Source organism: Acomys russatus, chromosome 16 (assembly GCF_903995435.1).
Source record: "Acomys russatus chromosome 16, mAcoRus1.1, whole genome shotgun sequence".
Classification (NCBI taxonomy): Eukaryota; Metazoa; Chordata; class Mammalia; order Rodentia; family Muridae; genus Acomys; species Acomys russatus.
Window position 1 is genome coordinate 24193017 of NC_067152.1, and position 117643 is coordinate 24310659.

The 117643-nt window shown below is 46.4% G+C and overlaps 4 protein-coding genes and 3 non-coding genes across 7 annotated transcripts; 2 read left to right on the top strand and 5 right to left on the bottom strand.

The window, feature by feature from the left end:
• Positions 1-231: 231 nt before the first annotated feature.
• C16H17orf98 (chromosome 16 C17orf98 homolog) lies at positions 232-4361 on the bottom strand. The gene is made up of 3 exons (XM_051157829.1): positions 3973-4361; positions 1005-1104; positions 232-392 (listed from the first exon to the last, which is right to left on the bottom strand). Exons 1-3 carry the CDS (start codon positions 4174-4176, stop codon positions 232-234), a joined length of 465 nt encoding a protein of 154 aa, XP_051013786.1. The 5' UTR covers positions 4177-4361.
• Positions 4362-6057: 1696 nt separating this feature from the next.
• Rpl23 (ribosomal protein L23) lies at positions 6058-9963 on the bottom strand. Its single transcript, XM_051157830.1, has 5 exons — positions 9936-9963; positions 9303-9386; positions 8827-8955; positions 6304-6417; positions 6058-6209 (listed from the first exon to the last, which is right to left on the bottom strand). Exons 1-5 carry the CDS (start codon positions 9946-9948, stop codon positions 6127-6129), a joined length of 423 nt encoding a protein of 140 aa, XP_051013787.1. The 5' UTR covers positions 9949-9963; the 3' UTR covers positions 6058-6126.
• Positions 9134-9267, bottom strand: LOC127200884 (small nucleolar RNA SNORA21). The gene has a single exon (XR_007832104.1). It is a non-coding gene; the product is annotated as a small nucleolar RNA SNORA21 (small nucleolar RNA).
• A 13203-nt stretch (positions 9964-23166) lies between the features above and the next one.
• On the top strand, positions 23167-23238 carry Trnac-gca (transfer RNA cysteine (anticodon GCA)). The gene has a single exon. It is a non-coding gene; the product is annotated as a tRNA-Cys (tRNA).
• A 1436-nt stretch (positions 23239-24674) lies between these two features.
• On the bottom strand, positions 24675-24746 carry Trnac-gca (transfer RNA cysteine (anticodon GCA)). Its single transcript has one exon. It is a non-coding gene; the product is annotated as a tRNA-Cys (tRNA).
• Positions 24747-25396: 650 nt separating this feature from the next.
• Lasp1 (LIM and SH3 protein 1) lies at positions 25397-62882 on the top strand. The gene is made up of 7 exons (XM_051158452.1): positions 25397-25624; positions 32944-33038; positions 42646-42730; positions 50889-50996; positions 59311-59464; positions 59835-59938; positions 62238-62882. The coding sequence occupies exons 1-7, from the start codon at positions 25556-25558 to the stop codon at positions 62409-62411; spliced, it is 789 nt and encodes a 262-aa protein (XP_051014409.1). The 5' UTR covers positions 25397-25555; the 3' UTR covers positions 62412-62882.
• Positions 62883-76390: 13508 nt separating this feature from the next.
• Positions 76391-103578, bottom strand: Fbxo47 (F-box protein 47). The gene is made up of 10 exons (XM_051157831.1): positions 103398-103578; positions 101470-101640; positions 96405-96481; positions 90338-90415; positions 88220-88328; positions 85191-85367; positions 79799-79945; positions 78829-78971; positions 78224-78383; positions 76391-76626 (listed from the first exon to the last, which is right to left on the bottom strand). Exons 1-10 carry the CDS (start codon positions 103576-103578, stop codon positions 76514-76516), a joined length of 1356 nt encoding a protein of 451 aa, XP_051013788.1. The 3' UTR covers positions 76391-76513.
• Positions 103579-117643: the final 14065 nt, after the last annotated feature.

Sequence of the window (117643 nt, forward strand, 5' to 3'; positions counted from 1 at the left end):
AGCATCCGATCTAGAGGGAAACAGAGGCTTCCTTGATCCTCTTCCCTCCAGAGGTGAAGCTGAGGGTACAGAAACCAACTTGTTCCTTCCTCCCACCACCCCCCCCCCCGGGGAAGAAAGAACACATCTGGAAACACAAATGCAATTTTTAAAAAATATATAGAATAGCGTTGAGAGTTCATCTAAACATCTGTCTTGGAGATTCAGGTCAAGGCCTGTGATGCAATATCTTCAGAAAATGGGGAATGGTGTGACTTCTCCAAAGACTGATGTGCGCTGGCGGAGGGCTGGAATGTTCCGGCGGTAGCCAAATCGGCCGTTTAAGCCCGTTGTTATCATCTTGGGATTAGCGTTGTAGTAGTCATGTCCTCTCACCTGCTGGAGGGAATGCCCTTGGGGAAGAGGAGAGGGGCTGAGCCTGCAGACAGCATCCTCTTGCCTCCCCCACTTACACCCGGTGAGTCACTGTAGCTCCCATGCCTGTAGAGTAGCTAGCTGTCTACTCCTCAGAGAGCCTGAGCCCCTTCAAGGAAACAAGGAGGTCTAGGAGACAGAGGTGCCCTAGGAATCAAACCCTACCCCAAGTGGTATACATTACGTCTGGACTTGGATCCCAGGAAACACAAGGATTTTAAAGGCAAACTCCATCTCAGCCTTTCCCAGCAAATCAGTTTAAATTCATGCCTAGAAGGTGAATTGTACTGCAGGGATAAAATGAGGCTGAAGGAAAAAATTAAATTAAATTAAATTAAATTAAAATTAAAATTAAAAAAAAAAATGAGGGTGAAGGGTACCTGACATACGTATAGTAGGCGTCCAGTAAGTGAATAGTAGGTGCACCAAATACCATGTGTTTATGGATGGGAGGAAACGCCAGGAGGATGCAGACCTTGACTTTCTTCTCCTGAACCAGGCCTCTCTGTAGCCCTGCCTCTCTAAGCTCTGGGGTACACACTTTTTCCATGGTGGAACCATAGGAGGATGGACAGTGAGCCAGCACTTGCCTGCCCCTGCCCAGTTTCTCCTGTTGAGATATCTCTGTCCTTGACCAAAAATGTGGAAATAATCTACTATCCATCCATCCCTTCCTGTGCCGCCATGGTCCTGAAAATGAAGAAGGAAAAAAAACAAAAAAACAAAAAAACTGTCAGTTTGGATGCCTCCTTGAGTGAGGTGCAAACTTCCTGGAGCTTCTTTGGGGAAAGGTAAGAGGTCAGAGGCAGAGCGGGCGTGGTGGCGCACGCCTTTAATCCCAGCACTCAGGAGGCAGAGGCAGGCGGATCGCTGTGAGTTCGAGGCCAGCCTGGTCTACAAAGTGAGTCCAGGATGGCCAAGGCTACACAGAGAAACCCTGTCTCGAAAAACCAAAAAAGGGGGGGGGGGAGGAATGGGAGGATACAAGGGATGGGATAAACATTGAGATGTAACAAGAATAAATTAATTAAAAAAAAAAAAAAGAGGTCAGAGGCAGAAGAAACTGGAAACAGATTAAACACACTGATGATCTAGACAGGCAGGGTGACGGGCAGTCAGGGCCCTGTGGTAGACAAGCTGGCTCCTAACTCCACCAACTCTGCCACTAGCAAGCTATGCAGTCACGGCCCAATTACATAGTTCCTCTGATCTCAGTTTTTCTCCTTAGTAACCAACCAGAAAGCTGCCGTGAGGTTTCTGCTACTTACTTTAGATAAGAGGCCTGCTACAGTAGAGGCTAAATACACAGGTTGTTGTTATTTTGTTACACATTATTGATTATTTTCTCAAAACAGGGGCTGGCCTAGCTCAGAGGAAGTTGTAAACCTACTTAGTTGAGGATGACCTTGAACCCCTGACTCTCCTGCCCTCACTGTCACCTCTCCCCATCACCTCATTCTGCTCAACTATCTTTTTTTTTTTACCACCCCCCTTGCTTTTTAGACCAGAGATCCACCTGCCTCTGCCTCCCCAGTGCTCTGCTCAAACACCTTGTTTCTCTCATCTTTATTCAAATAAAAATACCAAGCCCAAGTAAGTCCCAGGAGTGGTGGCACAAACCTGTAATCCCAGCATTCTGGGAGGCAGAGGCAGGCAGATCTCTCTGAGTTCAAAGCCAGCCTGGTCTACAAAGTGAGTCCAGGACAGCCAAGGCTACACAGAGAAACCCTGTCTGGGAAAACCAACCAACAAACCAAACAAGACCAAGCCCAGTGATTTGATGATTAAGGGGGAAAAAAAAAAGCTAGGTGGTGGTCCATGCCTTCAATTCCAGCACTGGAGAGGGAGAGGCAGGCCCTCTGAGTTCAAGGACAGCCTGGGCTACAAAGTGAGCTCCAGGAAAGCCAGAGCTGCAGAGAGAAACCTTGTCTCAAATAAATAAATCACAAGTAAATAAAATTCAAATCAGATGACATGAGCCAGTAGTCCCTAGCACTCAAGGAGGCAGAGGAAAAAGAATTGCTTCAAGTTGGAGACTAGCTTGGGCTACACAGCCAGACTGTGGGTCCAAAACAAAAAAATAAAAATACTGACATTCTTAGACGTACACACCTCTGGCTCCTGTTATAATGGTCACACACACACACACACACACACACACACACAAGCAAGCACTGTACACATATGGGCACACACAACATTATGGACCACAAAGATTCCCAAATCTGTTCCTAGTGCAATCCGGTGGATCCTTTTTGCCTTCACATCACTGAAATCAACAGATACCAAAGGCAAGAGTGTTGGAAGGCATGGCAGGTGATGTGGGTTGTTGCCCTGAATTCCCAGCCACTGGTTTTGTTTTGTAAGGGGGTGGTGCATGGGGTGCATTGACTCCAGGATCTCATATATATGGGTCAGGTATGGCCCCGGCAAGCTACATCCTCAGCCCCACTCCCAGCCACTGGAAGAATCACTTGTGCTTAAGAGTTCAAGGAAGCCGGGCATGGTGGCGCTCGCCTTTAATCCCAGCACTTGGGAGGCAGAGGCAGGTGGATCTCTGTGAGTTCGAGGTAGCCTGGTTTACAAAGCGAGTCCGGGATAGCCAAGGCTACACAGAAAGACTCTCTTGAAAAACCAAAAAATGAATGAATGAATGAATGAATGAATGAATGAATGAATGAATGAATAAAAAGAAGTCAAGGACAGGGCTGGAGAGATGGCTCAGAGGTTAAGAGCACTGACTGCTCTTCTAAAGGTCCTGAGTTCAACTCCCAGCAACCACATGGTGGCTCACAACTATCTATAATGAGATCTGGTGCCCTCTTCTGGCCTGCAGGTGTACATGCAGAGACAACACTGTATACGTAATAATAAATAATTTTTTTTTAATGTTAAAAAAAAGAGTTCAAGGACAGCCTGAGAGAGAGGGGACTACACATAAAAACAAATAGTAAGTAAGTGTTGGAAGAAAATGGAACTGTCCTCAATAGTCCGAGGATCTATGATTCTATGATCCTGGGCAAGCGCTGTTGGAGAAGACTGTCTGCAGAGATGGGGCAAACCTTTCCCTTGGGCTCACAGGTGCAAGGCAGGCTCAACCTTGCACATGTGACAGCATAGGACCAAGACGCCAGCTCAAGACAATCCCCTTTGTTTGACTCACAGAGCTCATTGGTAGTCTCTGTGGATTTTGAGGGTCTGAGGTGAGGTCACACTAAAGCGCCCCCTGTGGCCTCACAAAGACAAAGAAAGAAATCTGTCTGGAAAGGCAGGCTTCGTGCCCTACTCTCCCCTCACAGAAATAAGAAACGAGACTGTAGATGGGGTTGTGGGTGGAAAGGACCGCTTGAGCTCAGCACCACCACGCCTTCACCAAAATCACTAACACAGCCGCAGGGTGTCGACCTCAGGAGTGCCCCAGTGCCCTGCAGGGCTTGGCACAGAATTAAGGGGGAGAGGGGGAAGGGGCGAAACCTCAAAGTCCTGGACCATCAGGACCAAATCCTGGGAGCTGGCTGCCAGAAGTCGCGGGGTCCTCAGGGATGCTCCCACACGCACCTGTTCAGTTTTCCGCAAAACGGGCGGAACTACGTGGCTCCGGAAGTAGCGACGAGTGTGGTGGTCCTGTTGAGGATTGTAAGGGGGAATTGCCGACCACAGCTTGGGCCTCAAGATGTTGTAGGCCTGGGCCATTGAGCTCACAGCCACCCCATCCAAAACAAAGCGTTTTTCGAGTCGCAGAGAACACTCAGAACGAGCCATCCCAACCACCGCAGCGTGAGGGCTTTCTGGCGAAGCGCTCCAGATCCACCGCAGCTTGCAGGTTTTCTGGGGAAGAGCCCTTCACTGAGCATTGTTACGTATGTTAAGGACCCCGTGAGATACAAACCCTATTGTTCATTTCAGAATTCCCACCACGCCCATCTTTTTGTGGTGCGGAGATTGAACCCAAGGCTTTATGCATGTGTGTAGTAGGAAAGCACTATCAAACTACTGCATACACCCGCAGCCCTCTGTTCTCACACTTCAATATACACACGTTTAACATTTGAGTACAAACGGATCTGAGTTGGGATTGAGTGGTGATCGACCAGGTGGTAGCCTCAACAATGATAACCCGCCGCCGTTGGGATGCCAGGCATGTGCCACACCTGGAACCAATTCTCCCCCCAGCTTTTTCACTTAGCAGATTTGCACGGGAAGGCTTCAAAAGTTTTGACTCTGCTGGATTGCAGATAAGCCCAGCTGAGTTTCCTGTTCGGTTTTGTATAAAAATGACTAATGAAGGACTTGTTGGTCCACTTTTTAAAAAGATTCATTGGGCCAGGTATGGTGCTGCGCTCGAGAGGCAGAGGCAGGCAGGTCACTGTGAGTTCAAGGCCAGCCTGGTCTACAAAGCAAGTCCAGGGCAGTCAAGGTTAACAAACCCTGTTTAGAAAAACAAAATAAATTATGTATACAATGTTTTGACTGCATGTAAACCTGCAGACCAGATGAGGGCACCAGACTGACCTCACTACAAGTGGTTGTGAGCCACCATGTGGTTGCTGGGAATTGAACTCAGGACCTTTGGAGAATCAGACAGTGCTCTTAACTTCTGAGCCCTCTCTCCAGCCTAGTGAGCGGCCCACTCCTTTAATCCCAGCACTCTGGAGGAATCTACAAGACTTCCAGGATAGCCAAGGATCTATTATGCAGAAAAACCCTGTCCCAAAAGACACAACACTTGAACCTGATCTTCCACGTTAGAAAGGTTTGCCAGATGTACCTGTGGATGTCTCATCTCACCATGTCTTCTGCCCTGAGGGGACACATGTGGTACAGACATACAATCTAGCATCAATACAGACACAAAAAAATTAGGTTGGGGATGGCCACCTTTAATCCCAGTCCAGATCAGGTTGGCCCTGAAGGCATTTAAAAAAAGAAAAAAAGTGACTGAGAGCCAGGTGTGGTCATGCACACCTTTAATCCCAGCAGAGGCAGGTGATCTCAGAGTTCCAGCCCAGTGAAGGCTATGCAGAGAAACCATCTTTAAAAAAAAAAAAAAAAAAAAACAAACCAAAGCTGAGCCAGGAATGGTGGCTCATAAATTTAATCCCAATGCTTGGGAGGCAGACAGGTCCCTGTATGTTCAGAGGCCATCCTGATCTACAGAGTACAGGACAGCCAAGGTGACAAATCAACCGCTTTTTATACCTTCATTCTGTGCACACTACTCCTGTAAAACTATTTTAGGTACTCAAAACACAAAGAATAATTTACTATACATGCATTGAGTGTTTTTGCTTCTGTGTTTATCTGCAAATCATGTGTTTGCCTGGTCCTGGAGAAGGCCTGAAAGTAGACGTTGGAATAACTTTTTAAAACAAATTTTTTTATTTTATGTGCATTGGTGTTCTGCCTGCATGTATGTCTATATGAGGGTCTTGGAGTTATAGACAGTTGTAAGCTGTCACGTGGGTGCTGGGAATTGAACAGTCAGTGTTCTCAACTCCTGAGCCATCTCTCCAGCCCAGGATTTTTTTTTTTTTAATTGGAGTTATAGCCACCATGTGGGTACTGAGACTTAAACCAGTGTCCTCTTGAAGAACAGTCAATGGTCTTTATGGGTGAAGGTGTGTCATGAAGCTAAATATGTATTTTTAAAAGACGACAAATTCTTAGAGCAAAGACTTTTTAATGAATATATTTTACAAGTACACGAGAGAATCATGCGATACTGCCTGCATTGGATGCAATCCTGGGCCACAAATCTGCACACTCCTTTGCAACTGGACCTGTGATAGCAGAACCTGCACAGAAAAAGACAGGTTAGACAGAGGACACCTTGCCTGAGCTCCTGGAGTCACCCAGGCAGATACAGTGATGGTTTCAATCACTCCATACCTTTCATCTCGCCTTTATTGTTTACTATGACCCCTGCGTTATCTTCAAAATAAAGAAACACCCCATCTTTTCTTCGATATGACTTTCGTTGTCGAATTACCACTGCTGGATGGACTAAAGAGAAAAGAAAAGGGCAGCAGTTACTAACTGGCTAACTCCTAATACCAGCATAAAAAGCAGACAGCCACACCTCTCTACAGAATGCACACTCACCATTAGTTTCCATCACTTAAAGAATCGATGCAAACATCAACCACCCCTCTCTCTCTGAGACAGGGTTTCTCTGTGTAGCCCTAGCTGTCCTGGACTCACTTTGTAGACAGACTGGCCTCGAATTTACAGAGATCTGCCTGCCTCTGAGATCAAGGCCAGACTGGTCTACAAAGCAAGCCCAGGATAGTCAAGGCTGCTAAGAAAAACCCTCTTGAAAAACCACACCCACCCCCCCATACTGGCATTTGCATTTAGAAAACATGCATTGAGCTGGGTGTGGTGGCACATGTCTTTAATCCCAGCACTTGGGAAGCCAGCCTGGTCTACAAGGTGAGTCTAGGACAGCCAAGGCTACATAGAGAAACCCTGTCTCAAAAACAACCAACCGCCGGGCGTGGTGGCGCACGCCTTTAGTCCCAGCACTCGGGAGGCAGAGGCAGGCGGATCGCTGTGAGTTCGAGGCCAGCCTGGTCTACAAAGTGAGTCCAGGACAGCCAAGGCTACACAGAGAAACTCTGTCTCCAAAAACAAAACAAAACAAAACAAACAAACAAAAAACCACCAACCAACCTATCAAACAAAATATACAATGAGCTGGGTATGGTGGCGCACACCTTTAGTCCCAGCACTTGGGAAGCAGAGGCAGGCGGATGGATCCTTGAGTTCAAGGCCAGCCTGGTCTACAAATAGGACAGCCAAGGCTACACAGAAACCCTGTCTCAAAAACAAACAATAGCATGCATTAAGGAGCTTCTCAGCAGTTGTTTAATAAACCAAAACTTATAACTAAACAGCCCACAGTGCAGGTACTGCTAATTGCTGATAAGAGTGGTTACCATGTGACAACAGCCCAAGGGGAAAAAAACCCAGACTAGATGAAGTCAGGGTCTCACTGAAGTCAGACAGGACACCTAACAATGGAAATCTAAGAGGTGGAAGATGGGGCCCAGTACCCACAATTGCTTTTCTGTTAAGGGCCTTGCACACCAAGCCAAAGTGCTACCATTTTGAGTTGCCCAGGCAAGCCTTGAACTTACAATCCTCCTTCCTGCCTAGGTCTCCAAACAGCTGGGTGCCACCTAGCCTTGATCCCACTCAATTGTTTAATTAAAAAACTAAGTTCACCTTCTGAAACCACTTGTTTAAAGCCCTCTTCCCTGCATGTAGACATACACGACTGAACTCCTAAAAATATTCGGGACTACCTTTAAAGACACACATCAGAAAAAAAGCAACAGTGACCACAGCTCCCTCTTGATACCCATTTACAAAATAACTGGAAATTCCTAACTAGGACTAGACCCTATGGCTGTCCCCACCACTGGAGACAGCACAATCCAGCTGTCACCACACTCACAAGTTAAGGGGGACATGCTCTGCTCTTCTCTGACAGCTTCACAGGCCACCAACCAGACCGTGAAGTGTTCTGAGGAGAGGCCAGGCCGTCACAGACACCCTTGCCTACACATTAGGGTAAATTTAGCCACAGCACCCCATCCCCTCAAGTATTACTAAAGTGGAACAGAGGAGTATTTCTAACTAAAATTTAAAAGCATACTGCCATTTTCTGAAGGGTGCTATAAACCAACGTCCCAATCCCACAGGCCACATTTGTACTATGCCAGGGGACTGTGACAATGTCTGGAAAAGAACACCGCTTAGTGCCTGCCACCCAGCACTTGGGAAGCAAGCAGAGCTTTTCTGAGCTCAAGGCCAGCCAGGTCTGCAATGAGTCCCTGCCTAAGTGCAATGAAAAGGTCCCACAGCCAGACCATTCACTCACTCCAGGAGAGGTTCTGAGGTCATACACCTGATGGAAAAACCTTAGGGTAGTTAATAACCTGTAGCTCCCTATTTAGGGTCTATCACAAAAGGAAACATGGCTGTGCTGACAGACCCTTTAGAGGTGTCTAACTGTCCAAAAATAAATAAACCGCACATCAAATACGCCCATCTGGCACTGCCATCTGCACTTTCGAACTAGAGACCCTTTCTCATGAAAAGGAGGTGGTCTATTACTGTCTGACAAGCTTACCCAGGTGACTGGTAGGTTAAATAGCAGAGACCTGAGCTTCCAGGGGAGGAACTCAGAGAAACAAGATGCTCCATTAACCGAAGTGGCCAGACACGGGGCGTGGCTACAAGGTCACATCTTACCCCCAAACAGCAGGAGCAGAGGTACTGATCTCACAGCCTCTCAAAAGCTTAAGTTATTTAGAGGTTTTGACAGCCACGAAGTCAACACCCCATTTTCCAGTATACAGAGAACTTTTAACTCTCTACCATATGGGGTACCCCATGCCTACTCACCCTTTTTCCTTAATTCTGGTTTGCCCTTCTTAACTGTGGCCATCACCATATCGCCCACACCAGCTGCAGGAAGCCTGTTCAGCCGTCCTTTGATTCCCTTCACAGAGATGATATACAAATTTTTGGCTCCTATCGAAAAAGGAAAAGAATAAATAAATAAAAACCACTTTTTATGAGTACGCCGTTATAGTTGATACAGGACCAGCTCGGGCTACACAGCAAGTAGCTGAGTCTCAAAAAAAGCTAAACCGCCTTCCCAACCCCCCCCTCACACTCACCGCACACGTGAGCATCCCTTTCCCAAGTATCTTGTCACAACACCGATTGAAGCAAACAACACTTGTTGCCACTTCACCCAAAAGCGCTGTTTTCACTCTGCCCCTTCTTGACGGCTCGGCGGGTCACCAGCAAAAAGGCCCACCGAGTGCTTTTTAAAAGGGGGGGACTCGTTGGCTGGGCATCGCCCAAGGCCTCACCTGTGTTGTCAGCACAGTTGATCACGGCTCCTACCGGAAGACCCAGGGAAATCCGGAACTTGGCTCCAGAGGACCCGCCGCGTCCTTCGGGGAGGAGAAAGAAACAAGATTAGGAGTGGCCAGTGTTCACACAGTTCCCCGTGTCGTCGCCGTCGTCCGTCCCCCCCCCCCCCACTTCTCGGTTCCAAACCACAATCCACTGCACAAGCTTTGGGGTTACAGTAGCCTCTCCCCCCGACTGCCACCAACTTATAGCAGAACCCCCCCCCCGGCCGTCCCCATCGTGACCATCCTCCTGTGGAGGTTACGGAACCCGGCGGCTCCAACCTCGACTCCGCTTTTACAAGAACGCCAAAGCCAAGGCGGGGGTGGAGATGGCGGGGACCGCAGAGGCCGCCCATCACCCGACGGCTGCGGACGGTGCTGGGTGCGCGGGGCGATCCCCCCCGGCTCCGCTGCCCTCCTCGTACGGGGCTCTCTCCCAGGGCCTCTGCGGTGCCCATCCTCCCCATCCCCGGCCCCGGCCCGAGGGCTGCAAAGCACCGCCGCGGCCCGGGAGCCTTCGCCGCTGGACAGGCCGGTCGCCCTGCGCGGCGGATGCCAGCGGATACCCCCAAACCCTTAAAGGCTCACCTCGCTTCGACATCTTGAACGCCCGGAAAGAGTCAGAAAGGAAGTAAGAACAAGGAACGCTGGGATATGAACTGGAGGCCCCGCCCACCAGGTCATGTGACTTCGCCTTCTCCTACCCGCCTCCTTCCTCCGGACGCAGCTATATGACGTCGAAACCCTGGGCCTCTTTCGCAACAGCTCGGGACGCGGGAGTTGTATTTTTGCAGGCTCGAATAAATTTGGGGCTCTCTTCCCAGCGGCCTCTGAAGTAATTGGAGATGTAGACACATTGCTTCTTTTGGTCTTCTTTAATTTTCTCGAGAGCTTCTTTTGAGCTTTATTGCCAAGCACTTCTCTGGATGCCAGGAATTCAAAAATAATCCTTGCTCCGGGCGTGGTGGTACTCGCACGGTAATCCCAGCATTCGGGAAGCTGAGGCAGGATTGCCGCGATTTCCACGTCAGCCTAAGCCATCCATGAAATCCTTTCTCAGAACAAATACATAAGCAAAATTAAATTGTTATGTAAGAGTTCTCAAAAAACAGAGAGAGATGGGGCAAGAAGAAGCTCAGAATGGCTTAATTTGTGGAACAATTTAGTGAAGCGCTACAGAACCCTCCATCTGTGTGTTGGGGTGGCATAACATTTGTTGGTTTAGACAATTTCTTTCAAAGCAAAAGAATACTTTTTAAATTTGTAATGTAATGCTGCCCTCCCCTTGCTTCCCACCTGTTACCTGGTTACAGTTTCTCTTATAAAAGGCCTGCCTTAGAAACAGGCTGGCAGCCGCACGCCTTTAATCCCAGCACTTGGGAGGCAGAGGCAGGTGGATCGCTGTGAGTTCCAGGACAGCCTGGTCTACAAAGCAAGTCCAGGACAGCCAAGGCTACACAGAGAGACCCTGTCTCGGGAAAAAAAAAAAAAAAAAACCAACCAAGTTTAAAGCCAGCTTGTGTTACCCTGTCATCCTTGTCTCAAAGAAGGAAGAGGAGGAGGAAAGAAAAAGGGGGGCGAGTTAGAGAGGTGACTCAATATTTAAGAGAAGAAGTTCTAAATCTGTGGGTTGTGATCCCTTTGGGGGTGGAATGACCCCAGTGGCCACATTTCAGATATTCTGCATATCAGATATTTACATTATTTGCATAATTATTTACACATCAGTAGCAAAATTACAGTTATAAAGTAACAATTTTATGGTTGTTTCACCACAACATGAGGAACTGTATTAAAGGATCATAGCATTAAGAAGATTGACCAGCACTTGGGAGGCAGAGGCTGGAGGATCACTGTGAGCTGGAGGCCAGCCTGGTCTACAAAGCATGTTCAGGACAGCCAAGGCTACATAGAGAGACCCTGTCTCAAAAAACAAACAAACAAAAAAGAGCATTTGCTCCTTGCAGAGGGTCTGGTTCTGTTCCCATCACACACGCAGCCGTTCACAACCATCTGTGACTCCAGTGCCTGGGACTCTGTCACTCTCTTTGGGCTCTAAGGACATCAGACAAGTATATAGTGGACATATACACAGGCAGGCAAGCATTCATCTACATAACAATCAAATTAAAAAGATGGAAATATTTATTAGGGTTCAGGAATAGCCACACACTGAGCACTCCAACACCAGATTCAGATTGATGGAAGTTTATTTGACTGGTCGCGGCCACCATAAAAATTCGGGAATCAGACCATGACATTGGTCTACTTTTTTTATAATAAGGCTTTTTATAAGGAAAAAAAAGTAAACCAGCAGCCAGGCGTGGTGGCATACACCTTTAATCCCAGCACTCAAGAGGCAGAGGTAAGCATATCGCTGTGAGCTCAAGGCCAGCCTGAACTACAAAGCGAGTCTAGGACAACCAAGACTACACAGAGAAACCCTATCTCGAGAAAAACCAAAACCAAACAAACAAACAAACAAAAAAGTAAACCAGGCTTTCAGAGAACACTTTCCAGAAGATTTCACTCAGTGATACTGTTCCTGGTTGCTTTTACTTTTATTTTTTAAAGATTTATTTATTTATTTATTTATTGGCCCTGCTGGTCTCTTCTTCTGTTTTATTTGGTTTGGTTTGGTTTTTCAAGACAGGGTTTCCCTGTGTAGCCTTGGCTGTCCTAGACTCACTTTGTAGACCAGGCTGGCCTTGAACTCACAGAGATCTGCCTGCCTCTGCCTCCCGAGTGCTGGGATTAAAGATGTGTGCCATGCCACATGATTAGAGGATTCTTTTCTTTTTTAATTTATTTATTACATTTACAGTGCTCGGCTTGCATGTACTCCTGCACAAGGAAAGAAGGAACCAGATCTCATTATAGATACTTGTGAGCCATCATGTGGTTGCTGGGAATCGAACTCAGTACCTCTGGAAAACCAGACAGTGCTCTTAACCACGGAGCCATCATCTCACCAGCCCCCTGGAGGATTCTTTAAATCAGAAAAAAGAAAAAAAAGTTTCGGAAAAATCCAACCTAAAGCCTACAGCGCCACCTTTTGCCAAGATTGCAGAATGACAAGCCATTGAGACACTAGGTAAAGACGCTTCAGCTATGAACCATCATAATCAGACTGAATATATTGTCAAGGAGCAATTACTAGATGAATTATATGCTGAATTTAAAATACAGATTATTCCAGGCATGGTGGCGCACGCCTTTAATCTCAGCACTCGAGAGGCAGAGGCAGGTGGATTGTTGTAAGTTCGAGGCCAACCTGGTCTGCAAAGTGAGTCCAGGACAACCAAAGCTGCACAGAGAGACCCTGTCTCAAAAAACAAACAAACAAACAAACAAAACAGATTCCATTGAATGGTATCTTAGAGAAATGTCATACAATAGCTTATACAGTTCATTTTGCAGAGTTTGGAAAACTAAAAACTGTGCACCCTACCATAGATTCGTATTCAGAACTGCAATGGGCTCTTGCTTTGAATTCTGAAGAAGATGATTCTGAGAGTGCACGCTTATTAGAGATGGTAGATATCTTAGAAATTCCTTTCCAGATGGAAGCTGATAAAGCTTCAACAGATGCACCCAGGAAAGTACAATAATATTGTTTTGTGATTTTCTTGGTTTTTCTTTTTCTTTTTCTTTTTTGGTTTTTCGAGACAGGGTTTCTCTGTGTAGCCTTGGCCATCATGGACTCGCTTTGTAGACCAGGCTGGCCTCGAACTCACAGCGATCCGCCTGCCTCTGCCTCCCGAGTGCTGGGATTAAAGGCGTGCGCCACCACGCCCGGCTTGGTTTTTATTTTTCAATTTATTTAATTTTAGTTTATGTGCATTGGTGTGAGGGTGTCAGATCACCTGGAACTAAGGTTACAGACAGTTGTGAGCTGCCATATGGGTGCTGAGAATTGAACCTGAGCAGACAGTGCTCTTAACCACTGAGCCATCTCTCCAGCCCCAATACAATATTTTATACGTGATATAGAAAATGTTACAGAAATACCTTACAATCCTACAGGACAAGCAATTGTAGAGGAATCTAACAGGACTTTAAGGAAAATGTTCATACAGCAAAAGGGGAAGCCGGGCATGGTGGCACATGCCTTTAATCCCAGCACTTGGGAGGCAGAGGCAGGCAGATCGCTGTGAGTTCGAGGCCAGCCTGGTCTACAAAGCGAGTCCATGATGGCCAAGGCTACACAGAGAAACCCTGTCTGGAAAAAAAAACAAAAACAAGCAAACAAACAAAACAGAAGGGGAATATGGGACCCACCCCCAAAAATAGATTAAATAATGATTTATTGACTCTATTTGTTTATTTATTTATTTTTCGAGTCAGAGTTTCTCTGTGTAGCCTTGCCTGTCCTGGACTCACTTTGTAGACCAGGCTGGCCTTGAACTCACAATGATCTGCCTGCCCTGTTCTCTCCCCTGCTCAGCAATTGTCTGTAAGCTGCTTTATTGGCATACCAGGAGACAACTGGTAGAGTTTATACAACATTGAGACAAGACATTCTCAGAACAAGGCTTGCGGGCAGATACGGGGAGTACAGAAATAAGCACTTGAATTGCACAATAACCTTATGCATACACAATATTCTATACATTAACTCTTCTTTTTAAAGATGTATTTACTTATGTATACAGTGTTGTGCCTGCATGTACACCTATACACCAGAAGAGGGCACCAGATCTCATTATAGATGGTTGTGAGCCACCATGTGGTTGTTGGGAATTGAACTCAGCACCTTTGGAAGACCAGCCAGTGCTCTTAACCTCTGAGCCATCTCGCCAGCACCGTATTAACTCTTGTATAAGGTATTGTACCTATGCAATTCATATAAAAATGCAATGTGAAGTTCTTGTTCTTTTGAAAGCTACTATTACAAACTGTTTAGGATAATTAAGTAATGCAAGTTAATAGTCAGTCAATCAAACTTATGGTCTTTCAGATACTAGTCTAGTTTTATTCTTATTTATTTATTTTTTTTTTATTCTTATTTTTTTTTTTTTTTTTTTTTTTTTTTTTTTTTTGGTTTTTTCGAGACAGGGTTTCTCTGTGTAGCCTTGGTCATCCTGGACTCACTTTGTAGACCAGGCTGGCCTCGAACTCACAGCGATCCGCCTGCCTCTGCCTCCCGAGTGCTGGGATTAAAGGCGTGCGCCACCACGCCCGGCTCTTATTTTTTTTTTTAGTCTAGTTTTATTACAGAAATATGCTTCCAAGTTGGACAGATACCAAGTAGCTAGAAATAGCAAGTTTCACCTATTCAGATATACTATAAATAGATAGCTGGTCTTCAGAAACCTCAGAGACACCAAGAAGAGACTTGATACCCTATGAGCATATAAAGGGGGAGGAAGTCCCCCTCAGTCACAGTCATAGGGGAGGGGAGTAAGGGGGAAATGGGAGAGAGGGAGGAATGGGAGGATACAAGGGATGGGATAACCATTGAGATGTAATAAGAATAAATTAATAAAAAAAAATTTTTTTAAAGGAATAAATTAGGGCTGGAGAGATGGCTCAGCGGTTAAGAGCACTGACTGCTCTGCCAGAGGTCCTGAGTTCAATTTTCAGCAACCACATGGTGGTTCACAACCATCTATAATGTGATCTGACGCCCTCTTCTGGCCTGCAGGGTTACAAGCAGGCAGAGCAATGTATACATAATAGATAAATAAATAAATCTTTAAAAAAAAAAAGGAATAAATTAATAAAATATTAAAAAGAAAAAGAAAAGAAACCTCAGATACCAACTAGACATGTTGGTGCATGCCTGAATCCCAGCTCTGGGGAGGCAGAGGCAGGTGGGTCTGTGAGAGTTCAAGGCCAGCCTGGTCTACAAACTGAGTCCAGGACAGCCAAGGCTCCACAGAGAAACCCTGTCTCAAAACACCAAAAACAAAAGCAACCACCCAAATAAACAAACAAAAAGCTCCAGAGACCTACATAATATGGCTTTTTGTTTTGTTTGATTTCTAGGTTGATGAATACAAACTATGATAGAAAATGATTTAAGTACAGAACTCTGAACTCGCCAAGATAGGATAGAAAGTAAGGTACTTTCTCCTAAGTGATAGCTTTCATAATTGCTTCACAAGTATTCATATTGCTTACAGTTATTTATTTATTTTGGTTTTTCAAGACAGGGTTTCTCTATGTAGCTTTGACTGTCCTGGACTCTTTGTAGACCAGGCTGGCCTTGAACTCACAGTGATCTGCCTGCCTCTGCCTCCTGAGTGCTGGGATTAAAGGTGTGCACCACCACACCTGACACACAGTTTATTATGTAAGAGAAAGAGCCTTTTATTGGACTAAAAGGGGAAATGTAGATAAAAAGCTGTGGCCTGTTATCTGAGGCAAGAAATAGAAGGTGAGAGTTCTGAGAGAGAGAGAGAGGAATTCTGGGATAAAGTTAAGAGAGATTTCCCCCCAATCCCCCCAGGACTTTGAGGAAGGAGGACTATGAAACCAAGGAGAGAGATAACCAGCCATGTGGCACACATAGAATAGAATGAACAAGTAATTTGAGGTATCAGCTAGCTGGGTAACGAGCTGAAGCTGATGGCCTAGGCATTTATTCATAAATAATACAGTCCAGAGTGGCTCTTGTGGGAACCGGGGCATAGCAGGAGAATTCCAAATGCATGGCTGCAGCCAACTTGGCTTTAGATTTCCTTATTTATTTATTTGGGTTTTTGAGGCAGGGTTTCTCTGTGTGACAGCCCTGGCTGTCCTGGAACTCATTCTGTAGACCAGGCTAACCTTGAACTAAGAGATATAATTCTGTCTCCTGAGTGCTGGGATTAAAGGTGTGCACTGTCATCACCCAGCTTCTTTGAATTTTTTTTTTTTTTAGGTTTTTCTTTCTTTCTTTTAAAAAGATTTATTTATTTATTTTGTATACAGTGTACACCTGCACACCAGAAGAGGACACTAGATCTCATTCTAGATGGTTGTGAGCCACCATGTGGTTACTGGGAATTGAACTCAGGACCTTTGGAAGAACAGCCAGTGCTCTCAATCTCTAAGCTATCTCTCCAGCCCTTTTTTTAGGTTTTTCAAGACAGAATTTTTCAGCCGGGTGTGGTGGAGCACGTCTTTAAACCCAGCACTGAGGAAGCATAGGCAGGTGGATCTCTGTGAGTTCAAGGCTAGCCTGGTCTACAAAGTGAGTCTAGGATAGCCAAGGCTACATGGAGAAACCCTGTCTCCAAAAAAAAAGACAGGGTTTCTTTGTGTAGCCTTGGTTGCCATGGACTTGCTTTGTTATACTAGACTGGCCTGGAACTCACAGAGATCCACCTGCCTCAGCCTCACTGATTGCTGGGATTACTGGCGTGTGCCACCATGCCTGGCCTTCCTTTTAATTTGTAAAAAAAAAAAATTTGCCTATTGAATTATAATACTTATCAAGCATAAAACCATCCTGAGTCCTAGCTAGCAGTTTTTCTCCAATCATTTCCTCTCTCTCTCTCTTTTTTTTTTTTTTTTGTTTTTTTGTTTTTTTCGAGGCAGGGTCTCTCTGTGTTAGCCTTGGCTGTCCTGGACTCGCTTTGTAGACCAGGCTAGCCTCGAACTCACAGAGATCTGCCTGCCTTTGCCTCCCGAGTGCTGGGATTAAAGGCATGCACCATCACGCCCGGCCTCATTTCCTCTTATTGACTTAGGTAATGGAAGAGTAGTGGGATTTAAAAAAAAGTCTGTGAGTCCAGGACAGCCAAGGCTAACACAGAGAGACCCTGTCTCGAAAAACCAAAAAAAAAAAAAAAAAAAAAAAGTCTGTAGGGCTGGAGAGATGGCTCAGTGGTTAAGAGCACTGCCTGCTATTCCAAAGGACCAGGGTTCAATTCCCAGTACCCACATGGCAGTCAACTGTCTGTAACTCCAAGATCTGATACCCTCACACCAATGCACATAAATTAAAATTAAATAAAATATTTTTAAAAAGAAAGGCTGTATACAAACTGAAAGGTCAGCGAGGCAGTGGTGGTGCATGTCTTTAATCCCAGCACACGGGAGGCAGAGGCAGGCTAACACAGAGAAACCTTGTCTCAGAAAACATTAAAAAAAAAAAAAAAGTTGTTTTGTTGTTCTGGGATTACAGGCATATGCTGTCATGCTTAATCCTAACGCTTTTAAAAGAGATTGGTGAAAATACCAGGTTACATCTTGGACTGAGCCTGGAATGTTTTCTGACCACATTCCCAGCCTTTGATTGGTGGCATCTGTTCCTACATTCCACAAGGATTTACCTAATAGTCAGGAGCGTGTTAGGTCATTCACAGACATCCGCAACGAATGGCTACATAGAGGTTAAGATAGCCCAAGAGAATCTGGCTCTGGACCTGCAGCATTCCAGCCATCCACAAACACCGATGCTCTAATCAGTTAAGCTCAGAATGTGTAACGCAGGAGCAGCTTTTTCCCCTGGGAGCCTCAGGTGATGCGTGCTCCCAGCTGTTTCAGACATAGACACCTTTCTTCTAGCTAGGAAAATGCTCCTTTAATGTGGGCTTCTACCTATCTTTTCACTCATTTAAATAGTTTTATGTATGTATGTATGTATGTATTTTCTGAGACAGGGTTTCTCTGTGTAGCTCTGGCTGTCCTGAAACTCATTCTGTAGACCAGGCTGGCCTTGTACTCAAGAGTTCTCCCTGCCGGGCGTGGTGGCGCACGCCTGTAATCCCAGCACTTGGGAGGCAGAGGCAGGTAGATCGCTGTGAGTTCGAGGCCAGCCCTAGTCTACAAGGTGAGTCCAGGACAACCAAGGCTACACAGAGAAACCCTGTCTCATTAAAAAAAAAAAAAAAGAGAGATCTCCCTGCCTCTGCCTCCCCAGTGCTGGCATTAAAGGTGTGTGTCCCCACCTACCAGTTAAATAGTTGATTAATTTCTTTTTGAGACAAGGATTCAGTATGTAGCCCTAACTGGACTGAGACTCTATGCAAGACAGGATGGTCCCACACAGATCCACCAGCTTTTCCCTCAGAGATGGCTGGGATTAAAGGAGTATTGAGCCTTTCCCCCGCAACCCCCCCCCCCGCACCCCCACAGACAAGGTCTCCTGTATTCCAGGTCTTAAACTCACTGGACTTGAGGCAGTCCTCCTGCCTCCGTCTTCCAAATTCTTGGATTGCAGATACGCACCACCAAGCCCAACTTCTCAACAATGTTCTCTGTGTTTGTTTAGTTTGGAAACGGAAACTTTTTTTTTAAGATTTATTTATTTATTATGTATACAGTGCACATTAGATCACATTATAGATAGTTGTGAGCCAACATGTGGTTGCTTGAACTTGAACTCAGGACTTCTGGAAAAGCAGTCAGTGCTCTTAACCGCTGAGCCATCTCTCCAGCCCCCAACTTTTTTTTTAATTTTTAAAGATTTATTTATTTATTACTTATACAGTGTCCTGCTTGCATGTGAGCTTGCACATCACAAGAGGGCACCAGATCTCAGTATCTATCGGTGGTTGTGAGCCACCACGTGGTTGAACTCAGGACCTTTGGAAGAGCAGACAGGGCTCTTAACCTCTCAGCCATCTCTTCAGCCCTTGAAACTGAAACTTAATTACAACATTTCTCCCTTCATTTCCCTCCTAACCCTTCCAAAGAGAGCCCTCCCTGCTCTCTTTGAAATTCATTGCCTCTTTTCCCATTGTTATTGCATGTATATGTGTATTTCTATATCATTTATATTTCTAAATATAACCTGTTGCGTTCTATGCATGTGATGTGGCTTGTACTTATGTTTTCAGGTTTACTGCTTTGAACTGGACAATCAATTGGTGCCCTCATCCCTGAGGAGGGCAATTCCCAAACTTCCAGCTTCACTCCGTTGCCTGTCATTCTTTTTTTTTTTTTTTTTTTTTTTTTTTAAAGTTAATGTATATGACTACTTTATACCTGGAGGCCAGAAGGGAGCACCAAATCTCATTATAGATGGTTGTGAGCCACCATGTGGTTGCTGGGAATTGAACTCAGGACCGCTGGGAGAGCAGCACCTCTGAGCCATCTCTTTCCTGCCCAGCCTGTCATTCTTTATGGTTTGTTTGTCTGTTTCTGTTTTGTTTTTCGAGACAGGGTCTCTCTATGTTATCTTGGCTGTCCTGGACTCATCTGTAGACCAGGCTGGCCTCGAACTCACAGCAATCCACCGGCCTCTGCCTCCCGAGTACTGGGATTAAAGGCGTGTGCCACCACTGCCCAGATTCATTCTTTATACATGGTTGAGGCCTTGTGGAGTTTTCCCGGTCCAGTTTGGCATATTCATTGGTATTGTCCTTGTTTGGCTCATGTCGGAGTGGTTGTGTTGGAGAGACGTTATGGGGACCATTTCTGATATTATTAGGAGACACATGAAAACTCCCTGATCTTCCTCTTCTGCAGTGTTCCCTGAGCCTTAGGTACAGGAGCGTTTTGTAGATATGTCCATTGGGGCTGAGCTCTGTTACTTTGCATTTTCTTTCTTTCTTTTTTTGTTTTGTTTGAGACCGGGTTTCTCTGTGTAGCCTTGGCTGTCCTGGACTCACTTTTTTAGACCAGGCTGGCCTCAAATTCACAGCCTTTCAGTGCCGGGATTAAAGAGGTGCACCACCACACCCAGCCTTTCTTTCTTTGTAGGCTCAATTTTCTTAACAAGTATATTTTATTATGAACTTACTAAATGAGCCTACTTCCCTTACAACCCGACTGGCCTAAATAAGAGGGAAAGGAGATTAAGGAAAACAGGAATGAAACCTTCTGCATATCAGCTCCTAGGAACGATTCTCCTGGTGTAGTCAGCAGGATTTCGGCAGACCAGCAATCCCACCAAAGTTGCTGCTGGAACCTGAAGCCTCAGCGGGAGTCTAAAGCCTTGAAGCTTTCCCTGGAGCAGTTCTCTCTAGGAGCCTCTCGAAGTACAGGGATGAACAGCCAAAAACCAAGTACCATCAAAATTCTCTGCCTCCTGTTTTTTGGGCTCATATATATGTGTGTGTGTGTGTGTGTGTGTGTGTGTGTGTGTGTGTGTGTATCCTCTCAATCTGTTCAAGGATGTTTTTCAGCTGGCAACAACCAAGTCCCCTGAAGTGGTTCAATTTCTAAATGGAAAACATCCTGCTCTCTCACATCTGCGTGGTAAACATCCTTCTCTCTTCCCCATCCCACACTTGGGATCAAAACAAAAACAGATTTATCTTCCCTACACTTCTTTCTCTCTTTTTTTCTTTGTTTCTTTCTTTTGGTTTTTCTTTCTTTCTTTCTTTCTTTCTTTCTTTTTTTTTTTTTCCCCCGAGACAAGGTTTCTCTGTGATAGCTTTGGCTGTCCTAGACTCACTTTGTAGACCAGGCTGGCCTTGAACTCACAGTGATCCACCTGCCTCTGCCTCCCAAGTGCTGGGATTAAAGGCGTGCGCCACCACTGCTTGGCTTAAAATTTATTTTATGTTTATTGGTGTTTTGCTTGCATGTATGTCCATGTGAAGGTGTCAGATCTTGGAGTTACAGACAGTTGTGAGCTGCCATGATGTGGGTGCTGGGAATTGAACTCAGGTCTTTTGGAAGAGCAGTCAGTGCTCTTAACCCCTGAGCCGCCTCTCCAGGCTCGTCTTTCTCTCTTTCAATCCTAACCCCTAAACTGCCAGAAGAGGGCACCAGATTTCATTGTAGATGGTTGTGAGCCACCATGTGGTTGTTGGGAGTTGAACTCAAGACCTTTGGAAGATCAGACAGTGCTCTTAACCTCTGAGCCATCTCTCTAGCCCTACTCTGCATCTTGACTGACGCTGTTTCCTATAATGGTCTCTGTTTGCAAAAGGAAGTTTCCTTGTTTAGTGGTAAAGGCTACACTTATCTGGATAAAAGTCTGTGCGATCACTGGCCTAGTAGGTCCCAAAGCTCTGGATTCAACTCCTAGCACAATGTCTAAGATTTTTGTTGTTGTTGTTTTTTCGAGACAGGGTTTCTTTCTCTGTGTAGCCTTGGCTGTCCAGAACTTGGTAAAGCAGGCTGGCTGTGAACTCATAGAGATCTTCCTGCCTCTGCCTCCTGAGTGCTGGGAATAAAGGTGAGCGCCACCATACTTGGCATGTCTTGGATTTTGTATCTGTCATCATCAAAGACCTGTCTTAGATATTCTTTCTGCATTTTGATTTTGGACTACTTGTTACTTGGAACACATATATTGTTCAATATTTTAAATTACAGAGAGAGAGAGAGAGAGAGAGAGAGAGAGAGAGAGAGAGAGAATGCCAGTGAGCCTGAGGACACCATGTGGGAATGGATTCTTACATTATTGGGTTATTGGGTCCCAGGGATTGATTTCAAGCCATCAGCCATCAGGTTTAGTGTAAATATCTTTTTTTCTTTCTTTTAAAGTTATTTATTTTATATGAGTACTTTATCTGCAGAAGAGAGCATTAGGTCACATTACAGATGGTTGTGAGCCACCATGTGGTTGCTGGGATTTGAACTCAGGACCACTGGAAGAACAGGCAGTGCTCTTAACCACTGAGCCATCTCTCCAGCCCTAGTATAAATATCTTTATGTTGAGCTGTCTCACCCACCTCAACTCCGGTGAACTGTGTGTTTCTGAGTGCAAGGATCATATGTCATTCTGTGTTCTCCAAGGTCCTTTGCTTGGCACACTGCCTGGTTCACCGTGAGCCTTTGGTTGTACTCCCTTGTCAATCTATAAGCTAAGTAACTTCAGTTATAGGAGCGCTCCAGGACCACACCCAGGGGATGAGTGTTGCTAAGAAAAAGCACATGTCTGTGTCACTCCACCTGTCTCTAAGAGGCTCTATCTAGCATTCCTACACCTCTCCCCAAGTACGTTCATCCTTTTCCTTTCCAAAACAACCACCCCATGGCGTCTCCTGTCTTGAGTCTCCCACACTCTTGTTTCTTTCCTCACTCAGCCAGCCCCTTGCTGCAGAAAACAGATGCTGCAGTGTGTAGCCAGGCATGGTAGCTCACGCCTTTAATCCCAGCACTCGGGAGGCAGAGGCAGGTGGATCGCTGTGAGTTTGAGGCCAGCCTGGTCTACAAAGTGAGTTCGGGACAGCCAGGGCTACACAGAGAAACCCTGTCTCAAACCCCCCCCCCAAAAGAAAATCAGATTAAAAAATAAAAACAAATATATATTTATTGTGTGTTTGTGTTTATGTTTAGGTGAGTGTGAAGGTCAGAGAACAACTTGCAAGAGTTAATTCTCTCCTTCCATTATGTGGGTTTTGGAGAATGAACTCAGATTACCAGGCTGAGTAGTCAGGGCCTTTACTTGTGCTATCTTGCCAGCTTTCCAATTTTCATTCTCTCTCTCTCTCTCTCTCTCTCTCTCTCTCTCTCTCTCTCTCTCTCTCCCCCCCCCCCCCCCCCCCCCCCCCCCCCCTCCCCCCCCCCCCCCCCCCCCCTCTCCCTCTCTCTCCTCTGCCTCCTTTACACTAGGCAGAATCTTTTAGATGAGAATTTGTGCTGCTTCTTAGGGCTGCACAGTGAGGGCTCTATGAATTAAAAAGGGAAATTGTGACAGATAAGCTAGGAATGCCTCTCAAGGGACCCTCAGAGTGAGAGGGTGTTTGTAGTCTGGAGAGTGGGTAAAGTCTTCCAATACAGTTTTGCAAGAGAAAGATAAAAGGAGTTTACAACCTAAACTCACATTTTCTAACTGTCAGTGTGTGTTTTTTGTAATGTATGCCTCTTTATTGTTTAAGTTCAATATTACTTAGGAAAAAATATACTTTTAAACAGATAAGCAAAATTCAACATGAAAACGATACAAATCAAGTAAAAAGATTTTTGTAGGCTTTTACCAGCAGAGGGGGTATAGCTCAGTGGTAGAGCATTTGACTGCAGATCAAGAGGTCCCCGGTTCAAATCCGGGTGCCCCCTCAGTGTGTGTACATATTTTTCCACCATTTGAAAGTAATAGTAGTATTTTTACCTACTTCTATCCTGACCCAAATTACTAAAGGATGAATCTGGAAACAATGTTTATGTGCTTGCCTGTTTTAAGACATGTTCCAGCCAGCTGTGCTAGTCCATGGCTGTTAATCCCAACACTTGGGAGTCAGAGGCAGGAGTCCAAGGGAGTTTAAGGTTAGCCTTGGTCTATATATCAAAATCGAGGCCAGCCTGGGCTACAAGACGATCTGCATGGGGGAAAAAAAAAAAAAAGACCGAGTGTAAAGATATAAAAATCAGTGTCTTCTTCGCTGAAAAGTTGAGGGCCAAGAAAGTACAAGCAGCACCCTGGAAATAAATGGAGAATCAGGTATTTCCAGGCTTTGCCGGGCAGCTCTGCTCTACTGGCTTCCTTGTTCTGCCCGGCGGAGCACAGTAATGGGAACTAGGAGGGAAAAATGCAGCAGCGTATTCCCCTGGGGTCCTGGGATGACACAACCAGATTCTGTGTTTAAAATATCACAGCCGCACCCTGACCCAGGGCGGCATGCCTCGCTGTCTCTTCTTTTTCCTTTTTTTGGGCAAAACCTAGTTGAGGGGGCCGCCCTTGCCTCCCTCTCTTCCAGCCCAGATACCCTAAACCGCACACTCAGCCGATAGCAACCTGTCCCTACCTTGAGGACTAGAAACCCGATAGCGGTAGCTTTGTAGCAACTTGTAGTAACACTCCAGTGATCCTCAAAGAGCAGTCCTCTGGTCCCTGAGCGCCTCACCTGAAAAATCCGCCCCAGAGCTAATTGTCAAGGCCTTTCTCCAGGTCCACACAACGGGAAACTGGGAATGTTTTTAGTGAGCCCTTCAGGTCTTTCTTGAGTACGCGCAAATGTGAGAACCACTGCATTAATTTACATTACTTGGCTTTGGGGGGTCTTTTGCATGAAAGAGAGTTGATGGGTGCGCATCGGCAGGTTTCGCGGTCTCCATGCGCTTTTACCTTGTCCGCGTCACCAAGCAACAAGGAAGCGTGAGAAGAATAGAGAATACTAAAAAATACAAAAAGGAAAAGGAAAGATTAGGTTGGAGAAGGGCTATGTCCACGTGTTTCTTTTTTTCTTTCTTTCTTTCTTTTTTTTTTTTTAAACCCATTCTTGCCCTCATGGGACACAGAACGCCAACCTGGGGAATGACCTTGGCTCCCGGACCCAAAGTGTGGAACCACCCAATCAAAATTCGCAAGGCTACGGTAGGCAGAAATTTCCAAGAGTTTGGCGCCAGTCAAATGAGGTCGCAAATCTTTCTGTTTAAGACCGTAAAATGAGAAATGGTCTTTATCTTTTTGCCTGTTTTAACCCAGGGTTGAATCAAGATCATATCTGAAACGGACTGTAATTTTATTTAGTTATTAAAGTGAAGAAAAGACTCTGAGGGGGCACCCGGATTTGAACCAGGGACCTCTTGATCTGCAGTCAAATGCTCTACCACTGAGCTATACCCCCGCGCCGCCCTAAGGCTCGGAGCAGCTTCTTTTCAGTATAAAGACACTGTTGCAGCTGTTTCACAGGTACAGTGTGAAGGTAAAACACTGAAAGAGCAAACCGGGCCAAGCAAGCTAAAAGCAGAGGATGCCTGGATCCGAAGAACCCTGAGAGGCAGCGCAGAGGCGCGGGGAGGGTGAACGTCCGGAGGTGCCAAGTCCAAAGGGAAAGGGGAAGGTACTATCGTAGGAGAGGATGTGGGCGGGAAGGGAACTAGCTGGGGGACGGGAGGGGCAGAGGGTGGTTTCCCCGCAGGTTCATGCTGTGTACCCACTGGCATAAGGAAAGTCCCCGAGTCGGGAGAATCCGTACCATCCCCTCCCTCATGGGGTACGTGGGATCGGCTCTCTCATGAGAGATTGGGCTCTGCTGTAGAAGCATACATGTCTCCAGCGCGGGAAGGGTTGTGGCCCAGGGCTGCCGTCGGTCGGGGAACCTAGGGGCACGTGCACCCCAAGAGCTCAGGGGCTCCAGCACCCGGGTCCCGCAGCCTTCGCTGGAACCCGCCCCCGCGCAGCCCCACGTCGCCCGGGGAGCGCGCCTTGTCGCGCGCGCCTCTTTCTGCGCCCGAGGCGCGTCCCCGCCCCAGCCAGTGCAGCCCCTCCTCCCCACTGTGTTTATTAGGGGAAGGAGGGCGGAGGCGGAGGCCAGTTCCCCAGTTCCAGTCGCCGTCGTCTGCACTGTTGCAGCCGCCGCCTCCCACCAGCTCGCTCAAGGAAAGGGAACGCGCACGAGCTCGGGCATCCCCGCCCCAGTCTTTCCCCGGAACCATGAACCCTAACTGCGCCCGGTGCGGCAAGATCGTGTACCCCACGGAGAAGGTGAACTGTCTGGATAAGGTGAGCTCCGGCACCGGGCGCCTCGAGCTAGGCAGTCCCAGTACAGCTCCCCAATCGGGGGAGGGAAGAGGGGCTAGGTCCTTGCGGACTCTTCCCTGTGATCCCCAGAGCTGAGAAGGAAGGCGGGAGGCGACTCGGGGGTGTGGGGACAGACTCCAGTCTAGAACACCGGATGGTGTGCAGCCACCGCTGGAGAAGGATGGGCTCTGTGCGCTGGGGCTGGGAGGGCTGGAAGGGCGGGAGGGCACTAGGGAACCAGGCTCGCCGGGCTGTGTGCGGGAGGTTAGAGGTGCTGCCCCCCTCCCCCCGGCCCGGAGTGAGAGAGGAGACGGCCGCTCCCTTTCCCCCCCGGCGCCCAGCGCCAAGTAGGCGGAAGCGCGCGGCGCTGGGGAAGAGGGGGAGGGGGCGGGGGCGGGGCGGAGGCTGGGGCCAGCGCTACCCGCCCGGCTTGGACTGCTGGTAGCCGGGCTTCCTGGCTTGGAAGCTGGGTCCGGTCCATCGGCCAGCGAGTGTCAATTGTGGTGAAAGGGACTTAGGGAGGGGCAGCACCGGAATCTCACTGTGAGACTCCTTCTTTTGAACGACCTGCTGGACTGCCCCCTCCCGCCCCCCCCGCCTTTACTGGTTTCGTGGTTGGGGAACCCGCAGACCTCCTTCATAGATACCCCAGCCCCCAATTCAAATTGCAAGCCACTCTGGGTGCTGGGCAGCCTAGCAGGAGCTGGGTGGGGTGGGGTGCTGGAATGGGGGTAGTTGTGGGGGCACGCTTCCTCGAGATGTGAAATTGTGCTCAGCCTGGAGACCGGCTTGGAGAACAAAGAGCTAACTTTTCAGAGCTGGTTTCTTCCAATGGAGGGTGGGATTGGCCGAGTTCTAGGGAGGCAGAGGAAAGGCAGGCTTTTTTTTGTGTGGTGTGTGTGTGTGTGTGTGTGTGTGTGGTGTGTGTGTGTGTGTGTGTGTGTGTGTGTGTGTGTGTGTGTGTGTGCGCGCGCACGCGTGTTAAGAGCAGGGAGAGCGTAGCCTTCTGGAAATTAGCTGTCCCCTAGGGGTTCTTAGGCATCCCCAGCTCGGGCTGGCCATTACACTTTTCCAAGAGGGGCTGAGGAGTAGACCTGGGTGTTTGCGGTTCAGTTTGAGGTAGGACCCTCCTGCCTTGCTGCAAACCCCCTAAATCCCTAAGGCAACCTGTCCCTTCTCGGTGTTCCCCTCCTCGGGACGCCTTTAGGCTCCTCATAGGTACATGGCGCCTAGCTAGCTCTCCAAGCTGGATCCGAGTTTACCTTTTCCGCCTCTGTGTCTGAACTGGCCAGAGGGCAGGCTCCTGAAAGATAGAGAGCATCTAGTTTTTTGGGGCTGGATACTTCGTTGGATACTTTGTCTCTCCTCTCCAGGCTAGGATTAGTTCCTTTTTAGGAACCTTTGACTCCACCCCAGTCCAGGTCAGGAGGTGAGGACTCAGGTTTCTGAAACATTTGAACTTTTTCCTGGTGGAAAGGGACGTGAGGCTTGGCTAGCCACCAGGGCGGGAAGGAACCTGCCCAAGACACTGTAGCAGCCTCTGGAGGGTAGGACTTGTGCGTGGCACTCCTAGATGGAGTTCCCCCCAAAAAAAAAACCCCTCAAAGTTAACTGCCCTTACACGAGGGTCTTAGGTATTTTGACCCCCTGCATTTGCAGATTTCTGGGCCAGCAAGTGGGCACCCATTAAGATCCCGGGTAATGACTGATGGAAGGGTTGCTTAGCCTGGGGGAGTGGGAGACCTGGTCCTGGCTCCATCAGTTTTCATGAATGGTTCTGGGCCTCAGGATTTTGTCTGTGATCCGATGACTCCGGATGATGTCATTGCCTTGGAAGTGGACAGTGCAGGGAGTGTGGTCCAGCTTGTTTTAGCCTCTCCATTTCTGCTCAGCACTCCAACCACTCTCCTTGTAAAGACCTTCTTCGGTGCTGTGCATCCCAGGGAAGGGAAGGGGCAGGGATCCTATGTGATCGTGGGTGCCCCGGCTAGAAGAAGGTATTCAGTCAGGTTGGGGTTGCCCTGGAAAGTGAGACTAAGTGATTTCTTCCCGGTTTTAGAACTCCCCCTAGCGGAAGTGGAGAGACAACTGTCTGTCGTCCCCCTCCCCTCGTTCCGTCCCCTCCCCCAGACTAGAAAATCCAGGTATTCTATCTCTTCCCTCCCTGCCCTACAGGCAGTGAGTAGGTAGAACTGGAACCCTGGAGAATGCCGAGCAGAGATCTGGGTGTGGGGAAAGTTCAATCCCATAGGCACGGTTGCTACCCAACTTCCCAAGGCCTCTGGGTTTGCAGTCAGGGAGGATCCACTTGAACTGGCCTGATTTACTGCAGTCCCCGATGGCACGCGGCCTGCAGCACGCCTGGAACGGAAACTGATTTTAGGCTTTTCTCCACCCGGAGCCTTAGTTCTCAAAAGCTGAAGTGGGTAAACCTTGTCACCAATGGAGGCCACTCTGTCCCCAACCCAGAGCACCAGCATAGCGCTCTGCCTGCTGGATCACTATGTAGTGCTGATGACTGTGTTGGAGGGAGGGGGTGGAGGTTTGTTTTCCCTAGAGGCAATCTGGGATTAGAGCAGGAAGGAGAAACAGGGTGACCTCATTCATTTAGCAAATATTTACTGAACACTTACTTTGTATCTAGTGACCTACACTGTTAAGAATCTTACCACAGTTTTCCTCTCACTTTCTTTCTCCTTCAGCTTCTAAAAACAGGTGGGGATGCTCAGGAAGGCTTAGGGAGTTGCTCTGCTGATAGTTGCTTTGGAATGTCCCATTAGAGACAGCCTCTTCCCTCGAAGGAAGAGAGTCTATGTGGCTGCGAATAACATTTCTGCTGTCATTTGTTGTTTGTTTTATTTTATGTGTATGAACACTTGCCTGCATATATGTCTGTGCACCATGTGTGTGCCTGGTGTCTGAGGATGCCAGAACTGTTGGATTGCCTGCGACTGAAGTTACAAAACACCGAGAGCCACCACGTGGGTTCTGGGAATCAAACCAGGCTCCTCTGGAAGAGAGGCCATTGCTCTTAACCACTGAGCTGTTGTTCCAGCATCACATACACACACCACAGACACACATACACAACACACACACACACAACACACACACACACACAACACACACACACACACACACTTGTCGTTGGGTGTTTGCTGTTGTTAAAAGCTAAGAATACCCTGCAATCACTTCAGGACCAGCCATCCATACTGGGTCCTGCTAACGGCAGTGTGCTGAGCTGCACAGCCTCACAGTCCAGTGGGAATAGCTCCTGTAAATATGGAGCCCTAGAACCAACTGTGTTCAACCTTTTGACATTGGGACATGACATTGTCATCTACAAAGTTCTCAGTAGAGAAATATACAATCAAGTTGCTCAAATTGCAAAAAAAAAAATAAATAATTTTTTTTCTTATAATGTTTTTTTTTTTGTTTGTTTGTTTTTGTTTTTGTTTTTCGAGACAGGGTTTCTCTGTGTATCCTTGGCCATTCTGGACTCACTTTGTAGACCATGCTGGCCTCTAACTCACAGCGATCCGCCTGCCTCTGCCTCCTGAGTGCTGGAATTAAAGGCGTGCGCCACCAATACCCAGCTCCTCCTAGTTTACTTTTCTTTTCCTTTTTTAAAAATTCTCTACCTCAGCTTCCTAAACACTGAGATTATAGTCATATAATCTGGTGTAGCGAAGGCTAACCTTGAATTCCCAATCCTCCTCTTACTCCGCCTCCCAAGTACTGGGACCTCGGATGAGTTCTGCTACCACACCCACATTTTGCCTGGCCTAGGTCTGAACCCAGGGTTTTGTCCTTCTAGGCAGGCCTTTGACCAACTGAGCCACTGCTCCAGTTCCTGCTGTTTAGCTCCTCTGCTCATTATTTTGCAAAAAATAAAAGTTACTTTTATTTATACTGTCTCTTTCCCAAAAGTGGATCCCATTCAGGGAGAACTATGGTGTACATCTTTAATCCCAGCATTTGGGAGGCAGGCAGAAGGACCTCTGAGTTTGACTAGTAGCCTGGGCCAGCCTGAATTACATAGTGAAATCCTTTCTAGGGGTGCGGACAAAACACTGGGTCCACCCTTCCTCATCCTGTCTGGAGGAACATGTTGGGCCTGGCATCCTGAGGTTTAAGGAGCTTCAGGTTACTAGAAAGGAATTGTGTGAGAGTGCATTTGGTACTTGGCATTTCTAAGCTAGAAGCCCTGAGTTAGGCTGATAACATGGGCCAGGGTGGTGCTGCTGTTGACCCTAAAGGAGGGGCAAACCCTAACTCTAGGCTACAGGAAGGGAGGAGTCTCATACTCCATCCCTGAGTCACCCCCACCCTACGGAGCAGGTGACAAGCTACAGGTACAGGGACCTGAATGAAGCTCATCTCCTCCTCCCCTGGAGCCCCAAGATCGGGCTCAAGTGAGTGGGATCTTTGTGGGAGTTTCTATCCCCACTGGCCTGTTTGTCTTTCTGTGGAGTCAGTTTTCCACACAGCATTTCAGGCCAGACGAGGGAACTGCCTGTTGTCCTCTGGTGCCTGGAGTCTAACTAAGCAACTTGGCCTGTGACTAGGGACGCCATGTGAGCTGCATGCCTCCAGGTATGATTTGCTGTCACGGTCCCAAGTCCCAGGAGTGCAGTCCCAAAGTCTGTCTTGGATCTTCCAGACAGGGCCACCAAGGCTCTTGCGGCCAGAGGAAGAAGGCAGACCCTCTTGGGATGGTTTGTCTCTTCAGCAGCATCCTTCTCCCTCATACCGGACTGAGACAGGATGAAATTTCTCTCATCCTGGGGTTGGTTCCCAGGCACTACCGAATGAATGGCCATTTCCTGCCCCACCCCTGCCCTACCCTCACCCCCCTACCCCCACCACTGCCCCAAGAAGTGGCCTTCTGGTTCTCCTACAGTTCCTGGGGGAGATAATCATTGTGGCCCCACTTTACAGATATGGTGACCTCCGTGGGTGAGTTACCCAGCCTGTCCTCACTCCATTATTTTTCTCTCTATTTTTTTAAAAATTTGGTTTTTCAAGACAGGGTTTCTCTGTGTAGCCTTGACTGTCCTGGACTCGCTTTGTAGACCAGGCTGGCCTCGAACTCACAGTGATCCGCCTGCCTCTGCCTCGGAGTGCTGGGATTAAAGGCGTGCGCCACCATGCCCGGCTCCATTATTGAGCAGCCCCCCCCAAAAAAAGACAGATGACCTCCCTCTCTTGTCCCAGACTGATGGATCACATTGAGAACACTGACCCCCTAAGGATCCCTGGGGGGTAAACTGCTAATAGGAGCAAACTCTTGGGGGCAGCCTTAAGTAGGATGTGGAAATTCTAGCTGAAGGTCTGTGTGTTCTCCACTCTCTCCTCTCCTGTATATGGCCTAGCTGGAGGATGAGGGCCTGGCCGTCTTCTAGAGATCTGATTCCTGATCCAGTCAGTCAAGAGACGGCCTTGGAGGTCCCTAGCCCTAGGACAGTGTATTCCTGTGTAATATGTGTGTGTGTGTGAAAGTGGGTCATGGTCTGGATTTTGCAGAATGTTTTTCCTGGCAGGCCTCTGCGGGGGTGGGGGAGGCAGGGGCCCAGGCAGGGGCCGCAGCCTAGCTGGTGACAGTGTTGGGGCAGCCTGCCAATGCCTCCCAGTCAGAGAAACCTATGGGGAAAGGACCACCCTGTTTTGATTTTTTTTTTTCCTGTGAGTTTGTATATTGGGGTTATGTGCCACCCCTAAACGCTAAGGATTCTGAAAGTTACTGTGGGAGGGGGAGGGGGAGCAATGGCTCTAGGATAGGCCCAGGTGGGGATGGGGCCAAGCACAGAGTAGCCAACCCTTTACTTCCAGACTTAAAGCTGGCTTCCTTCCCAAAGAGTGGTTTCCTCTGTCGCTTGTTAACATTCCCTGTTAGATTTTCCCTTTGGGTCTCCTTGATAGGAAAAATGTCCCTTTAGAGGGAGATTGTCCCCAGAAATAGCCCTGGTGTCTGGTTTTGGAGTCCCAGCATCTGAGCGTCCTTTCTTCCAGCTCCTCTGAGTGTGTCTGAAGCTCTCTCTTAGTTTGGGAAACATGTTTTTAAAAATCACCACTTTGGAGGAGTTCCTTGACAGATGGCCAGGAGTCAGTCCTACTGCTCACTTTAGGCACTTTGTGAGGTCTTTCTGGGCCTCTCTCTGGCCTCTGGCTACCTCCTTTGGGGGTCAGGAGTGTCTCCATTGACTGCCGGGAAGCAGGAAGGTACAAAGCACTCAGAGACACCCAGTGAGCCTAGATTCTGGGACGGAGGGAGTCATTTGACATGCTTTCTCCTTCCCTCCATCCACCACCATGGCTTGGTCTTGCTGGCTCCACCTTAGAACCCTGGGTTTGCTGGCCTTGCTCCTCAGTGCAATCAATATACACACGTTGGCGCTCAAGCTGGGCCCTGGATTCTTCCAGTATCCAGCACCTGCATGGAGGCAGGAGGTGCCAGGTGCTTTGCTGGGGGCAGATGATTTCTCATGAATCTTTTAATGGTCCCAGGAGGATGGGCATTGTTCTATGCAGTTGGTAGACAGGAAGTAAGACTCAGACTCCCAGGTGCAGTGCGGGCAGGCGAGCCAAGGTCATCCAGCTCTCAGGGTGGGGTTCTGATATGGACACACCTGGAGTCTAGTTGCAGGGTTTGAAAGAAAACTCCCCTCTGCCTTGGCAGGTGTCTCCTGCTGGGGTGTGGGAGAGGTGGGACTAGAGAGGATATGGGTGTGGCTGCCCCTCCCCCCAGCTCCTCTAATCCTGAGTTCCTTGGGAAATGGAAGCCAACTGGGCCAAAGCATCACGGAGGAGAGCTCCAGAGGGTCAGAGAGACGTTTAGAAGGGTCGTGAGATGTGCCCTGGTCTGGGCCTTTGTACCAGGGGCTAGGCTGTCTACTGCAGGCTTGGTGGAAAAAGGACCAGCTCTTTCCCCCTGTGCGCTGCCTAGCAACGGAGTGCCGCTTTGCATAAGCAATGAGGCCCATCCAATTCTGGGCGGGAGTGGTCTGGGGAGGTGGAGCTGACTTTTCTGGGGGCCTGCTCCCTCCTTCTTAAGAGAGTTCTTGTCCCTTTTACTCTTTGATCCGGTCCACTCCCTGTCCTGACAGTTAAATAGCAGCCAGGCGGGTCGTGAGGCGGCGAGGGTCATGTCGTTGGCAGTCAGAGCTTGTGACTTGGAATGTTTCCGTTCACGGGGTGTTCTGACAGCCTTGCGCATGGGACCTGGGTGGAGAACTTGAGCGTCCATACCTAGGGAAGTCCTCTTGGTTGTCTAATGGAGCCTTCCCTCTGTCCCCACCCAGTTCTGGCATAAAGCATGCTTTCACTGCGAAACCTGCAAGATGACCTTGAACATGAAGAACTACAAGGGCTATGAGAAGAAGCCGTACTGCAACGCGTGAGTCTCAGGGAGACGGGGAGACAGCGGTTTTCGGGGGGGGCCCTGGCTTCCCTCCCAAGTTCTTTCCCCTCTGGTAGCCCAAGGTGGCATTGTAGCCCTTTGCCCACCGTACTTCATAGAGTGTGGTCACATTGTCCTTTCATAGCAGCGTGCTCTTACCGTCCCCGGTTTACAGATGAGGAAACAGGCTTGGGAAGGGGAGGGACTTTCTGAAGATGACATGGCAAGGCTGAGGTGATGCTGGTTTACAGAGAGCCTGTGCATGTAAAGCCAGTGGGGCTGCTTCCACTGCACCCTGTGGTACAAAGGGCACAGTGGGGATTAAGGACCTGGCCTGTGCCTGCTGCATTGTACCCAGGTTTGGGAGTGTGGTTTCTCCCCTTAGCCAACTCTCATTTTGTGGCTCTTTTTTTCCATTGTCTCTTCTAGAAGGTTCTAGAGACCTCTTGTTTCTGTTCTCTCTCTTTCTTTCTTTTTAGAATACAAAACAAAAAAGACGTATTCATTTATTTTATTTTAGGCATATGAATGTTTTACCTGAATGTATATAGTGGTACCACTTGTGTGCCTGGTATCCATGGAGACCAGAAGAGGGCATCAGCTCCCCTGGAACTGGAGTTATAGGTGGTTGTGAACCTAGATGTGGGTGCTGCAAACTGAACCCAGGTCTTCTGCCAAAGCAGCCAGTGCTCTTTTTGCTTGTTTTTTTTGTGACAGGGTTTCTCTATGTTATCTTGGCCATCCTGGACTCGCTTTGTAGACCAGGATGGCCTTGAACTCACAGCAATCCGCCTGCTTCTGCCTCCCGAGTGCTGGGATTGCAGCCGGTACTCTTAACCACAGAGCCATCTTCCCAAACTCTCGTCCATGTATTCGGAAGGGTGTGGCCCGGTATGAACAGCTCCTTTTCTGCCTTGCAAGGAGACTGCAGGTGCTGTTTGACCATTACTCTGAGCATTGCTAGTTTGGGTTCCATCCCTTGTACAGAGTCTTGTGTTCTGGTCAGCTGGAGGCAGGGCTTGGAGAGAGAGGCCACTGCCTCCCACTCTAGAGGAACGGGTTTTTTTTGTTTGTTGGTTGGTTTGGTTTGGTTTTTCAAGACAGGGTTTCTCTTGTAGTCCTGGCTGTTCTGGACTTGCTTTGTAGACCACCAGATCACAGAAATCTGCCTTGTCTCTGCCTCCCGAGCGGTGGGATTACAGGCGTGCATCACCGCGCCTGGCTAAATTGATGGTTTTTGTGTGTGTGTGTGTTTGTCTCATCTGTCCCAGGCTAGGTTAGACACACTAGGTGGCCGAGGATAGATGACCTTACACTTCTGATCCTCTTGCCTTTACCTCCAGATTTCTGGGCTTATGGACTTGGTCCGCCATGACCAGCTGGTCTCCCATTTTAATTCTGCTTAGCTGAAGTTTGCCAGGAAGGGGAAACCCGAGGCTTGTCTCCTTGAGGGCTGGCTGTCATGGCCTCATCTCCTTGGGGGTTTGAACATTTACCAGGCGCTTGTTGCTTGCCCTCTGCTATATAACAACCTGTATCAGGTGCTAGCAACCTGGTTTCTGATAACATCTAAAGCCCAAGAGGCGGCGTGGCTGTTGTTCCTTCTAAAGGACCCGCACTTCCGCAGTTTTGAGTAGAAGGAAGGACCACAGCTTTTTTGGTCCCTTAGTTCTGATTTCTATGGCTCCTCTGCCAACCCCCCCCCAAACCCCCAGCCTTCCAGCCCCAAGGGAAATGGGACATTCTTTGAATTCTTAAGGGCTCACACAAACCCTGATTCTCTGCCACTTCCTCTCTCCTTTGGGGAGTCGGGTGAGGTTCTGAAAAAAACCAGGGCACTTAACTCTTTGGGTGCTGGACTGCCTCAGCCTGGTCTGGGCATCTTCTGGCAGGGCCTCCACTCACTTCCTGGCAGACGGTGTTTGGTGGAGCATCACTCTTTGCTCTCTTCTCTTCCTTCCGGCTTCCCTACTACCCAGTGAGCACCAGAAGTCAGTCGGAGAATGTTTTCTGTCATAATTCCCTTAGCCCTGGTGGCAGACTTCTAGCTTGGTCTTCCTGGGGAGACAGGCCACAAATGGAAGAGGGGAGAGACTGCAGCAATTGAGGGTCCGAGAGAAGCAGGAGACGAAGTCTTCCTTGCTTCGAGAGTCATCGGTTCTGTCCCTTTCCGGACAGTCAGCTAGGGGAGCAGGCTGGCATCCTCCCTCCCCTGTTCTCCCTCTTTTACAGTCACCAACTTCAACCCTATTCAGGTGACCTTTGACCTCTGGCCCAGTGAGTGTTTGCTAGGAAGGAGCTGCATTGGGATGTGTGTGTTGGTGGGGGTGGAGGATGCGTGTGTGTGTGTGTGTGTGTGTGTGTGTGTGTGTGTGTGTGTGTATGTGTGTGTATCTGAGCTGTGGTTCATTTCAGCTGCAGCAGCCCCTTGGCCACCACTGCTGCTCTCTACTGAGTTCCTCATCCTTAGCCAAATGCAGATAGGTGGCCTCTGCACCTGCCTGAACTGGGGCTTCCCCTGCCTGAGGCCAGAATTCCTGCTGTGTGCCAGGCCCTGTGTCAAATGACCACTTTATCCCCCTCCAGTTTCCAGCTGTCTCTGGCTCCAGTTTTTCCCCCCAGTGGCCTTTACAGTTCCTGAGTCTCTGGGCTTCTGGGGACTAGCTCCCCGTGCAACCCAGACTCCCTCCAACCCCAGCTGTGCTTGTGGTCCACAGGCCAGTCCTCTTCCTGCAGAGCACTCCTCCCCTCCACTGGGCTAAGCGTGACTGGGGTGGGACGAACAGAACCAGGTGACATCTCCTGGCATTTTGCCAGGGCTCGAGGCCACCCAGGGAGTGTGGGGTGAGTCTGGTGTGCAAGGAACTTCTGTGTGCTGCCTGTTTCTGGCCAGTGTTTGAGCCTGAGGGCTGCTGGGCTCCTGTGCAGGAAGAAGGAACAAGAGAAGAAAGGTGTCCGTCTGTCTCATCCGTCTGTCCAAAGTTCAAGAGGGGGACTGAGCAGTGAAAAGGCTTCTGTTTTCTCTCCTTGCACCAGACATGTCAGAGGAGGAGTCAGGAGCCACAAACACAGGCTGGGGCTTGCAGCCAGCCTGCCTGGCCATGTGAGCCCAGGCATGCAATTACATGCTGTCCTGGAGTGGCCTCCTAGCCTCCCCTGGGCAGCCGCTTAGCTTCTTGCAGATTCCTCCCGGTCAGCTCTCTGATGTAAGGCAGGGGCTGCACACCTGCCTTCCTGCACAGTAACCCAAGCACCCCCCCCCCCCCCCCCCGACACACACACACTCACACACCTGTTCTTTCATGCAGCTTCCAGATGGGTGGGGTGGGCCTGCTTTGTCACCTGGAGAAATATTTATGCCCTAGAGTATTTGTTTTGTAAATTGGACCATCAGAATCCTGGCTCTTGCAAACCTGTTTCACTGTGACCATGCAGGGACAGACACAGAGTGTGGAGGTCAGGCCTGGACCTGGGCCTGGAGCTGGGGTGAGATGGGAACAAATTGCCTTGGAGATCTGAAGGCCCACTGTAGGCTGAACTATCTGGGGAAGGAAAAGGGGCCTTAGTAGGACCTTTCCCCTTAGACCGACAGAAGACATCTTCTTGATTCAGTTTGCCGGAGCTGTGAGGTGAGGGGTTGATTGGAGAAGGGTGGAAACGTTCCTGAATCTACCCATTTCCAGGGTCTAACCTGGGAATAGGCTTGAGTCCTCGTCGGGTCAGTAAATTCTAACATCCTGATCCCAGTCCCAGTGTTGTTCAGTTTTGGTTTGCAAAACAGTCTCAGGTAGCCCAGGCTGGCCTTAGGCTCACTATGTAGCCAAGGATGGCCTTGAACTTAGAACTTTTTTTTTTTATTATTATGTAGATGTGAAGGGGGAGAGAGGTCAGTGTATGACACGGGTAATCACGAGCCAAGGCGTGCCTGTAGAAGCGAACGGTATGAGTACCTTGCTCCCTTTGCCTGACCTTGAACTAGTGATTGTCCTGCGGCCACCTCCAGTGCCGAGAGGACAGGTGTGTGCCACCACCACCTCGTTAACCTGTTTATCTTAGCTGGAGGTCGAGGGCTTTGTGTGTGCTAGCTAGGCCAAACCTTCTACGGACGTCACAGATAAGCCTTGCTACGCATGTAGAGCTGGGTAGCCTTGCTACAGTCCTGGGGAGAGGCATTCGTGGCATCTCAAGCTTGCCTGCCTCCCTCGAATTCTCTGCCCCTTACTGGGAAAACTTGAATCAAGTCTCTCAGGGAGCAGGGAGTAACACTGATGTGAGGGGTGTTGGCAGTATGTTTGGGGTGAAGGAGGCAAGGAAAAAAAGGCAGCCAAGAGTGTCAGATACAGCCATCCAGCACCTCTCCTGTCTCACTCACCCCCATAGCTCTACATGTAGACATGACAGGGCCTCAAGGAATCTTGGGGGTCACTTCCCCTCCAGGACCCTATTTATTGATAAGAAGATGGCCAGGTAGTGGTGGCGCATGTCTTTAATCCCAGCACTCAGGAGGCAGAGGCAGGCAGATCTCTGGTTCGAGGCCAGCCTGGTCTACAAAGTGAGTCCAGGACAGCCAGAGCTACACAGAGAAACCCTGTCTTGAAAAATGAAAAAAAAAAAAAAAAAAAAAAAGAAAGAAAGAAAGAAAATGAAGGCCACAGTATTTTTATGTCTTAGTTAGCTTAGAAGACATTTTTTTTTTCTTTAAATATTGCCAACAGGGAGAAAGTGTGGCCATTGCTTAAAGTTGTTAGTGAATGGAAAAAGAAATAAAAGGACATTTTTTTTTTTTTTTTTTTATTTTTTCTGCAAAGCCTAAGGGCTGGTAAGTTCTTCATCCAGTCTACCCTTAATCTTTTGGACTGCTCATTTTAGCCCATCTCGTCAAACAATGCCTCCTTGTTTTTTCCTGTCCCTACCACTTTAGTCCCTTAGGCCTGGAGGGGGCTTGGTAAGAACTGAGGCTAATCAAGCCCCCTCTGCCTCCTGCCTGTGGGCAGTGCTCCCAGGAGGAGCTTTAGGGATCTACAGCTTTTGGGGATCCAGAGACAGGATGCTAGGGCTCTTTTTCTCCCTTCCTTTTGATAAAACCAACAGTTGCTTGTTGTTGTTGTTTTGTTTTTGTTTTTTGAGACAGGGTTTCTCTGTGTAGCCTTGGCTGTCCTGGACTCGCTTTGTAGACCAGGCTGGCCTCGAACTCACAGCGATCCGCCTGCCTCTGCCTCCCAAGTGCTGGGATTAAAGGCGTGTGCCACCATGCCCACCCGGGACAACAGTTCCTTATTTTTGTCGATGTGTTTTTAGTCGTCTTTGAACACAAAGCTGTGATTTGTTTTGTTTTTTTTTCTCAAGAGGTCCCAGCCTGGAAGGGGTGATGGTTCTCTATAAAAATGAGGAGCTGGGCGGGCATTCAGGACCTGTAGCCTGTCCTTTGTTCTGCCCCTGGGAGACAGCTCCTGCTCACACTGTCACGCCCACTCCCTATCATCCTAAGCGCTTAGGAAGGACCTCAGGGGTAACTCATCTCCTGGGATTGGGGGGTGGGGGTGGGGCACTTCTCCTGATCCCTTAGGTCATTGTCCCCCTCAAGGGTTTCAAGGTCCGTTAGGGAAGTGGGCTGGGCTTGGCCGTCACTCTGCCAATTACACCTTCCACGGAGCTGGCACTGGTCTCGGGGGGGGGTCCATCTGCCCCAAAGAAGTACATGCCCCCAGCTGGCCAGGCAGCTGTGGGGCAGGGGAAAGTGAACCCTACAAAGTCTCTCTATCCGTCACCTCAAGCCTCGGGTTCCTTATATGCAAGATCGGTGTCCTGATACTGCTGCCTTTTCCTGCCGAGAGCCTGTGGGGCATTTGGGGAGGAGTTGTGCAGCTGCCAGCCTGTGGAGGCGCTGAGCTGTGAGGCTGTGGTGTTTCCTCACAGCTGTCCAGCACCCCCTTCCCCCGCTACCTTCTGGCTACTGCAGGCTTTTTCCTGCCTTCACCTTCCAGGTGCCAGGTAGCTTCCTTGTCCCGCCCTCCCCACTCAGCTCCCTGTCCTATTGGCCTGTCCATGTGTCTCTTTTCCCCCTAGAGCTGTCATTGGTGATAACAAGACTACTACAAAGAGGCCTCTAGCACAGGCATTGCACACTCTGGGAATAATTAATAAGAGGCTAGGCCAGGACAGGACAAAGAGCAGCCATGCTGTGGACGCAGCTCCACCTCTGTCCCTTAACACTGTCCCCATTTGTTTCTGTTGTAGCCTGAGGAATTGGCTGGGGTGGGTGGTTTTGTGGTCTTCGCTGTTTCAGAAGTGACACTGCTGTGTTCCTGTCACACCCCTACGGCCCCTGCCCCCTGAATCTGAAGGTGAAGGCATGGTTTTACCCCAGGGTCTAGGAGGGAGAAGGAAAGTAGAATTCCTAGCGATGATTCCTGCAAGATCACTTGGAGTCCTCGGCAGTGACCACCATGTTGGGGGAGGGGTACCGCAGTAGTGCTCTGAAGTCCCGCCTCCTAGAAACCAACCTGAGCACATCTGTCTACAAGAAGCCAACCCAGGCCCCTTGGGCATCTCCTTGGTTGAGGATACTCTTGCAGTCTGCCTTCCCCTGCCCCCATACCCCCATAGACCTCTCTCTCCCTCCTTCCTCTCTCCCTTTCTCTGCTCTCCTGCCTGGAGCTGAGGATGAGGTTGCCATGGGAACCTGAAGCACAGCAGCTAGCAGAAGAAGGGAAAGGCAGGGTTGTCTCACCCAGGGCTGGGGGCTGTGGGGAGGGGGCTGGGCTGACCCATCAAGGGGGAATGCAGTCCTTGTGGTGCCCTTCCTCTGCCTGGGCTTGGGCGTGGCGGTTCGCTGGAGTGTCTTAACCTACTTTGAGCTGATACAGCCTTAAATTCCTTCACCATCCCTAGTGCTCGCTCTAGAGTCCACGTCTAGGCTGGCCCACCCCACCTCCCATTAATATTCCTCTTCTAGGGGGTTGAGAAGATCATGGTGGTTACCAAGAAGTGAAGTACCCCCAATTCCATCTGAAGCGTTTGGTGCCTGGGACCTTCTGATGGGTATATATATACACACACACACACACACACACACATATATATATAGTGTGACAGGGTAAATGGGGGAGGTGTGTGAATATGGGGGGGGTGCCAGCAGCTGCCAGTTCGGTGTCCAGGAAATGCTTGTCTATGCAGAGGGCAACGCCTATGTATCAATCACTCCTGATGGGCATGCTGCGTGTGCAGAAGCTGCGGAACTGGGCGGAGAGGGTGTGGCCATCTGATGGCGAGTGTCTGGCTATCCTTGGGCCAACGGCAAAGACTTTTTCTGCCTTAACTCTGTACATGTGGTCAAAGGAGACCAGTCCCCAGGCTTTTTGGATGTATCCCTGCCTTCAGCTCTCCAGGCTGCCTCTACCCTCCCTGTCCAACATGATGCTAGCTCGCCGTTATCTGCCGTGACCCTTCACACCTGGCCAGAGCTGCCTGGATTCCTGAATCCCTCATTTCTGCTGTGTGCATCTCCACTGACACAGATGCCCGGCTCACCCTGGTTCGCACCCCGCTTCCCTTCAGAGTGGCCCCAGTTTGTGCGGAGGGTCCTTTCCGAAGCCCTATCTCCTAGCGTCTCAGGGCCAGCCAGTTCTTCTAGAAATCTCACTTGAATTCCTGCAGTTCGTTTCTTGTCTTTAGGGAAGAGAGAGTCCCGCTAGACCCTCCCCTGCCCTGGACAGGAGCAGGGATTTTTGGATGGGCTCCTGAGCTGTGGGTGGCCTGGCTGTAGGGCATTGGACCAAACCTTGGGGGGGGGGGTGGAGACATGTCGCCTTTGCCCGCCTTCATCCGCCGCCATAGCTGCTGCCAGCTGCAGGCACCTGTGTTTGCCCTTCTCTGGCTTCCCTCCTTTCGCTGAGGGAGCTGTTGTTTATCTGGCTGAGTGGGATGGCCAGAGCTCCCATTGGCATCACTTAGGCCTGGGATGGTGACCTCAGCATAGGGGTGTAAGAAAGCCCATCACTGTGTCCCTTCTTTGGTTGAGTCCTCTCTACCCAAGGTGGCCCGGAGGGACGTCATGTGTACAAGGTGGTGCAGGGGACTAGAGAACTTGCTAGGTTTGGCTGACGCACAGAAGCAGGTGGCAGCTCATGACTTCCGGTGGGGTGGGCATGTTGGCCAGTCTGGGTGGGTCATACCTGGGGAAAGACCCTCATGGGCCATCTATCCTTTTCTTACCTGGCACTTGGCAGTCTGTGAGTCAGGGGGTCAGCGCCGGTCACAGCCATGATAGGTAGTCGCCCAGAACTAAACATGGCTAAGTCAGACTGTACAATACAATTCCTGCTTGGAGAAGCCACCCACCGGGTCCCTGGGATGGGTGAAGGTCCATGTGGGTCCCACGTGTGTCACATTGCACCACTGAACACGAAGCAGGGTGACTCGGGCCTGCCTCTCCTCGGGCTGGTTTACGTGAGGACTGCAGGGTGACACCAGGGGACTGTTGAAGTTCTCTGGCCCTAGATCCACTCCAACCCCTGGTGTGATGGTTGTTTACTCAAGTATTTGTTAAGCATCAACGGCTGTTCTGGAAGCTTGGATAAATCGGAAACAGTGCTCTCCGCTCATGGAGAATTGGTTAAGAGGGTGGCTATGTGGCGAACACATGACCGTAGAGACCTGCTGAGGGACACGTGCACACAGTTTACCGCCCCGTGCAACAAGGATGTTACCCTTTGAGTCCCTGAAGGCTGGGTTCCGGGCCACCTCTGTTGTTCTAGGGGTCAGAATTCTGATCTGTTTCTGTGTTTCGACCATACTGGTCGACCTCTCTAGCGTCTGCTCTCCTGTCAATAGGGGCAGTGAGAACACGAACGGAAGGTGACTGCAACTTTGATAACTAAGTCACATAAGCCCTTAGCACAGTGCAATACTAACAGCTGTTACCTGTCACTTGAAGATGACGGGCCACGAGCAGATCTTCCCACCTACCCTGCGAGTTGGACTGTGTTGGGCAAATGTATTTTCTCTCTCTCTCTCTCTCTCTGGTTTTTTGTTGGTTTGGTTTTGGGTTTCGAGACAGGGTTTCTCTGTGTAACAGCTCTGGCTGTGCTGGAACTCACTCTGTAGACCAGGCTGGCCTCAAAACTCACAGTGATCTGCCTGCCTCTGCCTCCCGAGTGCTGGGCAGTTCATGACTTCTACAGGGGAGCCTCCTGAGTATTCCTGTCCATTTTTCCTTCATTCTTGGGTCCCCCACACTCCTCTGGGCTTGGTCTCCACTGCTAGTCTCAGCTCTGATCCTGTGTCCTTCTGGCTTTCCTGCATGGCTTGTCCCTGGAATCCTCTATGGGAAACTCCAAGGCATGGGTTATACAAAATTTGGGTAATCTGAAATCCTTAGAAGCCTCCTGTGGCCCAGGACAATCCTAGTTGTCAGGCTGCTACTCAGGCCTGCTGTGTCTTGCCCCCTCAGCCAGCCTAGGCTCTGCCTGGGAAGTCCCTGATTTCCCTCAAGCATTGGCATTCTGTCAGGGGCTGGGCTGAGCTCAGCAGTAAAGAGAAGCCCCACGCCCTCCATATGCTTCCCCTGAGTGACGCCCCAATCTTTTTTTTCCCCATCCCGCAGACACTACCCCAAGCAGTCCTTCACCATGGTGGCCGACACTCCGGAAAACCTCCGCCTCAAGCAACAGAGCGAGCTGCAGAGTCAGGTAGGGAAGGGGGGGTTGGCGCTCTGTGGGTGGTGGTGGTGGGGACAGGAGGAGGGCCTGTGTAACCGCATTGGGCAAGGGCACCTGTGGTCTCTGTAAGGCCTTCTGTGGTGCTGAAATCCTGGGCCTGCCTGTCTCGCTGCCCCCACCTTCCCTCAGTCACTTCACACTTCCTGACTTCTGCAGAGGTCAAGGAGAGCGTAAATACTGCCTTCCTACCTGAAGATGCTTGGGGAGGTGTGGCCCATCTGTTTGACTCTGCTAGGGCTCCTAGACAGGAAGGTGTCCTGTGCCTGCCACTCCATTTATGCCTAACACAGAAGGGCTTGGAGCCAACCTCTCCTTCCCCCCCCTAAAAAAAACCAAACCCAAAACTCCGGTCTGTGTTACACGGCTTGTCCTCTGTAACCATGTCCCAAAACTTTGCATCTCTTGGGAGGGAGGGCAGTGTGAGGGGTTCCAGGCTTCTACAGTAGAGAAGGAAATGCCGTTTGCTCTGGTTCAGAGAAGAAAGGTTTCTCTGTGTAGCCTTGGCTGTCCTGGGCTCACTTTGTAAACCAGGCTGGCCTCGAACTCACAACGATCCACCTGCCTCTGCCTCCCAAGTGCTGGGATTAAAGGCGTGCGTGGGCCACCATGCCTGGCTGAAAAAAAAAATCTTAAGGAGGGAAAAAAAAATAGCAGTGAACTCCTTCCTCATCCTCCTGCCTCCGTCTCCCAAGGCTGCACCATCTGGTTTTCTATCTACTACCTGAAGTGAACAGTTTTCCTCCCCCTTAAAAAGCACACTCGCCCCCGGTGCTTCTGGGAACTTGTGAAACCTCAAGGCGAAGTAGCTACTTCTCCTTTCTTGTCCTTGATGCAAGCAACTCCAAGGGCGGATGGGAGATCAGTTCCCTTCCTGTCCCTCTTTGGAAACTGAGTCTCAAAGACTTCCGGGCCACCTTGAGTGAGGTCTCAGGATCTGGGCTCCAGTCTCTTTTCACCTAGTATGTGTGGCCCTCCAGAATGGGCCACCGTCCGGGCAGCAGCTTGTCCCCTTTGCAGTTCCTGGGAAAGCTTCAAATGGAATGGTCCAGCAGGCAGGGGGAGGGGTCAGAGGGCCAGATGCCTGGGCCAGGGAGGAACCCCATGCCCCCTGTCTCTGTCTCTCTGTCTCTCTCTTTCTACATCCTTACTGCAGAGAAATTGCACTCCCTTGCCCACGTGAGCCCACAGGAGCTCACCTTCAGATTTTTTTTTTTCCTTCTGGAATCTGACCCCTATAGGGTGGGGCTGATAACTGGAGGCAGCCAGCCCTTTCCCCCTTTACCCACCCTTGCTTGTATACATGAGCACCAGGACTGGGCTTGATGTTGGCAGAGCTGTTCTGCTCTCCGCACACACAGATTTGGACATTCTTAGACTATCAGCTCTGATGTGGGCTCCAGTAGGCAGGGCAGGGGCAGCCATCGGTCCCTCGGGTTCTTACTGAGGGACAGGCCCTGTGAGTTGGGTTTTCACAACCGAATAGAAAGGGAGGAGCCGTTTTCGGGGGCTACCTCTTTTGGTTGTTGGTTTGTTTTGTTTTAATCCAGGGTCTCACTGTATCCTTGGCTGGTCTAGAATTCTCTATGTAGTCCAAGCTGGCATTCTCCTGCCTCAGCCTCCTGGGTGCTGGCATTTTAGTTATGAGCCGCCACTCCTAGCCTAAGAAGGGGCTGTTTTATTACGTAGGTGGGGTTACTGAGGCTTGGAGAGGCCACGTGGATGAAAACTCACCATCTTTTATTTTTTTGTATTATTTTGTTTTACTTTCATTTTTTGAGACAGGGTTTCTCTGTGTAGCCCTGGCTGTCCCGGACTCGCTTTGTAGACCAGGCTGGCCTCGAGCTCACATCGATCCGTCTGCCTCTGCATCCCAGAGTGCTGGGATTAAAGGCGTGCGCCATCACGCCGAGTCCTCACCATCTTTATTATCTAGCCAGGGCCCCTTCTTCCTGTCTGTCTGCCTACTGGGCAATCTGTGTAATTGCTAGTCTCTCCCAGCCAGCTCAAGGGCAGATTTTAAGTTTAGATGGTCTGGCCTCAGCGCTCACAGCTGGAACTGTGTGCCCTTTGTAGCCGCTTTGTGAAGGAGGTTAACCCAGGCTGGCCTCAAACCCTTGTTAGCCCCCCACATTCAGCCTTCTCTGCGTTGGGATCACTGGGCTACCAGACTAGGGCTGCCTAGAGTCTCTCTGCTGCCTGCTGTGTGGGTACAGACAAGTGGAGCCAATAAAGCTGATTGGCAGCGGCTTCTGGGCGGTGCCACACTAAAGCCTAGGTGATTTCTGTCAACAGGGTGGTAGGTGAGAGAATTGACCTTCCGCACTGGGGGCAGAGCTCAGTTCCTGGACCTAGGGACCTGGAGGACAGGATAACATGGAAAGGAAAGAGCTCGCTCTGTGTGTCTTTCCCACCTCCTACCATCTGTGCAGTCTGAGCCATTTTTGTTTTTTTTCCCTCTAATTCACGCCCCCCCCCCAGCCCCCCTGTGAGTAGTGAAACGGGGACAGGGACACATTTGCCTAGATGCCGGAGGCTGGGCCTGACAAGGCTTGGAAGGACAGGCTTGCCTGGCTGGCCTGGTGATAGATAGATCTGTGGCTGTTGTGGGGGGCAGGGCTGGCTAGAGCTTTGTGTGGCTGCCTAGAAGAAAGTAGGAGCCTTTTTCAAACCCTTCCCTGCCCCACCCCAGCAGGGTGTCATTGGTTCCTTCCAGAGCTGGCTGCTTCCTGGCCTGGCTTCATGTGTGGGTTCTTTTTCCTTTGGGGAGCTGCCCGGGCCATTTCAGCTTTGTTTTCCCACTGCTATATTGGTTCCCAAAGTGGCACTTTGGGTGCTTGGGTCTCTGTAACCTCAGAACTGTCCAGAAATGACACTCTGAGTGGTACTGTCAGAGTTGGCAGTTGCCCCCAGATCCTCCCCCCCCCCCTTTTTTTTTTTTTGGTTTTTCGAGACAAAGTTTCTCTGTGTAGCCTTGGCTGTCCTGGAGTCACTTTGTAGACCAGGCTGGCCTCGAACTCACAACGATCCACCTGCCTCTGCCTCCCAAGTGCTGGGATTAAAGGCGTGCACCACCACGCTCGGCTGACCCCCCCCCCTTCTCATTTGCACCCCAACCTAGTGGAGGCAGTAGCTCTGGGGTAGGGCTGAAGTAGAGGACTTTGTGTGTGACTAAGTCCAGGCCCTCCCCCAGGCAGAAGTGCTGGGAGTGTCTCTTGTTTGTCTCTTCCTGGTCACCTTCATAGAGTGTTTTAGGAAATGCCCTGAGGGGAGGGCTGTAAGCAATGGCGGGGGGGTGGGGGGGTGGGGGTGGGGGGGTGGGTGGGGGGGTGTCTCACTCCTGTCAGGGATCGTATGACCAGCATGCCAGTAGCGCATCCTGAAGAGCAGTCACTCTTACTCAGTGTGGTAGCACCTGTCTGTAATCTCGAACAATGAGGGAGATAGCTCCACTGGTAGAGTGTTGGTCCCCTCAAGTTCTCAGCACCCAGGTTAAAAAAAATGGCAGACCTTCATGCTTGTAGTCTCTCCAGCGAGATTTAAAGGCCAGAGGATTCTTGAGGCTCTGTCTTGACTGGAGAACTCCAGGCTTATAAGAAACCCTGTCTCAAAGGAGGTGGGTAGTGTTCTTGAGACAGAGAGAGTCCAAGGCCAGCCTGGGTTGCATGGCTAGTTTAAGACAAGCCTATGCTATATATGGAAACCTGTCTTAGTTTTGTTTTGTTTTTGATTTCTTTTTTAAAATTTAATTTTATTAATTTATTCAGATTACAACTCAATTGTTATTCCATCACTTGTATCCTCCCAGTCCTCCCTCCCTCCCTCTCTTGTTTTTGATTTCTTGAGGCAGGATTTCTCTGCCTGTCCTGGAACTCTGTAGAGCAAGGCTGGCCCCGAGCTCAGAGATACGCTCTCCTCTGCCTCCCGACTGCTGGGATTTAATGCATGTTGCCACTGCCACCATTAAAAGTGTGCGTCTGTGCCGTGCCACCATTCCCCACCCCTGTCTTTTTTGGGAGAGAGATAGTCCTTTGCTCTGTAGCATAGGCTACCCTAGAACTTTTCGATCCTGCCCAAGCCTTGCTAGGATTACTGTGTGCTACCAAGCCTGGCTGCTTCTTATGCTGGGTCACAAGAGACGACGTGTCTGCATTCAATTCATTCCTTCTTTATCTGGCAAACACTGGTGTGTCCCTGCTCTCAGCTGGGATTAAGTGAGAGGGTAATTTAAGCCACCTAGGAAAGGTAGATCTTCATCGACACTGGCTGGCTGGCTGTTGTACCCTGGGCTACACAACGGTGGAAATTTCTAGAGAGGGAGACCCTGGCAGCACTAAGCAGGGATGGAGTCATCTGGCCAAAGTTGAGGCTTTATTGTAGCCAAACTGACTAGTGGGTTGAGTGACCTGGCAGGCCCTGCCCCTCCACAGCTACCCTGTCATGGCTCCTGAGGCATCCAGACAAATGCAGGCTCTTTGCATGGGTGAAGGGACAGCCTGATTGACAGCCTCTAGGCTACCCCATAGAATTTTCCCCCACCTCCATTCTCCAGTTAAGGCCAAACGCCACAGACTTCAGAAGGAGTGGATTTTTAGAGACTTAACTAGCCAGCTCGTCTTCCCTACGCTGCAGCCTCAAGAGGGGACCTACCTATGGTCACACTGTGTGCTGCTTCCTCCCACTGTATCTCTCTGCCTCCTGGGTTGGGGTGAAATGGATTATCTTTCCCCAGTGAGGAAGGAAGGAAGGCGGGGTTCCTAAGCCTGGGAACCAGTTGAGGTCATTGCTATGTTGCCATGGTGATTGTTCTGGATTAGGGGGCCTGACCCTTGCAAAGCCAGGAAGCTGGAGGGAGTTGGGCTTGGCATTGGTTCAGCAGAGTCGCCCTCACGTGGTGCACGACACAGCACACTTGGACTTCAGCTCTGGCGCCACTATTGATTTCCCATTTAACAGACATGGAACCTGAGGCGTCAGAGGTTAAACCGCTGGCCCAGGATTACTGGGCCTATCAGTCCAAGTTCTTGGTTCTGGAGCAGTATTTAGTGACAGGAAAGTCTCCTATCTTTTGACATGAAAGAAAGGGAATCTGATCCCACCCCAATTGGGCTGGCCTCAAATTCATGATCCTCTTGCCTCTGCCCAGCTTGTCTGTGTGTACATGTGTGTGCGCGCGTGCATTTGTTTGTTTGTTTGTTTGTTTATTTATAAACAGGGTCTCATGTAGCCCAGGCTAGCTTCTAATCCTGTGTGTGTGTGTGTGTGTGCGCGCGCGCGTGTGTGTGTGTCTTTTTACAGGAAACCACAACTAGGTAGAGCCTTCTGGGTTTCTGCAGTCTCCATTTTTTTCTTATCTTTCCAGATGTCTCCTTTCTGAAGGGCTTTCTGGTCGTCATGTGCTGTCTCAGGCCTTCCTCAGCGGGTAGGGAGGGGAAAGGCTACCTACCCTCTGGGCGGCGCCTGGGCCTGAATCTTCTTCCTGGGAGCTTCAGGCAGTTCCTAGGAGGGGTGATGCCTATGTTAGCCCAGGCCCAGGTCCCTGTCTCTGACTGCTAGTGTGAACCAATTGCCAGGTCTTCTCACTGTGTACCCTAACCTAGCCTGCTGAATGCTGGCGTACAGGTTTGACCTACCGAACCGGTTTGGTTTTTTTTTTTTTTAAATCTGCATCAAAAGAGAAAAAATCCCACCAAAGTAGAGTGGAGGAGCTGGCTGTACTCATGGCCTGGCACGGGACTCACAAGCTGTGGGTCCTCAGTGCAAAAGTCCAAACGTGTGACCAGTGAGTGACTCGAGGCTTGGGAGCTGCCTGGAAACTCCCAATGTCCTGGCCCCCCCTATGTCCTGAGCTGACCTGTTTCAGGATAGTACAGCCACTGTAGAGGAAATCTAGGCAGCTGGTGAGGCCTGGAACAGCTGCTTACTGAGGTGGACAGTGAGCCTCCAAAGCCAAGAGACAGGACTCTGCCCCGCAAGTGTTTCCTAGTCTCCGCTCTCCAAAAATCTCCATTGGTGTCCAGGAAGTCCTCTCTGTAGTGTATCGTGGGTGTCGCTAGTTTTCCAGAGAGTTCTTAGGAGACCGGGCAGCAGTGGTGTGGCGGGGCTGTCACCAGAGCTCAGACCCCTCTTCTGAGAGTCTTCTCGGGCAGCAGTCCCTCTCAGAGGCCAGCTTGGCAGGCTCCAGGAAGCTGTTCTGGCTTGTCAAAGGCTCATTGATGGCCTCACCGTTCTCCTGGGCAGCTGCTTTGTCCTTTGGCACAGCCTTTGCTCAGCTGGTTGCTTAAAAACTCCCCCACACTCTTAGTGGGTGCCTCCACCACATCCTGGCTGGGATGCCGGCTGCTGGAGCCTCGGATTTGGCAAGGACTTTCTTATAGCTAGCTGTAGGAGGGAGGGTAGGGTGAGGAGTCAGGCATTCTGTCATCTCGGGACATTTGCTGGTAAGCCATGTGACTTCAGGCAGGGGAAGTGGCCTTTTTAATTAAACAGATTTTTTTTTTTTTCCTTTTAAGAAAAGTTTTTGTAGCCGGGCGTGATGTCACACGCCTTTCATCCCAGCACTCAGGGAGGCAGAGGCAGGTGGATCTCTGTGAGTTTAAGGCCAGCCTGGTCTACGAAGGGAGACCAGGGCAGCCAAGGCTACACAGAGAGACCCTGTCTCGAAAAAAGAGAGAGAGAAGAAAAGTTTTTGGTCCCCCACCCCTCCTAGTTTTTCAAGGTAGGGTTTCTCTGTGTGGCTGTCCCTGGCTTTCCTGGAACTCACTCTGTAGACTAGGCTGGCCTTGAACTCATAGAGATCTGTCTATCTCTGCCTTCCAGAGTGCTGGGATAAAAAAGTATGTGTCACTAGTGCCCAGTCATCGCCCCCTGCCCAAAAAAGTATTGCTTTATGTGTACGGGTGTTTTGCATGGTATGTACTAAGTATGTGCCCTGTGGCCTCGGAGATGAGAAGAGAGCCTTGGACCCCCTAGAGCTGGAGTTACAGATGGTTGTGAATTACCATGTGGGTGCTGGGATTTGGACCTGGGTTACATGGCAGCTAGCCTGGTGTCTTTGGTTTTTTGTTTTTTGTTTTTAAATGTGCAGTTTATTGTTTCCATGTCACACTTTAGGAAAAGGGAATAACTCAACAGCAAGTGAATCTAATGGTCTAGCTCTGTGCTAATGCAATGGACACCTGGGGACAGAGCCCGCTCACTGACAGCGGGTAGAGTTGGCACAAGCCGGTCACAAGTCCCGTGCAAGCGCAGTGCACAGCAAGCCTATTGCTGGGGCTAGGACAGTGAGTGGAGGCTAGTCCCTCATGGCCTCAGTTGTGCTTAGCCAGGTCAACCAGGATGCCTGACACTCTACAGTCACCAAGGTGGCAGGCAAGACAAGGGATCCTGGTGGGAAATCCCTTCACTAGAAGGGTTCCTTGTCGCTAAGAGTACACGGCCCATATACACCGAGGTGCATTAGAGACCAGAATCGGCTGAGCTGCCTGGCAGGCAGGGGCTTATTTCCTCTTTGTAGACTTTCTGGTCACTGCTTCTGATCAGTATAGGTTTTGCTGGTCACACCCAGGTGCTCATTTCTGGGGCTTTTGTAATTTTTATTTTTAAAGATAGAGGCCTCTCTTGTGTAGCTCTGGCTGTCCTGGAACTCATTATGTTGTCTGGAGTGGCCTTGGAACTCACAGAGATCCGCCTGCCTCCGCCTCCTGAGTGTTGGGATTAAAGTCATGTGCCACCACTACGCCAGCGTGTCCTGACGTCAGGACTTTGGCACAAGCACCTCCATCTTTGTTTTCTTTATTCTGTGTTCCGAGTGTTCACCGCAGGTCCTCTGGAACAGCAGCTTGAGCTCTTAACCCCTGAGCCATCTCTCCAGCCCTAAGATGTTGCCTTTCTATGGGCATTCAATGTGTGACCTCCCTTCAGAACCTTCTAGATATGTGTCAATGGGGTTATTATTATTCCGACCCTTTCTGTTTTAGGCTGTACACTGTGGTGGGGGCTTCTGGCCAGAAGCCTCAGCTTAGGCAGGCCGCCTATCCTATTCTCACATTCCACCTAACTCTGGGCTCTCTTCCCCCATCCTCACATTCCAGCTAACTCTGGGCTCTCTCCCCCCTCTCTTGGCTTCCAGGTGCGCTACAAGGAGGAGTTTGAGAAGAGCAAGGGCCGAGGCTTCAGCGTGGTGGCAGACACACCCGAGCTGCAGAGGATCAGGAAGACCCAGGACCAGATCAGCAATGTAAGCTCCTACCGCTGTTGCCCTAGCTACTGCTCTCTGCCTCTTCTCTCATCTGCTCCCAGACAGCCTCAGGAAAGGCCTGATCAGAGGGAAGGGAGTGGTCAGGGTACTTCAGTGTCTTTTCTTTGTCCTCCCTCTTTGCTAGGCACTCTGCCCAAATGGCATTTCCTCCTTAAAGAGACTGCCCTTTGAGAAGAGAGAGAGAGAGAGACAGAGAGAGAGAGAGAGAGAGAGAGAGAGAGAGAGAGAGAGAGAGAGAGAGAGAGAGAGAGAGAGAGAGAGAGAGAGTGTGTTCGTGTTTCATGGGGGTTGTTGGAGTGCAGATTAGCACAGGGTCAAAGCTGGGGTTGGGGGTTGAGGCTCCTGCCTGCCTCTGGGTGCTAACGCTGTAGTCATTTCCGCCCTCCCTCCCACCTCAGCCAGCTCTTCCTTCCTGTGTGAAAACCCAGCTGGCGTTGCTTGCCTGCCTTCCACCCCCTCCAGGCCCCTTCAGGCTCGGTCTGGAGCTGGTCATCGGTGTCTGACTGGGTGTCTGGCCGTTAGACAGAGGCGTGGAGAGTGAGTGGTGCAGTGGTGATCTCTGTGTGGTTGCTGAGAGCAGCTGGGGCTTAGACAACAGGCCTCAATTTCCTCCTTGTGTGGCCAAGGCTTGCAGGGGCCTGATTTGGAGTACGTGGGAGTCAGGGTGCTGCTGCGAGTGATGTCACAGACCATGGGCACAAGCCCAAGCAGAGTTAGAACGTGCCTTGGCCAGCTGCAGCAAGAGCCCTAGAAGTGAAGGATGAGGCAGGCCAGTGTCCTCGCATCTGTAACAGGACAGAGCTGAGGGACTGGGGCTGGGGTGCATAGGATCCAGATTTGGATGGCCCACCTAGGGTCCACATCTCTCTCCATTCTGCCACTAAACAGGTAGCTGGGCTGTGCCCCGGGGGAAGTGTAGTGGGGGGGGGGTATGTGTCTGTCAGGGAGATTCCTTAAAGACAGAATCACCCCTGCTGGGGAGCGATAGTTTTCAAATTCTGCCCTCTGTCTAGAGAGGAGGTAAGAGAGTCGTGGATTCAAAGTCATTCTGGAGGTTGAGGCAAGATTAAGGAAGAGGTTGAAGCCATCCTGGGCTGTGTGAAAGCCTGTGTAAAACAAAACTTTTTGAAGGTGTGTTGAGGATGTAGATTAGTGTTAGAGGATTTGCCCAGAATGCACTGGGCCCAGAGTACTCTCTTTAGCTAGCACCATAAAGAGGAAAACACTGTCATGAATAAATGCTTCTTTTGTTTGTTTGTTGGTTTTGGTTTTTTGAGACAGGGTTTCTCTGTGCAGCCTTGGTTGGCCTGGACTCGCTTTGTAGACCAGGCTGGCCTCGAACTGACAGAGATCCGCCTGCCTCTGCCTCCCAAGTGCTGGGATTAAAGGTGTATGCCACCTTTCCCTGTGTATACAGGTGCTTTCGACTTGGAGCGCTCATTCAGATATTTTTCTGGTTTTGTTTCATTAAAAACAAAACAAACAAACAAAACTGCTGGTGACCTTCTAGTCTAACCAAGTGGGTTTTGCAACCCAGTAGTTGAGCTGACGTTTAAAATGAGGGGCTTGATGAGACGGCCGGCTTCTCCCGGGCCTTCCTCAGGGGGTTTCAAACCCTTCTTGGGCCCCCCCAGGAAAGCCTGTTACAGTTATCCTCTTCCAGCCTGGGCCTGACTCACACCCTGGAGTTTCCTTTCTGGCTCAGGCCACACAGAGGGTAAAAAGGTGTGCCTGGGAGCTCCCTAGATGGAAAGCCGGAAGTCCCGTGGCCTTGGGTGACTGGGGAAGTGTGGAATGGCTCACAAAGCTGGAATTAATGTGGCTTGGTGTCTTGAGACACCTCCAGTCACCAAGGCCAACCTTTAGGACAATCATTCAGTGATGTACCTTGTGAGTTTGGAGGAGACAAGCAAGCCCTAGTCACCTCTGCCTCACTTTCTGGAAGGTTTCCAGAATGTTCTGACACCCAGTCTGTTTCACCTGCCTTCCTGCACCTTGTTGTTGGACATTGGACACATTAATGCAGGAGGAGTTCTGGTAACAAAAGCCTGACTGTGGCCAAGGTGTCTACACCACAGATAGAATCTTATCAGCCACCTCAGGGCTGCAATTAGCTGATTGCTCTAGTTCTGAGCTGGGAGGGGTGACTAAAAAGCTGGAAGTCTCTCTTCTTGGTGTTGGGGACTGGGATCAAAGTCCGTCTCTATCAGAGCCTCCTGTGCTGGACTGTCAGAGGCACCCCACAATCAGCTGGGCTATCAGAGCACCGCCCCCCCCAGCTCAGTGGTAGAGTGCTTAGCTTGCACAAACCCTCATATCCACACAGAGGGCCCCCTAGGATCATAGGGCACTTGGTGACAATAAATGCTAGCTCTGTGTTCTCCCAGCAGTCCAGATCGGCACCTCTGGACTGTGTGGTGCACTTCCCCTCCCCGCTCCCCCCACTGGCTTACTGTGATACTTACTGAGTGAAAATTATTACTTAAAATTCAAAAGGTCTCCCAGCGCTTGGGAGGCAGAGGCAGGCGGATCTCTGTGAGTTCGAGACCATCCTGGTCTACAAAGTGAGTTCAGGACAGCCAAGGCTACACAGAGAAACCCTGTCTCAAAAAAAAAAAAAAAAGCAAAAAACCCCCAAAACCTGAAAAGGTCTCACCAGCCCTGAAGTCAGAGGACACCAGGCCTGGCTGTGTCCCAGAATCCCCAGGAGCACAGGCAGAGCTGTGGCTCCATTGTGCCAGCTTCCAGCATAACTCTTGAGAAAGGAGTTGTCCAGAGCCACACTGGATTGGTTGAAAACCAAGTGTATGCCTGGGGGTGTAAAGTCTAGCCTCAGTCCTGTGTAGGGCAACAGAGACTGACGCATGCCTCATTCCAGGAATGGCAGCATGGGCTTGCCCTTGGATCTTCAGCACCACAGAAAGAGAGAGAAGGAAGGGGGAAAGGAGAAGAAAGAGTGACACCCGTGCTCAGCTCAAAGGAGTTTGCTGAGTATTAGATCTGGGACTCTCGAAGCTCCTGTCACACCATTATAAGTAGCTATAGACTCGTCTAGGCAAGAGAGGGGCAGAGGTGGCTCGGAGCCGTGCTGGCTCCACACCGGCTAATGACAGTAAAGCCGTAAGCTCCTCAGACACCTTTGCTCCTCCAGGCAAGAATACTTTGCTTTTCTGTCAGCCAAAAGTAACCTACATTTTCTGTGCCCGAAATTAGTTTCAGTCTTCAGTGTCTCAAAAAAAAGAAGAAGAAAGAAAATTCCATTTCCTTCCCAGAGTTAAACCGTCAGGAGGCAGGCTCCTAGCGTTCTCATTTTTAAAGAAAGATTTGTTTTGCTTGTCTTTATGTGTGTTTTTGTGCCCCATGTGTGTGAGTGCTCTCTGAGGCCAGATGAAGGGCTGGAATTGCTGGGATTAGAGGTACAGGAGGCTGTGAAGCTGTCTCACACAAACAGGTGCTAGGAACCAAACTTGAGTCCTCTGAAAGAGCAGCAGGTGTTCTTAACCACTGAGCTTCTGCAATCGAAATTCTCCAATTTAATTTTGAAAAAAATTGTGCTTTTACCCAAAGCTTTTTTTTTTTTTTTAATTAAGTCTTTTGAGATCTGTTTTTACGTATTTTGAGTGTTTGCTTGCATGACTGCCTGTGTACCGTAGTGTGTGCCTGCTACTGTGAGACCAGAGTGGGCCATGGGATTCCCTGGAACTGAAGGTACAGGCAACTATGGATTGCCTGTGGGCTATGGGAACTGAAGCCAGGCCCCTCTGCATGAGCTGCGAGCTCTCTTAGCTGCTGAGCCTTCTCGCTCTGTACAAGACTTCCTGCTTGAGTGCTGGCATCACATGCCCGGCTTCTATGTTTGGACAATACTGTAAGTCTCTCACCAGGCCTTTAATGGGGAGGCAGAGGCACGTGGATCTCTGTGAGTTTGAGGCTAGCCTGGTCTACAAAGTAAGTTCTAGGACAGCCGGCATCACATACTCTGTCTCGAAAACAAAACAAACACAACACAACGAGAAACTCCCAAGTCTCTAATAGGAAGCCATATTGCATGGTTGAAAAACTAAGCCTCAGATGGGCGTGGTGGGGCACGCCTTTAATCCCAGCACTTGGGAGGCAGAGGCAGGTGGATTGCTATGAGTTTGAGGCCAGCCTGGTCTACTAAATGAGTTCAGGACAGCCAAGGCTAACACAGACCCTGTCTCAAAAAACAAAACAAAACAAAACAAAACGAACAAAAAAAAAAAAAAAAAAAAAAAAAGAAGAAGGAAAGAAAGAAAGAAAGAAGAAAAGATAAGCCTCCTATGTTAAAGGCAGATTCTGTTACAACCTATTTAACCTACCCTGTCTTCAACTTTGGCTTCCCCATCTGTAAAATGGGGACAAATGACAACATATTATACTCTAGGGCTAGGTGAGAAAAGGAAAGGAGTAATAAACATATAAAGGCACAAAGTAGAACTTCATCCTCCCCACCCCCACCCCCCAAAAAAAAGGCTGGCTGCAAGAGTGACCTGACTATTCCATTTAAGGCTTGGTGTTACTGACTAAGCCATGATGCTGCATCATGTGGTAGGGGACGTGTGGCCAGTCAGGCTTTTTTTTTTTCCACCTCAGTCAGGAAACAGGTACTTCAAAAAGCAGGACATAAGCTGGCCAGTCTCAAGGGGACCCTACCTAGTCCCACCAAATGTCTGCCCATTGAGGGTCTTTCTGCCCCAGTTACTGAGCCCACACGCATGGAGACCTCCATGGAGGCCCAGGATTTGGCTTTTTAAAATTTTTTGTTTTTTGGTTTTTGGTTTTTTGGTTTTTTTTCAAGACAGGGTTTCTCTGTGTATCCTTGGCTGTCCTAGACTCCCTTTGTAGACCAGGCTGGCCTCAAACTCACAGCGATCCGCCTGCCTCTGCCTCCCAAGTGCTGGGATTAAAGGCAAGTGCCACCATTGCCCGGCTATTTGACTTTTTTTTTTAAAGCTCAGATCTTTGGACGCTGGAGACAAACGCCTCAGCATTTAAGAATGCTTTGCTATCGCAGAGAACCTAGGTTGGGTTCCCAGCACCCCCGTGATGGCTCACAAGCTGTCACTCCAGTTCCAGGGATCCAGTGACCTCTTCTGATGTCTGAGGGCACCAAGCCTTCGGGCGAAACACTTGCACACAGAAAATAGTGTTAGGAAAACAAAACTGATGTGAGAGCCAGCCACAGTCTTGGATAAAAGAGAGAGAGAAAAAAAAAAACCCCCATGAGAACTGAGTCGTGATCAGCAGGATCCTCTGGGGGTGGGGGTAGGTTGCTTTGCCTGTTTGCTTAAGAAACTGTTTGGTGAGCCAGGAGTGAGCACACAGCTTCTCCATTTTGCTGGAGCGGAAGTGGAAGGCAGTGACCAGCCTAAGCAGGGCCTCACTTTTCAGCCGTTACACTCCCTGCTTCCTCTTCTGGCTTGTATTTCTTTTCTTTTTAAAAAAGATTTATTTATTTGTTTGTTTGTTTTATTTTTTTGTTTTTTCGAGACAGGGTTTCTCTGTGTAGCCTTGGCTGTCCTGGACTCACTTTGTAGACGAGGCTGACCTCGAACTCACAGAGATTTGCCTGCCTCTGCCTCCCAAGTGCTGGGATTACAGGCGTGCGCCACCATTGCCCGGCTAGATTTATTTATTTATTTGTTTATTTGTTTGTTTATTTATTTATTTATTACATATACAGTGTTCTGCCTGCACACCAGAAGAGGGCACCAGATCTCATTATAGATGGTTGTGAGCCACCATGTGCTCGCTAGGAATGGAACTCAGGCCATCTGGAAAAGCAGCTGAGCCATCTCTTCAGCCTTCTGGTTTGCATTTCTATGTCCTCCCCAGGGTAGGGTGATCCTGGGATTTCCCCCAAGTTTTAGGGGCCCCTGAGGTACTGTCAGCGTTTGAACAGAAGATACGAGAACGGGGGACTGGGTGTGTAAACGCTTGTTCCCAGGACAAGGCCTGTCTGTCCAGCTGGGACTTTGTCCATTTTTTCCAGTGAGAGCCTGCCATCTAAGTCTTGCCGTGGAAGGGGGGAGCTGTGAGCCCCACATACATTTCCAAAGCTCCCTTACTCACCATCTATAATGCAGAGCCCCACTCCAGGAAGGGCTCTCCTTCAGGGGCACCTGGCTCTGTAGGCTAGATGCAGACCTGTTGCCTCCTTTTCCTCACCGGGTAAGTGCTTCGCCAAGTCTGACCACCTGTGTTAGATTCCTCGGGTCCCTTATGGTGGAAGATGTGAGCTAATGCTCACAGATCACCCTCTGACCTCTGTGGCATGTGCACTTCTAATAAACAAACAAGCAAATGAATGTAATCTTTAAAAGTTAAATTTTGGGCTGGAGAGATGGCTCAGTGGTTAAGAGCACTGTCTGTTCTTCCTAGAGGTCCTGAGTTCAATTCCCAGCAACTATATGGTGGCTCACAACCATCTATAATGTGATCTGATGCCCTTTTCTGGACTGCAGGTGTACATGCAGGCAGAGCACTGTATACACAATAAATAAATAGATAAATAAATAAGAAAAAAACTCCATTAAAAAATAAAAATTAAAAAAAAATTTTTTAAATATGAGGAGGTTGTGGGGCTGGAGAGATGGCTCAGAGGTTAAGAGCACTGTCTGCTCTTTCAAAGGTCCTGAGTTCAATTCCCAGCAACCACATGGTGGCTCACAACCATCTACAGTGAGATCTGGTGTCCTCTTTTGGCCTGCAGACACACATGCAGGCAGAATATTGTTACATAATAAATAAATCATTAAAAAAAAAAGAAATATAAGGAGGCTGTAAACAAAAACAGACAGACATTGGAAGAGCCGGCGTCTTGAGTCTTTTATGTGCTGTTTTTTACTGCTCCTTGCTGGCCACGGAGCAGGGTCCCTAAGGAACTGGAGCTGACGAGGTCCCGTTGGCACCCCTCACACCTGGGTGCCCTTCCAGGAGGTACGAGGGTTCTGGTTTTAGTCCAGCCCGCGCTGGCTGCTTTGCGTTAGACTGTTTCACCATTTGGGTGTGTATCCCTGCTTGGTCACAAAGGAGACAGCGGAGGAAGGGAGAGATCTTAGTTTGTGCCAGGGGATGAGTAGCTTGCTGCCTCCAGGCGACGCTCCTCTCACACCCCACTGCCATGCTGCCTGCTGCCCCTGCCAGTCTGACATCCAGGCTATAGTAATAACCATTATTTAGGGGGCATGGGCAGTGAGGATGTGCCCCATGAGGGTGCAGGAAGGACACTTAGATTCTTTGTGCCTGCTGCTTATGGGGCTCAGATTTTGTCCCATCAGTTTAGTGTGTGTGTGTGTGTGTGTGTGTGTGTGTGTGTGTGTGTGCATTTTACAATATACATTCTGTATTTGTACGGTGATACTTCACGACTCTAAAGTAGCGTGCTTCGTGAGGATTGTGCCAAAGTACCCAGGGGAATATTCAGTCAGTTTTTTTGGCAGTCCTGGAGGCTGGCTGGCACAGTCACTGTGTCACGGGTTGATCATGTCAAATGAACAGCCTGTGATACTAAGTATGCAACTCACGGCCTGGACCACAGGAAGGGCCAAAAACTAGGGGGTGATGTGATGATTAATATTGACCATGGTGTGGGAGCTAGAGAGGTCAGCCCCTGCCACAGGCTCATACAAGGGCGAGCTACCCCTTCCCCCTCCCCCGCCCCCTCTATTTAGAGAGAGGGCCTCATGTATGCCCAGCCAGGCCTGAAACTTAATAGGTAGCCAAGGATGATCTTGAATTATTTTATTTTGAGATAGGGGCTCACTGTGCAGCCCTGCTTGGCCTGGAACTGGCTATGTAGACCAGGCTGGCTTCAAACTCAGATCCACTTGTCAGCCTCCTGGGTGTCTGCTGATGGGAAAGGAATATACCGTGCCTGACAGTGCGTAGCATGTGGGGCTTTGTGTGGCCTATACTAGACCAAGCACTCGGCTTAGCAACTGAACCATAAAACCAGCCGGTCCTTGCATGGCTTAGCAACTGAACCATAAAACCAGCCGGTCCTTGCATGGCTTAGCTGAGGCTTGTTATGGTTAAATTACTTAAACAGCTGTAGCTCTTCAGGAGTCTCTTACTGTGTATGTGTGTGTGTGTGTGTGTGTGTGTGTGTGTGTGTGCGTGCGCGTGCGCGCGCGCGTGCACGCGTTCACGTGGGTAAGTAAAATGGTCTCACTATGTTGCTCAGACTGGCCTTGTTCCTCCCTCCTGCCTCAGTAGCTAAGGTGATTGGCACTTACCACCGAGCCCTCTACCCATTCCTCCTGCACTGCAGATCAAATACCATGAGGAGTTTGAGAAGAGCCGCATGGGGCCCAGTGGAGGTGAAGGTGTGGAACCAGAGCGCAGAGAGCTCCAGGACAGCAGTGGCTACCGGAGGCCACCAGAACAAGAGCCTCAGCCTCACCACATCCCGACCAGTGCCCCAGGTGAGTGTCAGCCTGGGGGGGCGCTGGGGAAGGGGGCGAGAGAGGGCCCTGAGGTCGGGAGACTTGGGCAGAGAGAAAATGGCCATGCAGGTAGGAGCACTCCCCAAAATCTCACGCCCATCCTGCAAAGGAGGTGAGTGCAGGGGGGGTCTAGAAAAGCGGATCCCAGTGTGTGAGGAGCATAGTGCAGCCCTGGTGTGAAGCCTAAGTCACAGATGAATGTGAGTGCCCAGCACGCCTTTGGTGGCGGATGCTGAGCAACGCTGCGGGGTGCGGGAGAGTTGGGAACTCATGGCTTTTAGAGTCACAGGGGTTGGGGGGAATGAGCCGGGCAAGACAGTTTCTGAGCTTTGTCTCCTCCATTTTCCAGTTTACCAGCAGCCCCAACAGCAGCAGGTGACCCCATCATATGGTGGCTACAAGGAGCCTGCGGCTCCTGTCTCCATACAGCGCAGTGCCCCAGGTGGTGGTGGGGTGAGTAACTCTCTGGAATGGGGAGACCCTGGGGTGAGAGAGGTCATAGCTTCTGCACCTCTGTACAGGCGTGCATGCACACACACACACATACATGGTAAAGGCTAAGGATGGCACAGCACTTGCCTATTCTGCACAGAATCTTAGGGTTCTGTCCCCAGTGCTATGTCCCCTTTCCCACAGAAAAGGATTGTGTACTTCCTGTGTGGGCAGGAAGTAGTCTTGTGGCTGCTGCCTTGAGCCAGGCCTGTAGTAGGACGCATCAGTTTTGCTGGATGAGAAAATGAACCACAGTAGGAAGCTGGGCGGGCGGTCCTGGGTGTAAACGTGCTAGTCCGGGTGTTCAAAGATACATTCTGCCGGGTGCGCGCGCGGCTGACCTCCACAGCGGGTGCTTCGGGTTTCAAAGCCGCTCGTGACAGAGTGGAAGAGAAATAAAGTAGCCTGGGAGAAGTGGCCTCGCTCTAGGGAGGAGACAACAAGAGGCTGTGTGGAGGAGAGGGTAGTGAGTGGCCTGTGCGCACGGTGGGGTCAGGGACGAAGGGCAGCAGAGTGAAACTGTAACATTCACGGACAGTCTGTACAGAGTAGAGGAGTGAATGGTACCAGGGGACAGGAGGTACAAAGGCCACGTGACAGACATCCTTGAAAGGTTTCCTGGAGACAGGAAGAGGAAGTAGATGAGGTCAGGTCCTTTGGGGACTTGGAGGCCTTTGTGGCCAGTGATCTACACAGACTGACAGTTGACTTTTGCTTTATGAAAATCACACTGGCAGCCGGGCGTGGTGGCGCATGCCTTTAATCCCAGCACTCGGGAGGCAGAGGCAGGCGGATCGCTGTGAGTTCGAGGCCAGCCTCGTCTACAAAGTGAGTCCAGGATGGCCAAGGCTACACAGAGAAACCCTGTCTCGAAAAACCAAAAAAAAAAAAGAAAGAAAATCACCCTGGCAGTTGAGTATGGGTGTAATCTCAGCACTTGGGCGTGTGAGGCAGAAGAGTTACTGCGAGTTCAAGGCTGGCCTAGCTACATAGCTAGAGCTTGTCTTAAACATTAAAAAAGGGAAAAGAAAGGGGGCAAAAAAAGGAAAGGTTAACCTTGGTCCCCATATGGGGAAAGATAGCTGACTGAGGGGTGGGGGTGTGTTGGGAGGCCATTTAGAGGATGGTCAATATACTGACCAGGATCTGCTAGCATATAGGCTTGGAATCTCTTAGAAGCATTTTGTCCCCGATTTGGGACTGAAATCAGACTAATAATGGTTTCAAAAAGAAAACATTGGTACGAATAGTCCTTCAAATAATAGTGACTAGGCCATGCTTTCCCCCCACCCTTTTTTTTTTTTTTTTGCTTTGTGATGTTAAGAATCAAACCCAAGAGGCCGGGTGTGGTGGCACACACCTTTAATCCCAGCACTTGGGTGGCAGAGGCAGGCAGAGTTCAGGCCAGCCTGGTCTACAAAGCAAGTTTTGGATAGCCAAGGCTACACAGAAAAACCCAGTCTTGAAAAACCAAAAAAGAAAGAAAAAAAGAGAAAGAAAGAAAGAAAGAAAAATTAAACCCAAGGGTTTTTCTTTTTCATTTTTTTAAGATTTATTTATTATTTTGTATACAGTGCTCTGCCTGCATGTACACCTGCATGCCAGAAGAGGGCATCAGATCCCATTCTAGATGGTTGTGAGCCACCATGTACGTGCTGGGAATTGAACTCAGGACCTCTGGAAGAGCAGTCAGTGCTCTTAACTGCTGAGCCATCTTTCCAGCCCCGACACCAGGATTTTTAATCTAAGATAGCTATGTAGCCCAGGCTGGCTTTGAGCTCAGGATTCTCATCAACTTATATAAAACGTTTTTTTTTTTTTTAATGTGCATTGGTGTTTTGCCTGCACGTGTGTCTGTGTGACGGTGTCTGGTCACCGGGAACTGGAGTTACAGTTTGTGAGCCACCATGTGGGCGCTGGGAACTGAACCTGGGTCCTCTAGAAGAACAGTTTGGAGCTCTTAACTGCTGAGCCATCTCTCCAGTCCCTGCGTAGCACACTTTAAAACCACTATTTCAGTGAGTCTATGGGGCTTTACTGCTCCATGGAAATAGGTGTGAGAGACTCCATTGCAGAGCCCACCCCAGGCCCCACCTTCTGGATCACTGCTCCCCTGAGGTCCCCTGAGAGGTAGAGAGAGAGAGAAACACAAGGCCTGGGAGCCCCTTTGTGGAGCGCTTGCCTGGCCCACGAGGTGTGGGCATGGGAAAGGAGAGCCCACATCCAACACCCAGGCTGACTGTTGGCTATGCTCCCCCAGAAACGGTACCGTGCAGTGTACGACTACAGCGCCGCCGACGAGGACGAGGTCTCATTCCAGGATGGGGACACCATCGTCAATGTGCAGCAGATCGATGATGGCTGGATGTATGGGACCGTGGAGCGCACCGGTGACACGGGGATGCTGCCAGCCAACTACGTGGAGGCTATCTGAGCCCTGTGCTGTCCAACCCTCTGTCTTCAATGCATTCCATGGCATTACATCTGTCCTGGGGTCTGACCCATCCACCCTTCAGTGTCTCTGTCTTTTAAGATCTTTGACTACTTCTTTGTCCCCGCCCCTCCTCTAGCTGCTTTGGCCAACCCAAGCCTTGTTCTGCCACTGTTATGGGCTCCTTCCTCTGGCAGGCTTTCCCTTGGACCAACCAACTGATTGATTTTTTTTTTTCCTCTCTCTCTCTCTCTCTTTCTGGAGGAAACAGGCTGAGCACTCTGGGGAGGGCAGGATTGTTCTGAGGAGGGTGGGCTCACAGGGCTGAAATGGGAGACCCAGTAAGGAGATAAGTTAGGTGGGGTGTAGTCGCACATGCCTTTGATCCCAGCACTCAGGAGGCAGAGGCAGGAGGAGCTCTGAGTTCGAGGCCAGCCTGGTCTACATCATGAGTTTCAGGACAGCCAGAGCTATAGAGTGAGACCCTGTCGTCTGGGAGGAGGGGCGGGGTTGTTGCTTAGTTCTCAGCCTCACTTCCTGCCCTAGGTCCTTCATAACTCCCTGGCCCAGTTCCCCTGACACCCCTTCATCCCAGAGTTGGGGTAAGCCCCATACTCCTCCTCATACCTCCAAGTGGGGCTCTACACATTCCCAGGGGGTGGGGATTGAGGCCTCAGTTACCTAGCGACCTATGTAATGAGTTTACCTTTTTGCTAGTCCTCCCTCCTGACCCTCTGCCTCTTCAGGACATTTAAAGGAGAGCAGAGTTCCTTCTGTGGGCTGAGTCCCTGCCCCCATGTGTGTGTTCCATCACACACTGAGTGTGCCGCCCTGCCCACACAAATCCAGGGCTGCCACAAAGAGCTCCCCAGGAAGCTAAAGTCTGGGTCAAGCTCTTGCCTTAGTTCTAGGGGCAGCAGCAGGAAGGAGGGAACAGGGTGTTCTCCTCAGACCTATTTGCTTCCCGCCTCCCCCAGCCTCCAGGGGACTCTATCTCCCTGGATGGGAGCCTGCTGTGAAGGGTAGAGCGAGGAGGAATGCCTTTGGGACTTGAGTTAACTGAGCTGTTCCTTCCTGCTCCCCTGGGAAGAAGTCTCTGGGTTTCCCTGTGGCCTTCCTCCCCAGAACAAGGCAAGATGGGCTTGGAGCTCTCTGCAGAGCCAGAAGGTGAAGACACTCTTCTGGCCACACAGGAGGCCCCATCATTTGGCCCCCTCACTCGGGAGGAGAGGGAAGCCTTCTGCGTTACATGTGTGCTTTCCTGTCTTTTGTGTCTGAGGCTACAGAGTACGGTACCAGCAGGACCAAGTCACCCATACTGTGGCACCTCACTCAGGGCTCTCCTGTCCTTGGAGCAAGGGAGAGAGGCCAGGACTCCAAAGCGGGCAGCACCGTCTCTGGGCTGGTGCTAAACTCTCAGGTTCCTCCTTTGCACCTGGGGCCTGGGGCAGCCCTCACTCAGCTTCATTCATCTCTGGGTTTTCTTGTCACCCCTCCTGGGTTCCCTGACTCTCTCATCTTCGCTGTGAGTCTGATACTAGGCCCCTTTGCACACTTAGACCCTGCTGCAGGGGGAGGTCTGAACCTGAAGGCACTGATCAGGTCAGCAAGGGAGTTGTCAGGAGCACTTGCTAGAGTAACCAACTTTCCTGCCTGGTCAGTCCCTTTCCTTCTGGCCCTAGTCTGGCTGGAGGGAAGGAGGGGGGTCCTGTTGGGCAGTATGGGGAGAACCTTGCTGAAGCATCTCATGAGCCCCCTTGGGAGGCGCAGTCCATTCCATTTTCTCTTGATCTCAAAGCACAAAGTAGTTCTGGGGACCAGAGGTCAGGGACACTTGCTCTTGGAGGGCCTGTGTTCCGGGAGGTGCCACAACCTTCCTGGTTCCACTTAGCTGAGCCCGCCCCTTCCCAACACATCAAGCCAGCTGCTCTTCTACTGCCCTAGAAACCAGGCACACTTTCCCACACCTGCAGAGGGAAGAGGAACCATCTAAGGTGCTGAGGGCCCCAGGGTTGCTGGAGTCCATGTATTTTTTTTCCCAGACACATCCATCACCACCACCACCCGCCCCCCAGAAGAGCACAGAGTCCCCAAGCCTGTGATCTGTTCCTTTGTAAAGGTCTTTCAGCCAATCAAAACCCAGGAAAGAAAGCGCCTTGGCTAGACTGTGAACTTAACTTTTGTGGACCAATCCTGTAATGCAAGAAAGCCCCATGGCGAGGGACATGAATTCTCCCCACACTGCTTCCTGTTTTTCCCTCCTCATGTCCCTCCAGGGAACATTTTATTTCCTAATAGCTGGACACAAGACAAAAAGTACCACCCCACAAAGCCTGTATTTAAAAAGAAACAGAAGTGTCCCTGTGAAGTTTGCCTCTGTCCGACATTTCATGTGTGAGTGATTGTGTGTGTGTGTGTGTGCGTGTGAAGCCGTCCATTCATCTTTTATATGGGGTTGTTGTCTCTCTTTGATCTCTCTGGTCCTCTCCCTCCTGGCCTTGTGCTCGGGATCAGTTCTTTCTGGCCCTGTTAATGATTCCCAACATTGACTTGAACCACAAAGTGAATCTTTATCCTGGTGACTCAAATAAAAGTATAATTTTTACCTGCGGACTGGGCTTCCTCTTTGGCTCTGAAGTAACTTCTGTGTGTGTCCTGTCAGCCAGGGGCCATTGACCTGTCACCCACAATAAGCCCAGTTACCCCCTCAAGGTGAAGGACTGATCTAGAAACCAAAGGGTAGCCGGCTCTTCCTCATGCCCTGGCATCTGTGTCCTTGATTGAGGACATACCTCGACCCTCTGGTGGCATCCACCAGCGACATCTCTCTCTGCCCAGCCTGAGTTCTGAGGTTCCTCACACTGTCCTTCTCCTTCAGTTAAGCATCTTCCTTCTTTCCAGTATGCTCAGGAACTGTCAGGGGGTCTCATTGAAGTTCCTGGTCTCTAGCCAGGGCCAGGCTGCCCTACAAGTGTTCAGGCCAACCAATAAACTCAGCCCAGGCAGTGTTGTAGGCCAGTGTGTACCACTGCCACGTTTGAATTGGAAAATGATAGCGACTAGGACAGCCCACAGTGCTGCAGAGTGGAAACTCTCCATTCCATAGGCTGGTCTGGCAGGCAACACAAGGCAGCTTTCCCGGCTCCTCTCCCATCTCCCAGGCCTGTGATGGCTTGTCTCCAGCCAGGATTGCAGGCACGGCAGCCTTTTCTGCTCAGTAGGTCTGGGAAAGCACCTGTGACAATACCCAGACCACCAAGGCAAGCCAGTGTAAGGTGGACTCAAATAAATAAAAACAAAAAATAGATTTGGGATGCCGGGCGTGGTGGCGCACGCCTTTAATCCCAGCACTCGGGAGGCAGAGGCGGGCGGATCGCTGTGAGTTCGAGGCCAGCCTGGTCTACAAAGTGAGTCCAGGATGGCCAAGGCTACACAGAGAAACCCTGTCTCGAAAAACCAAAAAAAAAAAAAAAAAAAATAGATTTGGGAATGTGAGAGCCTCCCTTTGAGCCCTTCCCCGTTAACAGATTGTGAAATGTTAGGCAAGCTCCTGGCTACCTCTGAGCCCAAGACTATAAAAGACTTCAGACGGGTTGAAATTAACCCACGTGTGTAATACCTGGCACAGTGTAAAACTTACATTTATACCCAGGGATGCCCCCCTGAGACCCACATGACCTTCCTATGGGTTCTCCTTTGAACTTTGGTCCACAAAACTGCTAACAGTTTTCTGAGATAAATTGCCAGAGATGTGTGAGAGGAAAATGGATGAAGGCAGGCAAGAGGACCCATTCCTAAGACGTCTGTAGAGAGCCTCCGCTCACACCTCCCGGAGGCTCCCACTCTGCAAAAACTGTATCTAAATACAGAGAGCCTTTCCACACAAAGGGGCGGAGCTGGCTTCCTGGGAAAGAAATCGAACCGCTCTGGTTTTGCCTGGTCTAAATGTAGCTGTTCCCCGGTTACCCACCGTGGGCTTTGTGATTGGCTGACCGCGATGAAGGAGGTGGGGAGTAAGCTGCTGATGGAGCCGCAGCATCCTTTAGCCTCAGGTCCCCGGAGGGGGAGGGGACAGGAAAGGGGCGAGACGAGGAGCCATTTCTCGGCGTTGACCGACCTCCACGCTTGCGGCTCCCATTTCCCCGGAATCTAGGGGACCTCTCTGCATATTCCTGAATCATGCTGGATATTTTCATCCTCATGTTCTTTGCCATCATAGGCCTGGTGGTTCTGTCCTACATTATCTATCTGCTCTAGTGGCCTGGAGCTGCAGGGACTGCGAGTGGAAGGATGGAGCGGAAGGGCCGAGCATCCTGCTTGCTGACGCACCGGTGGATTTTTGCTTCTGGTCGTTATTCGGGTATCGATTCAAAAACAAAATGAAAACAGAGCTTGTTTTTGTATCTATTTCTCAAGACGCACTGACGTAGCACTTCTTGGATCAATCTGAAAAGAATAAGAAAGGCAAGCTTTCTTTTGGGAACCGATTTCAAATGTGATTTCTTAAAATTAAAAACAAAACCTCACAATGCACTTGGCTTTAGGTGGGAGGAGAGGGATGGAATGTATGCGCTAGGAAGGACTGACGCAAAACCAAGTTGTCCATTTTCTTTTGGCAATGACTACAGCAGATCCGTATGTATGGGCAGGGCATTTTCCAACTGCTGGCATGACTGTAGTCACTAATTCACTACTGCCGGCACAAGTGCATTCATTAATTCACTGCTGCTACCACAACTGCATTCATTAATTCCCCAGGGATTCCTTCTCTCTTGAGAAATAATGGCAAATGAAATTTACTTGGGGGTCAGGTCTGGGGGAGGGGCCCACTTTTCCCAGCGGTGGAATTTGGAACCTTAGCTCTCTTGCGAGTTCCTGACTAACAGAGATAACTGCTGCAGTCCCCAGCTGAGCACTTTGTTTTTGGGTTTCCCACAGCTGCTGTGTCCCATCCAGCCCGCCAGGAAGAGGCCTCTTACCAATAACAGCAGTCCTGAGGCCCAACTGACTTCTTCCAGTGTATCCGGATGTGGCTAACCCTTGGCAAGCAGGGGCTCTGTGAGGCAGAAGCGCCCCCCGGAGACAGCAGGAGTTCGAGGGTGCCACTGGCAGCTGCTGCATGCGTCTGACCTGTAGGCAGGGTGTTGTGAGACTAGCGAGGGCTGAAACAGTAAAGCCAAGCGGAGAACTGCCCACACACTCGTATGGGCAGCCTTTCCTTAGGTCTAAATGCACCTGCACACGATGCTAAAATGTTCTTTCTGTTTCACAAGCAGGCGTTCCCTTGTAAATGCAAGGGTAAATTGAGCTTGTCTGTCTTATCAGTAATCTACAGATTGTACAGTCTGAGGTTGTGTGGTATCCCCCTGGATCTCCAGCTTTCCCCCTCCCTCCAAAAGATACTGTCATTTGCATTTTTAAAAAGATTTATCATTTCTTCCCTCATTATCCCATTTGCCCCCAGCTTATTTGATGAGAGACATGTTTGTGAAGTTCTTATTCTTTGTGCCTAGCTATAAAGCATTGAAATAAAATGGCTATATTAATTTAGGGGAAAATTTATCCCAAAGGGAGGGGGTTTAAAAACATTTTTAAAAAATGAATTGTTAAATGTTCCTTTTCTTTAAAAAATAAACTGTTACCATTTTTTTAAAACTATACTTTCTTGTCCTGTTAGGATTGAAAAAAAAAAAAAAAGACAGACAAACTATGTTTTAGGTTACGGGGTGGATTTGGCCCTAACCTGAAGCCTCTATTATCCCCTTGAAAATTCCGTCATAACTGTTCTGCATTGGTTTTCTTTTCTAGGTTAAAAATAAACAAGAAGAATGAATTAATAATTTCTTGTAACAATATGTTGTTCAGTTGCTGTTAAAAAAAAAAAAAAGTGCTGGGAAGGCAGAAACAGGCAGATTGATGTGAGTTCAAGGCCAGCCTGGTCTACAAAGCCAAGTCCAGGACAGGCTACACAGAGAAACACTGTCTCAAAAAAACAAAAACAAAAAATACTGGAGAGGCAGAGGCAGGCGGATTGCTGTGAGTTCGAGGCAATTCTGGTCTGCAAAACGAGTCCAGGACAGCCAAGACTACACAGAGAAACCCTGTCTTGAAAATAAAGAAATAAATAAAAAGAAAAGAACCCAAGTGGAGTATGGCAGCACATGTTTGAGAAGTCAGTGCCTGGGAAATAGAGACAGAAGGGTCAGGACTTCAAGGCCAGCCTTGGCTACATGAGATCCTATCTTCTAGAGAGATAGTTCAGCTGTGAAGAGTACTTTTTGCTTTTGCAGAGGACCCTGTTTTGGTTCCCAGCAACCACATGGAGGCTCACAGTCATCTGTACCTCCAGTTCAAGAGAATCTGATGATTTCTTCTGGTTTATACAGGTACTGCACAGATGTAGTGCACAGACATACATGAAGGCAAAACACCCATATACATAAGATAAAAATTGAAAAAAGAAAATACCAGCCAGGCGCACGCCTTTAATCCCAGCACTCGGGAGGCAGAGGCAGGAAGATCTCTGAGTTTGAGGCCATCCTGGTCTACAAAGTGAGTTCTAGGGCAGTCAGGGCTATACAGGGAAACAAACCAAACAAAATTCTAAAACTCTAGGCTAAGTAATCCTAGACAGCTCGTAGTTGTAGTAGCTATAAACATGTTTTTGTTTTGATCCCAAGTGTGGGGTGGGGAACAGCCTTGTGAGAGATCAGGTGATGTTTATCCACTAGAAGATGAACCACCTCGTGTGGGGGCTTGGTTTTTGCCAGCTGAAACACATCTTAGTACAGACTCTGAGAGGAGATATACATATGAGCCCAAAACAGGAGGCAGGGCTTTTTGGGTCTTGGTATTGTTTGGCTGTTCATTGCTCCACTTCAAGACACTCCTAGAAAGAACCGCTCCAGAGAACACTTCAGGACTCCACATTTTGGCTGCTGTTCCAGGTTCCAGCAGCAACTTTGGTTAAATTGCTGGTCTGCTGAAATCCTGCCAACTACGCCAGAGGATCCCTCCCAGGAACTGAGTCCAAAAAGGTCTACTTCTCCTGTTCCCATTAACCTCTTCCTCTCCTATCTAGGGTAGGTGGGTTGGAAGGGAGGTATAAGCATTAAAGAACCCCAAATAAAGTAGGGTTGAAAAAGGTCGAAGCCCACACTTAGTTTACCAAATGGCTTTCTTTGTTCCAGGCAGGGTCTTGCTGTGGAGCCCAGGCTGGCTTTAAGCTCACAGTCCTCCTGCATCAGCCCACGTGATGAAATTACAGGTGTGTGTCCACCTTAACACAATACCTTATAATGAAAATTCAACTCCAAGACAAATTTGAGGAGAAAAATGTATTTATTTACTGAAAATATATGTTGCCAGTAATTTGTCTAAGGTGTTAGGATATGTTAACAAATATACTATGCTGTGACAATACAGACCTAAGACAAGTATCGCCAGATTCACTAGCATGATAAGCATGGTGCCCAGTTTCAGTGTGTTTAGGAGTGATCTTCGGGGGCACCTTGACATTTCCCTCTTAAGTATTTCTCTGACTCTAGAGCATAGTCTTATTATTTCAGACTCTACTTCCTTCTTTCTCCCCCTCCCTCCCTCTTTCCTTCCCGACTTTGGTGGTAGTTGTGTGTGTGGGTTCTTATGTAGCCCAGGATGACCTCAAACTTGAAATCCTGTCAGCCTCTCCTCCCCAAGAGCTTGGATGACAGGCCTGCACCACCATGCCTGGCATGAACTACAACTTTCTACCAAGACAGCAGTTCTGTACCCTTACCTAAGCAAGTAGCAAGATTTGAAAGGATCCAAAGTACAGAGTTAGTTATGGTGGTTAAATCTTTTATGTCGTAGTCTCTAATCAAGTTTATTCTGAAGTTCGAGGAAACTGAAGTTCTTTAATCCATATCAATATAAAACTGAAACGTGTCAGAAATTCTGTAAGAGGGCAAAGAGGCAGACCTCAGTTATATAGCAGGTACATATGCCTCCACACATGGGCACAATGTAAGATCAGAAAAATAAACCTTATACAGATAATTTTTATCTTGTATTTATCTTGTATGCACAGTGTATGTCTGTGCACCATTCCTGCCAGAGCCCAGGGAGGTCAGAAGAATGTGTCAGATCCTCTGGAACTGGAGTCCAGATGGTGGTGAACTGACTGAATCTGGGTTTTCTCTGCAACAGCATTAAAAAAAAAAAAAAAAAAAAAAATATATATATATATATATATATATATATATATATATATATATATATATATATATATATATATGTTTGTTTTTGTTTTTTCAAGACAGGGTTTCTCTGTGTAGACTTGGCTGTCCTGGACTCTTTGTAGACCAGGCTGGCCTCGAACTCACAGTGATCTGCCTGCCTCTGCCTCCGATTGCTGGGATTAAAGGTGTGTGCCACCACTGCCCGGAGCATTAAATATTCTTAACCATTGAACCATCTCTCCAGCCCCAGACTAGCCTTTTTAAAAAATATTATTTAGGGGCCTGGAGAGATTGCTCAGTGGTTAAGAGCACTATCTGCTCTTCCAGAGGTCCTGAGTTCAATTTCCAGCAACTACATGGTAGCTCACAACCATCTATAATGAGACCTGACACCCTCTTCTAGCCTGCAGGTGTAGATGCAGACAGAGCACTGTATACATAATAATAAATAAACATATCTTTTAAAAAATGTTATTTATAGAATATGATAATTAAAAAAAACCAGTTTGTGTGTGTGTGTGTATGTTTGTTTGTGTGTATGTGTGTGTGTGTACGTGGGCACCACAGCCTGTTATGCAGAGGTCAGAGGATGACTTATGAGGATTCAGTTCTCTCTTTACATCATGTGGATCTAGAGGATCAAGCAGGTGTTCAGGTGTGGCAGACACAGGCACCTTTACCACTAAGCTGTCTCATCAGTTGTCTCCACGGTTGCAAGAAATAAACTTTGGAGAATTGTTAGTTTGTGCCTACACACCCATGCAATAACATACTAAGAGATAACAGGTTTTTTTTGTTTTTTTTGGTTTTTGAGACAGGGTTTCTCTGTGTCTCCTTGGCTGTCCTGGACTCAACCTATAGACCAGGCTGGCTTCAAACTCACAAGAGGTCCACCTGCCTCTGCCTCCCAAGTGCTGGGGTTAAAGGCATGCAACACCACTGCCCAGCCTTTTGTTTTGAGGCAAGGTCTTTGCTGTGTTTGTGGTTCTGACTGGCCTGAAACTTAGTATGTACAACAGGCTGGCTTTAAATTAGTAGCACTCTTCCTGCCCTTGCACCTACTTCCCAAGAGCATGTAGCTAGCTTTGACAATCCATTTTTAAAAACCACTGTAGAGTTTAACTGATAGTTTATTCAGGCATGGTGACACAAGGCTTTCGTTCCAGTACTCAGGAGGCGGAGGTGGCTCTCCGTGAGTTTGAGGCCAGTCTAGTCCACATAGTGAGTTACAGGATAGCCAGGGATACACAGTGAGGTCCTATCTAAAGAGAGGAGAGAGAGAACACAGCTTAACGGAACAACAAACTCTGAACATATTAGAAAGATTTCCAGGTTAAACTTTATTAAAATAAGTAAGAAATTGAATAAAGTTTAGCAAATACAATATTAGGTTTCAAAGATGTTTAGCACAATACTATGCTTTTGAGGTAACAGTGCACATTGCTAGTGCTAGTAAGGTTTCTGGTAAGCACACAGGCTGTCGAAGGTGTGAACAAATCTGCTACCATGTGACTGAGTACTATCACATAAGGATGCTGACCTTGAGAGTAATCACACAAAGAGAGTAGTGTTTATATCTTAAACATAACATGGTTCTGCCATCACGCACTCTACTGGGCACCTCCCGCCTGCTCTATTCTCCAAAAGTGAACAGTTATCCTAGCAACAAAGTCTCTGCTATTAACAAATACCTGGAAGTGCAACAGTCAGCATGGGGCACAGGAGAAGGGCCTTCTGAGCAGGTGCCTGATGAGCAATGCAGGAACTTGCCACTGGAACTCACACACTACTACTTACAGACTGAGGGGACAGATGGCATCACCCACAGCAGTGGGATATGGTTTCACATGGTTAAAATAGTCCTCACAAGATATAAATTTTAGTTCCTAAAAACAGTAGCAACATGGTATGTTGTATGTACAGAAACACCAATAATGAGCAATGTAATGATGTGTCGTTGACTTTCCCTTCTAGTAAAAGGAACATCTACCCTATAAATGAAAGCCAAGGAAAGCCAAGGGTAGCACCACAGAAGTAGATGTCCTGGGAGCCTGGGTCTCCAGTGATCATGGAGACTGATCTGACTTGGAAAAAGACAGGAGAAATAATCTGTTTAGTGGAAAGTCTACAGTGTTTTGGTGACTAATCTAGTTAATTCTAGTCAGTTCTAAAGTCTTAATCAAGTAATTTTTAAATTGTCCATCCTTTTGTGGTTAATCAGACTGTTACTTAAACCTCTGTACAAATATTTCTTTCAAGTTAATGTCCCTCTTTAAAACTCAAAATCACAGGGAGGCAGAGGCAGGTGGATCTCTGTGAGTTCGAGGCCAGCCTGGTCTATAGAGTGAGTTCAGGACAGCCAAGGCTACACAGAGAAACCCTGTCTTGAAAAAAAACCAAAAAGCAATTCTCAAAATCATAGCTGTGCATGGTGGTACACACCTGTGAACCCAGCACTCAGGGAGGCAGAGGCAGAGGACACACAGAGAAACCCTGTGTCTAAAAACCAAATAATAATAATAATAATAATAATAATAATAATAATAATAATAATAATGATAAAAACAATGAAAACTCAAAACTGCCTTATTTTTTTATGACAAATATACTCAGCAAAATCAATAAGTGGATCACTGAATCGTAGAAACTGTAGATTTTTCCCCAATTTTATTTTATCTATTAATAATAAATGAATAATTTGTCAATTTACTTTTTAGAGACAGTAAAAAGGAGCTGGCAGTGATAACACACACCTTTAATCCCAGCACTCAGGAGGCAGAGGCAGGTGGATCTCTGTGTTTGAGGCCAGCGGGGTCTACATGTACAGCAAGTTTCAGGACAGCCAGGGCTACACAGAGAAACCCTGTCATGGAAGGAAGAAAGGCTGGGCTAAATTTTCTTTCAGATCAAAACTCTGGAGAAGAGAGGATAATAACCAGGATTAATAAAATTACATGATGGGACTGGAGAGATTGCTCAGTGGTTTAGAGGCACTGTCTGTTCTTCTAAAGGACCCAGGTTCAATTCCCAGCACTCATGTGGCAGCTCACAACTGTCTGTAACTCCAGTTCCAAGTAATCTGACACTCTCACACCAATGCACATAAAATTAAATAAATTGGAAAAAAATCCAAATTATGTGATTTTAAAACCACATTATGTCAACAAAGATATAGTCAATTCCCAATGAAAGAAACTTTAAATTAGCTGGGATTATAGCTCAGTAGTAGAATGCTGACATAGCCAGTGTTATGAGGCTCTGAATTCAATTCCCAGTAGTACAGAAAATAAATTGTTTGTTTCTTGCTGGGCGGTGGTGGGGCACGCCTTTAATCCCAGCACTCGGGAGGCAGAGGCAGGTGGATCCCTGTGAGTGCGAGGCCAGCCTGGTCTACGATGTGAGTGTAGGACAGCCAAGGCTACATGAGAAACACTGTCTCAAAAAACAAAACAAACAAATAAAAAACAAAACATGCTTCTTTCGTAAAGTTTCTAAAAATAACTTTTTTGGAGACTTATGTTATTCAAAGCAAATTTCATGATGACACATTTCTTTCTCTAAAAAGTGAAATTATCTTTTAAAAAAGGTTTATAGTTTTTCTATGTGTATAGGTATTTTGCCTGGATGGATGGGTGGATGTGCAGCACATTCTGGCATGCCTGCACAGGCCAGAGGTGGGCAAGGATTTCCCTAGAATTGGAGTTACAGGTGCTTTAAATTGCCATGTAGGTGTTAAGAGACTGAACTCAGGTTCTCTGTAGGAGCAGTGAATAGCACTATTAGCCCCCTAAAGTGAAATTATCTATTTATCAAGACCCTTACAGCTGGATGTGGTGGTGCACACCTTTAATCCCAGCACTAGGGAGGCAGAGGCAGGTGAATCTCTGTGAGTTCAAGGCCAGCTTGTTCTACATAGTGAGTTTCAAGACAGTTAGGGGTATGCAGAGACATCCTGACTAAAAAACAAAAAAACAAAACAAAACAAAAATAAATAACAAAAATATATAATTATATAGTTTAAAGTTTTTTATTTTTATTTTTTATGTACATTGGTGTTTTGCATGCACGTCTATGTGAGGGTGTCAAATCCTGGAGTTACAGACAGTTGTAAGCTGCCATGTGGGTGCTGGGAATTGAACCCAGGTCTGTTGGAAGAGCAGTCAGTGCTCTTAACTGCTGAGTCACATCTCCAGCCCCTTGATTTTTTTTTCTTTCTCTCCAATATAATGTCATTAGTGTTTAGATAGGTAAGCCAAGCAATCTTTCCAAAGTGGGTATAGGAGTGTCAGAGGAACTTTGCATTCTACTCTTTGCTGTTACTACAGGTGACCCTGGCTGTTTGTTACAGATCAATCCTTCACCTGAGCAGAAGAAAATTCAATGAGGATAAGAGCAAGAATGTCTTCAAATAAACTCTGGAGAAAAAACAAAGTCTTCCCACTAGTAGAATTTTAGTTGGAGAATAAAAGACAATTTTGACCCTTCTATATTAAAGGCTTGGTTTTTTGGTTTTTGTTTGGTTTTTCAAGACAGAGTTTCTCTGTGTAGTGGTCCTGGCTGTCCTGGAACTCTTTTTGTAGACCAGGCTGGCTCGAACTCAGAGATCCTCCTGCTTCTGCCTCCCAAGTGCTGGGCTTAAAGGTGTGCATCACCACGCCTGGCTTAAAGGTGTTTTTGCTATTGAAACATAGTAAAATCTTGCTATCACATCTCTCTATTGGTTTTTAGAGGCAGGCTTTCTCTGTGTAATCTGGCTGTCCTGGACTTGCTTTGTAGGCCAGGCTGGCCTCTGAGCGCAGAGATTAAAGGCATGTGCCACCATACCCGGTGTTATCACAATTTTTATTTCTCCACAACTTTCACGACTCCTGAGTTCTAACAAATTTTTCACTGAGCCCTTTTGTTAAAATTCATGGATTTTCTTTATAGCCCACTGCTGAAGGTGATTCCCCCATTTCTCAGTGTTCAAGGAAAAGAAGTGCAACCTGTGAGAAGCCCAGGGGGAAGGTGACAGTGAGCTGGGGAGGCAGCCTGCCCATGAGGGGCCAGTGGTGAAGTGCTTGCAGACCTATACAGTGCCCCGGTTGGACAGAGGGGAGGGCCTGCAGTACAGCTACCTTCAGCCAGTGGAGGTGGAGGCAGGCGGGTAGGGGTCTACTGAATGGGCCTCGAGGTTCCTGGGGTCCACAAACTTGTGAAGACTATTCTGGCAGCAGAAGAGCTACTTGCTTTCATTATGTTTTTTTGGTTTTTGGTTTTTTGTTTTTTTCCCCCCCTGCTTGCAATTTTCTTCTCTAATCCCCAGGGAAGTTACAAGTTCCATTATCTGAAGACTATAACACATACACACACCTTTCCTCCATTTTTAGACCTTTTGTATGATTGTCTTGCAGAAAATATATGCACACATGTCTATTTATATCATACACACACATATATGTATCTACAATGTGAGTTCAGGACAGCCAAAGGCTAACACAGAGAGACCCTGTCTTGAAAAAACAAAACAAACAACAACAACAAAAACCAAATAAAATAAAATAAAGCCAGGCATGGTGGCGCATGCTTTTAATCCCAGTACTCAGGAGGCAGAGGCAAGTGGATCTCTGTGAGTTCAAGGCCAGCCTGGTCTACAAATAGAGTCCAGGACAGCCAAGGGCTACACAGGGAAACCCTGTCTCAAAAAACCAAAAAATAAATAAATAAATAAATAAATTTTTAAAAAGATAGAATAAAATAAAATAAAAATAACTTCAACCCTGTGCAGCTGGTGTTTTTGGTTAACTAGATTCTCAAAAGTTCAACAGGTACTACCCTTGGATGTGAAAAGCATTACTCTCCTAAGTGCCAGTCTGGTGACATTCTTTAAGTGACAAGCTTCCTGGTTTAGGAAGAGAGAACATTCATGGTCAGATACAGCAACTCTTTGTGGAAGTTTGCCTGAGCATGTAGAAGATGGAACAAATTCAGGAAGCCTCTGTCATCGTCATCACGCTCTCCTGTGATACATAAGAACAGACAGCAGGGAAAGGGAAAAGTTAAACATTTTAACACTCAAAAAACAAAAGGTGTGGTGGTTTGCACCTTTATTCTCAGTACCCTGTTTGGTTTTTGTTTTGTTTTGACACAGGGTCTCGCTGTGTAACAGTCCTAGCTGTCCTGGAACTCTCTTAGTAGACTGTGTTGGTCTTGAATTCACAGAGATCCATCTGCTTCTGCCTCCCAACTGTAGCCACCACACCCAGCTAAAACCATTAAAAAAAAAAAAAAAAGATTTATTATATATACAGTGTTTTGCTTGCATATACGTCTGCACATCAGACGAGGGCATCAGATCTCATTATAGATGTTGTGAGCCACCATGTGGTTGTTGGGAACTGAACACAGGACCTCTGGAAGAGCAGTCAGTGCTCTTAGCCTCTAAGCCGTCTCTCCAGCCCTAAAACCTTTTTTTGAACACATGGCTGAGGTATGTAAGATGGTTTAAGTGATCCTAATAATATTTAAACAAAAAATTCTGTTGGTGATCTTAAAGCCAGGCATGAAATTAGACACTGGAGGGAAAACAAGGGAGAGCACACGGGTTTAAGCTTCAGTATCTTAACTCTATGACCGTGGGCAGGGCAGGTCATGTCTGTGCTTGCTTTTTCCCATCTATAAGACAGGGATAATGAGGAGCTCATCAGCACTACGCAGTGCTCTTTTGCAGAGGACCGTGGTTCTACGCTCAGCACCTAGTGGTAGATCTGAAGCCCTCTTCTGACCTCTATCATACATGCACATGGTACAGAGAAAATAAAAACAACAATTTTAAAAATATTTAAAGGGCTGGGCACGGTGGTGCATGCCTTTAATCTGAGCACTGGGGAGGCAGATGCAGATGGATCTCTAAAGCTTAAACAAACAAACAAAAAAACAAGGGGCTGGAGAGATGACTCAGCGGGCAACCATCTATAAAGTGCTCTGATGCCCTCTTTTGGTGTGCAGGCAGAGCACTGTATACATAATAATAAAGAAATAAATCTTTAAAAAACAAAACAAGCGGCTGGGCGTGGTGGCGCACACCTTTAGTCCCAGCACTCGGGAGGCAGAGTAGGTGGATTGCTGTGAGTTCCAGGCCAGCCTGGTCTACAAAGCGAACCCAGGACAGCCAAGCTTAACACAGAGAGACCCTGTCTCGAAAAACAACAACAAAAATAAATGAATAAAAATAAAAAAACAAAACAGGGTTAATTATGTTGGCCACCTTGTAAACTAAACTAATATCTGTTTAAAACTATGTAAGGCCCAGTGTGGTAGTGAATGCCTTTAAGTCTCAGTATGTGGAAGGCAGAAGCGGGTGAGCTTGAGGCTAGTCTGTCTGCATAGGGAGTATCAGGTCAGTCAGGACTACATAGAGAGATCCTGTCTCAACAAAAACAAAATCAAACACCCAGACAGGATCTCACTATGTAGCCCAGGCTGGCTCAAATTTCAGATCTCCTGCCCAGCCTCAAATACTAGGACTACAGGTGTAGAGCACCAAGCCCAGCTAGCTGCATGGGAAGTGGAGGGCACTACCACTGACTCCTGTGGACCATTGTCACTCCCACTTACCAGACATGACAGGCTGCAGCATTTCCATCGTGACACAGGCAAAGGCGTTCGCTACGCTCTGCAGGAAGCTCTTTCTCTCTGCTGCGGTGTTAAAGACCTTACAGACTTTCTGCATCATTCTAACTGTCCAGTCCATGCAGTACAGCTCTTTCTCACACACCTGGTTCAGAGGCACAAAGCACTACCGTCAGATTCATGTGAAGAAGGCTGTAGGGCTTGAAAATGGCAGTGACAATGATAGCTTATGATGTAGCATAGTTTTTTGTATAGGGCACCCCACTAAGTCTGTAAATGGGAACTCAGTAAGTGAATAAAACAGAGTGTGATGGTACATGCCTGTAACCCCAGCACTCAGAAATTCAATGTCACCTTGTCTACATAATGAAGTATGTACTTTAATACTTATTTTTTTAAAATATTTTCTGTGTATCTCAGTTCCTGGTAGGCTGTGTGTTGTGTGTGTGTGTGTCACTGACCGACCGACCGGCTGACCGACCGACCGGCTAACCGACCTAGGGCTTTGCAAGCACTAGGGAAGCAGCACTATTCCTGGGCACAGTGGAATGCTAAATAACCCACTAGAGAAAAACTTTGTTTTTACTTACCAAAGCCAAAAAGACTATGAGCCTTGCCAGCTCAATGGCCCGTCCATTTACAGCCTTACTAGCCATGAAGGTGAAGCAGATGTTGTTCCCACTCAGGATCAGGAGGCGTGCGTTATTCTCCAGAAGCCACTCCCGGGGCACCACTTTCATCAGAGGAAGAACAGCATTTAGTGAGAAATTACACAGTTGTTGTAGTAAACATTTTTAAATACATTCAATTTTTTTTTTTTTTTTTTTTGAGACATGGTTTCTCTGTGTAGCGCTGGCTGGCCTGGAATTCACTCTATAGATCAGGATGGCCTTAGAGATCTGCCTGCCTTTGCCTCCTGAGTGCCAGGATTTAAGTCATGGGTTGCCATGCCGGAATGTTTTAGTTTTTCAAAAACAGCATTCAACCAGAAATTGCAATCCCCTCTATGTCATGGTGCCTTTACTATTGTGGTGATGCTTAGTCAAAGCAGATCTACACACACCAGCAGGTAAAGTGGCTTCATATGTAAGAACGAAAGCTTGGGCGCCTTTAATGCTGCACTCAGGAGGGAGAGGCAGGCGGGTCATCTGCCTGCCTCTGCCTCCCAAGTGCTAGAGTTAATTGCCCAGCTGCAATGAGTGATTTTTCATAATTCTTTGATACCTGTAGAATTGTCTATAAAAATATTTTAAAAAATAAAAAAGAATTGTCTATATAACTTTATAACTGTATTCTAATAATAAATTTCTAGGGCTGGAGAGATGCTCAGAGGTTAAGAGCACTGGCTGCTTTTCCAAAGGCCCTGAGTTCAAGCCCCAGCAACCACATGGCTCGTAACCACCAATAATGTGATCTGGTGCCCTCTTCTGGAGTGGAGGCACACATATAGGCAGAATACGGTACACATAATAAATAAATCTTTAAAAAATATATATATATATAAATAAATCTTTAAAAAAGAAATTTCTATTACTCTATATTAGTAAATACATATTTTACCTGATAGTTCATCTAAAAGACTGATGACATCATCTGCTGTCCACTCTTTACTACCTGTGTCATATAATAACTTGATGGCATTAGCCAAACCTTTCAGACTTGATTCATTTGTAGGTCCTTCTGTCATTTCCTGCCAAATCACTTGCCCTAGATTGAAACAAAAAGTATGCCATGATAGAGTAGATGGTTTTGTGATAAAGACTTCAGGATTTGTTTATACAAGTCCATTGCTTATATAAGCTACATTCACCATAAAATGTCAATTCTGATAGCATTATAAATTTGAGTTCTCATTGACTGTGATGAAACACAGCAACAATATCTAAACCGAGTAGCTGAAGTAGTTTGAACATGAGGAGCGCTGCTGCTGTGACTCTCCCCTGAAGAGATTGTACTTGCACTGTGGTAGGTTTTCTTCTTGACAGCTCTGCTTTAAGAAGCCCACACCCATGCTGCCATGTTACTTCTCTTTGAGAAAGAGTTCTTCAAGTCCTTGCTTAAGCCTATATTAACATATCTTTTTAATTTAATTTTTTGTTATTGGGAACCATAAAGGTTTTGTTTTGTATTTTATATGTATGAATGTTTCCCTGCGTATATGTCTGTGTGCCATGTGCATGCCTAGATCCCTCAGAATGGGAGTTACACATGGCTGTGAGCCACCACGTGGGGACTGAGAACCTAACCTAGGTCCTCTGGAAGAGCAGCCAGTGCTCATAACTAATGAACCATCTCTCCAGCTCTCTATATTAACACATCTTTATTAAGCCCCAAATCTGCTTCATAAAGAAGAAAGAATTTTTTAAAAAAGTTTTTCTTTCTTTCTTTTTTTTTTTTTTTTTTTGTTTTTTTTTTCGAGACAGGGTTTCTCTGTGTAGTCTTGGCTGTCTTGGACTCACTTTGTAGACCAGGCTGGCCTCGAACTCACAGCGATCCACCTGCCTCTGCCTCCCGAGGGCTGGGATTAAAGGCGTGCGCCACCATGCCCGGCTAAAAAGTTTTTCTTGACAGGGTTTCTCTGTGTAACCTTGGCTGTTCTGAACTCACTTTGTAGACCAGGCTGGCATGGAACTCACAGAGATCCACCTGGCTCTGCCTCCTGAGTGCTGGGATTAATGGTGTGCACCACCATGCCTAGTGAATGAATACTCTTAGCTACTTATTATTTATTTTATCCTTCTCATGTGTGAGTGTGCATGCATGTGGAGGCCAGGGTGTCATTCCTTAGGAATTATCCACTTTAGGAATTTTTGAGAGAGTCTCTCACTGAGACCTGGGGCTCACTTAAAGGGTAAGATGGCTGGGAGCCCCAGGGATATCCAAGTGTTGTATCTTCAGTGCTGGCATTACAAGCACAACCCACTACACCAAGCTTTTTACCTGGGTGCTGGGATCAAAGTCAGATCTTCATGTTTGCACAGCAAGCACATTTCCTACTGAACTATTTCCCAACCTCAAAGAATATCACTGTAAGTTCAAAGATGACATTACCCTGTACTACAGATAGAAATATCGATTACTATAATTGTACTAAAATCAAGTAAAATCTACTGACATCTTTCTAGAAAGGAGCATGCTTCTATCATCATCTTTTAAACATTTCTATTTCGCCAGAGCAATTCAGTAACCTTCTATTTGTTCCTCCATCAACAATCTTCTCTGTGGTGTATATGTAAATTTTTAATTTCAAAATGAAGTTCCTGGCTGCTAGCCAATATGCATTAAAATTGATTATCTATTGATAAAGATGAAATAAAGAAGCCGGGCGTGGTGGCGCACGCCTTTGATCCCAGCACTCGGGAGGCAGAGGCAGTCGGATCGCTGTGAGTTCGAGGCCAGCCTGGTCTACAAAGTGAGTCCAGGATGGCCAAGGCTACACAGAGAAACCCTGTCTCGAAAAACCAAAAAAAAAAAAAAAAAAAAAAAAAAAAAAAGATGAAATAAAGAAATGTACGATAAGTTTTAACATTAATCTAGTCACAATTTAGGTAACAAAAAAATCAGATTAGATTTAGATTAAATCTGAAAATCATTTTTGTGTTTTCCCTGAGACAGGGTTTCTCTGTGTAGCCTTGGCTGTCCTGGACTCCCTTTATAAACAAGGCTGGCCTTGAATTTACAGTGATCCAAGTGCTGGGATTAAAGGTGTGCCCGGCACCTGAAAAACCTAAGACTACTAAACAATCACTGACTTAGGCCATTATTTTGTTCCTTAACATCATCAGTCCCCTCCAGCAACAACCATAACTTTGAGCTACATTAATGTTTGAAATGAAAAAGCAGCATTTAGGTGATGACAGGAATATATAAGAGATGACAGGAATATATCTGGTCTGGAAGCTCAGGGTCTGCAGAAGTGGATGTGGTGTGTCTGAAACCATGAAACACATTTTAAACACTAGCAATGATGAAGCTGAGTAAAGACAAAAGGCCTTTGGGCCTGCTACATGGCCCAGTGGATAAAGGTGCACCAGTGCTTGCTGTCAAGCCTGGTCCATCCCCAGAGCCCCACAGTACAAAGGGAGAAGTGATTCCTGCAAATTATCCTATGACCTCTACAGACATGCCATGTTACATGCACAATAAAATAAATGTTTGTTTATTTACTTATTTTTGAAGCAGGACTTTCTATGTATCTCTGACTGGTCTGGAACTTGATATGTGTTGGAATACAGTCCAACAATGGAGTCCTTTGAGAATTCTGAATTCTTGTGAGAAAACTCCAAAAAAACAAGATAAGAGTACTGTGACCTCAGTTCTCTTCAAAAACACAGAATTGTTCTTGGAATGTGTTTTCATGCTCCTCCCAGGTATAGCAGTTAGGAGGAAGTTTACTTCAGAGTATTCATTACAGCTGCCTACTGTTATTACTTATATGCCTCTATGGAAAGACATGTTTTTGCCACATGCCACTTAGCCTTCTGATTGGACATTTTACTCATGTGACTCTTCTTTGTTTTTGTTTTATTTTTGGTTTTTCGAGACAGGGTTTCTCTGTGTAGCCTTGGCTGTCCCGGACTCACTTTGTAGACCAGGCTGGCCTCGAACTCACAGCGATTCGCTTGCCTCTGCCTCCTGAGTGCTGGGATTAAAGGCGTGTGCCACCACCGCCAAGCTGTGACTCTTCTTTTTTGCTTTTGTTTTTAATATTTATTTATTATGTATACAGTGTTCTGCCTGCATGCACATGTGCATGCTAGAAGAGAGCAGATCTCATTATAGATGGCTGTGAGCCACCATGTGGTTGCTGGGAATTGAACTCAGGACCTCTGTAAGAGCAGCCAGTGCTTTTAACCTCTGAGCCATCTCTCTAGCCCCATGTTACTCTTTTTTTGTTTTGTTTTGTTTTTGTTTTGTTTTTTGAGACAGGGTTTCTCCACGTTAGCCTTGGCTGTCCTGGACTCACTTTGTAGACTAGGTTGGCCTCGAACTCACAGAGATCCACCTGCCCCTCCTCATGAGTGCTGGGACTAAAGGCAAGCAGCAGCACACCCGGCTCCCATGTGACTCTTCTTAACTCTTAAGAGTTATAAACTGTCTGATGCTCTGAGTAAAGTTGGCTATTGCATGAGACTTTAGTTAGCCGTGTTTTTAGGCTCCATTCTTCCAGGTCTCACTACCTCTGGAACAGTAAACAGATATGTAGACCATCTTGGTCTTGAACTCACAGATATCTACTGACTCTGACTCCTGAGTGCTGGGATTAAAAGTGTGCACCAAGCCGGGCGTGGTGGCGCACGCCTTTAATCCCAGCACTCGGGACTCGGGAAGCAGAGGCAGGTGGATCGCTGTGAATTTGAGGCCAGCCTGGTCTACAAAGCAGTCTAGGATAGCCAAGGCTACACAGAGAAACCCTATCTCAAAAAACCAAAAAAAGTGTGCACCAACCAGGCTCAGAGGTTAAGAACACTGGTTGCTCTTCCAGAGGTCCTAAATTCAATTCCTAGCAACTACATGGTGGCTCATAGCCATCTATAATGAGATCTGGTGTCATCTTCTGGCATACATGCAGGCAAAACACATAATAAATAAATAAATCTTAAAAAAAAAAGAAAGAGTGTACCAATCAGTTGGGTTTTTTTTTTTGGGGGGGGGAGTGTTGTTTGGTTTTAGCTTTGTGAGACAGGGTTTCTCTATGTAGCCTTGGCTGTCCTGGAACTCACTTTGTAGACCAGGCTGCCTCAGCCTTCTGAATTCTGGGACTAAAGGCCTGTGCCACCATGCCCAGCACCAGTAAAGTTTTTAAAAAGTCTTTCTAAAGCAAAACAGTCAGCCAGGTATATCATATACTGTTAAATGAATATTTAATATTGAATAATCTTCAAGTGGGTATGGTGGCACACGCTTTTAAATCTAGCACTCGGGAGGCAGAGGCAGGTAGATTGCTGTGAGTTCAAGGCCAGCCTGGTCTACGAGGCAAGTCCAAGACAGCCATGGCTATATACAGAGAAACCCTGACTTATAAAACCAAAAAATAAAAATAAAAAATATTGAATAATCTTCAACATATGGCATCCAACTAAATTCAAGTATCCATACCCTTAAAAATAATATTTTATCATAGCTTAACAGGGGAAATAAGCTCCCAACAAGACAACCCAAAGTTAAAACTTTAAAACTCCCAGATCAAGAACTGTCTCCTAAAAAAAAAAAAAAAAAAAAAAAACCCAAAAAATATACCAAACAAACAAAAAACAAAAACCCAACAACAACAAAAAACCAACCAACCAACAAACAACAGACCTGTCTCTCCATGTCTCTAAGAGGGATGCCTATAAGCAAAAGGCAAGACAGGCGTGAACTCAACAGAACCAGCTGTGCTTTCATCTCAGCTCTCACAGGTCAGTGAGGTAGCTATGGACACATGGTGGCTTAGAGAGATGAACAGGGAAACAGGCAACCTTTGAAACAAAGCTAGGCCTAAAACTTCACCTAGAATAAAAGCACAACGGCAGAGGGTCCTTGGATGGTTTCTGGTTTTGTTTTGGCTGTTATAATGGACATGGTGGCAATGTACTGAATGGTGAGAACAGTTTTCCATCCTTCTCTAAGAAAGTTCAGGGAGAAAGAGAAGGAAGGATAGGATGGAGCCACAAGGAAAAGACAAGAAAACATCAAGAAAAATGAACCAGGCCTAGGAGATGATTTAAAAACAAGTATAATGTGGGAAATCTGAATATAAAAAAGCTATCCTAGCATGGAGGTTTACGATAGAGTAATTATTGTGCAGCATTGTGCTATAGGCTAATTAACTAGATCCTGGTCTCTCTGTGTGGTTATTTGGGTATAAAGCTGGTTAAGGAGTAACTGCTAATTTCACTAAAATAATAATTCAATATTAAATATTAATTCTTCAATAATACACATGCCTGAAAAAAACAATAGTGCTTACCATCATGAGAAGCTGTTGGTCCAAAGATAATGTATAACAATCTTGCCTGATTTACCATTGGCCATGGTTTTAATATTCGAGTCAACCAAAATGCAGAATCACTTCGATGTGTCCAGTGATCAAGTAGGACATTCCTGCAGAACAGTCTAATCCTTAACTCTAGTTTTCGAGCACTTCCTATGAAGAAAAAGGAGTTATAAATCATCTTTCTAGAAAGATAAGTTGCATACTGGATAGTGATCAGAGTCAGGTATTAAAACAATGGTCATATAGAGAGAGATAGTAAACTGGGTCTATAAACAGGGAGTCAACTAAATATATATATATATTTTAAATATTTATTTATTTATTTTACATATATGAGTGCTCTATCTGCATGTACACCTGCAGGCCAGAAGAAGGCATAGGACCACATTATAGATGGTTGTGAGCCACTATGTGGTTGCCGGGAATTGAACTGAGGACCTTTGGAAGAGCAGAAAGTGCTCTTAACCACTGAGCCTTCTCTCCAGCCCCTAACTTTACATTTTGACTATCTTCTTGTGCTTACTTTCCCTATTTATCTTCAGTAATTTGAATAAGTGGTAAATAAAAATCTGTGCTCAATTTTACCGTAATCTTATATATACATTTAGATTTATTATTTCGTCCACTCTCATGTATTGCAGACTGACTTTGAACTCCTTCTGTGGTCAGTGCTGACCTTAAACTTCAGGTCCTCCTGCTGCCACCTCCTAAATACTGGGGTACAGGTGTGTCCATTTATGTGGTGGTAGGTGCTCTTAGTCAACTGCATCCTCAGCGGATTTCGGGTTTAAAAGGAAGTAAGTATAAAGAAAGGCCAGACACACATCATCAATCAATATGATTTATACTAAATGTGGTACTCTACTTTCTTCCATAAAAATTTGAAGAGGTAGGCTGGACACATGGCTCAGCTGACAAGAGTGCTGCGTGCTCTTCTTGAGGTCCTGAGTTCAATTCCCAGCCACCGCAGGGTGGCTCACAACCATCCATAATGAGATCTGATGCCCTCTTGTGGCCTGCAGATGCACATGCAGATAGAACATTCATACATAAAATAAATAAATAAAATCTAAAAAAAAAAAAAAAAGAAAGAAAGAAAGAAAAAGAAAAAGAAAAGAAAAGAAAGAAAAGCCAGGCACAGTAGCATACACCTGGAATCACAGGACTCAGGAGGCAGAGGCAAGCGGATCTCTGTGAATTCGAGGCCAGCCTGGTCTACAGAATGAGTCCAGGACAGCCACATAGAGAAACCCTGTCTTGAAACATAAAAACAAAAACAAAAAAATAAAAGGTTATATGATTTATATTTTTGGCTTAAATTTTTTTCAATTGTATTTTTATTTATTTTATGTATGAGTGTTTTGACTGCATATATGTCTGTGTACTGTTTGTGTGCTTAAAAATGATTACATTTTAAATTTCTCTGGGTGTGCCTATGTGTGTATACATCTGCCATGGCAGGCATATGGAAGTCAGTTCTCTCCTCTCCGCCCCATGGGGATCTGGGGAACTCAGATTCAACTACCTTTACCTGTCAAGTCAAACAGCCACAACTTTACATTTTTGAGACTGGATCTAATACAGCCCAGAATGTCTGTAAATTCTATATATAGCTGAGACTAGCCTTGAACCCTTAACATTTCTACCATTTCTTCCATGCTTGGGTCAGAAGTCTGAGCTAGGCCTGTATTTATTTATTTAATATTTTTCAAACAGGGTCTCTTGTATACCAGGCTGGCTTTGGGCTCAATATTTAGCCAAGGATGGCTTTGAGTCTCTGGTCCTCCTGGTTCCTCTAAAGTACTGATCCTGTGTGACCATGATCAGCTTCATTCAGTGTTGGGGCATGCTAGGAAAGTACTCTACTACAATCCAAACGACAGCTCTAGACAGCAAACTGAGTGTTAAACCATGAGAGAGAAAGAAGATATTTCAGGAAAATGAGAAAATAAAGGTTCCCAGTGAGATACAGACACATAAAGGGCACTGGAAACACAGTGAGTAAAGAACAATACGCTGATGTCAAACTAATACACTGGACAGTAAGTTTGATTTTTTTTTTTTTTTTTTTTTTGACACACAATCTCTCTATGTAGCTATAGCTATCCCGGAACTCAGTATGCAGACCAGCCTGGCCTCAAATTCACAGAGATTCACTGCCTCGATTCTTAGTGCTGGGATTAAAGGTGCATGCACCATGCAGTGATTTTTAAAGAGTAAGTAGATGGGGACCAGAATCTGAAGACTAGTTTATTTACCTTAGATTTTATTTTGGGTGTTTTAGGAAGCTAACAGAATTTTTTTATCAGAGGAAAGACATGCTAATTTTTAAAATATCAGGTCATTGGGTTTCTAAATGGTTTCATTTAGTTTTCATTGGGTTTTCCAGGAGGCTGAGGCTCCTGGAAATCTAAATTTGAGGCTAGAATGTCCTATATATTAGGTCAGAGGCCTGAGACTCCTGGTGCTGGGGATGCAGCTCAGAGTTAGAGCCCACCACACTCAGTGCCCTCAGTCCAATCCTCAGCAGCTCCCCCATCCAGCAAGTTCATAAATACATCTGTACTTTTATCCATAACTTTTTTATGGTGAAATGTTTCAATCTGACAGAAAAATAAAAATATAATAACAAACAGAGCATACAAATCAAGTAGCTTATCCAAAGCTTTACACTTTTCTGTTTGCTTCTTGATTTATAAAATAAATAAGCAGTACAAATGTTTATTAATTCCAATCACTCTCCCTAGAAGAATTACCACCTTGGATTTAGGACTGGTCCCTGTCTCTTCTATGTTAGTCAGGCAGGGTTCTCCAGAGAAACAACCAATCGGAAGCAGATGACACCCATATGGTATGCACTTTATGTGCTGCCGGGGATGGAGCCCACTACCAACTGAGCTGCAGCCCAGCCCTCCACAACTTGCTTTGCATATACTTTAAACTCTACCTCTGCTTCACATTTCATCTCTATACAATGCTATCTCTAAACTGACGGTGTTTACCTGGTTTGTTACAGACAACAGTTTGCATCTTACGAGAGAGACTAGTCAGCTCACATAAGAAGTTAAAAACACGATGACATTCGAGTTCATCCCAACCCGCTGTTAAGGTCTAAGGAAAACAGAAGAAACAGTGTACAAGTTCAGACACAAAATGCAAGGGCAAGCCATTACTCTCTAATATAAACAAGCTGTTTTTAGTATATGACCTACCTGATGTACAATTTTTACTCTCTCTAGAGATACTCAAATTCACAAGAAATTTGCATACTTACAACCCAGAAAATCTCCAAAATCTTGTATCTTTTTGGTTGGGATGAAGGAAGTCTCTCTCTCTCTCTCTTTTTTGTTTTTTGTTTTTTTGGTTTTTTGAGACAGGGTTTCTCTGTGTAGCCTTGGCTGTCCTGGACTCATTTTGTAGACCAGGCTGGCCTCGAACTCAGAGATCTGCCTGCCTCTGCCTCCTGAGTGCTAGGATTAAAGGCGTGCGCCACCATGCCCAGCATGGAAGTATCTTTTAAGAGAAAATTTTTCTTTCTTTCTTTCTTTCTTTCTTTTTTCGTTTTTGGTTTTTCCAGACAGGGTTTTTCTGTGTAGCCTTGGCTGTCCTGGACTTTGTAGTCCAGCCTGGCCTCGAACTCACAGAGATCCACCTGCCTCTGCCTCCAGAGTGCTGGGATTACAGGCGTGCGCCACCACACCCAGCAAAAGCTTTCTTCTTTTTGTTTTTTGTTTTTTTTTTTTTTTTTTTTTTTTTTTTTTTATTGTTTTTTTTTTGTTTTTTGTTTTTTAAAGACAGGGTTTCTCTGTGTAGCCTTGGCTGTCCTGAGCTTGCTTTGTATTGTAGATCAGGCTGGCCTCAAACTCACAGTGATCTGCCTGCCTCTGCCTCCCGAGTGTTGGGATTAAAGGCATGCAGCACCACCGCTTGGCTATTTCTTCTAAAATGAGAGAAATTGCCAAGCAGTGATTATTTCTCGTAAAAGGAAATCAGTAGATGGTAGTCAGGTTTGGGAGGGAGGCTTTTTACTTTATGTATTTTGTTCCTTTTGAATTTTACATAAATACATATCTTAATACTTAATCCAAAAATAGAAGGCACAAAACAAATGGGGAAAAACAATCTGTCTTAGAAGAGTGTTAGCAGGAAGTGCTGGAACCTGGGTGCATAGGAACTGGTGGCTGGTATCCTGGGATACAGCATAAGATTCTCAGGTGCAGTCCTCAGGGTGTGGGAAGAGCCTGAGGTGGCTATATATATATATATTTATTTATTTATTGGTTTTTCGAGACAGAATTTCTCTGTGTAGCCTTGGCTATCCTAGACTCCCTGTGTAGACCAGGCTGGCCTCGAACTCACAGTGATCCACCTGCCTCTGCCTCTTGAGTGCTGGGATTAAAGGCTTGGGCCACCACACCCAGCTAGGTGCCTATAAATTTTAAATTAGATAAGTCATATAGATTGTTTAGGGCAGTGTCTGGTAGATAGTATAAGGCTTAACAAATAATACTTTTCATTTTTATTTGTTTATAAGAGATTAGTAAATATTCTTGAAATAATAGATTGATTTCTAAAATTACATTTCAGAAAACAAGTCCACAAATTTAAACTCAAAATATACATAAAAGAAAGCCAGGCACTGAGGAGGCAGAGGCAGGCGGATCGCTGTGAGTTTGAGGCCAGCCTGGTCTACAAAGTGAGGATAGAAGAGACAGCAAATTTAAGTTTGGGGCCATCTTGGTTTACATAATGAGTGCCAAGACAGCCAGGCTACATAGTGAGAAAAAACAAACAAATAAAAAATGATAAACACATGTACACAGATGCCACCTTTAGTCTCTTAAACTGGCTAGGAGCTTGGGTTGCAGTTCAGTGGTAGAGCACTTACCTAGTATTCCTAAGGACCTAGATTCAGTCTCTAGGTCACAAAATACCAAACATACACTTGTGTAGAGTAAATAGTGCTAAGCAGTTAGGAAACCAAACATACTGTTAACAAATTTTCACAATGTTACTTTGCCTTAAGATGATTATAGCATCTATTAGTGCACACAGGGATTCCATGCTCTTCTTGTTAACAGCTCAAAATCATTCCTTCCCTCTTTCATTAGACAACGTACCTGTATGAACATGCCGTAACATGGTAATCCTAAACATTGCAAAGGAGCTGAACAGCCATTGAATTTAAAACAGGAAACCTATAAAGAGAGCAACTGTTAGTAGATCTATATACTTACTAACTTGATACTCAGGTTTATTGGAGAAATCTTCTCCCCAACCCCAGACAGGTTTTCTGCATAGCAGTGCTGTCCAGGCTGGCCTCAAATTCAGAGATCCAATTGCCTCTACCTCCTTCTGCTAAGATTAAAGGTGTGTACTACCAGGCCTGGAGACTGGAAACATCTTGAGACAGGGTCTAGCTCTCATAAAAGAAAGAAACTTTGCAACAAAGACCATTGCAGAATACCTCCACAGATTAAAGTGCAGAGAGCAAGCTGGGCATGGTGGCGCACACCTTTAATCCCAGCACTTGGGGAGGCAGAGGCAGGCGGATCGCTGTGAGTTTGAGGCCTGTCTGGAAAAATGACAATAACAACAACAACAAACATGGAGAACTAGTGACTCTGTAGTGCCCCGCCCCAACTGACATGTCTACAACACAATTCCTGCACCAAAGGCTCAGAGGTGGAGGGAGGAAGATTGTTAAGAGTCAGAAGAGTGAAAATATTTAATAAAAAAAAACCAAATTAATAAAATTTGATTTTTTTTTTCGAGACAGGGTCTCTCTGTGTAGCCTTGGCTGTCCTGGACTCACTTTGTAGACCAGGCTGGCCTCGAACTCACAGTGATCCACCTGCCTCTGCCTCCCATGTGCTGGAATTAATGGCGTGCACCACCACGCCCGGCATAAAATTTGATTTTTATTTGGAAAAGAAAAAAGTCAGAGGAACAGGGAACCTGCTGTGAGATTGTCAGGGAAAGTATCCTCATGAAGTCTCATCAGCATAGCTACCTAAAGAGCCAACAGACATGTTGGCATGGAAGGGAGAAATCTCATGGAGACCCAAAACCAGACAAAAAACAATAGGCAACTAAGGAAGCTGAGAGCAGCAGAAACAGTCTTCCTTGGGGGAACAACCACCCAACTGGTTATCCAATAACAAGTGATCAGCCCGGAAATAATGTATATACAAATAATAGTATATGGACTAAGCAGGTTGTATTTATATAATTAGCAATTGTGTGTGTGTGTGTGTGTGTGTGTGTGCATACAATAAAAGAAAAAGAAAATGACAATTATATTTTAATTTAAGAAAAATTACGTTGGGCATAGTGGCACACACCTGCTTTTTGTTTTTGTTTTTGATTCTTTTGGTTTCTTTGAGACAGAGTTTTGTAGGCGTAATGTTATTACACGCTGTGTAAAGATTTAAATGCTGATTTCTGTGTCCCCATATCTGGTTGCAATCCTTGTTCTGAGAATCTCCCATCACAATGTTGTATAAACACTCGTTCCCCAATTGTTCCCTGATACATCAATAAAGAAGCTTAACAGCCAATGACTGAACAGGAGGGAGAATAGGGCTGGACTTTTGCAAGCCAGGGGAGGAGGGGAGAGAAGAAGTGGGGACTCAGCCACAGGCAGAGGTCAGAGAGGCATCAGGAGAGAGCAGCCATAAAATGAAAGTATCTTGGGGATTTATGCTGAGAGGAAGCCAGATGAAGTTACATGCTCGGGATTTGTGTCATAAGGCTCATTAAATAAATACAATAGTCCAGTCTCAATTATTTGAGAGTAGCTGAGTTAAGAGAAAAACCGCAACACATTTATAAAACTACCACTAATAGAGTTTCTCTGTGTATCCCTGGCTATCCTGAAACTAACTCTAGATCAGTCTGGCCTCAAACTCAGAGATCCACTGCCCTCTGCCTCACAAGAGGCACCTTTAATCCTAGCTCTTGCGAGGCAGAAGCAAGCAGTATCCCAACATCCATGGAAAAACATCTGAGTGTGGTAATGTGAGCCTGGGGATGGGTTTGGAGCGAGACAAGTGGATCTCCAAGGCGCTCAGATCAGCCAGACTAGCTAAAACAGCAAGCTGAAGCTCCAGCTTCAGCAAGAGGTGTCTCCAAAATATAAGGTGGAGCCAAGCATAGATGCACACAGCTTTAGTACCACCACTCAAGAGGCAGAGGCAGTCTGATCTCCACGAGTTTGAGGCTAGCCTGGTCTACATAGTGAGTTCCAGGCTACTCAAGGCTACCTACTAAGACTCTGTCTCAAAAACAAAAAGCAAAAAACAAAAACAAAAACAAAACAAAACAAAACAAAAAAGCCAACTTCCCTCTCAAAGCAACAATAAAAATATAAAATAAAGGGTCTGGAGAGAGAGATTAGCTGATTAGAGCATTTTTGTAGAGGGCCTGTCTGTGTTCAGCTTCCAGAACCCACTTTTTGTTTTTCGAGACAGGGTTTCTCTGTGTAGCCTTGGCTGTCCTGGACACACTTTGTAGACCAGGCTGGCCTTGAACTCACATTGATCTGCCTGCCTCTGCCTCCCAAATACTGGGATTAAAGGCATGCGCCACCACACCTGGTTTCAGAACCCACACTTTGACTCACAAACAACCATAGCCTGCAGTTCCAGGGAGCCTATACCTCCTTCTGACTTCTGCACCCGAAAGACATGTACACAGCACACATTATACATGCAGACAAAATATTCATATGCATAAAAAATAAATCCTTTGGGAGACAGAGGCAGGCAGATTGCTGTCTTGAAAAGCCCCCCCCCAAAAAAAAACCTAAAAAAAAAAAAGAAAGAATGTGGATAATCATGTTTGGTGGTATATACTTTTAATTTAGTACTTGGGAAGCAGAGGCAGCTGGATCTCTGTGTTTGAGGCCAGCTTTTAATAACAATAACAACAACAATAATGTAGAGATATTTTCTGACATCAGCTTGTGGTCCTGGCATGAATCTACAGAGAAACACACACACACACACACACACACACACACACACACACACACTGGAAAAAGATTCTCAACCTGAGGGTACAACTCAATATAACTGTTATACAACATACAAGAGGCCTGAGGTTCCATTCCCATAACAGCAAAACAAAACAAAAATCCAAAATCTTGCAGCTAGGCACAGCGGCACGACACTTTAATCCCAGCACTCAGGGGGCAGAGGCAAGTAGATCTTTGTGAGTCTGAGGCCAGCCTGGTCTACAAAGCAAGTCTAAGACAGGCAGGCCTACACAGAGAAACCCTGTCTCAAAAAACAACAAACAAAAACAAAAATGACAAAAAAAGAGGGAATGGGGAAGCAGCCCAAAGTATTCAAAAAGGCTGCTGAGGTTCTGGGAGAAAGAGGACAGAAGAAGAAAAGCTGTACCTTTCTCACTCGTCAGCCAAATTTCCTGATGTCTAGTAAGGAGTGCTTTGTTTGATTTTTTGAGACAAGGTCTCCTGTAGTCTACTCTGGCCTTGAACTGGCTACGTAGGAGAAAAGACTGATTCTCTGATCCTCAAGGCTTTGTCTCTTGACTGCTGGGATTACTGGCCTGAGCCACTGAGCTGGGTAGGAAGGCCTGGGGATCAACTCATACTAAACAAACAATGTATCAACAGAGCTGCACCCCCAGCTCCTGAGCTATTGCTTTAAACAACTTTGGAAGCTATGAAAGATAGAACGCTTGTTTCACAAGCCAGAGGACCTGGATTCAACTCAGAAACACATGAGAGGAAAAAGGACTTCCCATGAAGTGTGCTCTGATTTCCAGATTTATTTTATTTTTTATTTTTCAAGACAGAATTTCTCTGTGTAGCCCTGGCTCTTTTGGGACTAGTTCTGCAGAACAGGGTGGCCTAGAACTCAGAGATTTGCCTGCCTTTGCCTCCCCAAGTGCCGGGATCAAAGACATATGCCACCACTGCCCAATTTTATTTTTAACTATCTGTATGTGTGTGGGTATTTGCAGGGGCCTGCAAAGGCCAAAGGTGTTGGATCATATGCCCGTTACAGGTGATCAAAGTTACAAAAGGTTGTGAGTTACTCCACTGGGGTACTAAACACCAAAACTGGACACTCTACAAGAGTAGCAGTCACTCTTAACCATTGAGCCATCTCTCTCCTTATGTTTTTGCTAAATGTTGTAACTGTGATAAGCTTTAATTTATAAATTAGACATATAAAGAACAACAACAATGATAGAATAATTAGGCTGGTTCGAAGGTAGTGAGCTTTCACAATTGATTGCTCACAGTCAGTTACAGATTGAACTCCTGTTCTAACTTCCCCCCTTCTCACTACTGCACTTGACTAGTCCAAAAATAAATAAATAAATAAATAAATAGAATATTATAATAAATTGTTACAAAATTGACAGCATCATTACTCTTCACCTTGGGACCATTACTAAGTACAAGCAGTGCTGCTGGGGCAGTGCTGGTGTGTGCCTTTAATCTCAGCACCCAGGAGGCAGAGGTGGCCAGATCTCTGAGTGGGCTATATAGTAAGTTCTAGAACAAGTAGGGCTACACAGAGAAACCCTGTCTTCAAAACCAACCAACCAACCAACAACAATAACAACAAAAAAGTAGGATTCCCTGAACATAAGTGCTATGATATAACAACAAAAGACCTGATAATAACAGGTAACAGATGGTTACTAACTGGGAACTAATGGATAATAGCATAAACAGTGTGAACACACTGGACAAAGTGATGGTTCACATCTCAGGTGGAACAGAATATACTAACAAGAAATAACACAACCAGTTGGGCAGTAGTGGCGCACGCCTTTAATCCCAGCACTCGGGAGGCAGAGGCAGGTGGATCTCTGTGAGTTCAAGGCCAGCCTGGTTTACAAAGTGAGTCCAGGACAGCCAAGGCTATGCAGAGAAACCCTGTCTTAAAAGCCAAAATAAATAAGTAAAGAAAGAAAGAAAGAAAAGAAAAAAAAAAAAAAAAAAAAAAAAGAACACAACCATTCACGATGGTACACAATTTAACAGTTGCGAATTCTTTCTGTTTAGCATTTCTCATATTTTCACTGAAGTTGCTTGTGGGTAACTGAAATTATGGACAAAAGAGATTACTATACTACATTTTCTTGTAATATAATCTATGAGTTATTAGAAAAGTATTAGATGATAATTGGTCAATTTTTGGTGCTACTTCATGAAATCCCATAATTACAGGTTTAGGGAGCCAAGTGGTGGTGGCATGTGCCTTTAATCCCAACATTCAGGAGGCAGAGGCAGGTAGATGTCTGGGCTTGAGACCACACCCTGGTTTACAGAGCCAGTTGGTTACAGGATAGCCAAAGCTATAGATTTAGGGCTGGAGAGATAGTTTGGTGGTTAGGAGTACTTGCTATTCATTCAAGGAATCTGGATTTGGATCCCAGCACTCATATTAAGTGGCTCACAACCACCTATGTAAGTCCAGAGGATCTGACATTTTTTCCCCCAAGACAAGGTCTCTCTGTGTAGCCTTGGCTGTCCTGGACTCACTTTGTAGACCAGGCTGGCCTCAAACTCACAGCGATCTGCCCGCTTCTGCCTCCCAAGTGCTGGAACTAAAGGCATGTGCCATCATGTCCTGCTAGGTTCTGACTTTTTTTTTTTTTTTTGGAGACAGGGTCTCTCTGTGTAGACCTGGCTGTCCTGGACTCTTTGTAGACCAGGCTGGCCTTGAACTCACAGCAATCCGCCTGCCTCTGCCTCCCAAGTGCTAGGATTAAAGGCGTGTGCCACCATGCCCGGGAGATAGATATGATATCTTCTTTTGGCTTCAATAGGCACCTACAAACAGAAACACACACATACATATAATTAAAAAATAAATCCTATTTTTAAAAGATAGGATTGCAGTTGGAGATATGACTCAGCAGTTAAGAGCACTTGCTATTCTTGCAGAGGACCCCGGTTTGACTCCCAGCATGCACATGGTGGCTCACAACTGCCTGTAGATCCAGTCCCAGGGGATTTGATGCCTTCTTTTGGCTTCCATGGGCACCAGCACCCACATGATGCACATGCATGCATACAGGGAAAACATTCATATATACAGATATTTAGAAAGACAGGCTTATAAATAATATATGACATTAGTGATAAGTTCTCTTTACCGGAATTAAAGATTGTGAACTAATTATGGCATATGACCTTACTTCTGAGAGGATCTTGTGAATGTACTTTAGTCTTTCCTTGGTGGGAAGAAGCAAGGTGCATCTTTTAAATAGTAGACCTAAGAAAGGAAAAGAGACATAAGGAAAAAAAGAGACAAAAATGAAAATAAACTTATCAACAGCATAGTATAGCATTCCCTGAAAATTAAGTATGCTGTACCACTGTGGATTATATTTTTTACACAAACATTTGGGAGGTGAGATAAAAAATGTATACTGCATGACAGTTACCAAGTGGTGCTGATGACCATCTAGCTTTAGAAAAAGCCGAAATTGTGATATAGATAATATAGGACACATGTCAGAGCACTTGATTTAAAATGATACAATAAGGCATAAAGATGGGCGTGGCAGCGCACACCTTTAATCCCAGCACTCAGGAGGCAGAGGCAGGCAGACTGCTGTGAGTTCGAGGCCAGCCTGGTCTACAAAGTTAGTCCAGGACAGCCAAGACTACACAGAGAAACCCTGTCTCAAAAAAAAGGAAAGAAAAGAAAAGAAAAAAGTGTAGAAATCTGTGTCATAACATTGAAAAAAAGAAGAAAAACCTTCCAAGTTCTCAGTAAAATGTTCTCTGAACTACAGTGACAATGATCTATAGTGTGTGATTTATTTCCCTTAAGTATTGTGTTTTCCAAAAATGGTAATTCACTATTAACATTCCTGTAAGGACAAATGGCATTCAACTAAAAATGATATGATGGTAAGGAAAGATACACTTGAATATCACCACTTTCTCCAGTTTTTACTCTTTATATAATATAATCACATTTCTCTACATTTACTCTTTACATAATAAAATGATTATGTAATCCCCAAGAATCTATAGGAGCCAAGTTTATTTTTAGAAGCTGCTATGTTTGGGTAACACACGACGAGAATTGAATTTTAAACATAAATCCTCCTTATTTTTGCTTATAGGAAGTTATTTTCAGTGTTTGGCTTTAGTCTGAGTTCTTTTCCTTTCATGTTTTGGCACTGTGTCTCATGTTATATCATAGCTGGGACTGCAAGATAAAATTGCATACTGGTTGCCTTTTCTATTGCAAATCTCCTTTTTAAAAAAATTTTAAAGTCTTTTTTTTTTTTTTTGTTTTTCAAGACAGGGTTTCTCTGTGTAGCCTTGGCTGTCCTGGACTCCTTTTATAGACCAGGCTGGCCTTGAACTCACAGCGATCCGCCCCACTCTGCCTCCTCCCGAGTGCTGGGATTAAAGACGTGTGCCACCACGGCTGCAAATCTATTTTTAAGAGTTGCTGTTTACCATAAAATCCTTTATTTAGCGGATTTCTTTTCTAAACACAGGTAGTCATTTTTAGAGCCTAGCTTCTTCTTTTTTTTTTTTTTTTCTTTTTTTTTTTTGTTTTTTGTTTTGGTTTTTTTCAAGACAGGGTTTCTCTGTGTAGCCTTGGTTGTCCTGGACCTACGTTGTGGACCAGGCTGGCCATGAACTCACAGTGATCCACCTGCCTCTGCCCCCCGAGTGCTGGGACTAAAGCCGTGCACCACCACCACCTGGCGTGACCAGCTTCTTTTAAGTTCTTGAAATAAAATAATGTCAGATGCAATATTCTTTTTACATTTTCCATCTGCTCTGCTCAGTAGAAAATGCAAATTAAAATTTATAATCTTCAAAGTTAAGATTCTAAAAATGTTATTTTAATATCTGAAGACGGGAACAGATAAGATAGGAAAAGAAGCATGGGAAAATGCTGAGTATGTCAAATATTTACCAAAAGAATCAGTCATAAGACAGGTGTCTACAAAAAAAATGAACAGGTTTGTTTTTTGTTTTTTTCTTTCTGTTTTTCAAGACAGGGTTTCTCTGTGTTATCTTGGCTGTCCTGGACTCGCTTTGTAGACCAGGCTGGCCTGGAACTCACAGAGGAACTCACCTGCCTCTGCCTCCCAAGTGCTAGGATTAAAGGAATGTGCTACCATGCCCAGCTAGAAAATTAAAGCTAATAAATTAATCAAACCTTTTTTGAAGATTAAGTGTTAAGATCAATGATTATATTTTTAAATTGAATTATCTATGGAATTATTGGTTTTTTTGGTTTCAATATAGTGTTGAAGGTGGAAACATGGTCCTTGTTTGTTTCTTTGTTTGAGGCTCTCAAGTAGCCCAGGCTGGCCTCATACTCATTATGTAGCTGAGACTGGCCTTGAACCTCTCATTCTACTGCCTTTACTTCTACAGTATTGTGATTCATAAGCTTGGGCTATAAGCTAGGCAAGTATCTACCACTGGCCTCTGTTTCCAGACAATATAATTGGGTTTGCTTAAGCAGCTGAGATTTGATTAAAAAAAAAACAAAAAACAAAAAAACAAAAAACAAAAAAACAAAACTTTAGATCAAGCCCAAAAGACAATTATCAAATATTTGCCATACTCATATTCCAGGCTTTACTAAACCTACTCATAAATACTAAAACCAATAACACTGTACTCAGGGTATTTTCTTTTGTTTAAAAAAAAAAAAAGATTTGGGCCAGGCGTGGTGGTACATGCCTTTAATCCCAGGACTTGGGAGGCAGAGTTAGGTAGATCGCCAGCCTGGTCTACAAAGTGAGTCCAGGACAGAGAAACCCTGTCTCAAAAAACAAAACAAAACAAAAAAGATTTATATAAAGGGTTGTGGGTTCTGGGCACTGAACCCAGGTCCCCTGAAAAACAGCCAGTACTCTTTTTTTTTTTTTTGGTTTTTTGAGACAGAGTTTTTCTGTGTAGCCTTGGCTGTCCTGGACTTGCTTTGTAGACCAGGCTGGCCTCGAATTTACAGTGATCCACCCGCCTCTGCCTCCCGAGTGCTGGGATTAAATGCACGCGTGCGTCACCATGCCCTGCTAGAATAGCTAGTACTCTTAACCTCTGGGCCACTTTTCCAGCCCTAGACTATTCTTTCTTCTTTTTTTCCTTGTTTCTTCTTGTTTCTTCCGTGTGTGTGTGTGTGTGTGTGTGTGTGTGTGCGCGCGAAGAGCCTAGGTCCTCATCTCATGTATGCCAGGACAGGATTTGCCACTGAGTCTCTCTAAATTACTCAGGTTGACTTTGAACTCTATAGCACAGGCAGGCCTTGAATTCACAATCCTTTTGCCTTAGCATTCTAATTAGCTGTTATTACAGGCCTCCACCTCAAATTGTTGTTTTTTTTTTGTTTTGTTTTGTTTTGTTTTTTTGGTTTTTCGAGACAGGGTCTTTCTGTGTAGCCTTGGCCGTCCTGAACTCACTTTGTAGACCAGGCTGGCCTCGAACTCACAGCGATCCGCCTGCCTCTGCCTCCCAAGTGCTGGGATTAAAGGCGTGCGCCACCACGCCCAGCTCTCAAATTGTTATTAAGGAATTTACATATTATTTTGTTTCTTTAAAGCTAGGCATTCTTGTGTTTCTAAAAGGCAAGTGTCACTCAACTTATTATCATTTAAATCCCAACAACATCCTGATATTTGGTTTTATTGCCATGCTATTGGTTAATTATATTTTAGTTTCATAGTTAAAATTAGTCATATTGAAACTAGAATTTTCTCTTAGCACTCTAAGGAAAATGAAATCAATGAATGGAGTAAAAGCTACAAATTACTTTATATCAAGGAAAGAAAATGGTATAGTAGTTCCTTTGATGAGGTCAATTTAATTATAGATGTGTAACATACTTTAAAAAGAAAATCACAGATTCTAGTAAGACCATAGTGATCTATAGTGTGTTTAGATTTATACTTTAAGGACTAATTATGGCTGAAAAGGAATATTAGTGAAGAATAAAATTTAGCTGGGTCTGGTGGCATATGCTTCTAATCCTAGCACTCAGGAGGCAGAGGGAGGATGATCTCTGTGAGTTTAAGGCTAGCCTGGTCTACAGAATGAATTCCAGACAGAAAAACCTTGTCTAAAAACAAAACAAAAACCCAAAGAACCTCTAAGTCACAAGGTACATAGGCAAGAAAATAGAAAAGGCATCAATTCCCTAAGCTGATACACCACCTAAGCAACAGCATCAGTTACACTATACTCGTGTAAAATCACGAGGACGGGCACTTTACATAAAAAAATGATTATTTTTAAAGATTTATTTATTATTATGTATATAGTGCCCTAGCTGCATGTACACCTGCAGGGCAGAAGAGGGCATCAGATCAGGTTGTAGATGCTTGTGAGCCACTATGTGGTTGCTGGGAATTGAACTCAGGACCTCTGGAAGAGCAGTTAGTGCTCTTAAGCTCTGAGCCATCTCTCCAGCCCGTTAAAAATTATTATTTTTAATTAGTTCCTCCTGCCTCTACTTCTAAGCCCTAGGACTATAGGCAAGTACCACAAACACCTAGTTTATAGGGTGCTAAGGGCTGTGGTGTGCTGGTACACGCTTCTAATCCCAGCACTCAGGAGGCAGAGGCAGGCAGATCAATGTGAGTTGAGGCTAGCCTGGTCTACAGAGCGAGTCCTAGATAGCCAAGGCTACACAGAGAAACCCTTTCTCTAAAAAACAAACAAACAAATAAATATGATGGCAGGGATGAAACCCTGGGATTCATGAATGCTAGGCTGGCACTCAACCTACTGAGCTACATTCTCAGGCCTGTAGAGGGTTTTGAGACAGACTCTCACACCTTCGTCCAGGCTGACCTGGAACATAGGAACTCACTATGGGGTGCAGGCTGGACACACAATGGGATTCTCTGGGTTTGGTTTTTCAAATGCTAGACTTATAAGTGTGAGCTGCAATGTTCAGCTTTCATCTTTAAAGTATGTAGGACTACTCTTAAGGTCTTTACATTGTGGTGGTGCACATCTTTAATCCCAGCACTTGGGAGGGAGAGGCAGATGGATTGCTGTGAGTTCAAGGCCAGCCTGGTCTACTTAGGGAGTCCAAGCAGCCAGTGCTACACAGAGAAATCCTGTCTCAAAAACCAAAAATAAATAAATAAATAAACCATAGAAAAGAGAAAAATTTACAGAAAATATTCTATAAACCACCTCCAGCCTTACAGAATTATATAACAAAACACAGTTGCTGGTATTATTTGTTGCAGTTTGCATTTCATAAATTACCTAGAGCTCTGTAGTGTTCCAGTAGAGCAGCGTCCTCTTTTGTGTCAGTGAGATCAAGGTCATGAAAATTCTGTAGTAAAAGTCTTTTACTTCCAGATGAGGTTGAGATATAATTAATTATGAACTGGCTGACTGTTTTGGACACCATACTTAACATGCCAATATCCTTCACTATCAAAAAGAAATAAATTTATGAGTGCAAATGATTAAAATTACTGTTAGAATATTCTATTAACTTATATAAATTCACTAATAATACACATGACTTAAATACAAAAGCATCACCATTTGTACAGTCTACTTACTTATATGTTAACTTATTAATAATAAACCTAGGGGCTGAGAGATGGCTCAGTGAAGACTATCTGGTTGTTCTTCCAGAGGACCCAGGTTCAATTCCCAGAACCCACATGGCAGCTCACACCTGTCTGTGACTCCAGGATCTGACACTGATATGAAGTAAAAATAAATAAAAAATATTTAAGTAATAATTATTATTAATAATAAACCTAGTACTAGGTATGTACTCAGGTGTAATCATACCTGTAATTTCAGTATTTGGGAGGCTGAGAGAGGCAAATTGCTTGCTAGATGTTCAAAGCCAGCCTGAGCTGTAGAGGAAGTTCTAGAATAGATAGGCTATGAATGAGAGCCTGTTTCAAAAAACCAAAAACAAGCTGGGCATGGTGGTGCATGCCTTTGATCCCAGCACTTGGAAGGCAGAGGCAGGTGGATCGCTGGGAGTTTGAGGCCAGCCTGGTCTACAAAGCCAGTCTAGGACAGCCAAGGCTACAGAGAGAAACCCTGTCTTGAAAAAAAACAACCCCCCCAAGAAAAAGAAAGAAAAGAAAAGAAAAAGAAAAAGAACCTCAAATTGTGCCTCAGCCTTTAGAGTGCTGGGCTTATGCTATCATACCTGGCTGAGTTTGTTTATTTGAGACATGTGGGAAAAAAAAAATGAGCAAACCAAATGCTTAGAGGTAGATGGATCACTGGGAGTTCGAGGCCAGCCTGGTCTACAAAGTGAGTCCAGGATAGCCAAGGCTACACAGAGAAACCCTATCTCGAAAAAACAAAAATAAATAAATAAAATATCTTAATATTGTCTTAAATTAGTTCTCAATAGTTAAAACATGTTGCAAATTAACCATCAAGTTACCATATTATTGTCCAGATAATTTTAAGATGTGGTAGTAGTTTTGGTGATTTTATATTGTTTCTTTTTTTTTTTTTCTCTGTGTACCCCTGGCTGTTCTGGAACTTCCTCTGCAGACCAGGCTTTCCTGGGGCTCAGAGACCTGCCTGCTTCTGCCTCGAGTACTGGGTTTAAAGGCTGTTGTTGTTTTGAGACTGGGTCACTCTGTACACAGCCTCGCCTGTCCTGGAGCTTTGTAGACCAGATTGGCCAGGAACTCAAAGAGACTCTCCTGCTTCTTCCTCCCAAGTGCTGGCATTAAAAGCAAGCGCCACCACAAAAGGGTTTTTTTTTTGTTTAATTTTTGTTTTTGTATTTTTGACAGGATCTTGTTATGTAGCCCAGGCTGGCCTGATATTTCTGACCTTGCCTTAGCATCCTTGGTGTGTGCCTACAGTATCTATGCAGAATTTGAATATTATGGTGGGCAGTGCTTGGGGTACTGCCAAGCTGGCTGCCTCCTGTAGTCTACTGAGCAAATTTTTCTGTTGAAAAGACAGAAAGAGGAGAGAGACAAAGGAAAATGGAGAGTGAGCAAATATGGAACTTTACACTTAATTTTAACCAAAAGAAAGAGAAGTGGCTAGTGGACCCTTAGAAAAGAAACCCAATATGAATGTTATTAATATTCCCATATGGCACTAACACAGCCCAAATAAAGACAAACTAATACTAGGGAATATTATAATATTCTAATATCTTATATAGCCTACTTTTAGACACCAAACCTCACCTGATAAATATCTTAAAATTATGTGGAATATTTCCAATGGTAAGACTTTAAAATTCCCAAGTGTAGTTAAGAGTTGAGGATCTGAATCAAGAATGTTGCAGATATAGCTGGAATGATGATTAGTACGTCTACATTTTTGGTTGGGTATCAAAGTGAAACTTGTATTTACTCTAGACGCCATGTTTTCTTATTCTGCAAATTTATCCTGGTTAGAAAAATAAAACATAAGACACAAAGAAAGAAAATTAAAGCAATGGAGTTTCCCTTTAAGAGCCACACTTTGTTTTTTTTCCCCCTCTTCTGTTGTTGATCAAAGCCAGGCCTCAAGCATGGCAGCCAAGCACTCCATCAAGTGAGGTATAGCCCCAGCCCAGGGTGCACATCTTGATGGGCAACATCTATCTTTCCACATTACAAAATATTTACCATATTTAATATAATGTCTAAGTATGTCATACTCATCAAAAGAAGTCTCTTTTTTCCATCTCAGCATTATTTTTTTAAAAATCTTTTAAATCATTAGCACTTTCTGGTAGCCTACCTATTCTTAGATAGAATAGGACTTTTAGTAAGAAATGAAATATGGGCTGGAGAGATGGCTCAGTGGTTAAGAGCATTGTCTGCTCTACCAGAGGTCATGAGTTCAATTCCCAGCAACCGCATGGTGGTGGCTCACAACCGTCTCTAATAATGATCTCTATAATGATCCGGTGCCTTCTTCCGGAGTTCAGGTGTACATGCAAGTAAAATATTGAATACATAATAAATAAATAAATCTTTAAAAAAAAAAAAAGAAATGAAACATAGCTGAGCAAGATAGTTTTTCCTATTTATACAAAATAACTAAACCCCACATTGATAGTTATTTATCTTGCTATTGTACATCCTAGTTTACATCAAGTCAAAACTGTTACACATTTGAAACCATGACAAGGAACTTTACTTCACAGTTAAAAAACATAACCTGAACCTCCATTAAAACTATAATCGACAGTTGCCGGGCAGTGGTGGCGCACGCTGTTAATCCCAGCACCCAGGAGGCAGAGGCAGGCAGATCACTGCAAGTTCGAGGCCAGCCTGGTCTACAAAGTGAGTCCAGGATGGCCAAGGCTACACAGAGAAACCCTGTCTCGAAAAACCAAAAGAAAAAGAAAAAAAAAAGAAAACTAAGTTCACTTATGCATTTTGGTGTTTATATTACTGTAGAAATTGTTCATTTATTTATTGGTGTTTTGTTTTGTTTTTTTTCGAGACGGGGTTTCTCTCTGTACCCTTGGGTCCTGGCCTTGAACTCACAGAGATCTGTTTGTCTCTGCCTCCCAAGTGCTGGGGTTAAAGGCCTGCATCACCAGCTCCCAGCTCTATTCATTGTTTTTCGAGACAGGGTTTCTCTGTGTAGCCTTGACTGTCCTGGACTCACTTTGTAAACCAGGCTGGCCTTGAACTCAGATCGATCCACCTGCTCTGCCTCCCAAGTGCTGGGATTAAAGGCATGCGCCACCACTGCCTGGCTTTTATATTTTAAAAAATTAATCTTGTTACAATTTAATTCTATGCCAATACATGTATTTCTGCAGGAATACATATTTTAATCTGCCTGTAATTCTAAGTGGAAGAATTCTGGTCGACTTAATCAACAAGGTTGTTTTTCATTTAAATTTTTTTGTTTGTTTGTTTTCTCTGTATAAAAACACTGTCTGTCCTGGGACTCACTCTGTAGAGAGCCGATTGGCCTCTAACTCACAGATCCACTTACCTCTCTGCCTACCAAGGGCTGGAACTAAAGGCGTGCCCACCTTAATTTTAACTTTTAACAGAATTTTAAAGTATTTTTACTATAATAAAATATAAATTTGACCAGAAACTAGGTCTGGTTCTTCCAGGAACTTCAATCCTAGTCAAGCTAGGGTGGGGTTTGTGAGGCCTTTAAACAGTCATTTGCCACCTCCTCCCAGGGGTCTTTATTATCCACTAAGGGATTACATATGTGTAATTTTTCATTTAAATCTCTGAGAGAACTAAAAAATAACTGATCTCAGTTATTTAAAAACTTAAGTCTTCTCGTGAGGCAAAGGCAGGTGGAGTTTGAGGCCAGCCTGGTCACAGAAAAACCAAACCAAACAAAAAAAAAAACAAAAAAACACCTTAAGTCTTGACTGGGCAGAAGTGACATACACTCGAGAAGGGCAGATGGATCTCTGAGTCTGAGGCTAGCCTGGTCTACAGAGCTAGCTCCAGAACAGCCAGGGCTACCCAGAGAAAACTTGTCTCGAAAAAAAACAAAAAGAAAACAGCCAAAACAAAACAACAATTTAAGTGTCTTGGGGCTGGAGAGATGACTCAGTGGTTAAAAGCACTGGCTGCTCTTCCAAAGGCCCCGGGGTTCAATTCCCAGCACCCTCGTGGCAGCTCACAACTGTCTGTAACTCCGAGATCTGACACCTTCACACAGACATACGTGTAGACAAAACACCAATGCTACATACAATAAAAATAAATAAATTATTTAAAAAAAAACAACTTAAGTGGCTTATTTTTCTCAAACTTGTTTTAGGGTGGCGAACAGGTTTTTTGGTGTGTTTGTTTGTTTGTTTTTTTAAATATTAATGCTGGGCGTGGTGGTGCTCGCCTGTAATCCCAGCACTCCGGAGGCAGAGGCAGGAGGATCTCTGTGAGTTGGAGGCCAGCCTGGTCCACAGAGCAAGTCCACACCAGGCAGGGCTACACGGAGAAACTCTGTCTTAGGAAAAGAAAAAAAAAAAAGGGGGGGGGGGAGAAAAAGAAATTACTATTTCCTACTAAACTATTTCTGGTTTTCTCTTAGTCTTCTAGGGTATGAAGTGCAGAAACCCAAATAAAAATAGGATACCTTTCCCTGTTTTTGACTGCTAAGCGTCCTAACTCAGCCTTCAAAGAGCCTGGTAAATGGCAAGCACTACCCCGTCCCACCCACTAGGAGAAGGGGTGGGAGGGTCTAGGGCCCCGACTTCATCCCTGCCCCCCCCCCGCACCCCCTTCCGGAGGGGGAAACCTAGCAAAAACAACGGGATTTGTTTTAACGTTCTTATGTCAAACTATCTCTAAAGACGTCACCTAGGGGACCATAGAATGCACTGGCCAACATGAAAGTTAAATAGGAGGCGCTAAAAAAACACGGAATTATTTCCACAAAGGGGGTACTGGGGAAGATAAAAACACTTTTTTACCACAGATTTCGACAGTTTTCCGGCTACAGTATCAGAGGAATGTGGGCATTAGTCGTCTTGCCCCACCATCAGATTTTTATAACACTTAAAAATGATAATCTCCTCAGGGTTTTCTCGCCAGATAATGGAGAAGGATCCTGCTCTGCTCCGCTCCGCTTCGCTCCGATCCGGAGGTGCGTCCTCAGCTCTCGGGCGCCCCCCGTCGCCTCAAGTAGACTGTAGAATTCTCCCAGGAGTCCCAGCGGGAGGAGGCTCCGCCCCCTCAGGAATACCAAGGAACCTCGGCTCTTCTGCCCTTCCCTCACGAATTCTCCGAGCCCTCCCAGGAGCCCCCGCGGGGGGAGGCCCCGCCCCCTCACCAATACCAAGAAGCCTCGGCTCTTCTGCCCTTCCCTCCTGAATTACTCCCTCCCAGGAGCCCCCGCGGGAGGAGGCCCCGCCCCCTCGCCCCTATCGAGAAGCCAAGGCTCTTCTGCCTTTCCCTCATGAATTTCCAGAACATTCCGAGGATAACACCCCCGCCCCCACTCCCCAAGGAGGCCACGCCCCTTCAGAGATACTGAGTAGTATCTCTCAGATAGAGGTCCTGAGAGCCCTAGGCAGTGCCACCACCGTTTTAAACACAGGAAGGTGCGGGAGCCATTATGGTCCTGGGCCTGGAGAGTGTAAATGGAGAACTCAAACTTGGTGGAGTCACATGCCTACCGCTCCACTTCCTTCTTTTACACACAAGTTGTAAGGCCGTTTTCGATTCTCCCCTCCTTCGCTGCCCCCCTTCCGTGCTTGTCACAGGATATGTCACAGGAACTTCTTATCAAAAGCTGTTGCATGCCTTTAACCCCAGCACTCGGGAGGCAGAGGCAGGTGGATCACTGTGAGTTTGAGGCCAGCCTGGTCTACAAAGTGACTCCAGGACAGCCAAGGCTACACAGAGAAACCCTGTCACGAAAAAAAAAAAAAAAAAAAAAAAAGGATGCCGGATGTGATGCCACCTCCCTACAATCCCGACACAGAGAAAATGGAGACCAAAACAGGCTAAACCTGAGCTACGTTGAGAGCCTGTTTCAAGTCCTCCCCTCTGTCCCCCCAAATTAATATGAAGTTCTTATTCACACATTTATAGAGTCTATGACTTTTTCTTTTGTTTTTTCTTTCTTTCTTTCTGTTTTTTTGGAGACAAGGTCTCGTTAGGTAGCCTAGGCTAGCCTGAACCTTTGACTCTCTTGCATAAACCATTTAGAGTGCTGGGATTATAGGTATGCCCCAATATGTGGGCCTTGACTCAGTGTCTTTGGAAGCTTACAGAGGGGCAGGCTGTCCAGGAGGCCTTAAAGATACCATAAAAAAAAAAAAGATACATATGTTTCCCGCCTTAAGGGATTTTATTTAAAACTATCACAACAAACAATGAACAAAGTAGCTTCAAATTGGCACAGTGTTATAGAGACAATAAGGCAACAGAGACTGATGTGTGTTGGAGGAGGAGCCGCTGTAGACCAACTGGGTTATAAAGGTGTCTGAGGAGGGTGATATTTGATTTGAAAACCTAATGGAGAGGCGAGAAGTTAGACGGAGTGTAGGAAGATAGACAGTGTGATTGAAAAGGTTCTAGTGGGGGGGAACAGCTCCGTATTACAGCCAACAAAAGTTCTTACTGTATAAACAACACACACACATAATGACTTAAAGGTTGAGTTTAAAATTCAGAGTTAAATTCGGTTGTAGTGGCGGTGCCCATCTGTGTTCCCAGTACGGAGGAGGCAGGGACAGGGAAATCAGAAATTCAAGGCCATCTTTGGCTGATTTAGTAAGTTCAAGACCAGCCTGAGCTGCAGGAAACTCATTTGCTTAATCTATGGACCGCACCGGGCTCCGCTTCTAGCACAGGGGAAAAAAAAAAAAAAAAATCAAACTGTATCGGAGCTAGGAACATGCCTTTAATCTCAGCAAAAACAACAGGCTGATCTCTGTGGACTCTGCAAGTTCGAGGCAGTTGATGTACAGAGCCAGTACCAGGCACCCAAAGCCACTTAACGAGGCTGAAAAGACACATCAGTGGTTGAGAACACATGCAAATCTTGCGGAAGGCCTTTGTTCAATTTCCAGCACTCACACTGGGCAGTTCACAACTGCCTGTGATCCCAGCTCCAGTAGTCTCTGATACCCGTGGACCCCAGCAGGAACCTACACTCTAATTCATAAACACAAACTTCGGAGGCTAAAGAGATGAATCAACATCTATTAACACTTGCTCTTCCAGAGGCTCGGGGTTCCCAATGCCCATATATTGACTGGCTCACAGCTGTAACTCCAGTTCTAAGAGATCTGATACATCTTCTGGACTCCTCAAGGATGCTGGCCTACCTTCAGGAAAAATATCCGTACACATAGAAATAACCGACAAATAACAAAATACCCTGACTTCCCCTGGGTTGGGATGTAACAGTAACTTGTTTGTTTGTTTGTCTGTCTGTTTTTTGAGACAGGGTTTCTCTATGTTATCTTGTCTGTCCTGGCCTCAAACTCATTGTGACGATCCTCCTGCCTCTGCCTCCTTTGTACTGGCATTAAAGGCATGTGCCACCATGCCCGGCTGTAATAGGAACTTTTATTCTCCAGAATTGTTATCTCAGAGGCTTGCTGCCTCCCTCTACTAACCTAGGCCTACTCCTGGGAGCGTCTAGCCCACATACAATGTAATCTAGGCCTTCAGTCCTCTGAGACTTTCTGCTGAATAAGCTCACCCTTTCTTTCTGAACTCTGGCTGGCTGGTTCAACTCAGCTATTCTGGCTCAAGTGCCTCTCCAGGATGACTGGTTCAATCTGGCTTCTCTCAGTTTCTCCCTGAATTGCTCTGCTTGGCCTCAAACTAACTCTAGCAATCTGTTCTAATCTTCTGGTTCCTTCTCATTCTCTGGCTCATTCTGTCTTCACCTGTGTCCAGCTTGTTCTCTCTCACCAACCTGTCTCTGTACAAATGTCCAGGTAAAACTGCTTTCTCAAGCCGGGTGTGGTGGTGCACGCCTTTAATCCCAGCACTCGGGAGGCAGAGGCAGGCGGATCGCTGTGAGTTCGAGGCCAGCCTGGTCTACAAAGCGAGTCCATGATGGCCAAGGCTACACAGAGAAACCCTGTCTCGAAAAACCAAAAAAAAAAACAAAACAAAACAAAACTGCTTTCTCTCTCTTTTTTCTTTTCTTCTTCTTCTCTCTCTCTCTCTCTTTTTGTTTTTTTTTTTTTTTGTTTTGTTTTTTGTTTTTTGTTTTTTTGTGACAGGGTTTCTCTGTGTAGCCTTGGCTGTCCTGGGCTCACTTTGTAGACCAGGCTGTCCTCGAACTCACAGAGATTCAGCTGCCTCTGCCTTCCTAAGTGCTGGGATTACAGGTGCGCGCAACTGCACCCGGCTAATACTGTTATCTTTTAGGTCCTGTGTGGTATCTTATGCTTTTAATCAAAACACTTGGGGGAAAGATTTCTTTGACCCAGCCAGCCTGGACTATGCATGAAATTCCAAGATAGCCAGGTGTAGTGGGTTTTGGTGTCTTTAAAAACTCAGTTACGTTATGTAAATATATATTTGTTTTACTCCCAAGTGTGAGATATGGGACTGCCTTAGTTTGTCCACAGCTAATAATTGCCTTGTGGGGTTTGGAGAGGGGTGTGGTCTTTTTTTTTTCCCCCCGAGACAGCCTTGGCCATCCTGGACTCACTTTGTAGACCAGGCTGGCCTCAAACTCACAGCAATCCGCCTGCCTCTGCCTCCTGAGTGCTGGGATTAAAGGCGTGCGCCACCACGCCCGGCTCCAGGGGTGTGGCCTTTGCCAGCTGGAGTTAGTGGAATTCTGAGGACTCTGGGAGAATATAAATACAACATCCCAGAGAGAGAAAGCGAGGGCTTCAAGGAGACAGAGGAAAAAGAAGGCTACTGGCTCTTCCTGCTTCTGGGTTTGCCCTTCACTGTTGATGGACTGCTTGGTACCCTGACCACTGAGATTGATATTTTCAGAAGGAACCTGATGACCCTAGTCAGCAGGAAGTAGCTAAGGAAAACCCCACCTCCTCTCCCCATTAACTTTTCTCTCCTACCTAGTGTTGGAAGGTATTATGGCAGATAAAGGGTAAAGAAGGGAGGAAGAGGCATAAGGAACACAAATAAAATAGAGTGAAAAACCAGTGCCTACAAGTGGCACCCGGATGTAGGGCTTAGAATAATGAAAAATTAGACTGGAGAGATGGCTCAGAGGTTAAGAGCACTGGCTGTTCTTCCAAAGGTCCTAAGTTCAATTCCCAGCAACCACATGGTGGCTCATAACCACCTATAATGAGATCTGTATAAATAATAAATAAATCTTTAAAAAAAGAATAATGAAAAAAATCTGGTTTCTAGCGCCATAGAGGAAACAGCAGGATACAAAGAAATGAACATACTGTTCAGGAGATGGGTAAAAGGTTTACTGAGGCTTCTGCCACTGGGTTCTCTGTTGTTTTGCTTCCAGAGGAGATTTTCAGTTTTTGCTTTGTCTTCTTCCTGTATTCTGTTTTTTTAAGAAAGTCGGAGGAATGGTTGAACAATTAGAAAAGTTGAGAGTGGATATGGAAGGATGTGAGAAACAAACAAACAAACAAAATGGATGAAATTGGAAGATCAGAAGTGCCACTCAATTCTCTCATTTTTGAAAGGATCGCAGAGTTGGCTGCGCAACTAGAGAGTTTGTAGGTGGAGATAGAAGTGCTTGGGAGGTGAGAGGTTGAAGAGAGAACAGGCTAGGCACAGGTGAAGACGGAATGACAGAGAATGAGAAGAAGCCAGAAGGTTAGAACAGATTTCTGGAATTAGTTTGAGGCCAAGCAGAGCAATTCAGAGGGCAAGATAAAAGCCAGTTTGACTCAGTCAGTTTGGAGAGGAGTTTGAGCTAGAACACCTGAGTTGAACCAGCCAGCGGGAGTTCAGAAAGAAGTAGATAGGGTGAGCTTATTCAGCAGTAAGTCTCAAACGCTGAGACTTTTTTTTGGGCCTAGGTTAGATTGTATGGAGGGTAGAAGCTTCCAGAACTAGGCCTAGGTTAGCAGAGGGAGATGACAATTACATCAGGCAATAAAAGTCATGTTTACAGGTGTCATCCACCTTGTTTTATGACACAGGTCTCCCACTGGCCTGTAATTCACCAAATAAGTTAGGCTGGCCAGTGATATCGGGATCTATGAGATCTGTCTGTCCCTGCCTCCTCAGCACTGGGGTTGCAAGTGCATACTAACCAGGCTCTAGCACTGCGAACATGGCTCTGGTAGGCCTTGCCCTGGCCGCATTCCCTCTGCCTTGCTAAAGACCGTTAGAGTACATCCTTAAAGCTAGCCCGTGGCTACTTCCTCCTCCTGAGGCTGACTCCTAAGGCCCAGCTTTCAAAGTATTGAAGTCCAGCTATCAAAAGCTCCCCCTTTAGCTCACCTAATTAACATGCCCGATTAAAATAAACCCCCCTCATCCTAAGGTGGGGTTCCTCCCTTTCCCTTTATGAAGTGTTGTTTGCCTCTGGGCCACCATTGACTCCTCTCTATCCAGAGGCAGCCCTCTGTCCTTCCAGGACAAATACTTCCTTCCCTATCTGCCTCACCCTCTGTTTCCTGTCTTTGTCGCTCTTTTTTTGTTTTTGGTTTTTTGTTTGTTTGTTTCATTTTTTTGGTATTTTGTTTTGTTTTGTTTTCGAGACAGGGTCTCTCTGTTAGCCTTGGCTGTCCTGGACTCACTTTGTGGACCAGGCTGGCCTTGAACTCACAGAGATCTGCCTGCCTCTGCCGCCTAAGTGCTGGGATTAAAGGTGTGCACCACCATGCCTGGCCATCTTTGTTTCTTATTTCCTGGCCTTTGTCCCTCTGGGACAAATAAATCTCCTTTGTGCTGAGAATTTGGTCTCGGCGTGTCTTGTGCCTGTATCAGTCCTTTTATTTATCATACACCCAGGTGTGATGGGGTCCAACCCAGCGCCTCGGGCTTGCATGGCAAGCATTTGACGCACTGAGCCATCTCCTCAGCCCTTAAAGTCAACTTTTGAACTTAATAATGTTTTCTTTAAACGTAATTAATTAATTTTTATAGGTGTTTTGCCTGCATGTATACCTGTGTACCAGGTGTGTGCCTGGTGCCTACACAGCCCAGAGGTGGTGTTGGATCCCTTGGGACTGGAGTTAAACCTGGGAGCTGCCGTGTGAATGCTGGGAATTGGAGCCAGGTCTTTTGAAAGAGCAGCCCTGGCGCTCCAAGGTGCTGAGCCATCTCTCCATCCCTGACCTTATATTTTCAGTACGCAGTGGCTTTAGCAATATGTAGCAGCGTTAAAGTCCATAAGGTCATACACCACCACCACCACCAACAACAAATAGAAACATGGGACGTGGGACTGGTGCATCCAGAGCCTTAGAGTACTGTGCCAGGCAGTGTACCACTGGATATACTACTCTCTAGTTGTAATGTGCTGGTAGTCACCCCTCCCCCTCACTCAGGAGGCAGGCAAGTCTCTGAATTCAAGGCCAGCCTGGTCTAAAGCGAGTTCCAGCCAGGCCTACACAGAGAAACCCTGTCTAAAAACAAAACAAAACAAAGCAAGCCAAAAATCAACAAGCGAAATGATTACGAGAGACTTATGTTTTTTCGCTCTTCGTGTCTGAGTTGTCGAAACTCGTTCCCAAGCCTGTAGCGTTTTATCTATTAGGGAAAATATTTAAACTATGTTCGGTTGTACATTACCACAAATGGAAGAAGTAGGGAAGGGTAAGGGGAGTATTTTGGGATATTTTTAAGTGAATGTCATCATGAACTGAAAGACGGCAACAAATGAAAGTATTAAAATATGCAGGCGAATGACAGCAGTCTGGGAATTTACGAGACAGTGGGGACAAGTAGCACAGCAGTGAGTGGGCACCGAGTGCTGCCTGCTTTCCCAGCGGCTTTTCCTGACTTCTTTTCAATCCCTTGCCAACATACATTTTTAGAAAAGTACAGAGTATGGATCTTATAACTCTCTATGTCACCTCAAGTTCAAGGCAGCTGAACAAGATCCCGAAGCATTGTGAATTCAGGAGCTGAACTGGCAGTTCATCCACCTATCTGTCATCCATCCACCCATCTGTCCATCCATTCATTGGTCTGTCCATCCATCTGTCCATCCATCAATTCATTCATTTTATATCTTAGTACTAGGGTGGGAATTCTGGAAAGTGGTTTTTTGTTTGTTTGTTTGTTTTCGATGGTTGGTTGGTTGGTTTGTTCTTGGTGACAGAGTCTCATTATGTAGCCTTAGCTGGCCTGAAACTCACTATGTAAACTGTGCTGGCCTCCAATTCACAAGGTCCCCTTGACTGTGCATCCAAAGTGTTTGGAGTACAGGCATGTGCCACTGCTCCAGGCGGTTTTATTTGGAACCGTATAGACTATGGGAACTCAGGGTGTGGTGCGTAGAGAGATTGTGTCTCAAAACAAAAACAAACAACCCCAAAACCAACAACAGCAAAATGAAACAAAAGAAGACAAAGCAACAACAACAACAAAACCCACCTTAGAACAACTAGTTAGTTGGGTGTGGTGGTTGTCAGGGAACAGTAGAGGCTCAGGGTACCCCAAAACCAGCACAAAGGAGATTTATTTGTCCCAGAGTGACAAAATACAGGGAATATGAGACAAAGACATGAGATAGCAGATAAAGGGTAGGTGGTACTGGAGGGACACACACACACACACACACACACATGCACATGCACACGCACACGAACAAATGACACACATGACATGGGACAGGACAACTACTATGATCTGTCTTTCGATAGAGATGAGACAGATGTGGCCCATAGGAAAACAGAGGTTTATAAGAGGTAGAAGGGGAAAACCTGAGTTAGGATGTGGTGTTTCATTTTGATTTGTTAATTATGTTAATTAGGTGAGCCATAGGGGGCTTTGATTGCTGGACTTCAATACTTTGATAACTGGACCTTGGTTGTCAGCCTCAGAAGGAGGAAGTGGCCAAATAAGGAAAGGGACCTCGGTGGCTAGCTTTAGGAACACAATCTAATGGTTTTTAGTGAGGCAGAGGGAATGGGGGAGAAGGGCAAAGCCTGCTAAAGCCGTATCTGCCACACTCAGGCGGGCTGGAGTCCCTTCAGTGGTACCTGCCCGTAACAGCAGCATTTGGAAGGTGGAACCAGGAGCATCAGGAGTTCAAGGTCAAACTGTTACATAGTGAGCTCAAGGCCATGAGGCTACCTAAACAAAACAAAACAAACAAACAAAAACAAGGATGCCTGATTGGGTAAAGCACTTGCTATCTACATAAACACAAGATCCTGAGTTTGGGTTCCCAGTACCACATAAGATCCTGGGGGGCTGGCAGGCCAGCCAGTCAAGCCCAAATAGTGAGTTCCAGGTTCACTGAGAGACCCTGACTCAGAAAATGAGGTGGAAGGCTGGAGAGATGGGTCAGTGGTTAAGAGCACTGGTTACTCTTCCAGAGGTCCTGAGTTCAATTCCCAGGAACCACATGGCGGTTCACAACCCTCTATACTGGGGTCTGGTGCCCTCTTCTGGCCTGCAGGTATACATGCAGATAGACCACTCATATACATAAAATAAATAAATAAATAAATAAATAAATCTGAAGAAGAAGAAGGAGGAGGACAAGAAAAAAAGGAAGGAAGAAAGAAAACAAGGTGAAAAGCAGTAGAGGACACCTGACTTTGATTTCTGGTCTCCACATATGTGTGCACAGGAGCACACATTTGTATCCACATATGTGTGCACAGGAGCACACATTTGTATACACATGTACACATATGCATATAGGACACGCACACAGAACAAAACAAAACAAAACAAAAAACCCCACAAAATGACCAACATAATTTTTAAAAATGACAGAGGACCTGAACAGACACCTACCTCATTAAAAATACACAAATGGGAAGCTGGAAAGATGGCTCAGTGGTTAAAAGCACTGTCTGTTCTTCTGAAGGACCTGGGTTCAATTCCCACCCACATGGCAGCTCACAACTGTCTGTAATTCCAGTTCCAAGGGATCTGACACCCTCACACCAGTGCAAATAAAATTAAATAAACTTTAAAAAAATACATAAATGGCAAATGAACATGAAAAAAATGATCTATATCATATGTTAAGTTTAAGGTACTCATTCAATAAAGTGTCCTTTGCAAGCATGAGGACCTGAGTTGGGACCCTCAGAACCCTTGTGAAAAAGCCCAGTTGTGCAGTGCACGCCTGCATCTCCAGGGCTGGGGATGAGGGATGAGGGGTTGGGGAAAGGTGAGTCCTTGAAGCATTGTCTACCCAGCCTAGCCCAACCCTTCGGGTCCAGTTGGATGCCCCTGTCTTGGAAAATAAAGACAGAGAAAGATGAGGAAAAATACCCAATGTTGACATGTGTTCTCTAAACCCACACGCACACATGCCACCAACAAAAACACCCCCTATACATATGGGGGGGGGGCAACAGAAAATGTAAACTACAGGAGAATGAAATACATTTACACCTATTAGACTGGCCAAACTCCCAAACACTGATAAATAACACAAATGTCCAGAGGGTGTGGAAACAACAAGGAAGGGTCTTACCCCCTCCTCCCAAGACAGGGTTTCTCTGTGTAGCTTTGGCTGCCCTGAACTCACTTTGTAGACCAGGCTGGCCTCGAACTCACAGAGATCTGGGAAGGGTCTCTCTCTTTTTTTTTTTTTTTTTTTTTTTTTTTTTTTGCTGCTGCCTTTCCACTTAGGAAGACAGTTTGGCCTTTCTGTCTGTCTTTTTTGTTTTTTGTTTTTCTTTCATTTGTTCATATTTTCTCTCTCTCTCTCTCTCTCTCTCTCTCTCTCTCTCTCTCTCCCTCACTCTCTCTCTCTCCTCTTTTTCTAGTGTTTTGAGATAGTCTTTCTAAATAGCCATGCTTTTCTAAAACTCCTGATTTTCCTACCTCAACCTCTTGAGGAAATGGTAAAATAGATTTAAAAAGAAGAAGAAGAAGAAGAAGAAGAAGAAGAAGAAGAAGAAGAAGAACAACAACAACAACAACAACAACAACAACAACAACAACAACCACCACCACCAGAAATGCATTTCCAAAATTTTTGTTGGCCTTGAGGCTGAGTCTCACAATGTAGCCCAGGTTGGCCTGTAACTTCTGGTTTCCCCTTCCTCTGCTTCCCAAGTGCTAGAATCAGAGGCTGTACCACCAGGTTAAACTCCAGAAATCTTTCAAAGGTTAGTTAAAGACAGCTGTGCGTTTGCATGCTTGTAATCTCATTGCTTGAGAGGCTGGGGCAGGAGGATTGCTGTGAGTTTAAGGCCAACCTGGACTGTATTATGAAGCCCTATGTCTTTCTCCTCATTCCCCAAGACAAGGTTTTCCCAGTATAGCCCTGGCTGCCCTGGACTTGCTTTGTAGACCAGGCTGGCCTTAAACTCACAGAGTTCCGCTGGCCTCTGCCTCCCCAAGTGTGCACCACCACACCCACCCGGTGAAGTCCTATGTCAAAACAACAACGTAGAATTTAAACAGGTTTTTTTTTTTCCTGTTCTTGTAGATTATTAGAACAAATTCTTTGAGTCAGCTTGGCAGGATAGTCACTGCAAGACATCAGCCAAGTATGAAAAATATTCCAATGTGAGAAAAACTGTAAGTTTCCAGATGGCCAAAGTTCAGACTTGACTCACTTAAAACAAGTTACAAACTAGAAACTCTGAAGGATGGAAGACCCAGAACACAGTAATTCTCATTGATTGGCTGAAGCCGCTAAATAAACGGACCACAGCATCAGACGGAGCTGCCGCATCGTGTCCAGCAGGTGGCAGAAGAGCGCTGCGTAGGAAAGACGTTCTCGGGAAGGGTGGACTCCAATGGGCAGGAAACTCAGACACATAACCTCCTCAATGTAGGAGGAAACTGCTCACAGAGGATACCTGGCTTTGGTTTTGTTTTAGTTGTTTTTGAGATAAAGTCTTAATAAGAAGCCCTAGCTGGCTTACTACTCATCTACCATTTCTGGT

Excerpts from the sequence above, each read along its gene's own strand:
- Lasp1 (XM_051158452.1), top strand. The coding sequence starts at position 25,556 with ATGAACCCTAACTGCGCCCGGTGCGGCAAGATCGTGTACCCCACGGAG. Across the intron at positions 42,731-50,888 it reads AGAGCGAGCTGCAGAGTCAG|GTGCGCTACAAGGAGGAGTT; the intron begins GTAGGGAAGGGG and ends CTTGGCTTCCAG. Across the intron at positions 59,939-62,237 it reads GTGCCCCAGGTGGTGGTGGG|AAACGGTACCGTGCAGTGTA; the intron begins GTGAGTAACTCT and ends ATGCTCCCCCAG.
- Fbxo47 (XM_051157831.1), bottom strand. The coding sequence starts at position 103,578 with ATGGCGTCTAGAGTAAATACAAGTTTCACTTTGATACCCAACCAAAAA. Across the intron at positions 78,972-79,798 it reads TCTTTTAGATGAACTATCAG|TGGTGCCCCGGGAGTGGCTT; the intron begins GTAAAATATGTA and ends CTCTGATGAAAG. Across the intron at positions 76,627-78,223 it reads GCTGCAGCCTGTCATGTCTG|GAGAGCGTGATGACGATGAC; the intron begins GTAAGTGGGAGT and ends TATGTATCACAG.
- C16H17orf98 (XM_051157829.1), bottom strand. The coding sequence starts at position 4,176 with ATGGCTCGTTCTGAGTGTTCTCTGCGACTCGAAAAACGCTTTGTTTTG. Across the intron at positions 1,105-3,972 it reads TTTTGCGGAAAACTGAACAG|GACCATGGCGGCACAGGAAG; the intron begins GTGCGTGTGGGA and ends CTTCATTTTCAG. Across the intron at positions 393-1,004 it reads GAGAAACTGGGCAGGGGCAG|GGCATTCCCTCCAGCAGGTG; the intron begins GCAAGTGCTGGC and ends CTCTTCCCCAAG.
- Rpl23 (XM_051157830.1), bottom strand. Across the intron at positions 6,418-8,826 it reads ACCAGAATTAAGGAAAAAGG|TCCATCCAGCAGTGGTAATT; the intron begins GTGAGTAGGCAT and ends TTTTCTCTTTAG. Across the intron at positions 6,210-6,303 it reads CAATAAAGGCGAGATGAAAG|GTTCTGCTATCACAGGTCCA; the intron begins GTATGGAGTGAT and ends TTTTCTGTGCAG.